General features: G+C 42.2%; 3 protein-coding genes across 13 annotated transcripts; 1 reads left to right on the top strand and 2 right to left on the bottom strand.

The window, feature by feature from the left end:
* Positions 1-23,467: 23,467 nt before the first annotated feature.
* LOC113021216 (RNA binding protein fox-1 homolog 2-like) lies at positions 23,468-75,182 on the top strand. 11 transcript variants are annotated; one of them, XM_026165728.1, is made up of 14 exons: positions 23,469-24,262; positions 24,365-24,575; positions 36,017-36,067; positions 49,449-49,652; positions 53,004-53,177; positions 53,572-53,625; positions 53,875-53,967; positions 64,171-64,258; positions 65,318-65,374; positions 65,690-65,837; positions 66,952-66,994; positions 71,005-71,108; positions 72,040-72,115; positions 74,166-75,182. In XM_026165728.1, the coding sequence occupies exons 2-14, from the start codon at positions 24,375-24,377 to the stop codon at positions 74,208-74,210; spliced, it is 1,338 nt and encodes a 445-aa protein (XP_026021513.1). In that variant the 5' UTR covers positions 23,469-24,262; positions 24,365-24,374; the 3' UTR covers positions 74,211-75,182. The 11 variants fall into 11 exon arrangements, with proteins under 11 accessions (XP_026021519.1, XP_026021517.1, XP_026021518.1 ...); XM_026165729.1 differs by having other exon boundaries at positions 23,736-23,744; XM_026165734.1 differs by lacking the exon at positions 66,952-66,994 and adding an exon at positions 67,430-67,472 and having other exon boundaries at positions 23,468-24,575; positions 65,321-65,374.
* Positions 75,183-81,476: 6,294 nt separating this feature from the next.
* Positions 81,477-84,938, bottom strand: LOC113021215 (retinoic acid-induced protein 3). Its single transcript, XM_026165723.1, has 4 exons — positions 84,377-84,938; positions 82,523-83,723; positions 81,739-81,794; positions 81,477-81,596 (listed from the first exon to the last, which is right to left on the bottom strand). The coding sequence occupies exons 2-4, from the start codon at positions 83,652-83,654 to the stop codon at positions 81,507-81,509; spliced, it is 1,278 nt and encodes a 425-aa protein (XP_026021508.1). The 5' UTR covers positions 83,655-83,723; positions 84,377-84,938; the 3' UTR covers positions 81,477-81,506.
* Positions 84,939-88,959: 4,021 nt separating this feature from the next.
* On the bottom strand, positions 88,960-91,153 carry pde6hb (phosphodiesterase 6H, cGMP-specific, cone, gamma, paralog b). The gene is made up of 3 exons (XM_026165721.1): positions 91,073-91,153; positions 89,967-90,124; positions 88,960-89,875 (listed from the first exon to the last, which is right to left on the bottom strand). Exons 2-3 carry the CDS (start codon positions 90,107-90,109, stop codon positions 89,758-89,760), a joined length of 261 nt encoding a protein of 86 aa, XP_026021506.1. The 5' UTR covers positions 90,110-90,124; positions 91,073-91,153; the 3' UTR covers positions 88,960-89,757.
* Between the last annotated feature and the right edge of the window lie 28,747 nt (positions 91,154-119,900).

Genomic DNA, 119,900 nt, shown 5'->3' with positions numbered 1-119,900 from the left:
AGTAGTGTGTGTGAGAGCGTTTCATTAGTGTGTGTGAGAGCGTTTCAGTAGCGTGTGTGAGAGCTAAAATTTCAGTAGGCGTGTGTGAGAGCGTTTCATTAGTGTGTGTGAGAGCGTTTCAGTAGTGTGTGTGAGAGCGTTTCATTAGTGTGTGTGAGAGCGTTTCAGTAGTGTGTGTGAGAGCTAAAATTTCAGTAGTGTGTGTGAGAGCTAAAATTTCAGTAGTGTGTGTGAGAGCGTTTCAGTAGTGTGTGTGAGAGCGTTTCAGTTGTGTGTGTGAGAGCGTTTCAGTAATAATGTCCCTTACGGCACCTCATACGATATGGCAGCCTCGCTTCTGTCAGTCTGCCCCAGGGCAGCTGTGGCTACAACTGTAGCTTGCCTCCACCAGTGAGTGAATGAATAGTGGAATTGTAAAGCGCTTTGAGGATCTCGAAAAGCGTTATATAAATGCAATCCATTATTATTATTATTATTATTACCTGCACTTCCGTTCTGGTGTTGTGGCAAAAACAAATGAAGAAACAAACATCAACAAAACACTGCTCCACTTTAACCTCTTACTTTGGCAGAAATCATCTCTCATTATCCTATAATATAGGCTGCTGCATAATAAACAAAGATTTTTGGAGGCTAATAGTAACGTGAAATAATAACTCCTCCGAAATGCATTAAAACAAAAGAGGCCTCTTTGAAAATGTAAGGAGCAGAAAGTACAAATATTTGTTTAAAAAGGTATGGAGTAAGAGTAAAAAGTAGTGAGAAAAAAACTACTCAAGTAAGATACAGATGTCTTTAAATTCTGCTAAGTGTGAAGAAATCGACCCAACACACACAATCTTTGCGTGCTCAGTGTGGCTTTTATTCAATACTCAGCAGCTGATACTGTTGTTTTCGGTACTCAGACGCAGGAAACAGGCACACCTTAGCTGCTGCAACCAATCCGCTCCTCCGGCTCCACCGTTACTAAATACACAGAAGGGGAAGAAAGATCACACACCCCGGCCACATTAAGTAAGTTACTTTAAGTAAGTACAGTAACAAAATATTTGCATTTCGTCACTTCCCACCTCTGCACTTAAGAGAATCAAGTACAGAGCAGGCTCTTCTGTGTTTTCATGGCAGCATGGAAAACACTTATACTTACTCCAAGCACTGCTGCGAGTTTGGCCGTCAGTGTCAGTTTTCGATTCACTGCTGAGCTGCTGGTGGACATCCACCCGGACCCAAGCCTGGCCCTCAACTTCAGCCAGAAGAGCCACTGGGACCTGGCCACGCAGACAGGTGTGGAGATGTCAGAGCACGAGGTGAGCCTCACTCCCAAGAGATCATGGGATAATTATCAACTAAATGATCAAAATCAAATAATAAAATAATTATTACAGAAAACGTTAAAAACAAAATTGTATGAATCTGAAGGGTTTGATGCATGCAGACTTATGTCAGTCTGAAATTACCTGCCACTTAAGTAACTTATTACTTAAACTTCATTCCAAAAAGTTTGAATAGAGATACAAGACTAGAATATGTGACCGTGATCTGCCAGAACTTCCCAGTCCCAGTTCTTATGTGGGCCCTTGGGAAAATTAATTGCCTGCCCATCATAGACTGTGAGCCTGAGGAGCCATGCTGATGGTTTTCTCTCATTTTTACTGCAGCGTTTCTTTGTAGTTTGTAGAGATGGAGATGTTTTATTTTTCTGAAGACATCTCAGGCTATTGATGAGTTTTAGAAATTATTTATGAGTCGTGGACACTGTCAGATCAGCCGCCTTTACACAGAGAAATGTGAATACTCTAGAGTTATGGGCAGGATAGCTCAGTAGGTACAGTGGTGGTCCTATGATTGGAAGGTTGGGGGTTCGAATCCACTGAACGGCTCCCCTGAGGTACCCCTGAGCAAGGTGCTGTCTCTACGCACTGCTCTTTGGGTGCCCAGTGGCTTCCCACTCCTTCTCTGAGTGAATGGGTTAAATGCAGAGAGGGATTTTCCCTCGGGGATCAATACAGTATTTATTATTATTATCTTATTAGTATTGGGCTAGGATAAATCAAGCTAGAAGCAGTCCATGAACTAAAATGAGTGTGACGCTCCTGCAGTAACTGATCACCTACACACAGCTTGAACTGGATTGCCAAAAGGGTTGAAATTACATACATAGTAAAGACACTGGTTCTTATATACAGAACATGCCTCATTCACCCATTCATAAAAGCAACTTTTCTGTGTTTTTTATCACACTCTGATGAATGCATCAGAAAGCAATTCAGGGTTCAGTATCTTGCCCAAGGGATGCAGCCAAGGACTGAACCACCAACCTTCTGATTAGTGACCTGCTCTACCTCCTGATTAACAGTGCACTGTGTGAATTGCCTGTCTGTGTGAATCTCAGGTGCTACTTGTTGTTTTCAGGTGAACACAAAACTTCATGAGACAAGAAGCTGTGGAGTAAACCAAGTGGAGGGGGGTGGCCCAAGGACATCGACCCTGCTGAGAAGAAACAAACAAGCCTTTTCAGGAATAAGGTGGAAAAGGACGAGAGCTATATCAACAGTGTTCTGCAGCTGTGCAGAGTAAGATCCAAATGAATCCACAGCAGTCCACCTAGTCTTACTATGATGCATGCTGTCTGGTTGGAGTTTTGGGTTGATGCATGTTGGCGGGATGGTTGCTGGCTTTATGGATGGTTGGGTTAATGCAGGTGTTGTTGGTTGGATTGATATTGAATGGATACATGTTGTTTATGGATGTTGTGTAGCCCAGGGTTACAAACAGATAAAAGTAGAAACCTTTTGTTAGAATTATTACACAAGTTGTTAATACATTTAAGTTAAAACATTCAAAGCTAAAAGAGCAACACTGGTTATGCTGGTGAGGCTGCTTGGCTCTACACTTGCTGTAGCTGTGCCTCTGATGTAAGAGGAACATTGTTGCTGTTGAAGCAGAGAAGCAGGTGAAAGCGTAACGTGTCTTTTGTTAGCTAGTAGATCTGGAGACCTGAAGCTCTTTCCTTATAAATACACAGTGTTTGCACTAACAGTTGCAGCTGCTTAAATGTTAAAGCTGTTCACTTGGTAAACAAATGTCAAAGATTACAGTTCTATGGGATTAGCTAACTGGTGCTGTCTAAACTCACACTCCTTTGTGTTGGTGTTTTGGTTTGGAAGTTGAGTTGTTGTTGTGAGTTGAAAGAAAATGAACATGCATGCCTATTTGCACTGAGTTGTTTTAAAGTAGTGTTTTTGTTTACCACTGGTGTTATTAATTGGTATAATGAATAGAATATAGCGAGTTTGCTGCCTTAAAGGAGCAGTATGGATTAGATTCTATGAAACTAATTAATTTAGTTTCACAATTGGGTAGGACCATATTACTATGTAACATAAAAAAATGAATTTGATAGTTGTACAACACATTACCGGTACGCCTAACTTTTTAAAGTTAGGCGTACCGGTACGCCCATGGCAAAGAGTTAGTCTAGAGCCCTGAGTAGTGGTATGATGATAGCAATAAATCAACAAAAGGATCAATGAGTGCATTTCTGGCTCTGGTCACACCCCTCATTCTATGATGTCATTCTAATGGTATCATGTTGTTCCAGGTCATGGAGGATGCCATCAGACTGAACAATGCTGTGGACATCCATCAGGAGTATTTCAAGGATGAGGAGGAAGTGAAGGAAATTCAGGAGTCACCATCAGAATATAGCGTCAGCCACCATCAATGTCTTCAGGTATGGCTGACATGAGGGGTGTTTAGCATCATAGTCATTAATGTAAAGCATTCTGTCCTCCTCGTTTATGACATGCGGATGATGGATAACCTGAAGCTTCTTGTTTTTTGCCCAGAAAATTATGTACATATTGAGTTAATAAGCATCACTGTACCATGTCAACCAATCAAACAATTATATGGAAACATGGCATTTGGTTGTTTAGGAAGAGGGGAAGTTTTAGGAGTGAGAGAGCGAGTAAGTGAAAGAAGGAGAGAGCAAGTTTTGAGATGTGAGAGGTGTGTGACGTTTAGCGTGTTTGGAGTCTATAGGTAGTTTGATGTCTTGTGTAGTTAGTGTGTAGTGTAGCTGTTGTTTTGTTTTGTGTGTCAGTTATACTAGTGAATGTCACAGTTGTCGCAAAAGAGCCACCAACGGAGGATTGCAGTGTAAACGCTGTCTCCAGGTGAAAAACAGGAGGAGTGATACACCTCCTGTTGTCAGGTGTGCAGTGTTTAGGCCTGTGGTGTTCTCCTCTGTCTTATAGTGGACAGAAACAGTTTTTTGGAGTGGCACAAATAATGTGTGTACCTTCTTATTTGATGCAGAAGACTGATTGTTCTGTAAATAGTTTTAAATGCTTATGTAAAAAGCCTTTGCTGCATTTTTAGGTAAAAGATTGCGTGTAACTTTGTTGTTTGAAAAACTTGTGGATACATTTTTAAATTAAAAATTTCTATTTGCATTTGAAGTTATGAAGATATTTTGTTAAAAATGTTTGTGGTGTTACAGTAAAAACGTAACTTTTTTCTACTGGTCTGACATTACCTCAAACTCTGACAGGCGATAACTTCCAGTTCAGGTTAGACCCAATCTCCCTGATTGGTCAAAGCAAGAGTCTGCCTATCTGAAATTGCTCTATTGATCACTGTTGTTTTTTTCAATGGTAAAGGGTAGGGCCACCTCTAGTTTAAATTGCTTTATCGCTGGAGGAGGAGCCACAGCTCAGGGTTTGCTTCGTGAGTCAACGAGATTGTCATTTTTACCTACACTGGCCGATGTGTGAAGACGCACCTGACTCTCTTGGGATTCTCGCTCCAATACAATCACCTCACAATGTGTTGGAGCATGTGTAGACTGACTAATTTAGATTTTGTCATGGTCCGGGTGAGTTCTGGATTTTTCCAGCGTGCCGGTGGTCTCAAACATTCTGTGCCAGGATGTCGATTAACCCTCGTTAGTGAAGGCTTCACAGTCGTAGAACCTCGTCATAGTTAAACTCTGTTTTAATTCTGTTTTTCCCTCTGCTCTCAGCAGCCCGCTGGATGCCAGCTCTTCACCTCCATATTCCTGACCTCAGTCCGACGCCGGTCTGCTCGCAGCTTCTTTGTTCCACGCGCCTGCCTCTCTGCCACAGATACAAACATCCATTCCCACCCTCATGCTCTCATATGCACTCACTCCACACTCAACCAACGTGGAGACAGACATAAAGAGACGTTGTACACACGATCACACTCCCCAAGCGTACTCTACAAACCGGGTCTAGGTGCCCCCGCCCCTGGAGGGGGGAACTGCACCCAGACCCAGGTGGTGTTTCCCTTTTCCCTGCGGTGGGGGGAGGCAGACCGCCCCGACTCCGCAGCAGCAGGAAGGCTCCACACTCCAGACCGCAGTCGGACGGCCAACTCCTCCTCCTAGTCCTAGCCCCCCTGCTCCAGCAGGTCGCAGAGAATGGGGGTGAGAGAAGACTCCAAACCTCCCTCCACCCGCTCATTGTAATGTTGATGCATGTGTGTTCTAAGGTGCATTTAAAACCCAGGAGGGCTTGGAGCTACCTGCCAGAGAGCAGCAGGTAAGCGCATGGTCCCTCCTGCTAGCCCTCAATGTCTACGTGTATTTAAAATTGAGAGGTGGGCAACGATGCCAGGGGTGGGGTGTACACCCTGATGGTACTTTGGACTCCGTGTATCGTGCCCACCCCCAAATCCTATATGTATGTGTAATGAGAGTGTGAGTAATGTGAATGTCTAAGTTGTGGGATAAAATTGAGGCAGAGGCAGCCAGAAGGGGACAGAGGGGGGGGGTAGCCTCCTCTGCACCCTGGTGACATACCCCTACTCCAAGGCCCTGCATGTGTGGGTGGTTGTGGTGGAGCGGGAAGAGGGAGGCAGCTGGAGATGGGGAGGGAAGGAAGGGAGGGGCAAGTGACCCCTCCCTGGGGCCAGCTCCCCCGCTGACCCCAGTAGGCACCCCCATACTCCGCGACCCGCCAGGGAAAGGGGGCCCAGGCCCATCCAGACCGGGCCCAGTGCAGCAGCGCCGCCCGGCCCCACAGAGCCCGGGACAGTCCACCCAACCCCACCACAGAGAAAACTGCACCCACCCCACCATCCACTCATCTTCCAGACTACATAAGACAATAAACACCCAGGCTGAGATCTTCCTCCACCTCTCCTGTATCTCCCCCTCCTGCAGAGGGAGCTCCTGAGGAGAGGAAAGCTCCTGCAAGATGTGACAATCTCCCCCACCAGTTGAAGAGCCCCCCAGGTGGCTCGACGCACCGGCGGCACCCTGCTCCAGGGCTGGGCCCCCATGCACCCACCCGCCCACAACCCCGGCAACACACCAACCAGGACCCAAGCCCCCGAGGCCCGGTCCGGGTCCCAGCCCAGAGACGGAGCGCCCCCAGAACCTCACGCCCATCCCGGACCCACCCAGGGGCAGCCAGGCTACCAGGTCAGTAACCCACGTCCGTCAGCACAGACCCTCCCCTAGCCCCGCTGCACGCAGCCGCGAGGAAACAGTCACCTGAGAGCCAACAGAGCCCCTAACCGGACATGACCGCTACCCCGGGTTGAGCCCCCCAAGGAAGATGCCTCCGGGGAACCCCCCGACGCCCTAAGCCTGTCCCTACCCCCACACCAATCACAACAGTGAAGGCGGGACCAAACTATGACCCCCCACCCCCACTAGGTGATGGAGCTGATCAAAGGAGCCCAGAGCAATTGATCTGATGTGGTGGCAGAGGCTGTATCAAGACTAATGTAATCTAATAGATAATTTCTATATTGGTTAGAATTAAGATTATTTTTATTTTTCCAGTTCATGAGGACTGTTTTCTTGGCTATGCATAGGGCAGTGAAAACCATATGGGCGATATTCTTTTCTGAAGTGACATTATCTAAGCTGCCCAACAAACACACTAAGGGGGAAGTTGGAATGTTACATTTCAGACACTTCGATAAGTCTTCACATATCTCGCGCCAAAACTTCTGAACTGGTGGACAGAACCAAAGAGCGTGGATATAATTGTCCGGTGAATTGGTTTGGCAGTGTGAGCAGTTGTTGGTAGACGTAAAGCCCATCTTGAACATCCGATGACCTGTATAGTGCACTCTATGTAATATTTTGTATTGAATTAATTGAAGACTGGGATTTCTAATTAGATGAAAGGTTTTTAAGCAAATCTGAGACCAGAAGTTTAGGTCTAAGTTAACTGATAAATCCGCTTCCCATTTTGCAATAGGAAGTGATATTGATTCATCTGTTTTAGAAAGCATTCTGTATATTTTGGATAGTAATTTGGGGGGTTTAAGAGTAAGAAATTGAACCACACTTGGTGGTGTTTGTAGTTCAACTTGACCCGGTTTAAATTTCTTTTTTACTATGGATTTAATTTGTTGATATTCTAAAAATCTTTTCTTGTTGATCCCATATTGTGTAACTAGTCCGTCAAATGAAATAAATTCTGTTCCTTCTAGTATATGTTCTAAATATTTGATTCCTTTACCACTCCAATCTGAAAAGTTTATCATATTATTGTTTTGTAATATGTCAGGGTTGTTCCAGATAGGTGTACGTTTGCATGGGATTAATGAAGACACCGTCAATTTTAGAAACTCCCACCATGCTGTCAGAGAAGAGCTGATGTTGATGCTTTTAAAGCATTCATGTCGTTGGATGTTTGAGCTGATAAATGGTAGGTCTGAGATCTCTAGATTATTGCAGAGTGCTTGTTCTACATCTAGCCAAGGTTCATCTAAGAGGGTGTGTTTTAGCCATCCTGAGATAAACTGAAGCCTGTTGGCTAAGAAGTAGTGCTGAAAGTTAGGCAGTTCTAGTCCTCCTTTATCCTTGGTCTTTTGTAGTGTTTTTAAGCTTATACGTGGGGGTTTATTTTTCCAAAGGAATTTGGACATACATGAATCTAGAGATCTGAACCAATCTTGTGGCGGTTTAGTTGGGATCATTGAGAATAAATAATTTATTTTTGGTAAGACCATCATTTTTATAGCGGCAACCCTTCCCATGAGTGATATGGGTAGACATTTCCATCTAGCCAGATCATCTTCTACCTTCTTTAAAAGTGGGATATGGTTTAATTTAGTTAGATCTGCAAGCTTGGGAGAAACATTAATACCTAAATATTTTATATTTCCCGATTGCAGTGGTGTAGAAGAGGAATTATGGAAGGAGCAATTAATCGGTAGGACTGTAGATTTTGACCAGTTAATTGAGTAATCTGATATTCTTGCAAAAGAGTTTATCAATTCAATCACCCCAGAGATATTGGTTTGTGAATTTTGGAGAAAGAGTAACACATCATCCGCATAAAGGCTGATTTTATGTTCCACGTTCTTGCATTTTATGCCCTTAATTACTGAATTCTGTCTAATTGCTGCTGCTAGTGGTTCAATAAAAAATGCAAATAGTGAAGGGGAGAGTGGGCATCCCTGCCTGGTGCCCCTCAAGAGACAGAAGCTGGAGGATGTCTGGTCATTTGTTCTAACACAAGCTGTTGGGGAATTATATAATATTTTTAACCAGTTTATGAAAGAGGATCCAAAACCAAATTTGTGTAAAGTTGCAAATAGAAATTTCCAGTTAACTCTGTCAAATGCTTTTTCTGCATCTAAAGAGAATATTGTAGTTTCTAGGTTTTTACTGTATGAGTAGTCTATCAAATTAAGTAATCTACGTGTATTTGTTGATGAGTGCCTACCTTTTATGAAACCAGTTTGGTCAGGATGAATTAAGAGGGGGGTTATTTTCTCCAGTCTCTTTGAGTGAGCAGTTCTTTCACCACCTTCATTGCTGTCAACAAAGACAACAGAGAGGCGATCCAAGGACCTCTGCACCGCAGATATATTCTACCACCCTGTGAGGTTTGTTTAAAGCAAACAAAGCAATACCATGAAACTGTTAACAGCAGGATGTCAGAGTCAATAGAGAGGACTCAAAAGAGCAACTTCAAATCAAACTATTTATGTAGTAGGTGTTTCTTTGCCAATGTCTTTCCCCTGCATTAGAAAGTAATAAGCCAGATGGAAGTACAACACACATCTATGCATTTCTATAAAAACTGACCTGCCCTGAACTTAAAATCTCTCTCTCTCTCTCTTTGTTTTTCCTTAAAGTGATGGCTGTCCATTCTTCCTGTAAAAGGTGTAAATATAAACCTGAATGAATGGGAGTAGAAACTGTGTGTGCGCATGAAGACATGCTTGTGTCGCTGAGATTTAACAGATTTATGTACGTTCACGTAGCCAAGTGATAATCATATATAATAATCACTGAATAGTAATAATGTTATTGAACAGGTTAAACATTTAGATATCACAAAAAGTTGCAAAAAAGCAATAAAAAAAAACAACACACAGCTGTGAAGTCAGCTGCACATGAATAACATTAGTACAATGACAACTTTAATCAGAGTGAGTTCAGAAGATCCAAAAGTGGGACACTAAAAACAAGCTAGTGAAAGCAAAAAGTGACTTTGAAAAATGTATTTCATAGAATTAAAGCACTGATAGGAAAAAAAACTAAACATGAGAAGAATGGCAATCCTGCAGCGACCAATCAAAGAAGACTGTAATGGCTGCATTGTAAAGAAGTGAGTGAAGAAAGCTGATTTTTTTTTTAGTTTTTCTGAGATATGCAGAGTTTTAACGAACAATTTGAACACTATTATTCATTTACATTATTTGTTCTCAACAGAGATGGGCAGTAATGCGTTACAAGTAACGTGTTACTGTAATCCGATTACAGGCACTTGCCCTGGTGGCCATTCTTTCAGTGGGCATTTCTCAACAACAACTACAAACACTAGTGAAGTGAATGGGCATTTAATTAAATAATGAAACATTTAATTCAATAATTAATGGCATATTTAATTCATTCATTTTGTCACTCCTGGCCCTCCACACCTCACTGCCATGATTGTTTGTGTAGTTATTGGATTCTAAAACTACTAGAATAGAATAGAAAACACATAAGATGCAGTCTCTGTTTTTTCTTCACCTTATTAATTTGAACTGAACTGAAATAAATCCGTTCTTTTCTGTATGGTAATGACTAGGACCTGTCCCAGCTGTCTCTGGTGGATTCAGTATTGTCTCCAATGTTTCTGATAACTTCCAGTTTGGGAAGTTTCCCATGCAGGTGAGGAATGCAGTGACTGACAGACTACCCCTCCTTCATTTAGGACCCATGCCAAACACTGAGTAAAGACTTCCTTGCATTAAACCTGCATAGCTGTTTTCACATTTATAACAAATCACCTAAGTGACCGGCAGTGATCGTATAGTGCTCTGAGTTGTTGCCTAAACAAGCCCTCTTCAAATCGGAGTTACAGCAGAGAGAATATGGCACTGAAGCAATGATGACAGCTTTAATAACCTATTTTATCTTCAATTATTCTTGTATGAAATTCTCTTAAAGTAGCAACTGAATTTCAACCAACTCAGCTAGCTCTGCATATTTTATTTCCTCTGTTAAAATAAAATGTGGCGGAGCCCAGCTGTAATTGTACCTTGCATTAATATGGTGTATTATTGATGGTGACACAGCACTGCTTAGCATGTCGTCCTGAATCTCAGGTGTGCCAATGACCTGTGCAGTATATGAGGCACTAAAATCCTGGTGGATTTCTGGGATACGAACAGGACGGAGTCATGTGAGCTCTATCAATATTGCACCACTTACGTCTCAGACCTGTATTTATGCACTGAAATCGCGCTGTAATATCCAGTTAACTGTTCACATTTGTACTCTGTTTTTCCATTTATTATATTTTTTTCATTAATTTGTCTGAAAAAAGATCCACGTAGTAACCAAAGAGAGCCTAAATCAATGGTCTCTAATAGCAGCCAAATTATAAGAGCTTTCATTAGTGATGGTGAGATGAAGCCTTGTGATGAACTGAAGCTTTCCATCCAACTGGTCGACTCATGGTTCGAAGCATTGTGACGATTCATTGGCTCTACTGCGCCATCAAGTGGACGATTAAAGTCAGATAGGCTCAATGATTATAATGATGTGATGTGTAAACCTCTAAACTTAATAAATAAATTGTTTTCATGGTTATTTATCCCGAATATTGTCTCAGTATGTCTGATACAAAAGAGAAAGTGGAAACTATCAGGACAGAGTTTGGTATGATTGTGTAACTGTGTAATCATGCTTATGTACATCTGGACAATGACACAAACTAGTGTGTGGTGCTTCACTTTTTAATAAACTAAAATCAGATTATAAGATCTGTGGTGTTGTTGATTTATATTATGGTACTTATCATTTGTGATATTTATTACTGTGTGCATACTTTATTAGGAGAGATGAGATTAAATGTTGTCAGACAAATATTCTCTTCCTTGCTGGTTCCATCGAAGGAGAAATGTTCAAGTAAGTATGTAACTGGGACGTAATCCAATTCCACAACACAATGTGACGGGGAATCAGCTGTGTTTTGCTGCCCAATTTATTTAGAATCTGGTGCAAACCGGCGAGCCAGTTCCTGAATCAGTCACGTGGTACGGACTGCCCGCGAGGCCTCGAACATCACTGCATACGTAATCAAAGCAAGCCTCGATACGCGCTTTACAAAACTACCACGAGATTACCCGACACACGCTTCAAAGCTTCGACACACAGGAGACATCACTACTGCACACAGCCTTCACACGACAACAGGTGCACCACACTGCTAAGTGTGTTTTGTGTTTAGAGTTTTGCTAAATGGGAGACTGAGCTTTGAATAGTGTTTAAGATTTTGGCAACAGTGGGACTGATTTGATGAAAGAGTTTTCATAGTTGACAGTTTAGTTTTTACAATGGGGTTTAGTGTTTTAGCAATTCAGAAAAACTGTAATACACCTGTGCTTTTCCCAGCAACTGAGGCTTTTACCCTGCACAGTTTAAGGTATGATAAAGCACTGACCTTATAAATGGCACAAAATACACATTTTAGCTGGGAGCTGGTCATTCACAGGGGAAAGGCTCCATTGTACAACAACAACAACAGTAGTAATAGTAATAATAAATTATTATTAGTCAGGCAAGTATAGCATATACCAAACATGCTTCCAAACTAATGACATTTTTTGCATTCTTCACATCAGGTCAAAATGTACTTTTTTTTAAAAAGTGACTGGCACTGCGGAAATGGATCTACAGCACCACTTAAGAAATTTTAAAGAACTTCTAACAACTTATTTACAGCTTGAAATACGTGTATGACATTTATTACACACAGATTCAGTGAACCCAATCCAAAGAGGAAGTCTGGAAGTCCGCCATTTTGAATGTAAAATGACATTTTGGCACAGTTTTAGTGTTTTCCAGGCATCGCTGGTTTACACATTCGCCTGCAAAGTGAGAGGTCACTGGTTAAATTCCATTTGGTTACTTCAGGAACTTTTTGGGGTTACTTCAGAAAGGGACATCTTCGTCAAAGCCATGTTTGTGGTGGAATTTTGATCATTTATCACTGGACATAAGATTTTCATCTCTAAAAATGTATTTTGTCCAGTCTGTCCCAAACTTCACACTTTTGATGACAGTCTGGCGACGACTACATGCCAATATCTGGTCACACATGGTGCCACAGTTCTCATATAACATTTTAATCAAGACTACCCCACTGTGATTGAAGTATTTCTTGCAAAACAATCATAACCAAACAAAACCTTTCCTGTTCTGTAAATGAACAGTAGGACACAATGATTACTAGTCATTGCGGAAAGCACAATTAATGTTTTTGTTTACATCGTTGGAACGAGGAAAAATTCCCCCACCACAAAAACAGAAATACTCATGAAAGCAACCTGTAGTGCAAACACGAGGGCTGAATTTATTACTTCCTGCACTAGAAACCTGCCGATGTTGCTGATATGGATAGATCACCAGTCTTCCTTGTCTTTATCTTATTATCTCCTGTTGAGATGTCGCAGCAGAAAATGCAGCCTGGCCTGTTGAAACATTGTTTTTTTTTAGTGTTTCAACTGAAAAAATAGAATGCCTTTGATCCAAATGGAATGCATCTTGTGAAAAAAGGTGACATCTTGTGACATCACAAGATGATGACATAGATCCTTTGTTATGTCATCATCTTGCTGAGAGAAAAAACCCTTAAATAGGAGCTTTGCTCTGTTAAACTTTAATGCTCAACGGACCTTGACCTGACAGCAAGCAAACCCTTTTTGGAGAGTTTTGAGAGAATTTTACTTAGCAATTCACCGACCAAGCCGACACATTTCACCATGTCAGCTCACCCATCCTTCAGCTCAAATGAGCTTGGATTAGTTAAAGGGAGCATTTTGGGAAAGCACTACAAGGTAGAGGCTTTCCTCGGAGAAGGGGGCTTTGGTATTGTAGCCAAATGTCGTGATACCATGACTAACCGAGCTGTGGCTATTAAAGTGAACAAGAGCCGCCCTGATATTCTGCAACAGGCGAAATTGGAAATTTTCATCCTGGAGCAGCTGCGAAGGTTGGATTCAGATGCCGCCAACATTGTTCAATGGAACGGCTTTTTTCACGACGGAGAGCGGGTTTGCCTGAAATTTGAACTCCTTGATCAATGCCTGAGGGACTACATATGGGACCGGAAAAACCACTGTCTCCCCATAAGCGAAGTCAGGCCAATTTTAGGTCAACTGACAAATGCTCTGTCCCACCTGGGTTCTGTGGGAATGGTGCACGCTGACCTCAAACCTGGAAACATCATGGTTGTAAACCGCCACGAGTCTCCCATCAAAGTCAAACTTATAGACTTTGGCCTCGCATGTCCTGCGTCTGCAGTGATGCCTGGTGACCGTGTGGGGACGGTTGGTTATTGTGCACCTGAGGTTATGCTTGGCCTTCCTTACAATGAAGCAATTGACATGTGGTCTCTGGGGCTGGTAGCTGTGGAGCTTGCTACAGGGCTGCCACTCTACCCTGGAAATGAAGACTATGATGTTTTGAAATTCATCATAGAGACTCAGGGTCAGCCACCAGATCATGTTCTAGACTCTGGCGTCTACACTGAAGACTATTTCATTGAAGACAAAGACAAGCAACAGCGCTGGACATTTAAGACTGACCAACAATTTCAGTATGAGACAGGATATGAGTCCCTGGAGACAAGATGCATAAAACTGACGCGTCTGGATGACCTTGAACAAATAATAATGTTTAGACGAGGACCAGAAGCTGGCCAACGCTTATTTGTCAGCTTAATTAAACAGATGTTGGCCTTGGATGCACACCAGCGGATAACACCCTCGGAGGTTCTCCGGCATCCCTTTTTCAGCCCTAAGAGTTCCCTGTGCATTGACATGAGTGCTGAAATATCACAAAACCCTGTGGTCTTTCAGCACCCTTCAAACTTGGAAAGCAAGAGATCACAGAAAATCAACTGCAGTTTTCAAAACTCGGTTGAATTTTCTCAGCAAGTATTCGTCCACACATCAGCCAGTCCATCATTCAGCTCAGATGAGCTTGAATTAGTTAAAGGGAGCATTTTGGGAAAGCACTACAAGGTAGAGGCTTTCCTCGGAGAAGGGGGCTTTGGTATTGTAGCCAAATGTCGCAACACAACAACCAACCAAGCTGTTGCCATTAAAGTCAACAAGAGCGACCCTGATATTCTGCAACAGGCACATGTGGAAATTTTCATCTTGGAGCAGCTGCGAAGGTTGGATCCAGATGCCGCCAACATTGTTCAATGGAACGGCTTTTTCCACGACGGACAGCGGGTTTGCCTGAAATTTGAACTCCTTGATCAATGCCTGTGGGACTACATAGGGGACCGGAATAAACAGGGTCTCCCCATAAGCGAAGTCAGGCCAATTTTAGGTCAAATCACAAATGCTCTGTCCCACCTGAGTTCTGTGGGAATAGTGCACGCTGACCTCAAACCTGGAAACATCATGGTTGTAAACCGCCATGAGTCTCCCATCAAAGTCAAACTTATAGACTTTGGCCTCGCATGTCCTGCGTCTGCAGTGATACCTGGTGACTTTGTGGGGACGGTTGGTTACTGTGCACCTGAGGTTATGCTTGGCCTTCCTTACAATGAAGCAAGTGACATGTGGTCTCTGGGGCTGGTGGCTGTGGAGCTTGCTACAGGGGTGCCACTCTACCCTTCGGAGAATGACTATGATTATCTGAAATTCATCATAGAGACTCAGGGTCAGCCACCAGATCATGTGCTAGACTCTGGCGTGTACACTGAAAACTATTTCATTGGAGACAAATACAAACAACAGCGCTGGACATTTAAGACGGAAGAACAATATAAAGACTCTGTTCCAGGGACAGGACATGAATCCCTGGAGACAAGATACATAATACTTACACGTCTGGATGACCTCGAACAGCTAATGATGTTTAGACGAGGACCAGAAGCTGGCCAACGCTTATTTGTCAGCCTAATTAAAGAGATGTTGGCCTTGGATGCACACCAGCGGATAACACCCTCTCAGGTTCTCCGGCATCCCTTTTTCAGCCCTGGCCTCTCTAACAGGTTCCCATGTATCAACATTGAAAGACCATACTGAATCAGTCTCCAGCATGGCATCTTCCACCCTGGACAAAAGTGATAAAAATACAAACTGGGGTTGGAAAATGACATTAACAGCAAATTACAATGCAAAAATTAATTAAGCTGCTCCAAAAATGATCACTTTGGCTTCTTTTTTTTAAATTTTCACTCCCCCCACCCCAACCAGTCGTGGCAGAGGGCTGTTCCTTCCTGAGCCTGGCTCTGTTGAAGGTTTCTTCCTTTTTAAAAGGGAGTTTTTCCTTCCCACTGTCGCTAAATGCTTGCTCATAGGGAAATCTTCTGATTGTTGGAGTGGCCAAAACTCTAGGGGAAGTAGCAATTCTTGTGAAAATTTAAAAAAAAAAGCCTACCAATCTTCAAAGCGCAGCAGCGGACACCTTACCATCACATCAGTCCTTCAATCAGACCTAAAACACCACCTTTACAGAAATAAATTCCATACAAATTGGAAATAAATTGTGTAATAATTGTTGTTTTTGATTGTTTATAAATATATAGTGCTTCCCTTCAGCCTCCTAGTAGACATACCTGTGTTATGAATGTGAAACTCCTCTGATTTTCAGAAAAGTTGACCTCTGACCTTGAAGTCAAGGTCATTGAGATTTAAGCTTCACAGAGATTTTCAGTAGATGCAACCATGGTATTGACTTGAAAATTCTACACTATCAAAGACTTAGGTGCCCACAGCACCTCGCCATATACAAAAGATTTTCTATTCATTTATGTATTATTAGTTTATTTATTTCTTCATCCCGCTCTCTCTCTTTTTTTTAATTCACCTTTCTGTTGCGATGCTCTGGACATTTCTAAACCCCACAAGTTCAGCCTCAATTTTCAACCCAATTTTCCTATACTTTCACTTGAACACGTCCAGCCTTCACCTCTCACCGGTCCTCGTCCCCTCTTCTCACAGCTTCCTGTGTGGCCTCCCAAATCAAACACAGGCCCAAATCAGCCGTTTCTTCTTCTCTGTTCATTCTCTCTTCATCTTTTCAGTCTTTTCTTGGCGGTTAACTCCCAGCATGGCAAATATGAACTCAGACAGTCCAATGCAGTGCTTTCACACAGTCATGTCACTGGTACACTTTCCAGCTTGTAATTCAGAGCACATGTTCCATTAACATACATGCTGCTGGACCCTTCAGTGTTTTAGGTCAGTTGTACTGTCTTCTGCCTGCTGTTAATTCTTCAAATCTACGGTGTTGTTCTGTCTGTCTTCTGTCTTCATCAGGAGATTGACTGTCCTTTAAGCTTCTTCTCAGGATAAGGGCAGGATGAGAGGTGAAGCTGTAAAATTTCAGCCAAAGCCTGGCCTGTTTGTTGTTCCAATTATGTTAATCTATCATTTTGCCGCTGTACTCATCTGAGGTTGAGCCAAGTCCATGGGCACCTGTATTAACACACTAAGACATTTATTTAATATCATTTTCATTACTATTTCTTAGCACTTTCACTCTCTAATTCCTCTGTTTTCCTTTTGAAACGTCTCTCACAAGCTCACAAGCTATATTCAGACTTCCTGCCAGACACACACACACACACACACACACACACACACACACACACACACACACACACACACACACACACACACACACACACACACACACACACACACACACACACACACACACACTCTTCACTTTACTGGATTTTCATCCGTTTCTACAGCCTAATCAAGCTCTTATTTTATGTTCACACTCTATATACCCTCTGTAACTCTACTAATTCTAATATAAAAAGAATGCACCCTCAGCACAGAAAAACAGAAAAGTCAGTGATGTACTAATGTAGCAAAAATAGGAAACATTAGAACTGTAAATGTTTTCTTCCTTGTCTGCAGATTAACAGTCCACAGGTTGGGTGCTCGCACTCTGATTCGTTCCCTGGAGATGAAGGAGAGAGAGCTCAGAGGACAGTAAGATGGAGGAGTGAAGGAGAAGGTGGTGCAGCTCAGTGTCCAATCAGGAGTGAGCAGTTCTTTTTTTTTTGTTTTTTTTTTTTGGCCTGTCCCGTTTGGCTCTTTTGCCATCAGAATTGTTGTCTAAAGGCAAAGAAAGATGCCCAACGGATTTACTTTACCAAACTGACCATCCCAGCCTTGCCGTAATGGTCCATTTGATTCACCTTTTATTGTTTATTTTATTTTCACTTACTGAATACGGGACAGACTTGACTGGGGGAAAGAAGGGGAGAAAGAAAGAGGGAAAGAGAAACAGCTGAGAAGAGGGACGGGGGAGAAGGGCAAAAGACAAAAACCAACCGAACGGGCAGAGAAAAAAAAAATGCATATATCGATCACCTGGATCACCTGCTGAGAAAGAAAAAAGAAAACAAGCAGAAGAGAACAAGAGTAATAGAATAAACAACATCACAATGATATATGGGAATATGACAGTAAATACTAAATATTAAACATTATTGTGCAGCACATAAGATCAACAGAACACAGTGTGCTTTGAGGTAGGAGCCAAAAAGGGTGTAGTTTGTGGGTGTGATCACCCGTGTGTACACCTGTGAGCATGGACGCGCTTGTTTTTTGTTTTTTTAAAGGTTCCTTCATGTAATAATCTGCTAGAGGGTGTGGGGGGGCCACAGCCCCATCCTCCAGGGCATGAAGCAGGTATGGAGGAGATCAAAACTCCAGACATCCAGAGGCCCCCAGAACACAAGAGACCAAGGAAGACCAACAGAGGGGCAGCCGCGCCACTGTCCCAGAAAGAGCTGAGGAGAGTCCCAGATGAGGGCTCACTCAGCAGCCGCGGAGCAGAAGCCAGGGGGAGTTGCAGTGACGCGCCCGTGAGCTCCGCCGGCAGCCAGCTGCGCCTGAGTGACCGAGCCCCAGGCCGAGAGGCCGGGGGCACCCCACCTCCGAAGTGGCCCGAGCGAGCCCCAGGCTCCAGGCCCCGATAAGCGGCCGCCAAGGAGTGAGCCGGTGTGTACCTGGACGCCCATCCCCGGACACAAAGAACCACCAACGCACCGATGTCTGAGGGGGTCCGCCACTGGCAGGGGAAGTGGTGGTAGGGGGAGATAGGCCTCCAAACCTTGGAGGGCCTGAGATGTCCCCAGAGAGGTGGCGCCTGACACCCAACCTGACATATAGACACAGACATACAGCCAGCTTGCAACAGTTTTTGTGTTTTTGGACTCCGTTCACGCCTCACCCGGACCCCTCTCCTTTCCCATCTACGTCTCGCCTCCGCCTGCACAACTAAGACTGTTACTAATCACTGCCCATCACATTTTAATACTTGACCCCACTTGCATTCCACTTGCATTCCTCCCTTCCCCTGCAGCATAGGGTTCACGCTCGGGATTTTACCCAGTGTCGGGTTCCTTAGCTGCTCCCCTTACAGCATGAGACTAATTCCCAGGACCTTTTTCACGGCACATAAAGCGTACGTCTAGTTCATGGTCATGTTTTTGTTGTGTGATTCTTTTAGTGATGTCTAGCTGTGCCATAGTGTGTATATAAGCTCATAACTTAACACAGAAACTTTAGCTTGTTTCATTGACCGAGTGTTTGATACTGTTCAAGAAGTTTTGTATGAATTAACTCATAGTGTACTTTCGTGGCCTGTGCCCACTAGTATTGCTTTAGTTAATAGTTCTTTCTTAGTGGTTGTTTCCCTTCCAGAGGATTTTTCTACTTCTCGCCCTTAGTTCATAGTTTTAGGTCATTTGCATTTTGTTGTTCACCCCACAGTTTGTGTCACTCTATTTGCAGTAATAAACAGTTGCGTAACATCCACACCTTGCAACTCTGAGTGTTGTCTGCACCTGAGTCCATTTACCTGTTTTTGGCCGCTCGGCAGTGACAGATTTTCCTTTTTTGAATCAAAAAAACACAAGTAAAATGAATTAAAGCCTTCCAATGCCAGTGCGGCATGCAGCCTCCAGCTCCCTCCGTCCTCACAGGCCTCTGTTGTTACAAAAGCACCGATTTAATTAAGAAAAACCTTTTTATTGTCGTTCAACACATTTTCACACATACACACAGCCCCCCAAAAGCAGTTGTCTTAATTTATTATTTTATTTATTATTTTTGGACATATGATTATTGATTAGTACCAAGTTCAGAAATATCATAATGTGATGATTTTCATAAAACGTTATAACTGTTATTAACTCTTACTACTTCCTTTATTATTTCCTCAGTTATAAACCAGGGTTATAAATCACTGGTTTGACATAAGGTACATAATATCTCTCCAGATGTGCTAACTCATGGTGTCCAAGGTTATCTGGGGAAGTAGCTGAAAACAAAGTGAATCTTAACTAAAAGAGACACACAAGCCCCTTTCATCATCAAGAGAAAAAGGCAAAACTTAGAAGCTAAACAAATGTCAAGAAGATTAGATGAAAGCAGATACACTCCTCTCCATGGAGCAGGAGTAAATCATCAAAACATATACAGCCACCACACAGCAAAGGCAGGCTAACACTGGAGTTCTGCTGTCTCTTCCTAACTGCATAGGACAAACAGCTGCACACAACAGCAGGAGAGGGAGCAAAAAAACTGGAGCAAAATCACAGTGTTTCATGCTAGGCCTGTACGCCACACACAAAATGACCAATGGGTCTAAAAACTACTGGTTATGGAATTGACCCGTCAGCGATGGTCAGTATACTCCTCTAATTCTCAACCCTGGTCCGATCTCTAGCTAATCAGCATCCTGACTGGTAATTGCTGTACTTCTTATGTCCTCAGAGATCCTAATGAGGTCACCAACCTGTCCACAGGCTGACTTAACACCACATCAGGGTCAGTATGTTCACTGCAGAATGTTTTGTGTTACAGGGAATCCGAACAGGAGTTGCCTGTCTGGAGTTTGAGTTTGAGGCCACCGTGGTGAGAGGTATTTCCGTTTTTAGGATTTAGAAAACAGTTCTCTGTTATGTGGCTTCAACTACATCATTATTACCGAACGTGTTTGATTCAGTTTGGTAAGCTCCAACAGTAGACTTATGAGTATCCCCACTGCTGCCTGCTGCCTTTCATTCTGGGAGTTTGGTTTTTGTGCTGGAGCTGTATGTAGGGTCATCCTGGGCACATCCAGTCTGGATCACTCCACTTCCTGCACCATGAAAACATTGAAAATGATGTGAGGAATCCTATTACTATTTAAACAAAGTAAAAGGTCTGATGACTGATTTTAGAAAATGTTTTGTATAGTTACTTTCACTTATTCTGGACAAAATCCCAGAGTATGGAAGAACAAGCATTAGAAACAGTTTGGGTTCAGCAGCATCATTCTGCTGGACAAACCACAGCTTTCGTATCCTACATGACGCTGTGTGGAGCTTTAATGTAGTGAAGCTCCACACAGGACAGGACTGCTCGCATTAGTCTGAGGACATCAAAGAGTCATCCATCATGTGGACCAAGTAGGAAGCAGTGATCGCAAATCTCTGATTAAAATTAAAAACATACTTCCCAAAAAGGGGATTTTGTTCATCTGGACATGGTGTTTTGAGTGGGAGAACTGTTTCATCACTCATCTAAGTGACTTTTTCAGTTACTTATTTTTTCAGAGGTTACTTGGATATCACAATGATGCCATAAAGTTTAACAAAATACTATACTGACTGAATAATTCTTAAAATCTTAGGTTTTTATTGCTTGCTCAAAATTCTGCTCCAGTCATATGTGTAAAGGTAATAAAGTACAGCTGCCATGGGTTAAAAAAAGGATGAGGTGTTCAGGAGGTGCTTGGAAATTTGAGCGTCAGTTTCAACAGCAAGCTATATAATGACAACGGTGGTGTCTGAGTGTGTCTGTGTCTGAGAGAGAGAGACAGAGAGAAAAATATACTAGACTCACGAGTGTAAAAATTGGCAGCTGAAATACTTGAAATTCTGGCGAGCACTCCCGGAAGTTTTGGACGCCGGGTGATCATTCGAGCTGGAAGTGTTCCCACGCTGGAGACAGCCTCAACTGCCGCTCATAAGCCGTCACCAGCTGCAGCTGATTGTTTATTAGAGACACAGATTAGAGCACAGATATGGAAACTGTTTATTCACTGTCACAAACACTCGCACTGTGTGGGGAGAATCGAGAAGATCACCTTGGAAAGCCACAATGCTGAAGATTTGGATATATTTGTTGTCATCACTGTTAATAAATTCACTGCTTTGTCTCGGAAGAGTCTTGCGTTGGGGTCTGCTTCCTGAACCCACACCCTGACAGCGATACATGTTAACAAAGAATATGCTTCGATTCCCTGTAGTGAACAACAGTTGTAACTCTAAATTTGCTTTAACAAGTAGGTCTTTCTATAAGGCTTAATTCTCCAAAGTGTGGATAAAAGAAAAAGTAGAAAAGATGAAAGTAATTCCTTGCTTGTATGTTTGCTTTTCAATCATGAACTGTGCTCCTTTCTGTGTGGTAGGAAATTTGTGACGGCAACTGGTCACGCTTCTCACACCTGACAAGCTTCCAGAAAGGTCAAAAGGTCAAAGGGAAAGTCCTGAGATCAAGGGTCACCATCAATCACACTCAGATTCTTGAGTGACATAATGTACCCACCTGTTTAAATGTTTAAATGCATTGAAATGCTGCCATGTGACTGGCTACGCAGGTACTCGTGTTAACAAAGAGTTGAACAGATGTACCCAATAAAGTGGCCAGTGAGTGTAGCTGGAGATCTGCAAATAAACTATGCCTACTACTACCCTCAGCAAGTGACATCAATATAGAATAAATAGCAGTAGGCAGGAATCAGACAAAGTCAAATAAAAAACTCTGTTAAATGAGTAACGAATCCTCCTCCTGAAATGCCCTGTGACCTCTTAAAGCTGGATTAAACACAGGTCAGAGGACATCAAAAGATCAAGAAGAATGATCTCAGTAAAGTGTCATTTCCCGTAACAGATATTTTGCTCTATTTTTCCACAACCCATGAAGTCCGTGTTGGTAGTAATAGCTGAGTAATGGCTCCCTCTGCCTCTGATAGGAAACAGGCAGACGGGAGGAGTGATGTGACCTCACTGCCGTCAATCACTGCAGGTTCAGTGGGTGGCAGGGAGACAGGTAGAGACAAGGGTGTCGTTAGAGTGAGTCACAGAGATGAAGGGAAACACACACACATAAACATACAATACCTCCATCATGACACACATTTAGACACAGACAGCTGAGCAGAAAGTGACTGCGATCATCTGTTTTAAGGCAGTCAGGTGAGGTGCAGGATTTACGGCTCAAGTATTTTTATTTATTTTTTCTGTTGGTTGGTCACTGTAAACATTTCCTCACATCAGCAACTGTATTTGATAAGTGTTACTTTTTGTATGAATTATATAACATCAAAGCCCGGTAGTCAGGATGAAAGCGGTTTCCTATCGGACGCTTTGTGACTGAAGACCCACAAGGGGGCGCAACAACATTAAGAAACACGACTGTGCTGTGAAGCGTTGCTTAAAAACCGAAAGTGGAAAGGCCGGTTTTGGGCTCCTTTGATTGATTGATTTGTTTAATCCCCCCCCCTCCCATTTTATTTAAGTACTTTAGGCCTTTGGCTATTAGCTGCGTGTTTTCATTTATGTGGTTATGTAGGTTTCCTTTTTGCAAATGTTGGAGGCGTATTTTGCTACAAAACTGTTACAATGGGAGTAGCTGACTCCCAATAAAAATAACGAACTAGATAAATAAATAAAAATAATAATAATCATATGTTGTTCAAAAGCAAAATGTGGCTTTTGTGTTTTTGAGATATTTCATTAATATTTATATATTTTACTATTATTCATTATTATTATTATTTATTTTCTGCTTAACATTTTAGGTAATTTTAGGCGCAAAAAATAATAATTTTTGGGCATCGTCACGACCTGCAAAATAGTGCAATTTTTATATTAACTGGGAAAAAAATAAATAAATAACTGAGGGTTGAGGAGGAGGGAGCTCTGAGGTGGTGGGATCAGGAGGGAAAAAAGGAGGAGAAGGAGACCGAGGAAAGGCAGACCTCAGACCAGCCCGCCTTACCTCACTCCCCCTGTCCGCGAGCCCGGTGTTCACGGGCAAATCTGACCGCAGATCAGCGCACTCGGGCTCCCTACACACTACGAGTTACACCAACTGGGACTGAGACCAGAGGAAATCGTGTTCGTCGGTAGCCAAGGTACGCACGCCAAGACTCATCCACAGCAGACCGAGGCGAGGGAACGGACAAGAAGGGAGAGAATTCAAGGGGAAAGCTGGTAGGAACCACAGAGGAGTTCACTGCAAAAGAAAAAATCCCCACGCGTTTAGGGGCGAGAGGAGAGGGTGACTGGCTGGCCCCGCAGAAGGAGTAGTATTACGCGAAGCTAATTTCCAACATTTTCTATTCTTGGCAGCGAGAGTGTGCTCTCCGAGCCACATTTATAAAGAGAGCTAGCGGAATGTAATGCTAGCAGGCTAGCCGATGTTAGCTAGCTAATTAGCTTGTCAGGCATCCGAGAGTCGGACGTGTGATCTTTATTAAAATAGGACACTGTCGTCGTTTTTCTTTTTTCAGGGGGAAAAAAGAAAGAGAGGGACAACTGTACTTAATGTGCTTTGTGTTGGATTCTGCCATGGTTTTAAAGGGGTGTCTCGCATAGCTAAGGCTAAGTTAGACAATAAACAGTGCAAGCTTGTGTATATTGATGAAAATCCGTTCAATATTATCTGTCTGGGAAAAGCCAAATCCATTGTGAATATCGAGCCGTGGACAAACCAAAAGGAGAAGGCAAAGGTAACAAAAGAAAAGAAAAAGCCAAAGAGACTTTTGACTGGTGACTGTCTCCCGTCCAATGTTAATGTCGACCGACGTTGCATCTATTATGCTACCCGTTAGTCGGGCAATAATGGACCGGGAAAGGGACATTGATACAGCAGCCGGACCCCATGCAAACGCGGCCGGGGGTCCAGCCGTGGTCCGAGGGATGAAGAGAGGAGATCCGGAGCCCGACGCTCAGACTGCCGCTGCCCTCACTGACTTGTCCGGGGCGGAGTGCAAAAGACCAAGGATAGACGGGACCGGGAGTGTTGTCGGTGACATTGGCCAGGTATGAATGCAGTGTAAACACAAAAGATATGTTTCTCACATCTGTGTCTTTTTTGTTTCCATCTGTTACAAATGCTGCTCACTGAACTCAGTATCATCCGCCCTCCTTTTCCTTCTTCGCTGTTTTTTCTGTTTGCTTCTAAGCATCAGCTAGGAAGGATGATGTTTTTGACAGCCCCCCCTCCACGCGCGCATTTTCCCCTCTTGATAATCATGCATCGTTGCAACAGCAAATCCTTTAATTATAACAAGCGAAACGCAGGAAAAGTGTCTCAGTAGTAAACGCGTTGCTTGCTGTGATTATCGAGGCTTGCTGTTTGTTCCTCTTGGTGCTGCTCTTACCAAACCAGACAAAGGTAATATGATCCAGGCTCCATTGCTATGACAGTCCCAGACACCACGGCAAAGATCAGAGCCATTCATCATGCCTGCCTCACAGAAGGTAAACCAGTGCTTTGTCACATGTTGCGAGGGATTTTGTATTTTTATACTTATGTGGATGAAATTACTTTGAACTGTGCGGATAATTTGTCAGTGAGTCTTCAGAAATCCTGACACACACATGCAGGGCATTTAATGGCTCCGTGCCCCCCCATGATTGTCGCTAGGTGTTAAAAGAGAGAGGCAGACAAGGATTGGGGGAGGGGTCACCACAGAGAAAGACAAAGAACAGAGCCTTTTTTTTTTTGAGCTTGAAGGAGCGAAGGGTCTCTGGGGGCCCCTCCTTAACACGGGTCTTCCCTTGCTTTTATGACTCGACTGCTGAGACAGCAAAGCATCAGCGTCCATTCCTGCCTCCCCGGACCAACCTGTGTACGTTACAGTAAACTAGAGAACTGCCGAGGCGCAGGGTGCACCTCTCACTTGTTCTGCCTGGATCTCTTGCTATTTATTTCTCTCTTGCAAACACACAGCACGCATCATTCCTACACCTACACACACATGCTTTGAAGTGCCCCTGTAATGCAATAGTACAAGAGAAAAATTTCAGCTGACGTCTGGTGGGTTTTGTTTTTTTTTTTTTTCTTTTTCAAAGACCAGGGAAACTGCTCTAACGGTAGTCGAAGGGCAGGCGGACACGACTTGAGGTCGTCTGCAGGTAATTGAATCCTGGGGAAACTGGTAAAATGCTTCAATGGGCTGTGCAGCTGACCCGCTGCAAAGACAGAAAGGTCCAAGTGTGATGCTGTGATGCTCAGTGAGCCTCACAGAGGATGGATGTTGATGATGGGAAAAGGTTATAGCCCGCTGGCAAAGATGATGTGACAATGAGCAGGGCGGCATGTGGTGGATTCTCGCTGCCCATCGGTTGTATTGATTGTTGGGGTCGGGGTGAGGTCGTGTAAATGAAATAAAAGGGAGGATGAGGCTACAGCAAGAGAAAGAGAGTGCGCCGAAGGTTGCACGTGGAGGATAAAGAGGGGAAAGCGAGGATCGTGGTTTAATTGGGCACAATGTGCGAGTGGATTAGAGGAGAGAGAGAGAGGTGTGACTGGGGACTGATAGATGGATAGATGTGGGGATTTTGGGGTGGGGGTGGGGAGGTGGGATAAAGGAGACTGATGGCAGAGTGAAAATCTGAGCGGTTAGTTTGCATCCATCAGGCGGCATGATAAAGTATGCGAGGGAAGTGATGGATGGCAGGCATGACACCATCAGTTGTGGGAGAGATAAGCATGAGGACAGGGCCTGAATGACGATAATCAGCTCAGTGACACTTTATACAAAGGATAAATAAATCGGAAAATGACATTGAGGGGATGTATCGAGTAGCTCTCGGGCGCTGCATGGCTGCTCGCGATGGAGATGATGACTCCAGTGGATGTTCCTTGAACTAAATGCACCCAGCAATTACTGTAGGGCTCCTGCAGTGAGCTCGAGCTGGTATACTTCTGACCTTCCAGGCTGACTGCAAATCAGGACTGTAATAATAAACGAGAGTGCAGCCTCCCCTCTTTTGTTGTTGCTGCTCTCCTCCCCCGCTCCACCTCATACAAACTGCACCCCTTCCCCCCCCCACCCTTATCTGTCCTCTGATTTGTCCCCCTCCTGCCTCCCCCCAGGCATATTTCCAGATTGCTAATTGACTCCTGGTTCACAGGCTTTCAGCGTGCCACTGAGGCAAGCCCCCCCCGGATTCACTCTTTCCTCTGTGCCGCCCCATCTATCTCCCCCACTGCCATCTTTGATAATGTCTTCATTTCTCAGCCCGTCTCCCATCACTCAAATCAGTGGAATATCCATTTCTTTTTCCCAGCTGTGTTGTCTTATTTTCCTCTCTCCTTTTCCCCCCTTTCCCCTCTGCTTCATCTCCCCCTATGCACTCTTTCTTTGTATGTTTGGTACGCTCTGTTGGTCTTATTGATGCTTCCCCTTGAGGCAGCACTGTTGTCTGCGCTGAGGTAGTGGGAGTACAGTATCCAACTCTCCCTCTTTCCGCGTTTCTCGGAGAGCCGATTTGTCCTATCGTTGGCAGTAAAGAGGCTTTGTGTCGCGCTAACGAGATCAAAGCTCATTTAGGAGAGGGCATTAACCAGAGCGATCGCTTTAATGGGGCCAGGGTGGAGTTGGGGTGGGGGGTGTGGGCGGTATGTATGAACAGATCACTGAAAAAGATTATCACCGATAGCGCACGTTTTTTTTTTTTTATTCATAGTGTTCACCACAAGCAGCATCCATAGCACTGAGAATCATTACTTCTCGTGGAACAAGTGAAGTTAAAGTTTAGTCTGCTGAGCAGCTTCAGAACTTATTGTGCTGCAAACATGAGAGCTGATGGTTGCCTGAGAAAAGAGACGTTAAAGAATACCCCCGCAGCCCAGGCAAGAAAGTAAATTGCAACAAGAACTTTAAAGTCTCATGAACCTTGGATATCACAACAATATTACATGTACCCACCGTAATTGCACCTCCTTTTTTTCCCCTTAGGCCCTCAAAGCCACATGACAAAAACAATAAAAATGCATAAATATTTTAAAAATATGTAAAACTGAACATTTAACAATTTGTTTAAATAGTTTATATGCCCTTGTTTCATTTTAGTGCAGTGTAAAATTTTACTGCGTCTGTTATTTCTGCCGGCGGTAGTTTCTGTGCTTCTCTCTGCATGTGTGAGGAGTTTTGATTGGAGCTTACTGTAAGACCTGCGTTAGACTGCTGCGGGGGGTCTTTGTCAAACCTACAACGTAAACCATGTAAGTGGCTAACGTTGTTGCTCGCATTTATGCTTGTGTTGGTTCATTATGTGTTTAAAGTGTGGTTGTGGACTTTATTCCCTCCAGAGTCCCCGTGCTTGTTGTTTTTCTTTTTCTTTTTTTGTGCATCATAGGCAAAAATATTGGTCTTTGTGTATTTCCCTCATGTCCATTCCAATAGTTTTGGTGATCTTCTTTCCTTTGCTGACATTTGTGAGTCCATATATTATGATGTGTTATGATTATTATTCCTTATAGTGAGAGGATGATTGTCATTTTCTCGCTGAAAAATTCATCAATTGCAGCAAAAGACGAGTCGAAAATGCACACGATGAATCAATTGTGCTGAACAGGCCAATCACAATAATGGGCCAATCCAACCTATAGTGACATTTCTGGGCAGGTACGCTTCAGATTATGCTGTAGGTTATGGAGGGGTTTGTGGTTGTTACGTAGCTACAGCAAAATTTTCCAGCTGAGGCATTCCCCAGTGAGATGTGTAAAAGCTGATCAACCCCAAATCCTTTAGCTATTAAAATCAATTATAAGTGTTGCCAAGTTACATGTGTGTTGCATGTATCCAAAGGTCTGCCTGGGTCCATGTGATTGCATTGTTGTCATAATGTGGTAAACACGAGGCTCCATGTGCACATCTGCATGCCCTCAATTTTGTTGCATACACTCTGCAGGCACTACTAAGACACCCTCTGTGCATGCATCCCCAAAGTGTGTAATAACTATTCATCCCTGCGTGTTTGCACGTGAGCGTAATCCCTGGATTTAACACTGACTTCGTTTGACTGGCACAGCTAGACTTATTAGTGGTTAGTAAAAGTGATGAAAAAAGAAATGCAAAGACAGGGAAAAGTGTCAGTGAGGTAACAGGAAACCCTGTATGGAAGAAACAAAATGATTTGTTGGCAAGTAATAAGTGAAGAGAAGATTAATCTGCATTTTTGTTTGATCATGATTTATCAGTAGTTTTTTCTTTTTTTCCATCCTCCCCAATTGGGTTGATTAACTGCCTTTCTCCTCCATACATTATTGTAAACTGAAAGGGACAGAGGGTTTTTGTTTAGCTGCGATGCACATTTTTCAATTTTAAGACTATTAAAGCCTTAAAAGATGACTTGAGATAACAGTAACACTCAGATTCACTGATAATGAAAAAAATCATTAGTCACAAGCAGCCAGAAGTCAGCAGCTGCCATTATGCTAAGAAGAAATATCCCCAGAAGTGGAAAGTGTTAGGAGGACGGGGAGGTGTGGGACCAGTTGTGTGTTCGGCATATACTAATGTGCTAACATGTGTTGCAGAGGGTCACACAGTCCCAACCTGGTCTCGCATTAGGTGCTGTGCAGCTGTTAATGATTGCTGTTAAACTTTGAGCCACAGCACAGTGGACTCACCCTTGACTTTTGAACCAGCAACGATAAGCTAAAATTCCCCATATGCAGTTGCTCAACTCCTCTTTTCTCCCTCCCTTCTTGTGTTCAGCTCAGCTCACTACGCAACAGCATTATTACCCAAGCATCGACAGCAGACAAAAGAAGGACGCCACCATTCATAAAGAGATCAGAATCCGGTTGTTCAGTCTGACGTCACTAGCCGTGTCTGGGTCTAAACTCCGCTGCAGGTCCATATATCAAACGATCACTATGGCATTATTAAGAGTTGAAAAACTGTCTAAAGTCTTTCATCTTTAATAAAATGATCAGTGTTCTGCTCTACCAGGTGTAACAATTGAGTTTAACATCCAGGCATCCATGAAAACGGAATTTATGACATTTAACGGAGTTAGAAGTTAGCAGGGAGTTAGCTCGCTAGCTTCTATCTAAATACAATATAGCATGTCCTGACTGTGGGGTTTTGGAAACAAATTAAAACGTACAGCTCTGTTATCACTTCCAGCATAAATGAAGACAGAAAACTAAACAGCAGTAACGTTTGTAGGGTTACTGAAGTTGGGCTAGCTGGTATATAATGATGTGCTGCGTGACCGCTAGCGACACAGCTACGTTAGCATAATATAAACAAGCTAACTTTTTTTTCCACTCGATAAAAGTTACCGTGAGTGTTCTCGGTGGTCAGAAACAAATGTAATCGCATGGCAGGATGCTGTAAAAGGACCAAACTTCAGCCAGGAGAACAACTGAGATAATCCATCCACAATACGAGGTTAGTCATTCATATACTGCTGCATGGGCTGGGCTGTAGTTACATCCTAAGGTTTTAAAAACTGAGCTTAAATAAATGATTAGCGGTAATAAAAGCCGAGGGAGGTCAACAGTGATCACTGACTGTTTTAGGAGCTTTTTGAGATCAAATAGAAGAAAATACATAGCATTAAACATGTTAACAACACAAAAGCCATATTAAACGCAGACTACTTTAGACCCGGAAGTAGGATTCGTCGCGTCATCACTGAACAACCGGATAGGTTTGAGATCCCTTTGTCTCTCACTTGATTTCCTGGTTTCAGCTCCTTCACATGGCACTTTCATGCTAGCACTCCCTTTATAGTCATCATGCCACTGCTCCCCCACCCAGCATAGCTCCTCCCCAAGGCTGCCCCCAAACTGTCACATGTGCTCCCATCTCCTCCCACACATACAGCCAAATGTCAATTCAGTGCTTCCCTTACATGGGGGTCATCTGCGATGTGCTGCCACAATACCCATCACAGCTGTCTATGAATGATACCCTGGTTTGCTATGTGAGTTTTCCCAACTTCAGCTGAATGCACTGCGATAGTTTTGTATTTCTTTGATTTTTATTTAGTTCTTTTAAAGCTTTTATTAATGAGGCCTTACAGCATAAAGCATGTCCACAGTGCACTAAGAGCTCTGCCTCGGCAGACTGAAACAATAATTAGATCTGACAGAGAAGAGTGAAGCAACCTGTGCAGGTTATTGGTGGAATTTATGAATTGCGTTTAACTTGGTGGCTTAGTCCAGTACTAGTTAATTTACAGTTTGACCTTTGAAGTTGTGCCACATTAACAGTTGGATCCTTTTGCTATTGTGTTGTGTTATTTACAACATTCATCAAATCTTTTTTAAATTCTCGGCTTTACTTTGTGATAAAGGCAACAAAGAGTTCACATCTGTTAAATCACTAACTGGACATTTGTCCAGTAAACACTTTTGGCACTTGCAATATTTAGATAGTTACACAACTGCCTTGTCTGTCCAAACTTGACACGTGACCTTTTCAAATAAATTGTAAATGCCTTTAGAAGGTTATTTTAAACACCACCATTTTGACCTAATAGATGTTTGATTGTAATCTCTACATTATTTGGAATGAATGGACAAACAGTTGTGAGATACAGGGGTGTAGGACCATTGAGCGGTAAAATTAAATCGCTTCATCCTTGAGTTCAAAGGTGACGCTTGTTCTAGATGTAGTGAAATTTCTTTCACGTTTTCTTGATACTGTGCAAAAGTCTTGGGCCATTTCTTTATATTTCACTTCCAAAGGGCCAGACTTTTTTGTAATTTAAAAAAAAAAAAAAAAAAAAAGGTAGTCTTGAGTAGTTAGCATGGGTCTATACACTTACATGAAAAGTCCTGAGCCCCCCCTACTTATGGATTCCAAATCCAAAAAAAGAAAAGTTGAAGAGGAAAATGGAGAATTTAACAGTATGTGCACAGATTTGTTTGTTTTCACCACCAACGCTGCTGGCTTAGAATAGAATAGCTTACCGGTATACTCAAACTGTGGCTGGTCTTTAGCCAAAATTAAACTGAAACTGGCCTCTCTCGCTTAACTTTTGCTATTCTTAAAACTTTGAGGCTCCTAAATGTTTTGTTTGTTATCAAGGTAGCCCACTTTTGTGATTCATTTGCATAAAAACAGGATAATGAATCATACGTTCTCAGTCTGGTTTTGAAAGCTGACTCAAAGCTGGCCTGCAGAGCTTTAGAGCTGCTCTGTTTCAAAGGAGGCTTAAACATGCTAATTGAATTTTTCTTCCTCCACTTTTTAGTAGTTGCATTTTATGTTTCTTATTTAGACAGTTTTATAATTGAAACAAGGACTGGAATTCTTTATAGTATTGTAATGAGTACCAAATAATGATAAGATTTTTCTTTGGTCAAAAATGTGGTGGTAAAGTTTGCAGATGCTTTCTTAAACTTTAACCACCCAAATCTGACTGGTTTCTCCTTGAGTTTAAGTGAGCAGGTGTGATCTCGTTTACAAGATTAGGACAGGTTTATCGACAGATGGGCAAACAGATAATATAACTCAGTGAAATAACAATGTGGTCCAGCTATAGATGAGTGCTTTCTTGTGCAGGAACCTTCATGCGGAGACGTACGGGGACCTGCATAATTCCCAATTCCTAGGTCATCTGTTTTTATTAGCAAATCCACACAGTCGGTACAGAGGAAACAGTCATCAATAAATCCACCCAGTGAAGTGCCCTCGAGCTTTATATTTTATTAAAGTCGGAACCACCACCATCACCAAAAAAAAAAAAAAAATGTGTCCAGTTCACATCAGAGGTGTTGAAGACTCCTACTCTTTTAGAAAATACATCGCTTAAAAGAGAGAAACTCGGGTAGTTGTAGCGGTGCCATTGTGTGGGCACAGTTTGGTCTGTAAAGTGAAAAAGATGCTGTTGTGATAAATGAGCCTTCAGTTCTCGGGAAAGCTTGTGTTTCATCTTGTCTTTCTGCGCTTCCTCTCGGTCTTTGTCCTTATGTCCTCACATATTGACTACCTCCAATGCATTTGTCATTCTGAGCGTCGTCTCTCGGCTTTAATACACCCGTCTCGAGTCCACCATATCCATCACTTTGTGGCTCTTCTGCACTTTTCTCCATAGCTATAATACGGTACGCTGGTGTCTACGTTTCCTCCTCCACGGTTGGGTTTTGTTGACTTGATAGAGCTGGTGGTGGAGTTGATCAGATGTTAGCATAGCTGTGATTTGACATTTGTCAAATCACCCCTCCTAGATTATTTTGCCACACCTCAGACATAGGCATGCAGCAGCAGATATATCAAAAAAGTCTTTTTCATGATGATTTGGAGGGAGCAGGTGTGTTTTTTATTTTCCCCCCCCTAACATTTGGTGATATGAGACCACAAAGCCACCTCCTCGGGCTGTTCTGTTTGGGACCGCTGGAAGCCTGCAGCGGCCTGCCTAATTACCGTCTCCCCTCCTCCCTTAGTCTCCCTCCCCTCTCACCATCTGTTGACCTCATGTCATTTTGTCTTCCTTCACCACTGCTGCTCCACTTTTTTCCCTTGCTTCTACCCATTTGCTCCAGCAACTTCCCAACTTCTTTCCTTCTCCTCTTAAAATAGCAAGACAGAGAGAGAGAGAAAATAAACAAGAGAGACGCCCTTTAGTTTTTACCCTCTGTCGAGTCAGTGTTTATGAGCGTGTGACTGGTTTTTCTGTGCTTTTGCTGATCCCTGCCAGCGCAGACTGAAGCCCTCCACAGTCAGCTGGCCGGCGCCTTCAAAGGCTCCTCCTCGCTCGCAAACTATATGGAATTAACTTAATGGAAAGTTACAGAAGTGAGGCATGAAAGCACAGCTCTGAACCTGCACGGGCTCAGACCGAGCGAAGCAGCACAGCTGCGTTCATTTGTATTTATTTAATAAAAAGCTGTCGGGAATAAACTTTTGTATACCTTTCAGCAGCCACGTGATGTAAAGCCATATGGCAAAGGCAGTGTGTGCTTGTGTGTGCCTGGGTTTGTGTGGGGGTAGGTAAACGAGTCTGTAAAAACTTGGTATCAAATTCAACCCCTCGAGCTCCTTCCCCCACCCTGCTTTAAGAAAATATAAATCACATGGCATTCTTCACTTATGACTCATTGTCTCCATTTTGCGAATACTTTACTGCTTTATTTCTCTCCCCTTTCTTGGCTTTGGCTCTCTTATTACCCACATTCCTCTTTCTCCTGTGTGTCTGTCCTTATTTTCATCTGGTTCTTTTCTTCTTCTTCTGCTTCTTTCTTTCCTCCCCATCCGTCTCTTCCAGTCCCTCCTCTCTTGCAGACAGATTGATTCCAGATGTTGCTAAACTTCCTCCCCCTCTTCTCCCCTCCTTCTGTTCTTCTTCTCCTCCTCTTTCTCTTTCTCTCTCGCTTTTTTTTTCTTCCCAAAGTAGAACCAGCAGCGACTCTGCAATTTGATGGTCACGGGTAATTTTGGTTTGGATTTCAGTGGCATTCCAGTTGTCCTCCTTGGTAGTGCAGTGCCTACACCCTTACTTTGACTGGGAGTGTGATGAGAATGCACATTTACGTCATTAATCACCAGTAGTTGGGTGTAATTTTCTTTTTCTCATATGGCTAAATTACCACCATTTAAAGAATAAATAAGTAGTGCAGCTCCAGTTTTAAACCGCATCGTCACTTCAGGCCTTTTTTGAAACACACTGCAGTGTGGTGGGTTGTTTTTTTCTTTTCTTTATTTAATTCAAAAAAGGAAAGAGTTTTGTCATTCCCACCGACATCGCCTGGGGCTTTGTGGACTTTAAATTCTGCTCTGAACGGGCCTCCTTTACTGCATTTCCATATGCGCTGCATCGAGCACCAGCAGCTCGCCACGCGGTCAGTATGTCGTTCGATGTAAGCCTGCCCATTCCCACTGTAAGCGCGGCGCACCAAGGAGAGTGATCCCCCTGGGGACAAGGCACGAGGGGGAAATTGGTTCCAGATGAAACAGGAAGTGGGGAGAGGAGACAAAGAAAGGGCTGTTTCAAGCAAGGGGGGGACGGGCCCCGAGTCTGGACAGACCCGCCCAGAGTTAAGAGTTTACAGCTCATGCATCAAAAGAAAAAAAGAAAAGGTTTCTTATTTCCATTCTTTACATCTGGTCCATATTTTTTATTTTTTTTTAAACCAAAACATCATACTCACTTTTCCCCATTTGGCTTCCCTCTATCCCCCTCTCTGTCTAGACACTACTTCTTTCCATTTCTTCATTCTCTCGTGTATCATCATCATCATCATCCCATCTGTGTTTTGGTCTTAGCCTTCATATCTCTAACCTCTTCAGATTAAAAGCTGTTTGTCTTTCTGTTGTCTTTCTGCTGCGGTCCTACCGGCCCCTTCTTCCTCACGCAGGCTTGCCCTCGATTGGCCGAATGAACGTTTGAAGCGATGGAGCGATTCCCGCGGCAGGCAGCATCGGGGTCAGGGCCGGGAGGTTAACTCTGTTGACACTCTTCAGAAGCCAAATCTGCCCCTTCTCATTGCTGCGGCATTACGGGGCCCACCCTCGAAGTGCTGGCCGAACTGAGGGGCGCGTTCATGCCAAAGTGTAGGGGGTTGATGACCAGCACATGGATTTGGAATAACATCAGCAGTTCTAAAAAAGATTTCAAACTCACCCCCACCCTCTAACATGTACACATACACATCTTTCTTTCTTTTCCCCCCTCGGAGGCCTTTCCCCTTATCCTCCTCCCTTCCCGCTTTCTCCCTCTAGTGAGACTCATGCCTCAGCTCCTTATCGAGAGCAGAGGCATGAGTCTCGCTAGGCGGTCATGTTTTCTCTTCGAGGCATGCCAGCAGGCTAGACCGTACCGGAGTGATCTCTCTCACTGCTGTCAAAATATCATCGTTTAGTTAACTTTCCCCATTGTTCCAGTCCTCCCCCATCTCCCGCCTCCTTTTTGTCTTTTCATTTTTGCCCCCTCCTCTTCACCGAGCTCTGTAGCAAACAATGGCTCTTCTTGCCGGGGCAAAATGACAAAGAGGGGGGAAAATAATAGTCACAGAGAAAATGGAGCGAAAGAGACAGAAATAATCTAATTAAAAGTAATTACAGAGCAATTAACCACAACACTGGTTTCTGAACAGGGGCGATGAGGGATGGGCTCGGTGGATTTTGATTGGTTGGTGGGACTGGATAGAAAAGTTTGCGAAGCTGCAGTGATGGTTCATCAGTCACGGCATCCACAAGACTGTTAACTTCATTCACTCATCAGTTGTTTTCCCACGCAAGAACGTCGTCTTTGCTCGTTTGAACTTTAGTCCCCTGCTAGTGTTTGGGTGTCATTTAAGGTCTCAAAATGCTTGAAGTACTTTGACTTGTGCTTTTAGATTACAGAAAAGGGTTGTGACAGTATAAATCCTCCTGCTTTCACAAGTTGGGTTGAGATTTTTTTGTCATCTAAAACGCACAAGTTTCTTTGGAGCGCCATTGCTGCATCCACTCACTTCTCAAAAGCACAGCCACTTACGCTGCTCTCATCCCTCCTGTTGTCTCTTGCAGAACAATGAGCCTTTAAATCCCGGTTTCCATGGATACCAACCTCACAGTCAGGTAAGAGACGAGTGACTGCTCGCAAATCTCTGTTACAATAAATTGCCAAAAATAAAAAATAAAAAAAATGAATGAAATACAAAACCTTGACTTACTCAACAGTACGCCTGCTTTCAGTCGTCTGATGGTAAAAAGCTGGAAGTGAGTTTGTCAAGTCCACTTGAATCAAACACTGTTTGTTCATGGGATAAAGAAAACATTTTGGTATTCTTCAAATGGGACCTGTTATGTTTATGTTGACCTCCATATTCTTGTTCACTGCTAAAATAGTTTTGTTTACAGTTTAATCCCTGATCGTCGGTGCAGCTCCTTTAAAACAAGCTGATCTCCATTTTAAACCAGCCTTATTCTGATTGGCTGCACCTCACAGGCACAAGGTTGGACACGACTGTGCGCCTTTGGTGTCCCTATGAGCGATAGCCGCTCTCACTGACGTCACACAGAGCAAGAGTTGAAAACACTGTCTGAGTAGGATGACGCCTGATCTTACTTTTAAACTTCTTTTATCAATTTATACTATACGTGGCATATGATAAGGATAGATGGACTGGCTCAGCCCCCTTTTAAATCGAAAGTTACACTTGTGATAGTCCACTTTCATGTCATTCTTCTTGCACAGTAAAAACTAGCAGTGTTGTCCTCACCATCCTCACATATGTAGCAGGATTCAGTCTGTTTTTACGACCACATTATTATGTAGACGGTAATGAAAGCCTTGCCTCACCTTTGGTAGCTCATCTCTCTTCGAGGAATCGATGGAAGAGAAACCAGTGATGACTGAGCTTCTCTTTCAAAGACTTGATTCTTAGAAAGTGGAGAGAAATTATGCTATCACCTTCTTCGCCTTGCACGCTCTGTATGCGGAGCTTTTCTCACAACGCCGTTCACATCCCCTTCGCACTTCTCTCTCTGTCTTTATGCCTCTCTCTCATATTCTCTGTTTCGTTCTCATTCTGAATGTCTCACCAGCATATTGTTCTCAGTAATTAGTGACTTATGTGTGCAGCGGCAGGGTTGCTGACTATTTTCTTATCTACCTCCAAGCAGCAGAGCGCATTGAGCAGCTCAAACCAGCTCAGTGTGTGTGTGTGTGTGTGTGTGTGTGTGTGTGCGCTTTTTGTCTTCGTGCAAGCGTTTGTGCATCTGAGGGCTGTGTTTTGGGACGTGCAGCTCTCTGGCAGTGCCACAGGAGGGAAGTGTTGGCCTGTGAGCTTTCTCGCCCCCCAGCCTCCCTCCTCGCATCACAATATGGAGATTCTCACAGACCTCATCCTCTCATTTAGTCTCCTCTCCCTCCTCTGCTCCCTGCACTCCACTCCTGCTCTACCCCTGGTAACATCTCTCGTGGGAGTGCAGCTCTCGGAGAACGCGAGGGGAGACACCAAAAGAATTTCAGGCTTTCGTGCTTCAAATCAAATTTATTACAATTTCTGGGTGGATGTCAACCTGACTATTAAAAACAAATGTTGTGCAAGAGATTAAAGGCGAGACAGGAAGACGAGAAATAAAGCAGGGAAGTGGCACAGAGCTAAAACTGAAATGGAAGCAAGTTATTTAAGATGGCTTGCCCGCAGGGGCACACAATCAGTTTCTTAGTTAGAGCAAGCTTGTATTCCAGTCTCGGCTCTCCTCTGCCCGAGTCCATCTGTTTGTAAGACAAACACCTGGGCAGAGAGATCACTTCTGATCTGCAGCGTGTGTGAACTCTCGCCCGGTGTTAAATTCAGAGCCACGGCATACCTCTGCATTTGTTTTATAAATGATTTAAAAAGTCGTCCCTGCTAATGTATTCTGCCCTTGAGCACACACATTAGGAGTCTCCAGCACACTGCTGGTTATCATGCAAATGGAGTTAGCCAAGCCTAGCTTTGCAAGATTGGCTTGTTCACCGCTGCAGTGCATTTGTCTCCGTAATGCGTCTGTCTTATGTTATTTATGCACATTTGAACTGCCCGCAGGTCTGCCCGCGTCAACACGAACGCGTTTAACTGGGGACGCCGCTGCCATACGTCTCCTGTTCTCTAAGGGGGGTCAGTCCTCTGGGGCCGCGGTTTCCTGATGTTTAGAGTTGATGATCAGAGTTAAAGACACACATACAAACAAGACAGAACCAGCACACCTAAGCGTTTCTTTGGCATTTAGCAGCAGATGTAATAACCTGCACACAGGAGGTGCAGTTGTTGTGAACATGTCCTGCAGAGTAGTTGAGCAGGGCTGCTGATCATCTGTAGATACCGTGTTTGGAGAACAGGCCTTTGTTTGGACGAGCTGGTGAGCGCTGGATGGATATAGCCCTTTGTTTGAATTCATGTGTGTCTGTTTTCCAGCCAAGGTGCAGCAGCATGGATATGATCAGAGCGCATCTGCGTGTGTACGTTCGGTGCATGTGTTTGTGTGTGACTGCATGTGTTTATCGCAGTGTTTCAGCCTGTGTACTTAATCCCAGGATCATCCCCTATTCATCCTCTCATCCTCCTCACTTACAGCCCTAATCCTGTCATCCCTCGCTCTTTTTTTCCCCCCCCCTCCACCCAACGTTTTTATCCATTTATCTCCCAATCCTGTTATCTCTCGCTCACATCCATTGCCCCCTTCAGTCCCTGTCCCCCTCTACTTCATCCCAGCTCCTTTTCCGTCTCACCCCCTCTCTCTGCCATCACCACCACCACCTCCGTCCATTCACTTTATCTTTCCTTCCCAACATCCCTCCATCCCTCTGGACCCAGTTCTAGCCAGACTCAGCAGATGTCTGAATGCTTGGCATCAGGGCTTTTTTTTTTTTTGCTTTTTTTTTCCCCCTGCAGAGTTCAGTCCCTCCCATATGAAAATGCAGCGCAAGGAACTGCACTCTCATGCCTGCAAATTAAACGCCTCCTAACAATACAGTGTTGGAAAGTGACGGAACTGAGCCAAGAAGAAAAAGGTGCAATGCAGCGTAATGTTCAGGTTGAGGTTTAGGTAGTGGAATCGGGGCTGGCGCTTGCTCAGTTTTGTGAGACTTCCATCTGTGTGAGGAAGACAGCTGCAGCAGAGAGATGGTGATCTAGGAGCCTACCCACGCAGCTAGCTACCTAGCTGTCTACCGGCTGGCCTACCTACCACTGCTTTTTTGGAGCTGACAGGCTGCCACGCAATAAATAAATCATCAAAAAAAAAGCTGCAATGCAGTGGGGGTCGCATTCGTGTTCTGTACTCTCAGGCAGCCAGTGCGTGGATAGAAGGCAGCATCTTCTTCCTTTCCCGTTTCTTGTCTCTCTCCGGGGGCTTTAGGAGACGGCAACAACATCAGCTTTCTGACTCCATCCAGACACAGGGTTAGATTGCTATATGGAAGGATGGATGCTTTGATGGATAGGAGGGATTGAGACTGAAAGGGAGGGAAAGTTTTAAAAAGAGGGGCGGGAACAAGAGGAAGCAAAGGGGGGGAGAAGAGCAGGAGGACGTGTAAGGCGAGTGTGTGAATGACAGACGCAGAGCAAAGAGAGAAGAAGGGAAGAGACTCGGGTTGGCAAGAGGAGAGAGACGGAAAGGCCCGAGGGGGATCAGAGCAGCAGGGCCGGAGAGACGAGCAAAAGCGAGGCAGAGAGTGACAGGCTGACGAGGCTCGCGTGCTGGAGAAGTAGAAGAAGCAACACCGGCAGGAGGAGGAAGAGGGAGTGAACGAGGGAGAATTTGAATGTGTGAGGCAGACGTGGACTGAAGCCATCGTCAGCTCATGGTCCTGGAGCACAGACACGGGAGAGGAGGAATAGGAGGAGAACGAGAGACACAGACGGAAAAGGAGAGAAGGAACGGGAAAGTGGAAAGCTGGTCAGCAGTTGTTCCTTTAGATCAGACAATGATGGGGCTGTACTACCAAGCTATGCTACCGGTGAGTTCGCATCTCAAGCAAGAGCTTCTTTCTCTCAAGTGGCTTTTTAGTATCGCGAGGGCCAAACTAGCAAAACAAGATACAATGTAAATGATTTTTGTTGTTGTTATTTATTTATTTTAATTTGGCGTGATGAAGCAGTAATTGCTTTGCTGTTCATGGTGTGGCCTGCTCTGGTTAGCTGTGTCTTGGCCCAGGTAAGGCCTTTTTCAGATAGTTGGCAGAGCATCAGGCCGACAGCAGGGCTTGTCCCTGCAGCTCTGCTCATTTCACTTTTTTTAACTCTTTGCACCCATCTGTGATTGTTTTGATAGAAACGAAATAATTTTTTTTTCTTTCTGTTAACCATACAGCATTTTGTCCTGGTGACACTGAAGTGCCGACGATACACAGGAGCAAAGCGTGTGCTTGCAGGGTATCAGCACACTTGCATTAATAGTTACTTAACACCACAGATTATAATGTTTATACAGTTGATGTGTTGTGCGCAAGGCTGCTCTTAACATATGGTGGGCGTGTCTGTGCTACTTTAGCTCAAAGACAGCCTCAGGATGAGAGCTGTTCTCTGGCTCTGTTCTAGCATGTCCTGCTCTCTGGTCTTGGGTTCCTTTGGGCCTCAAGGCGGGTGTCGGGAATTGGGGGAGATGTCTGTGAGGCACACGCGTGCAGACGCGAAGTAGCAACTGCTGCTTGGATTGCCTGTGCTGACATGTATGTACATTGGGCACTGCGAGCCTTCTCCATGCTGACTGCACACAGTGTCAGATTATATTCCATATGGATGTGTGTCTGTGTGTGCGTCGTGTCGTGTCATGTCACTTGCAGAGGGGTGGAGGCTGAGATTTTCTTCAAGCTGTCCATGCGGTTTAAACTTCATCTTTGGATTGAGGAAGACAGGTGCTGAAGCACAGTTGTTACTTTATACACACACACACACACACACACACACACACACACACACACACACACACACACACACACACACACTCTGCAGTTCCTGGAGTACTTTACTAGCACCCCCTCCTTTTCTAATGGCAAAACTCAACTCTATGCATTTTAACCCTTCATAGGTCCACAGCATAATCTGTGTATTCTTAATAGCTACAGTAACAGTAGCTACTACAGAGTTAATACTGTCAACTTCATAGAGTAGGACGACATTTGTAGTGTGGGAAAAAGCAGCATTTCTTTTGTTTTTAATCACAGAGGAAGTCGTTTTGCATTATGAGAATAACATGGAGATGTTAAGAATGAGGTCAACTTGTTTGAGGTGACTTTAGTTTGAAAATGTCAACTTTTTATTTTGACATTTCTTCTTTCTGTTGTTTCAAAATCATCATCATCATCAACTTTATCAACTAAAAATGAAAAAAAAAACTTTAATTTTTTTTCCAGTTCAACTTCAGTCTGCAAATGTCAAATTAAATTTTTGACATTTCTCAAAATTCAAAATAAAGATAAACTCCTTCCTAAACTTCCTTCCCTTGCTTTTCCCTGACCTTTTCTCAGTTAATATGTCATTTGTACTCGTGTAAAATTCAGTACTGACGTTGTAGTTTTTCCAAATTTATTCAGTGACTGCAAAGTTGTGCTAACCTATACATTTTTCTTTAAAAGCTCTTAAAAAAACCATTACAGTAAAGACGCTACTACTAACCCTGCTGCTGTTCACACCAAGGCAGTGCGAGAGCCAACCTTTTATGGTCATTGAGGCTGAATGTAAATACAGACCTCTGCTGTGTTACTGTGCACATATGATGACACAGTGACTGCATATAAGACTCCCAAAAACCAGTGAAGGTTCTTCTCCCTCCAGACCTCCAAAACGTCATGATCAACTCTCATTTTCCCACATGAGCCGTCTCTTTCTCCCCCCCGTGTTTCTGCTGTTTTTTTCTTTCCCCCCCTCCTCTGTTAATCTTTGCTTTGCAAGCTTGCGCAGCTGTGAGGCAAACACGTTATTCGTCTTTTAAAGAGAGTATTGCCAAATGGAGAATTGAGGTAATGACTTGAAGGGTGTGAGAGCAGGGGGGGCCGTGCCTTAGTCCCATGTGGGAATGCACTTTGAAGGTGACACATCACCAGTCACACCGGCTTCTGCAAAATTTATGGCAATGCTCTCTATTTTTGGTGACACGTCTCTATAGCATACTGTGGATAAACATCAGCTAGTGACCGCAGTGCAGTTGATGAAATACTAAAGGTTTGCCATAGCAAGACTTAGCTTCAGTTAGAATTTGTCACTGACTGGATCTGACTAGCTTGATGGTGCATTTGGTGGAAAATACGCTTCATTTCTCGGATTCTGTTTTGCCAGCGGGGCACCTTATCTGGTGATGGTGGTTCGAGCCACGAGAGTCAACTGATCAGCGTGTGGATTAGACTTTGTTCAGTCTGTTCGTTCCCTACACGCTGGGCAGCTAACGCGAGCTAGCCAGCAGGTATCTGCAGATATGAGGCTGATGTCAACAAACACAAACAGCAGGAGCAGATGAATTAGGCAGCAGACTTTGTTCTTACTGTGTCAAAACTAGACTGGTCTATAGTTGTTCGAGCCTGCATTTGAAAACTGTGCAAAATGATGAAAAGCTTCCAAGCTCTCCAGCTGTTTTGCTCATGTAGGCCCAAAAATATGTTTATGTCTTAGTTTATTGAGCATGCAGGGAAAAAGATCAAACTTGAATCAAAATTTAAATTTGGTGATGATTTGTTTGCAGCTGTATTGCCCGGCCGTGCGTCGTGTTAGTCGAGGCATTTAATTGGCAGCCCGTTTTTTGCATTGCACACTGGACACGATCATGTGACTGTGCAGGCTCTGTCACAGCAGCACATGGTCCCCCAACTTGGCTGCTTATGTGCCAGTCCTAAAACGTCTTCTGTTTGCAAGAGAGTACTCAGTTAGTGCCATGCAGCGACAGATCTTCAGGGAAATTGGAGGGGATTCACACCCAAGTCTTTAATCCTCTGGGTTCTGTGTGCATGTTTGTCTGTGGGAGACAGCTGCCTGTGTGTGTGCTGAGAGTATTACAGTACAACAGCAGACAGTTTATTCTAGGTAGCTGCATGCTTAGCTTTATTCATTATTGTTATCCTTTTTGATTATGGGTGTTTCTTTGTGCTTTGCAAGTCTCAAAATAGAAACTTCCAGAGAAAACTAATTTCCCAATTTTACAGAGGGACACACATCGTGCATGTTACCAAAATAAACACTGAGCCAGAGTCCTCCATATTGGTGGTCTAATGCACTGTGTGAAACTGCTCCACCTGAGGGTTAACTGTTCTCCCACCGCCTGTAAAAGCCACCGTGATGCTGTCCGACACTAATGTTGCTGCTCTAAATGCCATTGCCCGAGGCCTGTGCGATGCGGGTTGAGGTGTGAAAGCACTCCGCATGTTACCTCACAGCAAATACGTGCACACAGAACAAGAAGCCGAAATGTATGCGGTACTGTATCTCCTAGGTTACCTTCCCCTGCATGATAAACAGCAGTGTAACACTGGGTGTCTGCACACACACCATACCCTAGCTTACACTGCAGCAGGAAGTCAGTGCTGCTGGGCTTTTACATTTCATCATCTTCTGCAAAAGGTATGGCAGCAGGGAACGAATGGTCCATCTTGTAGCATTTTTCAGTGTTGGCAATCTAAGATTTATCCAAGAGTAGATTAAGATTTTCGATTTCTGAACTTATGTGATTTTTAGATTTTTATTGGTCCTTTTAATGTTTGCAAATTGTCAGTGATCGAGGTTTAACAGATGATTTTACTGCTGAATGCTCTGTAAATCGGTTGAAATGAACGAGTCGGGAGGCTTTAATTTTTTAAGTGTTAAGTGCAGCGATGAGCTGAGTGCCATAATGACATAAAAGTCAGCATACTTCTTAGAAATATTGTTATTATGATTTGGAAATTGGTGAAATGCATAATGCAGCAGATCACATGTCAGGCTGCAAATGGGCAGATTAAGTGTTTGGACTGAATTATCATGCAGTAGAAAGATTGCAGACAGTGTGCAGCGAATTTGGACACATTAACCTGAAATTGGCATCCAAGTTCCTCACTGAAATATATCAGTGTTGTTCTCCATTTTTGGCTTCTTTCTTAAGGGTCCACACAGTAAATCATCTGCTTTCATCTCATCCTGTTCTTCCATCCTTTGTCTTTTCCCAACAGTGGCATATTTTCCACTGACCTGCTGCTTCAACCGATTTGATACGGAAAGGTCATTCTTCACGATCCGCATTTTTGGTCTGGCACAGATTTTTAAGCTGGACGCCCGCCCTGATGCAACCCTCCCAATTTATCTGAGCTTGGGACCAACGCTGGCTCGAGGCCTCCATGGCTGGGTTTCACTGGAATATCTCAATGAGGGATTTAATGAAATTTTATGGTTTATATTTTAATTTAAACTGCTCTTGAAATTGCTCATAATATTAAATATTTTTGGAAAAATATTATTAAATCATTATAAAATCATATTATAGCCTCAGTCGCTGCTGTGGGACTTTAACATAGCTTTCATCATTAATTATTCTGCAGTTCTGTTGATGCTTTGTTAAAAAAAAAAAAATGAAATCCCTGTTATAATTTCATCCGAGCCAAAAGTTGCTTTGCAAATGTATTTTTTTCTGATCAATAGTTTAAACCCTTTAATATCAACTCACTGTCATTATTGACAATTAAAACATCAAATCCAGTCATCTAAATAAATGGAACCTAATAACCCGTTATTACTATTATTGAGGAGTAATTGATTGTCACGATAATTATTGTGATTCATTTTTCGACCTTCATATAATTGACCAAATACTCAGACGGTGATGGTTTTACTTCAGCACAGCGATGGTGCTCCAGCTGCTCTTTATCAACTGTCATAAAAACACTGACAGTCTTGCACGTGATGCATTATTGTATGCGCAGGCCAACTTACTGCACAACACACTGCCGATATTGACTGTTGCAGTTTTTCTAAAGGAAAACAATTTTGGTTGGTTATTTTTAGGACACATCGCCCAAAGTGAGTGCGAGTGTTTGAGAGAAGTCTGTGTGATTATGGTAATGATGGTGATGTTGATCAGAGCTGTCAAAAACCGACAGGCTGCATGTCACAGATCTCAGCGGAGCTGCGGAGCCGCTGACACTGACAGACAGCGTGGGGTTAGTCTGTAGTTCATACAGCGGGTTAGGTATTTGGTTTATGTTAATTTTTTATTTTAAACGAGTGGAAATCGACACCACCTCAGCTTGGATATCTCCCTGATCCCCAACCGTCATCGTTACTCAGTTAATTAGCTTAGTTTTTCCCAACTTGACAACTCTTTGGAGTTTGTTATTTTTTCCTCCTTAGCAACAACTAGCCATCGAGCATGGGGTCACTCTCTGCACCTCTCTGTTAGTCATCTCTGTGCAGTTTTTGGAAGAGAAAAGCAAAAAGGCACATGTGCAATGTTGTTCTAGTAGTTTGTTACCAAAATGGAGGCAGTGCAATTTGTGATATTAATAAAAAATAAAAGACTTTTTTTTTAGGCTGTGTCTAATTTTAAAACAGTTGTAAAAATAGCAAAGCTGCGTGTGGTCATTTTTGTCAGACGACGTTGTGGTTATAAAACCAGAGTCCTTAAGAGAAAATGCCTTTTAATTAAATATAAAGTTGTGTGTCCTGCTTTCATCGTCTTCAGCAGCACCCCACCCACTGCTCTCCCACTCAAGAGCTCCAACCAAAGCATTAAATATTCGCCGTTGATCACTCCGGAAGCTCCTGACAGCCTTAACAGGAGTCGGTGGTTAAGGCTAACCTACGAGCTGCTTCTGATTACAGTTATAGCTGCAGCATATGGAACGGGAGCTTCGACTTAAGGTTCTGTGTTGAGGCACTTTTGTTGCCAGATATCTATCTATGTGTCCTCTGGATGTGAGCCAGTGCACTATGGATGTACCTCTAAATGACAACTGGCGCACATTCAAGAGAGAGAGGCAGCGTCTGCATAGAGGCAGCTGTATAAGGAGATGGGGCTGTGGCCTGTTTGATGGACATATCAGTGCAGTTGGGGCTTTGAGTGACTGGAGAGGAGAGAGAGCCAGTGGGTTTGAAAGAAGGCGAAAAAATATGGCCCTCTTGCTTTCATCAAGCGTGGCAGGCAAGAATGAAGGGAGGGAAGAGAGGGAAGGGTGGGTGGACGGGGGAGATAAACACAGGCACACTGACTTCAGCTGAAGGGAAAGGAAAAATAGATGGACTGCAGTTGGAGAAGAATCTGTGAGTAGTATTTCTGACTCCAGCCAGACAACTTGGTAGATAGTTGCAATAGACAAATTGTCATGAATTTTTCAGCATCATCACAATTTGGGTGTTGACTCTGTGGCTGGTGTCAACACCTAAGGTGACCCCCCCCCCCCGCCAGAATCCTCTGTGTGTATGTAAAAACACAGTCTCAGGTCTCTCAAGTAAATCGCCCACTGTGTGTTTTGGGATGAATATGTCGTGGTTTCTTATTTGCGATATCAGGTTTTAATTTTGTGAGCTTTTCAGCTGATACTTGAAGCTACTCTGTTTTCACCTTTGCTCAGATTGCTTTTCATGACACTTTAATAAGAAGCATATCCTGTTTAATCTTATCTTACAGCGTCAAAATTCTTCCTTTGGAAAGTTTTTCTTGAAACCAGACGTAACTCTAATGCAGTGTCTCATTATTTCCTATAATTCCTCTCTCCCCGCTAAGTCCCCCTTTCATTTTTCCACGGTTTTCTTTTTCCTTTCCCCCCTCTCTCCTTTTTTCAGTATGTGACGCTGCCATGTAGGGCAGCACTGCTCCTTAGTCAGCGGGTCGGGAATGCCTGTGTCACCCTAACACTGTAGTCTTATCCAGTCTGATCTGGATCCAGTGACAGCTTTATTCCTTGTCCTGTTTATTAGTTCATTTATTTATCCAATAATTCATTTAAAAAAACTGTATCTTTCAATTTGGTATCTGAGTCCACAAACATGGTCATAAGCACTCTGTTTGTTTTGTTAAGCCTCAGCAGCAGGATGATGAATGGTACAATACTTCAAGATGCTTTTTTTCGTATAACTAATTATGCTACAAGCAGGCGGCGGCATTAGAAGAGGTCATCTGGTCCATTGTTTGGTTGATATGCTCTCATCAGACCAAATTAATATTGGTCTGCCATTACTGTGGATTTATGCTTCAGCCGGAAATCTACGCCGTAGCTACTGCTGGAAATAGTCAGTGTGGCTGTGTTTTGTGAGAACAGATGATCAAAAAGTCAAGTGTAAACTTTTGCACATCACAGCTCAGCAAACAACAAAACCTATCATGCAAAAGCACTCAGCTAACCTGTCAGTGTTGTTCTACCAATGTTTGTGTGAAAGGCTCAAGGCTTTCAGTGTAAACGCACCAGGATTGGTTTATTTGAAGGTTTGGACTCTCGCATGCAGCCACAGCTTCACCGAGCCCCGCTGTCTGTTAGTAGCAGCAGGTCCACAGCAGCCCAAACTGGATGTGAAGCTTGGTTTCTCAACAACATGGAAAAATAGTTAGGGATTCCCTTTAAAATAACAATAGCTTTTATGAGTATTTATAGTAATGTAGACTAAAAAGAATTACTCCCCCTCTCACAAAAGCAGTTCATTGGTTGCCGAGTAGGTGTGACTGTCTTTGGCTGACTACGGCAGCTTGAGTTGTTAGCATTGCATAAATGCACGTAGTCCAGTTTTTTCAGGCCCGATCTAATTCCCCTTTCCTCTTTGCTATGTTGTCACTCTTTCCTTTCTCCACTCAGTCTTCCTCCTTTCTGCACTATGAGTGTGTTTTTGTGACTCAGCCATGGGTCGGGATATGCCTGAAGAACACACCCTTTGGTGGCTTAACACAGGCTACTGCACGTTTATGAGCTCACATGCCCTAACAAGAACGCTTAAGCTTTGATTTAACATAGCCAGGCTAAGGCCCAGCTAATGAATTTTAATGGCGCGTTATCTCTTTTTGAACAGGTTTTTGATCACAAGGTGACAAAGACCGTAGTTGGATGCAAAACACACAGTTTTCTTTTTTCCTTTTCCCCTAACATGCATTTCCTGCAGTCAGAACAGTAGTGGACGAGTTCCCCAGATTTTTCCAGCCTGTTTGTGGATTACGCAGTCTCCTCTGATTCCTCCACTATCAGCTGGGCTCAGACTCCAGGAAGCTGCTTGTGTTGCAGATGGGCCTTTTAGCCTCGGTTGACTGTTTACAGCCACTGCGGCTGTGACTGCAGAAGAACAGTAAGCAGTCGGGCTATAGGATTAGAGAAAGGGAAAGAGCCCATTTGCTTTGCGGCATCTTAGTTACTCTGCCTAATTAAAAAGGCTGTCTGGAGACAGAGTGTCTCTAGGCGTCACCCAGCCCAGATACAGCCCATGGCAGAGACCAGACCAGTGGTTAATGGTGTTGGATGCGGTGTGTCATCCTGCCTAGCTTGGTAGAAAAAAAGCAGCCCTGACCCCAAACTTGATGGCCTTTTTTTTTTTTTTTTTTTTTAAAAATAAATCCATCTTTTCTTTCAGCCTACCTACTCATTCTGCTTCTCCCCGTCCATCCTCTACCTTTCTTTTACTCTGGCTTTGCTGTAAATGCCCTTGAGTGTGTGAAATGATTGAAGCAAGCAATAGTGCAGAGTCACCACACACCCAAACACACACAACATAAAGATATATATGTGTGTGTATTTGTGAGCGTGCTGGAGCAGCAGCAGCAGCAGCTTTAAAGAATCTGTAGGTGATCCTGCTGCTGATACAGAGCCATAGGCAGTGAAGCTCCCGCATCTAATCTGAAGTACAGCTTATCTTCCCAAGTAGTCACACAATGCAGCAGTGTATGTAAATATGTCACAGTTTACATGCCGCTGTTAGTATTTATCTACCGACTTGTCGATCCATCCTAGAAGCATCTTTGTATCTCAAACCTTGTATCAAATTTCGCAACTTAATAATAGATGATCCCCTCCTTATCGGGGTCGCTATTCCAGCTGGCACAGGGCGAGAGGCAGGTCACCAGTCTATTGGGGAGACAACCATTCGCACTCACATTCATACTTAGATTAATCTAACCCCAGTAATAATGACTTGGGATTGTGGAAGGAAGCAGGGCTACCCACAGTCCACATAGAAAGGCTGCAGCTAGATGTTGGGAGTCAAACACAGGACGTTGTTGCTGTGAGGCAGCAGTGCTAACCACTGCGACACCATACTGCCCTAATAATAGATCTGTTTGCTGTAAATATTTCATGGTCGGCTGACTGAAAACACATGCCTGTCAGAGATATGGAGGTAAAGCGAGGCAGGGAATGAAGCAGTGACTGCGTGGTAAAGGAGAGAGAGAGAGAGGAAGAGAGAGTGAAATTTGATAGGCAGGATTTTAACCCTCTCATTCTCTCTCCGTCAGGGAGCTGCAGTCGCTGTAAAAAGCTCACTGAGAATATATGTTAAGCTGTCTCTGTCTCCCCCTCCCCCTCCTTCCCCCGCTCCCGCAGGGCTCTCAGGATTCGACAGGAGGACAGGAGGGTTTGGTGGCCCCACCCTTTACAGCATTCCCACCTCCACCCCCTCCTCAAAACGGTCTACCGGGAACAGAGTTTGGCCCTGGGGCCATGTTTGGTGCTGGAGGCCAAGGTGCAGCAGAGGTAGGGGCTGGTGCAAATGGAGCCCCCACCTCCACCAACAACAACAGCAGCAATGTAAGCACCACGATTTCATTTCCCTTTTGTTTTTTTATTTATATATATATATATACTTGATACCTTGTAGAGGTGGGCGGACGGATTCAAATATGAATAGTTTGTATAGCAAAAACTGGTATTGGTATCAGATCGATTGATACTATCCTCTAAGTTCAGTGTGTAGTCCACTGAACTGTATTACAACATTTGTGGAAATGAAACCGTGTACCTTAAATATCCATGGAAAATGTCTGAACCTATTTTTTCTATGTTGTCTATTTTTTAATACCCTAAAGCACATTTAAACAACAGACGTTGACCCAGAGTGCTTTAGAGACGGGCACATTTATACTTCACGTCTCCAAAAAAAACCCAGTTTCAAAATACATGAATACATGAAAAGCTGAGAGGTGTGTTTTGTTGACTAATTATTATAGAAAATTAAAAACACAGTGATTTAGTGATCATTAAAATGTGTTCAGAATTTACAAGTTGATAATGATTCATCTCATAAACCACGACACGCTGTGCTGCCACAATAATATTAACTCTCTCAAATCTGAGGTAACAGTGGGTGCCTGCTCAGTTTTTGGCATTCCTCAGCAGACTTCATTACCGACACCTGACGGTTAGTTGACTTTCCTCTAACAGCAGTAAAATAATCGTCAGGTGATTTTAGTTTTAATAGCAAGGAGCTACAGATCTAAATTCCCATGTTGTGTTTATATTAGCTTAGCTTGAATGTCAACAGCCAAATCTAATAAAATAAAAACATCTCACTGCATTTGCTAAAAGTCAATATGATCACATTGCCTCCCTAAAGATACTGGCATGAAATGAGCATTCATCTCATCTTCATCTGATCAAACTGAGACATTTCTGTTTTAATCTTTTTCGCTTTATATTAGGGCTGCTCAATTAATCGAATTTTAATCACGATTACGATCTGGGCTTTCAACGATCATTAAAAATGACTGAGCCGATTATTAGCCCCTCCCTCATGCTTTACTCTCGCGCTGCTCCATGTGGCAAATCAAGCGCACTGCTCTGCATTTCGAACACGCGTCACAACAATTAAGAGGACCTGAGGGAAGCTCGGAAAGCTAAGCAGAAGTTATTTGGAGAGGAGTGGACTGCCGTTGGTTGAAAAGAGAGGTAAAAAAAAAAAACTTAAGTGGTGTGGAAACATTATGGCTTCGCGGAGTCAGACGTGGATCAAGTAGACACAGTGTGTAAACTTTGCTATGGTGTCCTAGCTGCACCACAGAGCAACACTGCAAAGTTCACATTTTTCATTTATTTCTTATATTGCAAACATTTGCACTGTTATCAGTATTTGCACACTATTTTATATTATTTTTTAAAGTCATTATTCAATACATTGTTATTGTTAAACCTTTAAAGCCGGTCAGAGCAGCATGCTCGTTTTGTGTAACTATTTTTAAATCCCTGTAGAACCTGAACGCTAAGCTAGCACAATAAATTTTTTTCCATATGAAACCAGAGGAGTTGTACTTACTTCTTATGCCATCAGCTTGTCCTCGGTCACGGTTTCCTTCCACATATAGCTTTGCAAAAATTGCATAAAAAGAGCTTGCAGGAACAAAAACATAATATTCCAGAAACACTTTGCCGATCCGATCAGCTGTTCTTAACACTTCCCACATTGAAAAAGACATCAACGTGAACTATCGCAAGTGAGGTCATTTTTGCGGAAAATTTAGTTTTTTACTTGTAGGCCTTAGAATTGCACTGCTGGAAATAGTTTATTTTGATGCACATGCACATTCTTTGCAAATTTGCATCATAGGATTGTTTTTTTGTTTTTCCTGCAGTATATAAAAATTGCTGTATCTCCAAAAATAAAACTATGAAGACACTCAAAATAAATTTCCTGTTGTTGTAAACTATTTTTTGCAACTTTTTTGTATTTAAAGTTTTGAGGGATAAACCTCTTAAATTTCTCCAAGTAGAAATATATGTAAAAAAAACAAAAACGATTTTCAATTTTTTTGTAGTTTATTGCACTTTTTTGCAATTAATGTAGTTACTATGGACTTAATGCATACACATTATTAAAATATGGGCTATAACAGTTGTATTGATGTATAGCAACTTGAAATGCTCCCACAAATGGCACTACAGCATGTAAAAAAATAATATAAGCTCTGGCGGACGAAATAAATATCGTCAAATAATCGTGATCTCAATTTCAGTGAAAATAATCGTGATTATCATTTTTGCCATAATCGAGCAGCCCTACTTTATATGCAGATGCAAAAAACTGTGCTTTTACTTGGAGTCTAAACTTTTAGACTGCAGGATATGTGAATTTGGGTGACTCCTTTCTACAAACTTTTAATTACGAACAAACCTGAACGCATCCTGTGTAGACAGGCATAAGAGCGAGGCTGCCGGCAAAACTGTGTGGACGCACCTCTTCTCATTTCTCAGCTTTTTCATTGTTGATTCCTAGTCCCTCCCATCTGGGTTACTAGCTGAGGCTAAAAAACCCCAAACGCTTGATCAAAACGAGAAACCGCCAGTCAAGTTGGACTCACGATCCCCACAGGCTTTTACTTTGAAGGATTTTGCGTGTATCTTATCAGAAAACAGGCATAAAATGCAACGGGCGCTCTTTATTTTCACTATAGTTGACTTGTCCATGTTATTTTAAGAAACTTTGATCAGTTATTTTGTTTCTTCTTCTTATTTTTTTTAGAAGTAGGAGGAGCTTTTCACACTGATCACATCAGTGCCTCTGAGCATAGCCGCTGCCTCTTTGAGGAACACGCTTTCTTATGATGATGTCTGGCATTTTGACCCCTCAGTTAAATTTAACTTTAAATACATAATGTTAAGTACACCTATTGATATGATGATCAAATAACAGCGGTCTAACATGTCGCTACTGAGCTAATGAGTAGATTTTAATCTAAATATAAGAATGTATTAAGACTCACATTGAATCTTTATTTCATTATTCAAATTCATGTCTTCTTTTTTGTTTACCAATGTGTTAAAAACATAAAAAATTGAGTATTATATAAATAAAAAAAGCTCAAGTCACCGTGCAGCTCACACCTGGATAGGAGGGCAGTATTTTCTGGTTACCACAGCTTGACCAGATACGTAGTGTCATATCTTTATTTTATTTTATTTTTGTAACTTTTGAGTTCTTTGACTTGCTGTACTGAAGAGGAAAGGAGAGAGGAGTTGAGGCAACAGGCATTTAAATAAAATAAAAATAAATTGCTTGTCTTTTTTTCCATTTCGGTTTATTCTCCATTGTTTCTTCTTCTCCTGCTATCTATACAGCGCTATAACTTGACTCCATCTGTCTCACTCTCCTCTTCTTCCCACAAACAGGTAAAGACAGAGGAGACGTCTCAGGGTGAGGCGGGTGTACAGTGCGGCGCAGGAGGCACAGGAGCGGGAGGCTCAGCAGGAGACTCGACAGAGGCCAAAGGGACCCCCAAACGCCTCCATGTTTCAAACATCCCCTTCCGCTTCCGGGACCCAGACCTCAGGCAGATGTTTGGGGTAAGAACTGTTGGAGCCTCATTTTTAAGGTGGGGATCAATAAATCAGTCTAGACACCCTGCGTCCTCCATATAAGGGGCTGCCTCAGAGCGAATGACAAAAGAGTGAAACGCTCATAAAGAAAGGAGACTGATGGGTGTTCTCTTATCTGTGTCATCATGTTTGTATGAGTGTCAAAGTAGGAGGAAAGAAATGGAGCAGAGTTCAACGCAAAGAAATGCACATTAAAATGCAAATGTTGTCTTTTGTGTAACAGTGACCCCTAGTGTAAAGTAGCTTTAATTCAAATAGCTTATGGCCCTTAATGACTTTTATTAATTAAGCACAGAATCGTGAGATCCCTTATTGATATAAGATTGTTGGCTAATATTTCTTTCCTCAAATTTCTTCGCAGCAATTTGGGAAGATCCTGGATGTTGAGATTATTTTCAATGAGAGGGGTTCAAAGGTAAGTGCGCATCAAGCATCTGATACTCAATGCTGTGACCGGCTTACTGCTGAAAGATTTCCTGTGTAACTGTGACTATTTGTCATGTGGTATTAGCAGTCCGCGTGAGAAATCGCTGTTCCAGAACTAAAGTCATCTGTTTAACAGTGTCAGAATGAGTCCCGCAGATTGTCCTCTACCGGTCGGCAATCCCTTCTGACATGCCCCTCACTCACCATCAACCTCTCTAACCTCTGCTGCGTACCACAGGGTTTTGGCTTTGTGACATTTGAGAACAGCGCAGACGCAGAGAAAGCCAGGGAAAAGCTCCACGGCACACTGGTGGAAGGTCGTAAGATTGAGGTAATTTTGCTCTCTCCCTTTCTCTTCCTTCTTTTCTTGTCTCCTCTCTCTACTCCCACCATAATTCTGCTTGATCACTGACGTGCTAGCTAGCTCCCATCCTCCCTTTAGTGATATGCTCTGATGCAGCCCAGTGGTATCCCACACCGGTCCTCTGCAATATGTTTCTTGTTTTTAAAACCCAAAAGACTTGATTTATTATTTTGATGTTTTGTTTTTGTGGTGGGAATGATTAGGGGTGCAAGAACACTACACTAAGGCATGCTGGGTACTTTTCCTCTGAAGTGTTTCCCCCCCTGCCCTCTGTATATTAACCTGTTGTCTTTTTACCTGCCCCCCTCAACCGATGCACAACTTGCAGCCACGCTAACGTTACAACTTCTCGTGCAACAATTGGAATGAGATTTGTGCATTTTGCACCGGAGGGCACAAGTGGAACGCAGTGAAAGGACGATGCATGGCAGATTGCTGTCAGATGCTCTTATTTTTCTCCCCCAGCATAGAGAAATCCTTCTGTATTCCCCTCTCCCGGTGCTGTAGCTAAGTGGTTGTGACAGCTTTTGGCTCCTGATGCAACAGCAGCATGCTGGGAATCACAGCAACACTGACGCATGCTCACTTTATGGAAGTCTGGGTTCTTTCTGATGAAATGTACACTTGATTTTATTTATTTTCTGGTTTTTGTGGTTTGAGGTTGTGTGTTTTTTGTGTGACATATTCTTTCCCATGTTTTACCTGAAGCATGTTTTTAGTTTTTGAATTGAGTTTTTCTTTTTTTTCCTTCCCTCTTTATTTTAATTGGGGTTTCAATCAGCCAGTTATCCATATTGGATCACTTGACTTGTGCCATCGTAAGCCAGGATTTGTGCATGGGCTTACTGTGGTGATTTCCTTGTGACGAGTATGTATGTGTGTGTCTGTCTGTGTGTGGGTGTGTGCAAGGCAGTTCCTGCATGATGGATGAGGCTGGAACCTTTTTAGTTATGTACTCTCAGTTCTGCTGCAGTGTGGTGGAGAATGAGAAACATCCACCTGCATCCACTGGTACAACATTATATTCCCCTCCGCCACCTCCACCTTCAGTCAGTCAGCAAGCTGAATGGATACTGATGGAGCCAGTTTACCATGCATCAGTTTTTCCTTTTGTATATCAACAACCTGTGCCATTCCTGGCATCGCTTTAACCTGATTCTGTGACTCTTCCCAGATTTTTGCATGATGTAAGTCACTTGTCAAACAGCAAGACATCTTTGTTTTCAGTCGTCACTCTGCATGTGTTTTGTTGAACTCCAGTAGCAGCGATGGCCTCGTAGTGAGTCACGTATCAGCCGCATGGTGGGTCAGCAGCAGGAGTCTGTAGAGCAGCCTCTCTCTTTCTGTCTGTTTATGGTGCATGGGCTTGAAGACAAAAGGCTGGCGCAGGACAAACAGTGGATTTGTGTTTATACATTCTTCCAGCCAAGGAAAAACGGCCGGACATTTCTATTTCAGGCAATGCTCTCTGGCAGTTCTCCTTTCTCGCAGATGTCGCTGCAGTAACTCACGCTTCAACCGGTCGTATGATTTCAGAGTTTGTTGAAGTTTGTTTTCAGAGACAAATATGGTAAAAGAGCAACAGTGAAATCTCACATTTCTTTTATAATTCAGAAACTCTGAAATATAGGCCTGTGCGACTGTTTAGACATAAATATTTCACCATTACGTGTGTGACTAGAGTTTACTGCTATCCAGTGGCCTGGGTTTAGCTGATGTAGATTTAGTTGTGCATGATTTATATTTTAATCTGGTAATTTGGAGCCTCGCTGAGGCAGTACTGCTGACAGCTGGATGTTTATTCTTGCATGTTTATTATGTATGGCTATTTTGTTGAATTAGTTGTGGTGACGGGCTGTTAATTTACTTGTTCGGTTGGCATGAACTGAGTTACACCTGAGTGCTTATAGCTTGTTTCACTTACTGGGGGAAAAAGGCTTGATAGCTGAACTCCTAGACTGATTTTGACTCAATGATTGATAAAGGAATGCTGTACTGTACTCGAGTGCTGGCTTGTTTTTATTCTTGGTGCATGCAAGTGGAATTGGGTAGTCTTATTTTATTTCCTTTTTGTTTTCCTACTAGCTCCCCATAGTGTGCATGTATGTGGATTAAATGAAAGAGAGTAGAAACAGAGTTGTTGTACTTAAAGTTACACTGTACTTCTCTTTGTCTGGAATAAAACTCTGCGCTTTGAAGAAGTCAGTTTCCTGTATGCTTCCAATGTATCCATGTAAGTGGCCCAACTACAGTTCTCTTTGTCTATACCTGCTTCTTCCCATCTCATCACCATTTACTCTATATATAGACCATTGAGTGCTATAGGCCTATATATAGTTGTGACAATGTGGATCTTGTACACACTTTCAAACATGCGCATCTTCATCTATCCATGGCTGTCTTTCTGATTGTGTGTATGCCCTGACATAAAGCAGCCCACACTCCAAGCATCTGTCTGACTGTACCATTTTGGCTGTCATTAACGTGTTGTTTTATCTACATTTTAGTCACATGTTGTACGTGCTATCACAGATTTATTCTACTTGTAGTTAGTGGCTGTAAGCGGAGTTGATTCGGGTCCAATCATAGTCTCAGTTCCAGTTACAGAAAAATTAAAGGGAGCCTTTTTCTTATTTTCTGTCTCTAAAGGTAGATGCTTATGTTAAACATAGCTAAAATTTCAGATAATAAGGTTTAGTGTCATCCCTGCGCATACAAGTCCTCTCAATGCTTACTGTTCAGATATTTGTTTGTTTTTTAATTGTCTTTGATCTGTATGTTGTCAGCCAGGAGCTTATATCCTTATATGGTCATCTCAAGCAGACCACTGCTGTTTGGGAGGGGCAGCCAATCAGATGAAAGTCAGCTTACAGGGATAGGATGAATAAAGATAGGGCTGGAATAAAATAAATATGGTAGAGCTTGGAATGAACATAATGGGTCCACTTTATTTTTAGGCTGGTGTACACATCTGGTGTGCGCCTCGCACATTTTGAAACAATGCAGCTGTCGTAACTGTGCTTCTGGCTGATGATTGGATTCTGCTCTGTGTGAACAACAGCTGCTGGTCACACAGAGCAATTTTCATTTGTTCAGGGAGCTAAGTTTTAATGTTTCCTTCTTTGTTTATTTATACGGGACCGTCTGAAGGTGAAGATGTATGATGCTAGGCTATTAACTTTTTGATTAATCCTAATAATCATGATCGAAGCACACTTTGATCGCACACTCAAAATTAAGTTGTTGCAAGTATCATATTTTACAGGTCTTCACACATCCATAGAAGAAATGGTATTGAGACAGAGACCATGTTGGACCCTGCAAACTCCCATTCACTAACCCTCGCTCTAGAATTGTGCGTTTGCGATCGATCTGTGTTGCTGGAGTGTTATGGGAAGTGAAGGCTCCTCCGCGGCGCAGAGTTTTAGTCAGATATAACACAAGAGCACAGAATGGCTGACACGTGTGTGTGTCTCTCTGTGCCACGAACGGTGCAGCTTTGCATGCAAAGTAGGGACTCGAGTCGGGGGTGCAAGCGAGCCCGAGGAGTGTCGTCATCGCTGCATGGATGTGTGCGGGTGAAAAGGGAGGAGAAGCAGTTGTGTCTGTTTCTGCATGCCTGACAACGCATATTCTCACCAAACGGTGCTGCTGCCACACGCTCCTCTAACAGACACAGTTGGGCCTTCAATCAGTTGTTTCCCCGTGAGAATTTCATTTGAATGAACTCGAATGCGAGTCACAGGATCAGCCACGGTCTGATTCGAAGGCTCACCTGTCATAGATGACCACGGCCCCCCACCCTGCACGTACGCGCACGCACGCACGCACGCACGCACGCACGCACACACACACGCGCACACACACACACGCACACACACACACACACACACAGTATTTGATCTGTTATTTGAGCTTTCTGTTACTGCATGAGTCACCGCGGCCAAGATTAATGAATGAAATGTGAGCGTGTCCGTGTGTGTTTACGAAGAAAGCGGTTGAAAGAAACGGGGAAAGAGAGTTTGCACTTTGCCCTTTTCAACCCTTGATCTGTCGCTGTGTGTCTGCTCTGTTCTTTCTCTTCAATATCCCTTCATTCTCTTTTCGCCAGTCACGTTTGTCTTTCTGTCATTTCGTATTGATTAGTTTGGAATAGACGAAAAGATGTTTGGTCGGTTTTCTTTGTTTTTTTTTTCCTTATTTTATTTTATTTTATTTTATCATCCATCTAGTTTTTCTTGTTTGACTGGCCTTCAGTGTGCTCTTTTGTGGTGACTGGATAAAAGTGGAAATTATAGTCACTCAGTGTCCAAACACACATTTCTTCCTTCTGTGGCGTAACTTTGCTACACAAGAATCAGTCCATTTCTATCCAAAAATGTCCCTGCTTGCCCTTTTGACTGGAAATAGACCCAGGCAGCAATAAACTGACTTTTGCTATTCTGCTCTAACGATGGAGGGTGGTGTTATTTGGTGTCTTCTTTTCTTTTCCTTGGAGGTGTTCCATTTGCTCCTTAGTTATTTTGTGGCTAAGGTCCCCCTCCCCAGTTACCTCCATTCTTCTGGACCATGTTCTCTAGAGCGCCGAACACCTTGCTGCCACGTGTTTGTTGTTACAATGGTGAGAGCATCGAGAGCTAGCATCCTCTCTCCTTTCCCTTCCTCTTTCTCTCGTACTCTGCTCTGAGCTCTAACTATGCTGCTATCAGGTTTGGGGCAAAAACAGGTGGTGGTTGGTGGGGAGGGCGGGGAGGGGCATTTAGGTTTCTTTTGTTCCTGGGATTATTTGTTCCTTTATTTATTATATTTTTTCTGTTTCCCTGACGACTTCTGTGTGTTGTTGTCAGTCTCCACGGTAACCACTCGCTGTTTCTACGGTAACGGTAAGTTGTGTACAAACATCTATCACTAAAATTGATCCCCTTTCCCACCCACCCTTCAAATGGGTATTTATCTATTGTTACATTAACACTATTAATCTTTACATTTCTCTATACCGATGCTTTTAATGCGATAGGCCCATGCAGTGTGAGGCCTTATTGGTATTGTGTCATTTTTCAGTGCACACTGCAATATCACACACACACTCACACAAACAGACTGACACAGTATCTTCCAACAGACCTGATCTTTTTTAGCAGTAATATTTCCTCCACATGGCCGCCCCCCACCCCCTCGCTCCCTCCTCCACCACGTCATTAACACCTCACTGGGAATGACCGAATGTAATCACCCTCCTCTTTTATTGCAATGACACGGCTATCTACAATCCCATCTTATTAATTCTCCATTGGACTCAATGCATATAGCATCCATTTCTTGATTAATAAAAAAGAAATCAGCAGAAATGAAACAAAGCTTTGCTCCCTGTGCTGCCTACGATCGCTTTGACTGAATGCAGAACTTGCAGGGCAATTTAAGGCTACCCTGGTTTTCAAGTTTTTGTTTCTTTTTCTTTAATTTCTTTTTTTAAATTTCACCGGTCTGTCTGCTTTTCGGGGAGAGCACATTTATCAGATATTTGCCAATTGGACGCGGTGTTTTGAAAAATTATTTGCCGCTCACACAGGCCGAGGCCTAATGCTGAACATGTGGCGAGGCAGGATCTTGGCATATCATACTGCAGACAGTCGCTATGCCAGGAGAGCCCTTTCTGTGTTTACTGCCAAGGCAAAGATTTCACAAATGTACATACCGAGGCTAGCACACTGGCTTTGCCTTGACGTTAAAAAAACAATTGGAACAATAAACATATATATATATTGGGATGTTTTCTTCAATTGATGTACAAGTAAAACCATTAGGAACCATCCAGACACAGTTGCACCAGTTTTTCATACAAGTTTGGCTGGAAAGTTTCTTATTTCCAGTCCAGCAGTTGAATAAAATGGGTTGCACCATTAAAACTTGTTACTATCCAATTAAGACCTGTTAGCCTTTTTCAACAGGAACTTCACAGATGTTTGTGATATACCTTTGAAAGTTTGCAGTATGTTGTTTTTCTTGTGAACACTTCACACACGAGGTAGCTGGAAGGGGTTTTTGCAGTTAAACTATATATCAGATGATGCCACAGCAGCAACTGGAACAGACTGAAAAACTGAGGACATTCCACACCATTCTGTATAAACCCTAGAGATGCTTGGGTTTTAAAATCCCAGTAGATCAGCAGTTTTTGTGAATTCCTCAGCCTGCCTGGCACTAACAAGCATGTCACATTTGAAGACACTTATATCACATTTCTACCTCATTGTGATGCTCAGTTTGAACCAGCAGGTAACCGTGACTATGCCTAAATACATTAAGTGCTGGTTAGATTTTCCATTAAGGCCAAATAGGGCCATAAGTGAATTATTTCTTAATAATTAAGTAAGCTTAATTTCCTCATATTAAATTCTGACTGGAGGCATCGCCCCCTGCTGGCCACTGGAAAGATGCACTTGGTTTCACTCTTTTGGTTGGTTCTGTTACTCAACAGCAATGCCTGGGAGTGTTTAGCTGTGAATGTAGTGTTTTATTCTATTTAGATTTTAAATGAAACCTAAATAAGAAGTAGTTTATTTGGTGCAACTCATTTTAAAGTGACTGCCTTCAATAAACTAACAACAACAAGTTTGAGTGAATGAAAAGCTGATGCAGCCCCCAGCTTGTTATCACTTACTGAATCAGCGAGTTTTGTGTAACCATATGCATCTCTAAACCGATATGGGGTTTACCTTGCTGTTTTTTGGGTCTCTATTATGCTGCCTTTTCTTTTACTTTTCTTTTTTGTTCCTTTGGTTTGGTTTTCTTGTAGTGGACTGTCTGTGTGTTAGTAGTTGTAGTAGTAGTCATAGTGTACTGGTCTTTCAGTTTGTGACACACAGTCTTAATGCCTGGCATAGTGTCTCGTGTTTATTTTATTTCTCTCCTTTTTTGGGAATGAGGATTGCTCTCTCTCTCTCTCTCTCTCTCTCTCTCTCTCTCTCTCTCTCTCTCTCTCTCTCTCTCTCTCTCTCTCTCTCTCTCTCTCTCTCTCTCTCTCTCTCTCTCTCTCTCTCTCTCTCTCTCTCTCTCTCTCTCTCTCTCTCTCTCTCTCTCTCTCTCCTCCCTCCATCCTTTGGTGCTCTGTTTCTCAACCCACCACATACAGTGAGATTTTTCAGGAGAATGGTCACCAAAACTGATTGCTTTTTTTGAATGATGCACCTTGGTATATATATATGTTTTATTTTAAAGAGTAATTGTTTTTAGTTTGTTTTTTTTCTGTGTGTGTGTTGCTCATGTAAAAATTTCTCCCTTGTTCTCGTTTTTCTTCACTCCATCTTTTCGTTCTCCTGTTTATTTCGTACATGGACTGGCTCTATCTCTTTACTCCTCACTTTTGCATCCCGTACTCTTAACCTCCATCCTTGTCTCGTACGTGTTTGGTGTGGGAGTGCTGCGATTGTTTTGATTGGTCTCTATGCTGCATCCGACGCTTGCTGATTGGCTGAAATTTTCCTTTTTTAAAATGTTTTTTTATTTTTTTTTTAAAATTTTGTTCATTCTTTTCTTTTTTTAGTTTGTTACTCACTCTTGGTCATGTGATGCGCCCGTATTTGGCTGCGTGTAATTTCTGTGTTATATGATTATTAATTTTGTCGAACAAATGTTTTTTACCCCACTCTTTCTCCCCCTCTCTTTTGAATTTTATTTTTAAAACAATTTTCTTTTTAGGTACGTAAACCCCACAAGTTTGGTTTCATATGGAAATGTGACTTTGTTTTTGTCTGGTTTTACTGTCCGGGTCCGACTGGGAGGGCAAAAGTGGGCTGAGAAAGGATGAATGTTTGATTAATCATTAACACTTAAGATTTGCCTTCCGTATTGGTCTCTGCTGATTTGCATGTGTTTCTGCCGATCGTTTACCCAGTTTCATTAATTGCGCATGACACAAACCACACAAACACACACACAAAATAGCTATATATTTAGATTTCTCATGCAATGTCATGCACATAATGGAAAAACGAAGATTTGTCTGCCCTATTGGATGTGATACAACCAGTATTTGTATTCCCCGACTGATTTGGCTGTGCTTCCTTTATGTTTCAGATGCAAACACCCTGTGATTGCTTTGGTTGCTAAGAGATTGATGCATTTCTCGGCGGGTTTTCATGGTTGTCTGCAAATGCTGGCTAACCACCAGCTACGTGGTAGTTAAACTTGAAAAAGTGCTAATCGGAAATGGCAAAGTTTTTGCCTTCATGCAGCAACAAACACGTTTCAAAAGGTGTTCAAAACTTTTTGAACTGGGAAATGCTCATTTGTCTCCTGTGAGTTTGGCTGTGAGACGGTTGTGGATCTAACTCTAGGCCTTATTGGCCTGATCCTACACTGCCAACGTGATTGTCACATGTCCAAAATGGCAGACAAGTTAACGTCACATGGTTAGAGGTCACATTTCTTGCAAAACCTCAGTAAACAAATAGATTATTAGAGTAGCTTAAATGTTCCGTTGCTACAGGGTAAAGGCCTTTGCACACAGCATATCCATCCAAATATATTGTGCTAGATATCTTTTAGACTCGTCTATTCATAATTGAAACGTTCACACCGACCGCGTGATTTCACTGGATGAATTTGAAGCATTTTTCTAACAGTGACAAATCAGATCACTGTATTTGGCAAAAAGTGCACTGTAGGTCAAAAAGCACACTGATACTGAATATACATATAGTAAAAAGTTTTGTGTCGCTTTTTTTTGCAGTGCGCTCGCTATATAATGGCCTTAAGTGTAGTGTTACCTTCAGGCTTAAAGCCTCTGGGAAATTTTCCCTCTTGTAACACAAACGTTTGCATAAATTTGATTCATTGACTAAACTGAGATTTCAGAATGTTTCCACTCAGACACCAGCACACAGTTGTGTGAGAGAGGTAGCCGGGCCTGGCTAATTGAATCATTTGCCACTGACCTTGTCATTTGCAATGAGGGAAAAATGAGGTAAACCTCATTTCCATTTGAATGAAGCTCTGCAGATAAAGAACATGACTCACCGAGAGGGGCGATGCGAAAGGCAGCCTTAATGGTCTTATAAATTGGAGTGAAGCGTGCATGCGCACACAAGCACTCTCATTCCTCAAGCTCTCTCGCTCTCTCTCTTTCTCACACACACAAGCAGAGGCTCTTCGCTGGGCAAAAGGTCATTAATCTTTAGCTTGCCACACAGTCAAATGTGCAACTTCAACAGCACACTTGGACAGTATGGGTTATTACAGGGAGCTACAATCTCCCTCTCTTAAAGCCCATCAAAGGAAGATGAGGATAGATCAAGGGACCGGAGTAGAAGCCTTTGAAGCTCAGAGAGGAGATTATCAGCCGTCTTGGATTGAAAGGCCGGAGCATTAGTCTGAAATGTCAGCGAGCATGCACAGAACACGCACGCCCCTTTAAAAAAAAAAGAAGAAGAAGAAAAAGCCACAGTACTTGCCAAAAAATAAGTACAGCTCAGTTTCCTTTGCTGTATCCCCACCCCTGTTTATGCGCACATCAACAATACAACCAGTGTCACCAGTGGCACTCCTTGTATCTGTTCATAGCGAATCACTAAATCTCTACTGGGCAACCTGCTTTTTATTGCATGATGACTAAAAAGTCCCCTAACAATCTCCATCCAGTTATACACACAGACATACACGTGCTACATAAACAAGAGTCAGCAGCCTCGTCGCTGATGAAATGCAGCAGCACTCACTTTTATTTTCCAGCCTGTGATGTTGTGTTTCATTATTCTGCAGAGGCAGATTTCTCTATAATGTGCACAATATTTAACATGTGGTGCCAGCAGAAGAAAATATTGTTTGACCTTCAAGGGTGCATTTTGATGATAATTATTATAATAAAGAAATGTGGCAGACTAGGAAAGGCTGATTGGGGGAAGAAGATAAGCTACAATGTTGGCACAACTAAATTGCTTAACCATAATCCCAAATGACACCGCTATTTCCTTTTTAATAACAAAGTCAGCCACACGATGAGCAGAGACTATTATAATAACTCAACACAGCAGCAGGCTTTTTCAATCTACTGTACAAAACACCACGCATATCAGCCCTGGCCTTGAGATTTACATTTCAGACTATGTGCTACTTTTCCTCTGCTGAGCTGTTGTGTCTGTGCCTCTGACTGTTGGCTCCTCCATCCCCCAGGTGAATAACGCCACCGCCAGAGTGATGACTAACAAGAAGATGGTCAGCCCTTATCCTAATGGAGAAGCTCTCAGCACACTACCCTATGGTAACACACACTGTGATGTGCACAAACAATGAACCCAAGCCTGTCTAAAAATACAAACATCATAGGTACATGCGGAGAATAGTTTATAGCTTCGCAGTCCATTAAGTTCATTTCCAGCTCTGCGTTCTTATTCTTCTTATTCTTATTCTGGTTTTTAGTCCATTTGAATCGGACTCTGGCACAGTTTTCTTACTTGTTGCGGGGTCGTTTGAGCAGATGCGAACAAATTGGCACTCGGGTATAGACCAAAACAACTGCACCGAGACGCATCAGAGGTGGTGGTCTGTATGGTTTGTTTACAGTGTGAAAGCGAGCTGAACCAGCAACCTGCAAGTTTGAGTGATAGCGAGGTATGCTTTGCATTCTGGGATGCAGCAGCTACCATCAATGCACAGAGTGTACAAACGGTCATTGCGAGCTAGCAACAAGCTGTAAAATGAATCCATATTCCCCACGTTTACTTTTGTTTCTCCTGCCTCAGACACACCTGATAATCTGACTGAACGTGGTTTGTAGTGATGCATTTTTTTGTAAAAGAAACCAAACTAAAGGGAAAAGCTACAAACTCATTAACTGATTCAGATCAAACTAAACAAACTGCAGGTGTGAAAACACTCGGAGCTCTGCGTCATTCACAGTTCACAAAAGAAACTTTAATAATCAAAATGTATTTTATAATCGGTCCTGGTGCAGTCGGTCAGTTCATCCAAAAAAAAACGAATAACACAAGAATTGTATTCTTTATGTTTTGATTGGTTGTCGTTGCAAACAGGAGGTTTGAATAGCAGCTTCTTCTCGTAGATTTACCAGCAACTGATCTTTATAGCAAGCAACTGATGACAGCAGTAAAAGGGAATATCAGAACATATCCACAGTACACCATATGTAATATACTGGATAAACCATTTTTGCTGTAAAAACAGATGGGGTACTGTTATCATACCGTAAGTGCTTCTACAAGGTCGCTGAGGGGTAGCACTATGCATGCGACAGGCATTAACACTTTAAAGACAGCTCCTGTTTATCATTTGCTCTTTCCCTTCTCTGTGTGACTATTAGCAGGGTGGAAGTTGAGTCCTGTGGTGGGAGCTATGTATGGACCAGAGATCTACGCAGGTAAGGCCCATCTCTGTCTCTTCAAGCCACACTAAAAATGGTCTGTCTGGCTGTAGAGTGACAGCCCCACTTTACATTTTAGTCACACTGTGATTGTTAATCTGTATTAATGCACTGCTCACCCAGCATTCTTCCTCACTGACAGTTTTATTGATACAGTCCTCTGTGTTATAGTTGGAATGTTCCTCTGCCTTTCTTTCAATTTATTCCGAGTGTCACTTTGTTTTATATACTGTCATCCCATTTCCTACCTGGGTTGTCATCTTTCCTCCTTTAATCCTCTCCTGTCCTCTTTATCTGCTTCCTCGCCTACAGTTCCAGGGTTTCCCTACCCTACAGCAGCAGCAGCAGCCACAACAGCGGCAGCGGCATTTCGCGGTGCCCACCTCCGGGGCCGAGGCCGGCCCGTCTACAGTGCTGTGCGGGCCGCTGTGCCGCAGCCTGCCATCCCTGCCTATCCTGGGTGAGGATAACCTGCCTCTTTATAAACAAGAGCTGTTGCTGTTGAAGCTCATTCTGGATATAGAAAAAAAAATCAGGATCTGTTTTGTTTAGTGCTTCGGTAAATCCGCCGAGCATCACCTCATGAGTCATTTTCCAAATTCTGTTTGACCAGGTCTCTGCTTAACACAGCTGTGCTCATTCACTCCTCATGCTCAAACATTATTCACACTTCACTCTCTTCAGCAGTCCAACTGGCACATTGTCAGTCCGTTTACAAGCTATTCAGTGGAGTGTGACACACTGATGGGATTGCACCATTGAAGCCTCATTTGAATAAACACATAGATCCTACCGTCAGCAGATTTGCATAAACACACACGGACCACATGCAGACATTATACAGCAGCAGTCACCTTGCGCACAGATTTGCTTTAGATTATTCACGTTTACCATGATTTGTTTTTGCGTTTTTTGTTCCCTCGGTGTGTGTGCACTGTGCATGTTGTTGCTGTGCTGCGATGATTGGCTAATGGGGGTTGCGACTGCGATCGTATTCAGTTCAAAGCCAAATTGACCGGTGGCTTGTCTGTACATGACATTTAAATAAAGCGAAACGAGATGAAATTGTGCGTGGGGTGGGTGAGGGATGCAGGAAATACCTTCTCCATACGTGCTCCACTGAAAACTACACCTCCCAGACATCGTTCCTCATAAAACGATCTATTCAAAATGGCCTTTATTGGCCAGATTTTCTACTCGCTGGGGAGCAATAGCCGTTTATGGTCTCATTTCAGTTCAATAACCTTTATGTATTAGCCCCACGAGTGTATTGTTTAATGTTTTTGAGATGCAGTTGTGGAGCTTAAATGGAACTTGTATTTCCTCTGCATGCTGCATGGGTGTGAAATAACTACTTTTCTCTCTCTCTCTCTCTCCCTCTTTCTTCCCTTTTCTCCCTCTCTCTACCTGATCCCTCTTTTTCTCTATTTTGCTGTGTTGTGACCTCCATCCACCCTGGGTTTCTGGGACCGTGCACCACTCTGTTCGCACTGCACCCTCCACTTCCTGCTCTTCTTCCGCTCTGTCCCCCCCTCTCTCTCTCTCCCCCTCCCATGTTCTCCTCCTCCTCTCAGCGTGGTGTATCAGGATGGGTTTTACGGAGCCGCAGACTTATATGTAAGTAAATTCACCTCCAACCGACACACCATCTCTGTCCCTCCCCTCACGGCTTTCTCCTGCTCTTTTTTTTTTCTTCTTGGGGTGATTCTGCATGTGTGTCCGGTCATGCGCTGCACAGAGCTGCCTCCATAATGGTGAATGGTGAGAACTCTTTAGAAGCACGACATGCCACATACCTGCACAAGGTCCTTTGTCTTTTGTGCATGAGCGTTGTTTTTCGTCGACAAACGTGCTGGTTATCACACAACTGAGCACCAGCTGTGTTCATTTAAAAATGAAATAAAACTGAATAAATGACATCGTGTGATGGGATCCACAACACCACTACAAAGGCTGCTCTGTAGGCGGATGCGGCAGCGTGCGTCAGTGAATGAGTGTGTGCGTGCGTGTGTGCATCCAGGTTGACAACGGTTGTTTCTGTTCTCTCTATAGACTAGTGTTTCAGGACTCAGTCCTTAGTCCCAGATTGCCTCAGGTAGGGTCAACTCAACACCAAACCCTGAGTGTGCATTGTTTTACTGTACTACCTCCTCTGATCTTATGAATCATCTTCTGATCTGATCTGGAACATGTTGTCTTTTAGTTGTTTTAAAAATTACCGCTGCTTTGAATTTTGCTTTATTCTTTTACTAACTCACTGATTTTTCTTTTTTGTTCTTGCTTTTCCAGTTGTGGGAAAGAGCTTTGTTTTTGTTTTGTTTTTTAACTAAAAGTACTAAATTGTATGGAGTGCTTTTCTTCCTGCTCAAAAGAGAACCTGGTCTCTTTTGTCTGGTTGGCTAGTTTTGGTGGAAAATGACACCTGCTCTTATTTTGTTCTCGTGTTGGAAAAGATGGCAGTATGCATACAGTTGTAAAAGTTCTGGTCAAATGTTTGCATTCACTTGTCAGACACACTTATATCACTGCAGTTTGGGCTCCTTAATTATTTCTACAGCTGCTCTTTATTTGAGACGGCAGGAAATCGACTTTTTATGTCACTTGAAAAACAAGTGAGGGTTTTTTTTAATGTTCTTTTTTAGATCCCTCAGTAGATACAAGGACAACTCAGACTGGTCAAAAATAAGCTACAAAAGCTGACTGTATTTTTAGTAAGTATCAGTGGCCTACAGTCATGTAGAAAAGAGAAGTTTTCACTCGGTGCAGTCCTGTGAAGAAAACCGCCAACTTTAGCAATAACTGGATCATTTTCTGTTTGCCCTTAGCTGTTTACTGAGATCAGGCTCTCACATCGTCGTGGAGGAATTTTGGCCTGTTTTTCTTCACAACGTTGCTTTTATTCGTCTAGATTTGCAGGCGTTTTGCTCATACTTCTTTTTTTCAGCCATTCTGCTGATTTGCTCCTTTTCCTGTGATGAGTGACTCTGTGACTCCACGGTGCAAAGAAACCCAATTCACAAAACGTGGTGCTGTGGATTATGGCCAAAAATCTATATGGAGACAAAGTTGCCTCAAAAGGTTTACAAACGTGCACAAATGAGTGATTTGTGTTTAACTGTTGAGGACTCACAAGCACGTTTCAATCCACACACAAATACAAAGCAATCTAACTGGGATGTAACACTATTTCACAAATGCATAGACCCAAACTTTGAATATCATCACATGATTGGCATGAGGGCCTGTGCAGACTCATCCATGGATAATTTACATCGCAACACACCAACTACACGTGCGCCCAGAAGCATAACAGGTATAACTTCTCGGCCAGCGGCTTATAATCCAGGCTTTAATGGAAGCATAACACTGAACATTTCACAGCACTGCATAGAGTCCAGTAAACAACGCTGCTTTTCACATGACTGTACAGTACAGGTTAACCTCATGAGACTGACTCGTGCTATTTTGAAACCAGAGGCAAGGGCTGAGGCGTGCACTGAGCATGCTCATATGGTAGCAATGTCCCTTTTTATTTATTGTTTATTTTAATCTACTGAGGCCTCTAATTTACTCAGTGAAAATCATGCTGAATCTAGTGATTCAGATCATAACTCAGCAGGAAGTGGTTTGCTGAGATTTCCCCCTCCACATCACCACCAAGCAGACATCTGGTTGTCCTGTGCTTCTGTTTTTTGACCTGGCATCACTCGTTTTTTTAAGAAAGTTTGACCTAAAATGCAAATAAAAGAGTGCAATGATTTGTAAATGATTTAAAAGGAAACCGAGAGATGTAGTTTGAAAAGTTTGTAGTTTTGAATTTTAGGCAAGAAACTTTTCTGTTTTGTTTTGGAGCAGGTACAACAAGTGATTGGAAAAATTGTGTAACGCTAGAAAACCAACTAAAGGAATATCTCACAGCTAACGAGGTAGATTAGTGGCTTAGTAAGTACAGCATCTGTCGAGTAATTACTCAGTATATGGTGCAAAATGTAGTTTAAAGCATACTCGGAGCTCGACGTGGCCCACTAAGCCACTAATTATGGTTCATAGTACATCCCTCTGGTGCTAAACTGACCTCCCTGCAGTCCAGACACAAAACATTTTTTTTTTTTACAGGACAAGGTGATGCAGCATGGTGCAACATTCCCCAGTTTCAGTATTTCATGTTTTGTATCGAAAATAAGCCGTAAATGATTTACAAATCATTGTATTTTGCACCTTTTCCATAAGGCGGTGAATGCAGATACTCTAGTGCTACTTTGTTTCAGAAATGTTGTTTTAATATATGCTTTCACATAATCAGGTTTATTTAAACTTGGCTGCAGAAATAATTGCCCCAGTACTGCTTTAATATACCATAGATGTCTTTTGCAAGTATATCTAAACCTTTGACTGTACTGCGTTTTCCAAAAACTAAAACACAAACTATATTTCCAATTGGATGCTACCATATTATTATTATTATTATCAGATTATCATAAACTCGAAGTTCCTTGTGTTGTAATCTTTTTGTTTCTAAATCTGAGGCTGTGATTTTACAGCAGTGTCCCGTGAACGTTAGTCAGTGCCCTGAAAGCCTTCTGCCCAGAGGGGGCTCAAGCTGAAATGGAGAACATGGTCTCTTCCTGAATTAACTGCACACCCCCAGGATGATTATTGAAGCATGTGCTGATCAGCTGCTGCATGCCGGCGTGCTGTTTTACTGCTCCTTCTTTCCCTCCACTTACCCAGAAAGCCTTGCTCTCTCCCACTAATAAACATTTTGTACCCCACCTGCCTCCCTCTGGTCCGTGTCTCGTAGCCATCGCTGAGAATGCTGGGATGTTTCTGTTGTGATTGGATATTCTCCATTCTGATCAGGTCCAAATGCAGTGGGATTGTTTTGTTTCTTTTTATTTGTTTTTCTTTTTTTAAGGAGGTCTGGATTGTAATTTTGGGTCATGCATGCAGTCTCAGTGCAAGGAGATGATTTTAGTGTCAGTCTAGGCTTGTGTGGGTGTGTCAGTGTGTGTGACCTTTTTGTTTCCTTCTTTTTTCAGTCTTTCTCTCTGTTGTCTTTGTTCTAAATCCATGCAAAAGAAACACTTCTAATAACAAATATTGTTTTTGTCATAAGCAAATACTCTCCATCACCACTGGAAATGCAACACTAGCATCCGTTAGTGTCCTTAGAGCTGTAGGAGTCCTCTTGATGTATCTGTTCATTACTTTAATCTTCCCAAGACACTGAGGTTTCTATACGGCCTCAGATGTGTGCGCATTTTATCTTCCACTACTTGTTTTTTTTACCTCCCCCTCTCCCGTAGCGGTAATAATACAATCTAACTCGACTTCGACAGTCCAATTTCCTCTCCCTGTCTCACTGATAAAACATTTCCTCCATCACGCCCCACCACCTCCTCCTTTTCCCCCTATGCATATGCAATATACTGACACAAACTGAATGTTTATCGTAGACGATAAGAAAGTAATTGTGCTCTGAATACACAGAAGAAAGTATTCGTAACTTCTGCACCAAATGTCAGTTTGTTGCATCTCTCCCGCCCCTCCTCCGTGACACACCGTAGCTCAGGTATCTTCCTCCTCAGAGGCGTGCGAGTTAGCTCTGCTGTATGTGTCTCTCTCAGGGAGGCTACCCGGCTGCTGCTGCAGCCGCCGCCGCCGCTTATCGCTACGCCCAGCCTGCGGCTGTAACCGGGGCAACCGCTGCAGCTGCTGCCTACAGTGACAGGTGAGGTCAAGGCAGGACACAAATATACACGTAGACACGCTAAACTGTACGGCAGAGCTCCCGAGGTGAAGCGTTAATATTCTGAAAGGCTCTGATCCTTCATTGTGTTTTAGGGGCTTTTTTATTTATTTTTTATTTTTTGAGTAAGAGAGAAAACTTTTAATCGAGTTTGGGGATTTAAGGTTCACTTATGTTGGATAACAGTTTGATAAGATAACAGTAAGAGTTGTATGTAATCTTGTATCTGAGGGTTTTTGTCATTGGGACGCAGTGGGGGGAGCATTTGCACTTTCAAGCCAATGTTTGCACAATGTGTGGCTCCTTATGTGCGCAGGAGAGCCAGAAAAGATGAAAGAGGGGAAAGAATAAAATGTTGACATGAAGAATTATCATTTGACTGTACCAGGACTTTCCCCTCATCCGCTTTTCATTCATTTAATTTTATTAGAGTTAATCGAATTCTGCAGGCTGGTTAATGTCAGGCAGCGCACAGGTATTGCATGGCAGGACGCTGATTTGCATTAGCTGACGTGCTGTTGGCCTATGCGAAGCTTTTAACTGGATAGAAATAAAATATATTTTAAAGTGTGTGATGGATTAATGCTGCTGTTGCCTGGGTTGTAGCACAATGAGGAAATAACTTCGATATATGACTGAAAATGGGCTCTTCTACAGATGCTCATCAACCAGTTTTATTTTTGTGCGTAAAAAACGTAATCGTCCACTTCTGTTTGTGCTGAAGCAACTGCAAAAGATGCATTTATTCTTTCTGTGGATTTTAAACCTGCGTTTAAGTTTCAAAATTAGGCCGCCTGCTAGGGTTCAAAGGGAGATTAGAAAGGAAGCTCTCCAAAACAGGACAACAGCAAAGTTCATAGTTGCCAGACTTATTTTGACCTTGTTAAGTAATCTCTTGTGTTTTTGTTCCCAGTTATGGCCGGGTGTACACTACAGACCCATACCACGCTTTAGCTCCGGCGGCTGCTGCTTACGGCGTGGGAGCCATGGTGAGTAAACGGACACAAGCTCTACAACATAAGTAGAACAGTAGGGAGGGAATAATGGAATAACTGGGTGTGCGACACATTATGTTCAGTTTAGTTCAGTTTTGTTTATGTAGCACCAGCTCATAACAATCTATTGATGAGGCGACTGTTGGAACAAAGAACTCCCTGTTTAAAGGAAGTGGGGGGAGTGTGAAGTCAGTCAGCCAGCAGTCTGAGCCTATAGCAGTATGACCCTGATGGTTCAGGGTCACCTGATCCACCATGGCTGAAAGTTTGAAGACTAATCTTAACAAGAGTCTACCAACTCCAAAATAGGAGCTGGTTCAGCAGCAGAAGGGCCTGAAAGCTGAAGCTTTGCCTCAAATTCTACTTTTAGAAACTCTAGAAACACCAAGTTAGCCTGCAGCATGAAGGTCATGTGGTGTACTGGGAAAATGTGATAGTATATGGCGTTATTTTCGTGCCACTATTCTGAGCGCACGTAAAAAAAAGTTTGCAGGTGCAAGTGTTGCATTTTGAGGAGAAATTTATTTTGAGCGAAGAAAAGCTGAATTTGAGTGAACAAAATTCATTGCTGCGTGCAAAAAATGTATTTCAGTGTTTGCTATTATCCACACACACACACACACACACACACACACACACACACACACACACACACACACACACACACACAATAGCAGCTCCTCTCGCTCAGTTTTTGTATTTGCGCTTGCTCGCAATGTGTTGCTCACGCTCTCAACATTTCTGCCTGTGCGCGTTCAACTCTTTCTGAACACTGTTATATTTGTGCCACAAAAACCAGCCAATCACAGACTTGGATGCAAAAATATCTGATTGGCTGTTCTGGTCTCCAATCAGCTCGGAATGACGAAATGCAATATCCCAGAATGCATTTCATCCAAAGCTCAAACGAGGCAGTGGCAGAGGAACACAAAGTGGCGGAGTTTGAAATATTACTCTTTCTGGGTCACAAAATAAACTTTAAAGATATTTTCATGTGAGAATGTTGCTGTGTAAACTTCTAATATCTGCTCGATTTATCAAGACATCACATATTTGCAAAAGTGCTCTAAACGTTTTCAGAGATGCCTGAGTTCTGGACGAAATACAATAAATTTCTCCTCAAAATGCAACACTTGCACCTGTAAACTTTTTTTTACGTGCGCTCAGAATAGTGGCACAAAAATAACGCCATAATAGTATGTCTTTAAAATAAGATGGGTCCTGACTGTTAAAGACTTTGTGTGTCAGGAGAAGGACAAATATTATGTGCCTTTTCTTGTCACTGCAGTGTTTTGGATCAACTGAAGGGTTTTGGATAAGATAACGAAGTTATCACGATGCAGTGATTCTGAGATATTTGACAAACATCTGTGTAAGTGAACAAGAAAAACTCTTGGGGAAAAAAATGAGGAGTTAGATATTTAATCTGTACGTTGTGGCGTCAATGTGGACTCTTTTTTTTTTTTTTTTTTTTAATAAAAATTTTGCAATTCAATTTATTAGCTATTTCACTTTGTGAGTTTGATAAAAGCCTCCATGAGGAAGCTAGAATCAGGGACTCTGAGGTGTGATTGGTTGGGAGAATCATCAGCTGTATTTTTTAAATAAAATATTTTGATATTTGAAACCAGCTATAAAATGTGTTGCCCCCCCATCAAGACCATAAATGGGTTTTATTTTTAAAGAGAGCATCAAAATGTGTAAGTGTTGACAGTGAAATATTGTAGTTTTGATGATAGCATTGTGTGGGTTTTTTTGACCGTGGTAATCATGAATTGAAAATCCTACGTCGTGACCTCACTCGACTTTTTTCTCGTCCATCTTTTTGCAAGATGTCGCGCCGCATTTATGTCACTGAATTTTTCTGAAGAACAAATAAATGGAGGCGTTTGCGCTCTTGGGTGAATTCTAGTCCAGTCAGTACGTTTCTTGTAAGCGGTGTAATAGCAGCTTTTTATAGATGCATTCAGCACTTTTTTCTTCTTCTTAAATTATGTGTATATGTCTACTTTCATGACTCTGTTGTCCCTTCTGTGTCTTTCAGGCCAGTTTATACCGGGCTGGATACAGTAGGTTTGCTCCTTACTAAAACCACAAATCACATCCAAGGAATTTCACTTTGGTCCAAAACCCTTTTTCAGGCTCTTTGCTTGGCAGGAGCTCCCCTACATTTTTTTCTGCAGGCAGATTATAGCAACAACCCCTTTTATTATTTTCTTTTCCCTTTTTTTTGTCTTGTGGCGAGAGAAGTCATTGCCACATCATCAACTGAAACTCAGTTCCTGTACTTTTGTGTCCGTCACTGACATGGAAACGATGACAAAAACCCCCAAAACAAAAAAACTGCCAGGAGTGTATCCCTTGTATAAAGAGCTGGAGCAACAGGACACAGTTTGGGATGCTTTTTTGTTAGATTTGTTTTTGTTTTTTTAAGAAAAAACACTACAGGACCTGGAAGGAGACAGACTGCTGTTGTTCCTATGACATCCTGCACACTACAAAATCTTTTTTTTTTTTTTAATTTTTTTTGTCCCTAAAAATATCCAGACTTCCAGTTTATCCACTGTCCTGTCAGACCTAACCACACACACACTCTTACATTAAACACCAAGTATAGATTCCTCTACACTTTCCTTTAGTGTCAGACTTCACTAAATGATACTAGAAAAAGGTACTTCTGTTTTTAAACACTACGTTGACATAGAGCTGCTCCCCCCTACATCCCTCTGATGTTAGTATCATGTAATACTGAAAAAAAAAGAAAAGAATCAAATTCAGAGGATGTAGGAGCTATTCTTGTTTTTGCCACGCTGGAACATCCAACTTTCAGCTGGAGGAAACTTCTGACAGAAACCACTTTTTTTGTTCTCTTAATAACTTCGAACTTATATGGCATGTCTTTGGGGGGGGGGGGGGGGCATTTTTCTAACGTTTAAAACGTCCTGGCCAAATGTAAAAGGAAACACAAAGAGACTGTTTAAAAAAGACAAGGAAAAAAAGGTCTTTTTTTTTCTGCAGTACCTCGTTTGTTTTGCCTGCCGCAGACGTGTCATCATGTCGGGAAAAAACAAACAAAAAACACCACGTGGCTCAGTGATTTTGAGTTTTTGTCCTTAATGCTCGCCTGCACATACTCCAGTCATTACTGCAAGTGCAACTCCAACATGGAGACATCACGACCGTCTTTTTAAAGGCCTCGTCCTCAAGTCTGCTTCTTCCAAAAGGAGAAATAAAGGACTCGTTTCTATCTCCTAAACCGTCAGACGTTCCTGCCGATCACATCAAAAAGATCCACAGGACACGAGTGGAACTAGCTTCAGCACCCGCACCACCCGCGTTGGGAAACAAATAACCTGTCAGTCGAACGGACGCCGATCCCTCCTGGCCGTCGTTCGGGAAATGGTGTGTGATCTCGACTCGGCAGAGCAGAGAGTGCAGGGAAGCACAGAGACGGGATTCATTATCGGTTTTGTTTCTATTTATATGCAGTGTTTTCACTAGGTTTTCACATCATTATGTAACTCTTAGGCCCCTCATCATGCTCTCTGGGATGGTTCACTCTGAATACTTTCAAAGCTTTCCTGGTGCACCTGAAGGCACAGCAGGACCTGTATGTGTTGCATCTGCATTTACTCTCACGTGGTTGTTGTCGTTATTGCTATTATTTGCCTTTTTTTCAGTTCCAAAGATTTTCAGAGGAAAGCACATTTCTTTTTTTTGTGTGTCCTTGTGTATTTTGTTTTTATTTTTGTGTTTTTCTGCCTTTACTTTATTCTTTAGCTGTAATTTTTATTTTTTTTAATGTGTGGGTTGAAGCTGTACAGCGTCGTAGCAGCACCCCTGGGAAATGTCATAAAAGCAATGTCTGCAAGACAGGGAATACACCTTTAATCCAGCCTGCAGAATATAATGACACTGCTGGGTTTAATTTGGTCTTAAGTGTCATTTATTAGCTTTTCTTTTTTTTTCTTTTTTTCTTTTTTTGCACTAACACATGAGCACACAGTGCAGATGCAGAGGTGTTTGCTGCAGACAAGGGAAATCAGAGCAGATGGAGTCATGAGGGATGCACGGAGAGGCAGGTAGACCGAGAGGATATTTCAAAGTGCATTTTCCTGAAGGGCCAAATTAAAAAGTAAATTAGGAGGGGAGGGTGGGGGGCGGCACGATGTCAAAAGGGGTCCAGAGGCCCAGCAGTGTTCACCTTTTTTTTTTTGAACAATGAAACAATGTGTGGGCGGTCAGTGAAGGGACTTTGTGGCAGTGTTGGTGAAGGTGAGAAGCTGAGCCATTAATCATCAGCTGACAGAATCACAGCGTCCCCCACTGTCTCTCCCTCTCACTCTGCTCCTTTCTTTGGGGGGAAGGCGGGGTAGTACAGTGCAAGGACAGGGTGGGTGGGGGGGTATTTTGTTTTTGTATGATTGTGAAACTGTGTGCAGTGGGTCCAATGAGTATTTTTGATGAGCATTACCTCCTTGTTTTTTTTGTTTTTCTTACAAGTATTACCACAAGTGTTGCTATGCATGCATGCTTTTTGCGAGAGAGGAAGGGTGTCGAGTCTTTCTTTTCTTTTTTGTGCATGAACTCAAATCGCAGTGCTGGAGGAGGAAGACGAGGTGGAGCGTGGCGTGTTTACACAGCGGGGGGAGTAAGAAAGAGAGAGAACCTGGGATGATGTGTGATGCGGGGTGACAGCAGTGACTGCTGCTCTCGGTTCAGGCCCTGCACAGTGTCTGGATTGTGGGGGAGGGTTGGGGGGGGGCAGTCCAGTCCACTTCAGTCCACCTGGGTTATCTATGCTCTCTGCTGTGTGGTCCTCATGGTAATCACCTGTCTGTCCCCCCTGTGGTTTTTTTTTTTTTTTTTTTTAGATTAAAACCCTTAAAATGTTAAGAGTAACAGCATTAGTCCACCCCGGTGAAAAGCTTCTGCGCAGAGCCGTGTTAGTGTTGTTATTATTATGAACCTGCCCACAGAGATGCTCATTTAGAAAGCTCTCCGCCTCGCTCATCCAGCTGGCAACAAGCTGCAGTCACGGCGCCGTTGTTGAGCAGCGACCGCGGCGCAGCTGCTTTCACTCGCTTTTTTTGGTTTGTTTGTTTGTTTGTTGTTGTTGTTTTGGTTTTTTGCCTCCTCTAATTGGGAGTTAATCCTATTTTGAAAAGCTGCGAAGTAACCGCACAGGTGCGCTCGAGGAACACGGACTGAAAACAAAAGTCATCCTCAGCTGCTGGCTGCCGATGCCCCCCACCCCACACCCCGACTCCCTGCACTGCACTCAAGAAGTCAGCCCAGTGGGAGTTTTTGTACAGCAGTTTAATAAATGGGTTTAAATTGCATGTGAAGTTTTTTTCCCTTTCCTCCTCCCTGTCACATGCTCTCAAAGGCTCATTTATCCAAGTGATTTTTTTTTAAAAAATTAAGTAAGTGACTTGTATTTTCTCACAATGTTTTATTTTGCCATTCTTGTGTCTGCCTTCTGTTTATTCTCTTCATTATTATTGAATGTATATAATAATAAACTGTTTGGTTTTTATACCCGTCTTTGATTTGTTATTAGCTTTTCTGGCCTTTAGTGTCGCAGGCCCTCGCACTCATACCTGCCTCTCGCTCCGTAAACGATCACCCAGTTCTGCTCCCACATGACCTCCAGTAAATTTAGTGTATTTATTGAAACTAAGCAAATCCTGAGTAATTTCCGAGCTGCAGTTTCTTAAAGTGCACAGAGGTGGGTTGGAAACTGGAGATGCTTGCTGTGCATTATTTCTGAAGTGCAGGAGAGAGCTGCGTGAAGCTGAGGGTTGAAAAACACATTTAAGCTCTGTTTAAAAACTGCAACTGAATCAACTTTACATCCACTCTGCATCACAATCTGAAGCCAGGAACTTTTTCTTCCCCAAACATCCAAATTTGAGAATTGCATATAGTACTATGCAAAAGTTTTGAGCTGTCCTTCATTCCTGTTTTTAAATATTTTGCTAGGAAATTCAAAATAGGTGCAGTGACTTGTGAAAACATACATGTAACTACAGTCTATAAGGCAAAAACAGAGTTTGTACGATTCTAACAAGCTTGAAAGTCGATATTTGGTGTGACCACCTTTATTCAACACTTTCTTGTCATTTCTTTAAGTAGTCTTCAGGAATAGTTCTCCAGGCTTATGGAAGGATATTCAAAGGTCGTCTTGGGATGTTGGCTTTGTTCTGTTCTCTGTCAACATGAGCCCACACTGCTTCAGTAATGTTGAGGTCCGGGCTCTGGGGGAGGCCAATCCATGACTGACGGTGCTCCACTGTGTTTTTCTCTATTCAGGTCTGCTTTTACTGCATTGGCAGTCTGTTTGGGATCATTGTCGTGCTTTAAAATGAAGCTGTTGCCAATCAGACATTTTGATCTAAATCTCGTGGCACTTTTCTGCATCCACAGTTTCCTTCAGCTTTGATAAGCTCCAACACCACTGGCTGAAATGCAACCCAACCATGTCAGAGCCACGGCCAGCTGTAGACACTCTCTGTTATACATTTGTCCTGATGACCTCTCTGCATATTAACAATTTGGACCAATAATGTCAAATTTGGATCCATCACTCCATCAGACCAGTTGCCACTGATTTCCAGTCAGGTTCTTGTGTATTTTGGCGACCTCAGCTTTTTCTCCCTCGTTTCACAAACAGCAAACTGATCAACTGAAGGGCTAGATGCATCTCTCAGGTCCTGCATCATGTCTGGATCTTTTTTCATATGTCTCAAGGACCTGACTTTCACATACTGCTCATCTGGCGTATATATTTTTACAAGCCTTGCCACTTCTTTGGTCCTCCACTTGTCCATTTTTAAGGACACTGTTATCTATGTTATCTATTTTTCATAGATTCAACTAAACAAATTCTGTTTTTTAAAAGGACTGAGCTGAGAATGAGTGAAGAAGGCAGGCATTGTCTAAAGAAACACTTTGAAGGATCCTCAGAAATTGAAGGCACTCACTGACTCCCATTTCTTCTTGATGCAGTGACCCTCTTACCTGACAGTTATCAGGAGGTGATAGAGCACATTCTCAGATAGGGTTCTGGATTTGTTGAGCTGGCAGCCATTATGTTATTTCCTTCCCATGATTGTGTCAGTCTTATCATTTTCTTTGCAGTGTTTGTCTAAAGTGAAGTTATCCAATCAGGAGCGGGCTTGCTTTAAATAGAACAAAACCCTATACCAAGCAGAGATAAGGGAGTTTCTCATTAGACATGAGAAGTCGGGGAGTCAACTGAATGCTGCAATATTTAGATAACAAGCTTCCAAAGAATCCCTGCTCAGACAGTCCAGAAACGTGGCCTCCTCTGTGGGGCGCGAGCCGGGTGATTGATGGAGGCGCCACATGCCCACCGTTTAACGCAGCTCAGCGGTGCTACGTTGCAGTTAACTCTTGACTTTTCTTTTCTTTTTGTTTTTACTCCTCCAGACCAAATTTACTGTATGATAAGCTCTTCCACCACCTCCAAACTTGCTCATCACTGCCAAGGGGGAAACAAACTGGAACAATCTTTAATTGCATCTAGAGTTAATGGCCGTAAATGGGTTGGATGTGGCAGGAAACCTCATATCCCTGCTAATTGCACTAATGCACAAGAGGCCAATTGCCAATTTGATGGCATGCTCTCGCTGAGTAATTGAAGTTGGGCTAATTGGAAGAATAGGCAGAGGCCTGACAGAGGAGGAGGTGTGTGAGAGATTGCATCTTTTGAAGTGGGGAACTGACCTTTTGTGGATGGCAAATCACTACAGGCCATCGGAGGGAGGAAGGGAGGGGGCAAGAAAATAAATGGCACACTGAATCATCTTCTCTCCCGTGTATTACAGAGGGACGAATTTCTTATTGCACATTCTGCCTCTTGTAAATGAAACCGTGACTATGATAGTTGCTACTAAAAAGGTTTTACATCTACCTAGTCATCTACTATGACTTGTTACGACGTTGCCCCCTGGTGGCTGCTCCCTGTACACAAGTGTTTGTTTACTGCAAGGAGGCATTCAAATTATTAAGTGGACATTAAAAAAGACTGAGCTCCGACAGAACGAAATCCTTTATGTAGAAGTCTTTTTTTATTGAGCACATTATGCAAGCATTTGTAAAATAAAGGTTACACTTTATAATAAGTGACTAAGAGCGTAATTCTCCTGTAATTGAATGGACTTTTAGTGCATTTTTTTTAAAGTTACAGTGTAATTACATTTAGTTACAAATACTTAGAGGTAGGCACACTAGAATAAGGTGAGAACAAGTTGGGTTTTTACAGAAAAAAAACAAAAATCACATGTCATAAACACACTGTAGTTTTCAGCACAGGCTGCATTATGGAGTGGATTAATCTTGCTTTTCTTGCCTGTTTATTTAATATTCATTATGTTGATTTGCAGGATGGATGTTCTGTTATTCAACTGTGCTTTTCTTTTACTAATATAAATGTGTTGAGGACTTTTCTGCCTTACAAGAAAAAACAAATACCATCAAATTTGCAGAATCTGTGCACTACTCATAATGCCTTATGCACTGCTTAAATTTACTAAAATTACTTACACACTAATTAGCTTTACTTGCAGTATAAGTTTTTCTTTGTTTTCTGCAAAACCCTGATTTGTTATCCCCTTATTCCTTTGTGCCTACCTTTAAGTATTTGTAGGTAAATATAATTACGTTATAATAAAGTATTGACATTCCGTTTAATCACAGAGGAATTACGCACTTGGCCTCAGGCCGTATTTTTAAAGTGTTACGGGGTAAAAAAGATGCCTATGTTGTATCTTTCTACATCACTCCAGTTGTTTTGCAGAAACGTGTAACTGTGACGTAACTTTGAATATGAAGATGCTGATCAGTGATGGCACGAGCCCTCCCACAGCGCTGACGGATATCCTGTCCTATCTCCTCCTGTCTTGTCTCATTTCGTCTGATCCCGCCTTCCTTTCCTTTCTCACCTCGTTCTCTCTTCTCGTTCCTCTCAGTTGTCCTCTCGCTCCTTCGTGGATGTCTCTGCTCAGCAGTTTGGCACCTTCAAAGCGACACTTTCACGCCTCCTGTCACCTCAGGGCTATTATCTGCCATCTCCGAGTAGCAACACACACACCGTGACTGAGACGCCCCACTGTTGAGAATTCGCCCCGTGGATTTGCCAGAACAAAGCTGGACTATCTGAACCCGTCCAGCCTCGATGATGAAACTCAAGCAGATGAGTCATGCTGCTGAGCCTACTCTCTTTGGGGGCGACATATGATTTTAAATCCTACTAACACACTTAAAACACCATTTCTTATAATACTAAAAATATTTACATTTTGCACATTAAAGTACAAATTAGGCCATGAGGTGTGTAAGGCCTTATTCAGATAAGGTTTTATTCATGTCCATAATATTCATCATAGGGTTCATTGTAGTTGGTAGTCTGAGGGCGAGGAATGGTGTAATCTTTGTCGGTGTCGATTTCCTGAAACACAAAACATCGCTGCAATTAATACCCTCGATAAAGTCCAATTAATCCTACAATATAGCTCAGTCACGTAGTTAAAAGGTCACACTGTTGAATGTTGGACCAGCAGGAGTCGGATGGTTTATCCTTCAGTACTCACCGTCATGGAGAATCCCGACTCGTAGGGCGATCGCAGTGATTGCTCAGCTCTCCGGCCTGAAGGGAGACGCGTTACACAGTCAGCTAATTATATACATTATATGCGTTCATCGTAAAGGCGCACAGTGAGAGCTGAGCTGACAGATATCAGGAGTCATTTTCTAAGGTTGGGTTCATTTTTACCTCATGTTTGAGGAAAGCCATTTGGCTAATGTGTCCTTATTGATCATAGTTAGTCTATTCTGTTTTTTTCCTGCTTTTGCGCCTTTAAAATGAGAATGAAACAACATCCTTTATGGATCTGTGGTGCACGCAAACTTTATTAGATGATGTAGATTTGAGGAGTGCAAAAAAGTGGGGCATTAAATTGATTAAAAAGAAATAATCATTGCCGATTAGAGTGGATCCCAGGTGGTCTTTTATTAAATAATCATCATATCCTATAAAGTCATGAGAGTAATAGGCTTGTACTGATGAACATCTTTTAAACTGTCAGGTCGATCCTGAATTCTTCCGTACACGTGACTTAGTATAAATCCTTAAATGCGAAAATTCTAGTTTACCAGCTCTATTGTACATATGTGAATATTTACTGGTATTTTTAGGTCTTTGTCAAAGAAAATGAGATATCTCTTGGATTGCTAGTCAACCAGGTGTGGTTAGGAATGCGGTGAGGATTTAAATAGTCAATTTCAAAAGATAATTTCAATAATCATATTACCTTTATGTCCCAAATCATCTAACTGTAAGTCACACTTTTTTTAATCAACACAACAGCATCTCACCTCTCTTGTTCTCCAAGTCATTCTCAAAACTTCCATTGTCTCTCCCCTCCTTCTGGCTTCCTAGTCCTGGCATATCAGCATTGGGGCTGGTCCATCCTGCAAAGCTCAAAGGGAGATCCTTGGACTTCACTTCCCCATTGCAGAAGAAGGCGACCTGGGACAACCCATGCCCAATCAGTAACACCCAGCCATTTGCTACCAAGGCAATGCTAATTACTGGGTCATCCCAATTTGGCCGACGGCCCAGCTCGGGGTTCCCCTTGGTGAACATAGTGATCCACACCACCCAGATGCAGGCAGAGAGAAGCAGTGTGACGAAGACCAGCCCACTGTGCAGCTTCCCTTGCTGGTTGATGGGTCCTGTGTAGCTGTAGCTGTAAGTGCAATAATTGCGGCACAGGAGGTGCAGGGAAAGAATCAAGCTGATAGCCAGTAAGCACAGGACGTAGATCAGTAGCATGACGAATTCCCCCTGGCTGTACTCGCAGCGCTTGTTATCCCGGACCAACACGATGATCAGCCACTCTGTGGCAATGATAACTTGCACAGTGAAGAGCCCCAGAGCCACAGCAGGCTCTCCCCAGCCTCGAGCTGCTGCAAAGCCCAACAGAGCAAGGCAGCGAGCCAGCAGGCAGGAGAAGGCCAGCGAGAAGAGCACGCCAAAGAGGAACAGCCTAGTGGGGCACGTCTGCGGGGTGAGACTGATGATGAAAGAGAAGGTGATGCCAAAGATCCCCGCTATGGCCAACAGGAACAGGGACATGGAGGCCACCATGCCTCCGATGTTGCTTTTTCGATAATGGCGGGATGAGATGCAGACACACAGGGACCAGATCAGCAGGGTTAAGAGGAGCCCTATACTTAGCAGGAAGCCCGCAGTGGCCAGGGTCTCCAGCACAATCCCCCATGCTGCCCGGCGGTCACACAGATACCTGTACATGGGATGCAGCCCGTTGCCGCAGCCTCGGACTCCGATCAGGGATGTAACATTTGAGGAAACGGTTGTGGTGGTGGTTGTGGTACTGGTTGAGGTGCTGTTGGCTGACTGGCACAGACAGGTGAGAGGGGCATAAAAGAGGAACAGGAGGGGAGAAAGGGATTTCAGGTTCTTGGATGAAAGGGCCATATTCATTATAGTAATCCACACGAGGATTCGGTCCTCCTTTGTTTAACCGTCCTTTGATGTGGCAGGTCTTTAATCCTGAAACAAAAAAGAGTAAAATACATTTCACGCATGTTTGACTGCAAAACTGTCAGTCGGGAGGAGAAGTTTGTCCGAAACGCATTAAAAGTCTGCAAATCAAGCATGGTGAAATGGAAGCTAACATGACAGAGGTCACAGCATGGAAGAGACAAAAGGAAGAAGAGGTTTGACAGTAGCTCGTGTGAAGAGCACAGGAGGAGAAGGGAGTGTATAAACATGCCAGAACAAAGCAGGGAAATGAATGAGCCGTTGCAAAGCTTGGAGGAAAAACTAGCTGCAACATGGAGGCGAGGCCGGGACAGAAAAGGAGACGTAGCGAGCGCCGTCACACAACACGATTGCCGGTTATAACCAGTTAAGATTAGAGGTGAGAGACAGTCAGATAGTCACTTGTGATAGCTGAGGAGCACTTCCCGCATTACACAGTGGAGTCTTTGTTCCAGCACCAGAGATTTAAATATGACCTTTTTGGCAGTTTTAGCACAGGATAAAAAGGCCTCGTGTCCTCAACTTTGCCCCATCACTTGCTCACAGGGGGTTACAGAGGTTTTTACCAATTCCAAACATTATTTTGATGTCTATTATTAGACATCAAATCAAAATATAAATAGATTCACAAGCCTGACCCAACCTTTATCGAATACACTTACCTTTTATCCTCTGGGATGCAAGTATAAGCAGATCCACCTCCTCCGAATTACACTCAACTAGTCTCAGTCTGACGTTCAAGCTGCGGTAAACTCTTGTTGATGTTCTGCACCTCTTATCTTGATGATGTGCTCATTTCTCTGCCAGCAAGAGAAATGAGCACAAGGGAGAAGAGGGGGAAAAAAAGGACGAGGTCCAAAAGCACCACCGGAGAGGATTGTTTTCAACTTGCTTAGAAGGTTGGAAACCTGTACCTCCACAAATTCTTGGCTTTTAGATCCCTCCCGTCTGCTGTGCTTCGCTGCGTCCCTCCCTGTGATTAAGGTGGGGCTCCCGCACACCTGGAAGCGATGAGAAGTCACACCTCCCAGATTTATGAATCTCATTTCCCATAAGAATTTGCATCCCGTCTTTTGATAATGTGGTCATGTGTTTCACCTGAGGTGCAGGGTCACAGCTCAGCAGAAGTAAGAATCAAGGGCGTTAGGGCGAGCCCGCCTGACTCATCCCACCATCACCTGGATACAGAACAGGAGCAGCAGTCTCCTTGGTTACTAGTAAATCACAGCCATAACACTTGAAATTGGCGAGTTCGCCACAAGTAGGGTTGCATCAGGAACAGAGAACGCTTTTCACCGTTGCAAGCCCATACGTAACACCTCCGCTCATGCCTGCACACGCACATTGTTTAAGGGTGTGTTCAGCTGAAGCTTAAGTCACTCTTCAACTAAAGTTTGCTCTAAAGCCCAGAGGGACTTTTTCCATTTGTAAGCTGGTTTGTTGCAGGAGCAGGGTGTGTGCACACGGATGTTGGCCAATGTAAACATCTCCTTCGAATAAATGTTTCAAAGGCACCAATATGTTGTACATGGAGTGTCTGTGTGCATATTAGACACTCGGCAACCCCGCTGTCTGGGAAGCGCGACAGTGTTGAAGGATGCTGACAGAAAGTGTGTCTTTAAGACTTTTTGGGGCCTTTCTTGCTGCATTGAGAAGGTAAACTTGTATTTTAGGTGCTCCACCAACTTGGATCTGATTAAACTCTCTCGCACTGGATGGAGAGCAATGACTGAGCATATTCCCAGTTTTATTAGTCCAAGGAATCCGAATCGATGTTTAGCGACCCGATGGTTTCCTTGTACTGAGACCTTGTCGAGGTTTACATTGAGACTCTACACAACATCCTCAACAGTGTTTGTTTTGAGCACAGTTGTGTTTCGGTTGTTTTTCTCTCTCTCGGGTTTGCGAGTTTCACTTTAGAGTCTGTTGGGTGTAGCATTTTGATTTCTAATGTTTGCCAGGAGCAAGTTTGAAGATGTTTGGAGTACAACACAAACACAGTCAGAGCTGACTCACTGTCATGTGGTCATACCAGTCTCAATAAACATATTCACCAAAGCCTAAAACTAAAGTCTTTTAGTGTAGATAATTTTAATTTATTTTGATTAGTTTCTCTTTTTTTTAATGTTTCATTTAGTTTTTAAAAAAAAAATCTAAATACAGTGAAATTTTGTGATGGCTGGTGGATTCGTGCCCCAGTTTTTTGTAATCTGCAGACTTTGATACGTATGGAAGCCCGTTTCCGCCACAAAAAAAAAAAAAGGATCCATAACTCAAAATTTCGAGTTATTATCTCGAAATTTCGTCATATTAACTCAAAATTTTGAGAAAAGCAACTCGAAATTTCGAGTTAGCGCTGCCAATCAGTAATCTACGTGAATGACGTCATTTCCATGTTACCCGGAAGCTGAAGCCCTCAGCTACAAATGCTACAGCTAAGCTACCGGTATTACATCCAGTCGTGAATGCACAGATTGCTGAGTGTTTTCAGCCTGGCTTCACAAATGATGAAATCCCTGTGTTATTAGCTGAATCACATGGCGTTACTATCAGCAAACATACTTTAATTTGTTGGGATCCGTTTTTGAGTGCGCGGTCCTGCGCCATATGCTTCCGGGTAACAAGAAAGCGACCTCATTCACGTATATTTTTGATTGGCAGAGCTAACTCGAAATTTTGAGAAAAGTAACTCGAAATTTCGAGTTATATTTCTCGAAACTTCGAGAAAATAACTCGAAATTTCGAGAAAATAACTCGAAATTTCGAGTTATGGATACTAGCTTTTTTTTTTTTTTTAGTGGCGGAAACGGGCTTCCATAGATACGACTGTAACACCAGATTCAAAAATCTTCCTAGCTGTGCTAATGAGCACATAAAAACCTCAACACAAATAAAATAACCATTTTTCATGTGAGAGCACAAATATTTGCATTTAAATTGGGACTTGCTGTCTGTAAGCAAAATGTCATGAAGTCTTTTAATAGCCTGCAAAGAAGTTTCATTAGTTATACAGTGTGTTTTGTATACTGTATAATGTTTAGCATATCAGTTGCTCTATGGGACATGAAGTGTTTAAGGGGGACACTAAAATAGTCTAATGAGTATTGTGATCATCTTCTCTGGCAAGGAGAGCAAATGAAGCGAGACGAAGGTTTTAGATTAATTTATCTTTCATCAATACATTTTTCTTTAACTTATATTAATTATTTATATAGCACCAACTCAAAGCAACAGTTGCATCAGGGTGCTTTACGTTGTAAGGTTAAGATCCTACAGAAGATCCCTATGGGCAAGCACTTGGAGACAGCGAGAAGGAAAAACTCAATTTGAACAGGAAAAAAACCTCCGGTAGAACCAGGCTCAGGGAGGGGGAGGGGCAGCCATCTGCTCCAACCAGTTACATTGGAGAAAAGGGATGAAAAAGGAGAGCATAGAGAGGCAAGAACAAACACAAACGAATGCATCAGTACTTCAATATTCTGGATCAACTAGAATCTTTTCAGCGAGCTTTTAGAACAGCCTGAAAATAAGGAAACAAAAAGTCCAGCCTAGAAGAAATGGGTGGACTAGCTTTTCAGCATCACTCTGAGACAAGATGTTTCTAATCTTAGAGATACTGCACAGATAAAAGAACACAGTCCTACATACCTGTTTATATGCACATTGTTGGGCATATCCTGATTAAAAATGACTCACAGCATTACTGGAGGCTGAGGTAGTGCCATCCAGAGTAAGTATCTGCTTAGACATCATTAAATTTTTAGGGCAGAGTAGAATAACCTCAGTTTTGTCAGAATTTAGAAACAGGGATTTCGAGGTAATCCAGACCTTTGTATCTTTAAGACATTCCTGTAGTTTGACTAATTAATTTGTGTCATCTGGATAGCAATAAAAATGTAAGCAACATTTCCTAATGATATTGTCTAAACAAAGCATGTATAATGTTAAAAAAAGAGCTGCCAGCACAGAACCCTGACTCCCTGTTTACATGAAAAAACTGGAGTCTGTCAGATAGGTCTGATTCAAACCGTATACCAGCAGCGTACTCTAGTTACTGTTGTAAAATGATGTGATCGACAGTGTTTGATATCTATACGTAACAAAATTTAAGTACTACAGTGGTCCCTCGTTTATCGCGGGAGTTACGTTCTAAAAATAACCCGTGATAGGTGAAATCCATTAAGTAGCCAGCTTTATTTTTTATAACTACTATTATTATTATTGTTATACACTACACACTTTATACACTTTTCTCAGACAGGCATCAACATTTTCACATTTTCTCTCTTGTTTAAACTCTCAAAGTTCAAACCTTGGTAGAAAAATAAGTCCAGCATTATACAATGAAACCAAAGCCCCCACGGTTGCCTTTGATGGTGCAAAATGTTTAATCGACATTGTTGTGTTTGTTGGGGAGAAAACTTACAAACATACAGTGCAGCACTTCAGAGTCACACTGCTAGCGGTCGAAGATTTATGTAAATTTGACAAGCTGAACTCATTCTGTACTGTACTGGAGACACGAGGAGATTGATTGACAGTGGTCTACAGCCAATCACGACGCAGAACACAATGCACTTCCCAAAAAAAACCAACAAAAAAAACAAACATGCAAAGTTGCACAAATAAAATCTGTGAAACAGGAAGGCTGCGAACGGTGAACCGCGTTATAGCGAGGGACCACCGTAACCGTTTTACACCGTTTAGCAGGAAGACATATCATTGACCTGTCAATCAGAAATCATCAGCCAATGGGTGCATGGTGTTTATAGTCAGATCCACCTTTCCTGTTTACCACCGTGTTTTTGTAACCAACATGGTGATAAAGAAATGTTCATCTCGAGGCTTCAAAGCAGGATGTCTCATTTTTTACGTCCTTCTTTTGTAGTGTTTTAAATTGATGTAGCATTCTTTCCTATCGGCTGATAAAAAGAAGCCTGATTATCAAGTATAAAAGAGAAAAAAATCCCACTCCTCAATTGATCTCTTCAATGAATGCTTGTTTAAACCTTGTTTTATACAACATGTCATTCATTTTATAAATTGTTGCTCCCATTTAGCAGGAAATGGGTGATAAAGCAAGATACACTCAAAACAGTGGGTGATGTCATGCTGCCAGGTCCATCATTTATGTACAGTCTATGATTTAATAGTGATTTGATATTATTTTTCTTTTACTGATTTAAAAAAAATGCCATGTTACTCTGTTTATGTCTTTCAGAAAAAAAGATGAGGGTAGTAAAAGTAGTGAAAATAAACTGATTTTTATTTCAGCTATTTGGACATGCCAGTTCACAACACATCTTCCATAATATAGTGTTTGCAAACACAAAACTTATTTGCCTTTAACTTCTCTAAGGAGGGAAGTGCAGGTAGCAGCAAGGACAGAAAGAGATGGAAAGCAGGACAAAAAGGAATTCCTCCTCAATGATCGCGTGAAAGAGCATTGTAGTTTTTCACCATTACAGCATGTTGCACACCCACACTGCATCCCTTGGTGTTTACAACAACCTTGTGCACAAGGAGTAGAAAATACAATGCAAAACAAAAGAGGGAGGAAGTACAAAAGGAAGATAAGGTAAAAAGGTTTAACGCTTAGAACAAATTATTTACATTTGTAATTACAGCTAGAAGCAAATACAAGCTAGTGTTGACAAGTGTTTTGCTTGCATCCATTGCCGTGGGTCGGGAGTGGCACAGGGAGGCAGGGAAGTCCACATGAGGAGGGGGGAGGAGTCGGGAGGAGACTATGCTAGGTGGATGAAGGGGAAAGGAAAAAGGTAGGTGGAGATGGTTTTCTCGTCTTTTCATTTCAAGTATATATACTGTAAACAGTATCATATTATAATATAAAAACAACAACATCATTATGCTTTCCGTCCACTTAGTGGCGCAAAGCAAGAGGTAGATAGACGAGAGGGCATTAGGGGGTTTGCTGGCAGCCTTATCACGACGTGCCAAGCTGAGGTGGAGAGAAGGCCAGGTGGAAAGGATTAGACAGAGGAAGGGTGCAGGCAGGCGAGGAAGGCTGGAGGCAGTGGGTTTAAATGATTCCGTATTTGGCCAAGTCGCTGAGCTCCATGTCGCCGAAGGCTTCCCATGGGCACACCACTGAGAAGTCTGTGCCAAGACCATCCATGCCAGGGATATCATCACCAAAGCTGGAGAAAGAGGAAACAAAGAGGTGAGCGTCCAAAGTCCTGATCTGTTCCCTAATCTATACATTTAAATATCACAAAAACTGTGTTTTACCCCTTCTGGCCTGGCTTGGGGGCCTTGCTCTTGAATGTGCGGGTCTGCCTCTGCTTGAACTTGGGTGGCCCCTTCTTGGGTGTAGTGGGGCCTGTGGTTCCACCGGGGGCCAGGGCGCTTCCTGCTGGGGGGCTGGCGTTCATTTCTACTGCGGATCTCTGAAGGCAGAAAGACATTGATAAAGCCTCGCATTGCCTCCTGCTGCCCTCGTGCTAATCCTGTTTGCTTCCAGCGCTCGGTGCCAATCCATGGAGATTACACAGATTAGCTTTACAGACAGATTAGCTCTAATCCCACTGTAATCCACAGTGGACTAATTGCCCTTCTTGGACAGCAAGAATGACATGTGCAATAAGGGGAAGACCTTCATTCTTGACCTCCAACTTTTCCATTTGCTCTTTCATCCACCTGACAGTTTGGAAACCAGACTCGAAAACAAGTTTGTCTTAACTTTGATAATCTTGATATAAGTTTTTTTTTCTTGTTGTTGTTTTGGCTGAATAAGTGAGGCTGTTATTGTCAAATCACATCACGGCGTTCTCTTCACTGTATTGAAAACGCCTTGACCAAAACATCCCTGCCTGTTCCCTTTGCTCTCGTCTTAAGCCGTGTCCTTTCTGAGCCCCCCTTTCCTCTGACTGCTAACACTGTTAAGGCATTCTGACAGAGGTGGAAGAACACCCTGGCTTGTGATGTTATGCACCACCTGCAGATACAGACAGCCTGCGGATGCAGAGGCTCTCCTGATCTTTCAGCTGAACGGTGATGCAGAGACGCTGCCCGGCAGGCTCACGACCATCTGTTTGCTTTGATTGAACGTTTTGCAAATCCAGTGCATCTTTGTTAGCCCAAAATAGATGTAGATTTTATTTTTTTTATTGCCTTGTTGTCTTTCTTCCTGCTTTCCTTGTATTCGTTTACAATTTTAGCAGATACATTATCATCACACTAAATTATCATTGTTATCTTTCCACCTGTCAGTTATCCACGTACCTACGTATCTACTGCTACTTTTATCCTTATTATATGTTACATTGTAGCGCCACCCGGGTAGTTTCATCACTAAACAAAGTCAATAAAGTTGCAGCTGCAGAGTTTGCACTTACTTGCAGTCACAGATTTCCCAGTTGCTGCTCAGAGCTGCTTCTCTCTGCTCCTTGAGTAAGTGAAGTGTGTTGTCTGTGTTGCACTTTTATACTATTAATTCTAATCCCCACATCAGCCTTTTTCCAGTCACATGGTCACCAGAGAAGGTCAGCCAAACTTCTCCACCCATCCAGGATCTTCTGCTCCCCGCCCTCCCCACCTCTCAGCTCCCTTGTTCCCATTGGCCCCGCCCCACTGCTGTCCTACCTGCCATGGGATGGAGGTGGTGCAGCCTGCTGGAACAGATCATTCAAAGATCAATCTGGAAGGACTTTTATCTCACTTATCCCTCTAAACCCCCAGCACGCCTGCATTTAGCTTTGTCGTGAGAAGACAGCCGGTCGCGTTTCAGGCCCATGTGAGACGTTGTTTTCACATGTGGGTCTGTGCAGCTACACCAGTAAACAAAGAGCAACCCGACCTTGAGGAAATTTAACCATACCAACAGCTCAAATACAATTAAAAGCAACTTTAATGTGAGAGGTATGAAATTTGAAAAAACAAACAACAACAACACTCATTGACTCAGGTTCAGGCCCAAAGTCAAAGATCCAGCCTTTCTAGACTCTCCAATAATGCTTCTATGATACCAAGAAGTATCATAGTAAACTCGGCTATTTACCTTTAATTACACATGATATATGCATGAAGATTTAAGCAAAAAAAAAAAGTGCATTTCAGTTTTATTGTGGGAATTTGATAATGTCACATTTGCAGCCTGGAAAATGACAACATGACAACATGTTTACACATTAAGTTTCTGTAGCCATGTTTGGTTTAACAGGTATTCCTGGAATCAGCGTTAACTACGCAACCGTTTCGGTCCGAACCTTCACAGCGTGAGTTTGGCAGCTTCACTCTCAGAGACCTGCAGCAGTGTGGGAGGTCCACTTGAACAGTAAATGAACTCATTAACACCAATAAAAAACAAAAGACCTCCCTCCTGCCAGTTCCGTTCTTTTTAATGAACATAAAAAAAATCTAGAACTCGATGAAGAGCAAGATGAGCAACCTTCGACTTCATGCTTCTGAATATTTTTTCTACAGAGTGGAGATGAAATAAGAGGAAATGTTAAACTGAGCCTCGCTGGGTGGCTACCTGATATCTTTTTTTAAAATTCCAATATCCCAAGGGAGGAAAATGACAGGAAAAACTGCAATTCTTAATCGACACTTCTCTAAGCCATTAATATTTAAATGCTTTATTAATTCAGCCTCACTCATCTGGAAAAGAACGTCCACAGTTGATTTAATACTTTAGATTTGCTCATGAAAACTTTCACATGAGAAACAACTTGCATGAATAAATCATAACACAAGATGTGTAAGTCTTGAGAGACTTATATATATATATAACATATAAATATTTACTGTTTGAGGGAGAGCGAAACTTTCTCGTCTTTTCCATACGGGCTGTGTGTGGAAAGTGTTGATCTAAAGGTCGGATCCCAGATTAGACTGCTTGGAAGCAGGATAAAATAAGAGAAAGACACAACACAACCACATAACGCTGACTCAAAACATAGGAAGACATCGTCTAATTTCTGCTAATTTAACATAAAGTCAAGAGGCGTTTAATGCAAATTTAACCACACAGACATACACTCCTATATTTATCCAAAAACAAGTAAAAGTCTGATTTAATTGAAAATCTTTTCATTTAAAAAAGGAATAAAGAGAGAGACCTGGAAAAGAGGGCAGTAGAAATTGTAACAAAGATACAACTATACACAATACAAGACAGTGAACACAACATCCAGATCATAAGCAGTTTATTACAGAAATATTTCAAAGATGTTTTTAGGATTCTGTTAATCACAGCAAACATGACATGGGAAAAATGTGCACGCTTCACACAACCGAGCCAAAATGGCACCATTTAAGCTACACAAATACACATAAAGCTGAACGTTTATAAGATAAATAACAAGGATGCAGTTCTGAGGTGGTCGGGTTGTGAAGGAGGTATGTTTACTAGTTTAACCTATCGGTGGAGTAACATCAGCCTAAACATGAAATGAAGGTGCGGTTGTTACCAGTTTTTGACTGAGCTCAGAAGATCAGGGTGTCGTCTCAGTCATCATAACAAGTCACAAATATGAACCTCACAGGGTTGATGGCAGCGGGAAAAAGTACATTTTAACATGTAAACTGAGTCGGCTCAGCAGACCAGCCTTTCATCCTGTGCACTTACAGAGGAACCAGAGGAGCTCTCAATAAGAAATGAGAACATGATTTATGAAGTCTTGAGGCATGCTAAAATATTGACAATATGTTCTTTTGTATGGATGACCTCAAATCAACAATTAATGTAATTTTATGCGAACAGTGGCGTTGTATGCCTGTTATTAATAACACTAGTCATTTGATGCTAATGCTACAGTATTCTTTGGCCTGTTGAATGTTATTAGCAAACTGTTATACTTACTCACCCTGAGAAACATAGGTTTACCTGAACATATTAATAACATGCACCTCACAAAAATGCTGGAAAAAAGCAGATTTTTGTGGTCTGGACTGTTTCACATGGTTTGAAATCGAAATACTTTTGCACATATACAGTTATACAGTTTCTTTTTATCTCACAAATGTGTCAAATGATGTAATTTAATATGGATACTATAAACCTGGTGTGTATATTTGTAGATTAAAAATAAGTATGTCCAATACTTTCTAAACCAGATGTTATTGTGGTGAAATTAAACTGATATGAGGCTTTTATAAACTTTTACAGTCGCAAAAACTACAAATGGGTCATTTTAGTCTCTAGTAGGTGGTTGCTCTGCAACACTATGACATTATATCTAGATAAGAACCAGTGGGGTGAGGTGTATTGGTGTGCCAGGTTTGATTGCTCAACTACTGATGAGGTAACTCACAGACAGACAGAGATTTCATGTATTAAAAGATTATAGATTACACTGTCCTTCATTTGTAAATAAAGAGCTCAGACACATTCATAGTTACTCTTAGTTATTAAATTAGATTTAGTAACCAATGTAAAGGGCACTCTCAGATTTTTTTTTAAATAGTCTGAATATGGGGGTGATCACATCCTGTGCAATGATCAGTTGCACCAATGCATGCACCTGCTCCTAAAAGAGGACACGATAATGGCTAAGCCTCTTTAAATGTATGTAGGGTGAAGAAGGGAAGGAGGACAGACCTGTCCTCTTTACCACAGACTGCACGTCTGTGCTGTGTAATGTAAGTGTGGATCTTACTCTACAGGTGGGGAAACACGGGTTTGTTTCATTTAGGACATTAAAGATTGATTTTAGGGTCTTTTCATTTGTCTATGAAGCCATGCATTTCACACCTCTATTGCTCCACCTTAGCTCTTTTAGATCCTCTGAAGGACTGATCAAAGACTCTGTAATATTCTAATATTCTTTAAAATCTTCCCCCTTTTGAGACACTTTTTACACATACATTCAGAGCATGTATTGGATGTTTCTTTTCAGTGCCCTTCGGTTATTCTTAGTGATAGTTTGGTAGTTATTTTATTTTACCAGTGACTTGATTTGCTTGGATTACACATCTGTTTCTGTGGTGTTGATTCATTTTTGTTTTTTATTTTTATTGCTTTTCAAACCTTATTTATTTTATTTTGATTTTTTTGTTGTTGATTTCCTTATTCCATTCCACCTTTTAAATTGTCTTCTACTTTTTATATTTGTATTTATAAATGATGATTTTTTTTCACTTTTTTCTTTTTAATTTTTCACAGTTTTTCATTCCACATTTTGATTTGATTTGTTTATTCTGTTTTATTTTTAAATAACCTAATTTACTAAAAAAAAAAAATAGGTTAAAATATGAGAAATAATACTTATTTATTTATCATAAAAGTTTTTGTTTTTTTCTCTTTTTTCATGCTCTGGTATTTCGTTGCACTTGTGATGTTTATCTTGAAAGGTCCTATAGAAATAAAGTTTTAATTTACCTACTGTTGGCTGCTGTATCATTTTAACTTTTAGGATAAATAATGACTTGACACTGTGTTGAGCGATCAGGTTTGTTTCTTAATTTAAAGACTTTTTATTTAAATTCTTCGGAAATTTAACATGCAAAGCTTCAAAATATGAAACCGTATCATCTGCATACAGAAGCCCAAAGAGTCTTAGATAGACCTCCACACCACCATCACTCGTGTCCACAGCAATGACAGCCCCTTATGATGTCCACTTATTGTATATTTAAAATAATTCCAGAAAGCAAAGGTGATAAAATCATCACCTTATTGAAACCCATTATTGTGATTCGGACAATCGCGTATTTTGTTATTTATAAATTATACTCAACCTATTAATAAACCTATTTCCACTCAATTAAAAGCTCTTTTTGTAATAAATAAAAGCACAGTACAGTCATTCTTACAGTGCACATACAAACCAGTTACATTATGTAAAACAAAGATTGTTGAGTAACCAGCCTGCTCTCCCAGAAAACCCACTGTGGTTAAAGTAGAAGTCAGACACTGATTATTTACATAAATAAACAAAAGACATAAGGAGTGCAATTCCTCTGTAATTTGCTATACAAGTTTAATTATTCCTAATGTCCATTTTGTTGGTGTGATCCCTGTTCTCCACACAAAGTTAAATAATTTGGTAACCAGCTCTTCAAGACTTGCCTTGCTGTGAGTACAGCTAATTCATCTAAGCTTGTTTACCTGTGGCCTTGTTATATTAGCAGGGCAGGTATTAACAAGCCACTCCTCAGTTAAAGGCAATAACAGTGGCCCAGACTGAACCGCAGAGCAGCTACACGCAGTTTTGATTTCTTTTACAGGTCAGTGTGTCAAGTGTCCACACTTTTCTTGTCTGTATGCTAATACTCACTGCTAACATTTAATACCGAGACTACTAATTAAATTAGCATACAGGCTTGAAACTGAAAAGTAGCTCTGGGGCAGCATTATGACTCAATACTTCAGCGTGTGTGTGTGTGTGTGTGTGTGTGTGTGTGTGTGTGTGTGTGTGTGTGTGTGTGTGTGTGTGTGTGTGTGTGTGTGTGTGTGTGTCTTTGCAGTGCGTTAAACTTTACAGGCAGCGTTGTAAAGGTTGTCAAATTTATGGCTTCAGCAGACAGGTCAGCTCTTTCATGATCCGTCTGAATTCCCGTGTGTGTTCGGCTGCCTTGAGTTTGGATGTACACAGCGCAGATGTACAGTACATGCGATCTTTGGGATCTATGGAGGTTTGGTTCCCACCACACAGAAAGCTCCGAGACCATCAGTAACTATTCCAGGCGTGCATTTTTGTAATCAAAAATGTCTAGACGGAATAAACCACAGTCTGAAATGCCACTGAAATGCTGAACTTACACTTTGTGTCCGGGACACATTTCTATGTTTAAATTCCAGACAAAAAAAAACAGTTTGAACCACCTCTGCACTAAAAAAACCCAAAATATTATTTTTAATATGAGTTATTTTAAAAGACAGAATTAAAGAAATAGGGAAGAGACTCTATATTAACATTCATTTGGCTTCCAGTCAACTCTCTCTGTCTGCTAGTGGCTGAAATATACCCGGCCTTGGTTGGCAGCTATGGTTTAGTTTTGTGGTTACAGATAGATGGAGAAAGTTAAATCTGCAGAATTTTATGTGGAGATGTTCCAAGAACCCACTCAGCAACGCAGCTAATGACAGACCCAACTGTAAGATTTAAGAAGCAGCGACCTTTAAGTGCAAAAGCTTCAGTTCATTGACTGGCAACAAGAGGCCGGCTCCAAACGCGAGTCAGTCGCTGGAAGTAAAAATGCCTAAAAATGCCTAACTTTATAGATACAAAAATTTCCTTCATAACAATTATTATACAGTGTTTTTTAAATATGTTTTTATTTGGAGGTTTTTTGGGTTTTTTTACCCATCCATACGGTGGCCTTGAAAGGTCAAACACGCTGCAAATTAAGAAAATACCAGCAAATACAAAAATTCTGAAAAAAACACACAAAACACAATAGAATTTAAATAAAACACAATAGATGACAAAAACAAATCTCACTATATATTTTGATGTCTTTTTGATTACACAATACGTGACGGAACAGCTGTGAAAGATCACACTGAGACGCACTAAAAAGAAAACGAGTGTATTGTAAGGAAGAAAAAAATCCAATTTTCTTTATAAAGCACTTTAAAATACCCAGAACAGGACCAAAGTGCTGTACAGAAAATAAGTTAAAAACAATAGAATAAAGGAAAACAACAAAAATAAATAAATAAAACACATAATACATAAAAAAATAAAACAGCCTTATATTAAAAAAACAAGATAAAACAGCATAGAATCTACTTAAAACAACAAAACTAACACCAACATCTCACACGGTGTCAAAGGCCAGGGTAAAGAGGTGGATTCAGGAGTGATTTAAAAACAGGTAGGGAAGAAGCCCGTCTAATCTCTGAAGAGATCGTTCCACAGCTTTGGAGCTGCAGCAGCAAAAGCTCGATCTCCTCTAAGTTTACGCTCAGTCCTGGGTACATTCAGCAGCTGATCAGCTGACTTGAGAGAGCGGGTGGGAGTATAACGCTGTCGCAGCTCAGAGGGATAAGATGGGGCTAGGCCCTGGGGGGCTTTAAAAGCAAATAAAATAATTTTTAAATGAATCCTAAAAGGAATAGACAGCCAGTGAAGTGAAGCTAAAATAGGAGAAATCTACTCAACCTTTCGAGTGCCAGTTTAAAGATGAGCTGCAGCATTTTGCACGCTCTGTAAAGGAGTAATGTATGAAGCACTGACCCCTATATGAAGTGCATTACAATAATCCAGCCGAGTGCTAGCAAAGACGTGGATCACTGTCTCAAAGTGCTGCAGTGAAAGAATTGGCTTTATTTTAGCAGCTGCCTGAGCTGAAAGAAGCTAGATTTTACAACTGCCTTAATCTGACTGTCAAGCTTCAGATCACAGTCCACTTTGACTCCTACGTTTTTGACAGTTGGCTTAACATACTGGGCCAAGGAATCTAAATACACATTGGGGGTCTCAGTGGGGCTACTAAAAACCATCACCTCTGTCTTTTTGTCATTGAATTTTAAAAGATTAAGAGACATCCAACCCTAATGTCATCAAGACACTGAAGTAAAGGCTGTGTGGAATATGTGCCTTTAAAAAATAGCTGGGCTGTCACATTATTGTCTCCCCAAATCACACTTCCTTTAGGTTGTGTGTGCTTTTGCAGCATTTTTCTATGGTGCAGTGCATTTGACCTTTCAGGGCCACCGTACGTCCATTTAGATTTTTTTAAGCCTTAAAGGTAGAGCAATCTAAGACTCATCTGCACTAATTAGAGCAAGTAAACTGAGCTTGTATCATCGCAGGCATAAGGAGTGACAGAGCACAGGAGCAGCTCATTCAAAAAGTTTTTTCTTTTATTATAAAAACATGTCCTCACTGGCCTCGAAAACAGAAAGTGTAAAGAGCAGCCGTTGAAGCCCTGAAGGGGAGAGATATAAAAATAGGTTTAAACTTGTGTGTAATAGTTCTCCATGATAAATAACAGACTTGTGCGTGAACCGCATCATAACAAGCATGAGCTCATGTGAAAAAGGGCAAAGAGCTGAGGCCGTGGTCTACTGGTGAATATGAGGTCACAGGATTGGTGTTGACACTTGTAGAGCAAGCCAAGGCGGCGATGCACAACCGATTCAGTATAACCTACTTGACACATGCACCACTTTTTAATCCCATCTCAGCACTCGCTCACGCTGATTATTGACAGCAGCAGCGCCCTCTGACCTCAATACTGCTGCACAGTGTTCACACATTCTGACTGGATCACTTGTATCTGGCGGGTGGGCAATCCTGACTATTTTTGGGGGGGTTTTGTACGGGTGGCTGAGCCATTACTTATTTTATGGGATCTTACAACCTTCCTGCATGTAACTATCAGTTGATATAGGTTGCTAAAGTTCATTTCTTTTGCAGAAATGGTTGCGCAAAACACTGTTAAACACCAGTCCTATGAGAGCATGCATACAATCCTGGACTTTAACTTTATTATCTCTGTATTATATCTTTGCAAAACCTCGATGTTGGTACTTACATGTGCAGTATGTTTGATTTCAGTTTTTAATCTGATTGATTCCAACTGTTAATCAATTATTCAATTATCAACCTGAAACCAGCGGTGCTTATCACTGTTTTCTCTTTTGAAATTACTTTCTCTGTTTTTTTTCCTTATTGTGTTCCCGTTTGATTTTATTCATGTTATTCAGTTTTATTTGTCACACCTTTGATATTTTCCATACACTGAAATCTATTCCCTCTGTTCTCTTGTTTTCATTTATTCTCATCAACCTTTGTGTTTTCTTTACCTATCGCCACATTTATCATTTCTGATTAAAGGCTGCTTTCACATGTGCCATTGGTTGGATTATTCATGAAAAAGGTCACTTTGTTTTATTATTACTTATTAAAATGTTTCCAAATGTGCTTGCTCCTGTGTTTTTTGCATAATTCATTTAATTCCAGTTCAGTCTCCAGCTCTTTATAGATTAAAATTCCACGGCTTGGCTTACAGTAATTCATTTAAAACACAACCAAGGACTTTTCTTTTATGCAAACACATCATGCATTTCAATTTTCTATCTGCTATGCTCCTATAAGCTTTGAAGCAGAATCCCTCCAGTTTTAGCTAGTTTTTTTTTTTAAAACGTTCATTGCAAAAAAGAAATTTCTTTAGTACAAAGAATTGCCTATAGTGAATAAATGAATTCCTTTCTGCATAATTATTAGTTTCTTTTCACATTTCCATTTAAATGACTCCAACTGCTGAGTATCTCCTCCCAGATAAATGTTCAAAGAATATTTCAGTGTCCTTTGCAAGTCAAAGTGTTTTAATGTCAACTTGTCTGTACTTATGTTTCGGTCTGCATGCTCTCTCCCTGTATTTTGATCACTTAGGGCCATTTTGAGAGCTTCGTTTCTGCTTTTTCAGTGAACATTCACGGGTTTTATTTCACTACTGAGCACAGAGTTCGACCTGTTGATTGTTAGAGTCTATTCCAAGGATACGGAGAAGTTTCCATTGTGTGTCACTCTTATGTAACGCTTTAAGAAGCCACTGTACTGAACTAATTGGACACTGTGAAGAAATCTCTGATGGGCAGATTGACCCAAATCTCATTACTCGGGCTTACGTCGGTTTGTCGTCATGAGAGCTTTCTGAAAACATTTTCCAGAGCTATTCCTGAAGTTTTCCGTTTCTCCCTTGTACGAATGAAGTACGAAACTCTTTAGTAACCCCTCATCTATTTATATTCTGCTAAAAACAAAAGGGAGTTGGGTGCAAACACACATGGTTTGTACAGTTTGTACAATTCTGACTAGCTTGAAAGTCAATATTTGGTAGGACCACCTTTAATCTTCAGCACAGCCTGAACTCTTAGGCAGTTTTCTTGTCATGTAGTCTTTCTTCTCTCCTTGCCTTCCATTCAGATCATTTCTGATGAGACTTCAGTGAACAGTAGATGGACCAACTGAAGGGCCATTATTGGGCCTTTGGAACATGAATTTCAAATACTGCTGCTCTTGGTAGTTTTTTAGGCCTGACACTTCTTCTTTTGTCTTCCTGATGTCCATTGCACGCCATTCAGAGATTCGTCTCATAGCTTTTTGCACCTTGTTGGCACAAAAATGTTATTTTACGCCTGTCACACTGCAGTATCTTTGGCCTTTTTCATAGACTCAATTAAATGAGACAGGCTGCTGGTAACAGAATGACTTCTATTTGTGTGAAGAAAAAAGGCCTTACTCCATGAAGCAGTTTTATGATTTTATGACATCAACATACTGAAACTTGTTGTTTATAAATTGGTGCATGGTGTTACCGGCTTATGGGGAAAATCAGTGTTTCCTTTGACTCTCTGGTGCCCATGCATCGTACACACAATGAGAGAAGTCTCCTTGTTTTCCTCCTTCAGTGAGTCTTAAAATTGGAATGACGGTGCATAAATGCAGAACAGTTCACAGCTGAGTCAAGGTCCTTCCTGCCATAAACTCCTGTTATTTCTGTCTGCCAGGCTTAGCAGCTCTGACACGTGCAGGAGCAAGTATGTGGAGCTGCAATTATTAATGTGCCATATTTCATCTGAGGCAGTAATGAAAACATTTAAGGAAGAAAGAGGGCAGAGGACTTGGCTATCCTGCAGCCATTAGGGAAAAAGCAGAATGTAAAACAGATGAATAAACATTAAGATTCATGTTGCACTAAAATGTGCTGATTCCTGCTTTCTGAAACAGGACCTCCAGTTTGTTACTTACAATAGAGTGCAAGAAAAAAAGGATGAATAGTTGATTTCATGTGTTTATGGTTATTTTCCCCTGCATTACTGTTGCTTCAAAAGCCATTCACATGTTAATGGTTAATATTTTTTCTCCGTGTGCAGGCCCTCACTGTGAGATCTGACACTGAGGATGATTGGATTCAATCTTGGTGAAGGAAAAGCAAATTACTGGCAGAAACTGAACACAGAGTATCACATACTCTACGAGCAGAGTAGAGGAGACGAGTGCAGACAGGACCCCGGCTTTGATGTCAGATGAATTGGAAATAATTGACAGAAAAGAGAAAATACTGCAGTGGTGCTGTAAAAAGATGACGTTTTGCTTTGTTCACTTCTCTTAAATGTTACAACATCTTTATGAGAAAGGAATTCACAGATACATGTGCATGCTGTACAGTTTTATTTTATCTGATAAAGGTACAACAAGTATCTGTAAAATCCTTCAGGTACCTTCAGGTGAGTTACAGCAAATATCAATGGCATAAAAAGCCGTAGCCATGTGATGGCACCTGTTGTGAAAGAAACAGTCATTAAGAGGAAGAAAAACACCCAAGGTCCAGCCTTACTGCTTCCACAGGAGTTAAAAGGGTTGCCAGCCAACTGATGCTAAAGGTTAGAAAATGATTGATTGCTTTGAAGAGTTGCCGGGAGAAAGCCTCTTCTCCAGAAAACACGTTTGTCAAAAAACATCTTGAGACTTTTTAGGAAAATATCCTGTGGACTAGCGAGACAAAAGTTGAACCTCTTTGAAGGTTTGAGTCCCGTTACATCTGGCCTAAAACTAAGATGGCATGTCACCAAAAGATCATCATACCGACAGTGAAACGTGGTGGTGGTGGTGGTAGTGCAATGGACTGAGGATGCTTTGCTTCTTCAGGACGACTTCCTGTAATTGATGGAGCCATGAATTCTGCTCTCTACCAGAAAATGCTGAAGGAGGATGTCTGACAATTAGTTTGTGTACTGCTCAAGTGTATTTGGGTTATGCAGCAGGACTTTGTTCTGAAACAAAACAGCAAGTCCACCACTAAATTGCTTTTTAAAAAAAAAGTGTTTTGATGAGTGGTCCAGTCAATGTCTGGACTCAATAGTATTGAGGTGCTTTGGCATGACCTTAACAGGACGTTCATGCTAGAAAACCTTCCAAATGTGAATTAAATAAAACAATTCTGCAAAGAAGACTGAGCCAAAATTCCTTCACGTTGATGGGAAACATGCTCGCCTCAATAACAACTAGTTATTAGGTTTAGAAAGCAGAGCCAGGCAGGACTGAATTCATTTTCCCCTTAAATAATGAGCTCATCGTGTAAAAACTGCATTTTATATTTTCTTGTGTTATTTTTGCCTAATGTTAGAATTTGTTTGATGACCTGAAACATTTAACTACGACAAACATACAAATAAAACGAAGAAATATTGAGGGAGCCAAATACATTTTCACTGAACTGTATATACAACCTGCAAAACAACATGACACTGCAGAAAGCTGCAGTTTCACTCAGGAGGAAACAGAGTGGGAGAACGGGGCGAGCATGCAAAATTGAAGAAATGTTGAGTTTTACACTGACCTCTTCTTTATTTAAAGATAAATCTGAAATCATTATTACAGCAGAAGAAACGGGAATTAAAGAAATGCTTCGGTTACTGATGGACGGGCCTTAATTTGTGAGCACATACCAACGTCCTGTTTCATTTGTCTTCTTCAAAAGCTTTTCAGCCTCCTGTGCCATTTTCATCACTCTAAATCCATGTTGAATACCTAATATTTCATCTTATTTCCTCATTACTTACATTTTAATTGATTACTCGCTCTGGGCACAGCAGAGTAACTCAGCTGTAGTGAGAAGCATATAAACCCATTTATATGTTATGCTTCACATCTGCACTGTGCACATGAGTCCTAAGAACAAAATTTGATGTGAATCCTGCAAAAGACAGATAACCACATGAGCTAAGAAGACACCCAACCTGATTTGGGAAACATTTGCTTTTTTCATCCTTCTGAAAAGCAAAAGGAAAAAAACAAATCTTCCTTCACGCGTTAGAATGCCCACGTACGTGATATTAATTGAGCCAAAATTAGCATAGAGAAACAAGCGAGAGGTCCAGATAGAGAGACAAAAACGGTGACAGTGAGGCGCAGTAGGTTTGAAAGGGGAGGGCCTAACAGAGGGAGCTGGGGCTGTAATCTGGGCTTTAAGGCTTCCACTGGTATTAAGAAAGGACGCTTATTAGATTGGAGCATTTTCTCCTCAGAGGGAGAGACTAATTGGATATCACCAAATGGGAGAGCATGACGTTGTCATGACAGAGGACAGGACAGTGTAGGTGGATGACGCCTCTATTGGCTCAGAAGCAATGGAAATTAGCATTAGTGGTAATTAACAGAGGCTACTGATGCTAAAGCAACCCAGCAACAGGAACACACACACACTGACACACACCTATACACGGTTAAATTACAGGAAAATGCTGGCACTCAGATTTACCAGCATGAAACTGTTACTTACAATGCCTAGTGTGATGTGTTCAATTCAGGTTCAGGTAGTGCCAACTCACACCAACAGTTGCCTCAAGGAACTGTATCGTGTAAGATAAAGATGCCACTGCTTACTGGAGAAAACTGCAACAATCTAACAAAAAGAAAAGAGAAAGCGAGCACAGGGAAATAGGAGAAAACACAAGGAGTGAAGACAATAGGAGTGAGAAGACAAAAAAATTTAAATTGCATGCATGCAGCAGTGGTATATAAACCCATTTTGACCCGAGTCTTAAAAGTAGAGTGGGTGTCTGCCGCCTGAATCCAAACTGGGAAGGATAACTGAAAACTCCTCCCATTCTTCTTTTAGAAACTCTGTTTCTAAAGCAACTGTGTCCATAAAGTCAGCACCAAACGTTAAGGGTCAAGTCAGAGAGCTGTTATCCCGTAAACTTCTATGAGGACTTCTTGATGCATTATCAATCATCCGGGAAAGTAAATCCTCAGGGAGGAACGCTGGTTTGAGCGCGGAGTCAAGGAGGCCATTTACGTGAAAAGAGAAAGACCATCTCTGAATCGAGGAGGGGGCCTAAGGGTACATCTTTCGCCATCTTACAATGCTGTGATTGCAGCCATCCCCCAACTCTCTGTGAATGGTACTCATGGCCATTGATCAGTGGGTTTTGGTCAGTAGTTGTTGATCAATGGTCATGAGAATTTGCATAATTCAGATTAAGGAACTGACCTCCCATTGATCCTTCAGTGGGCTGGTTTCAGTCATTATGCAAATGTGCTGTTTATAAGATTGGGGAAGCCTGCAGTCAGCTTTCGTCAAACGTTTCGTCACTTGGATGAGTGACGAAACGTTTCTCCCACAAAACGCTACGTCCAGATGAACAGAACCAACTTTTGGAGATTCTATGGGGACTGTGAGTGTGTTTGCACACCCTGGTGGCCATTAAAAAAGAATGGAGGTTTAACATTCTACTGTGTAAAATCTCACTACTAGATGTCAGTATTTTGTTGACTGCAGCAAACTGAGTTCTGTTTTTTTTTCCTCTCCCAATTCAAATGCATAATCTTACCTATGGTGTCCGCTGTGGGACAAAGGACTGTGGTCAGCATTCATCTGTAGTGAGTGTGGGCTGTTTACCTCAGATGTTAATATAGCCTCTTTTCCATTAGTACCTACTCGGCTCAACTTGACTTTATTCAACTACAAAACAACAATAGATGATGTTGAGGCAATTACAGACCGAATAACAGGCAATAACAGTTTTTGCCAAACTGGAGTCGCTCTCATGATTCATTGAGTGACGACACTGACTGGGCAATCCGTGGCATGCACTCTGCTGACGTCACATTTTTGGATTGACTCAGACGGGCTAAGTAGGTACTAAAAAGGGCCTGGTACCAGGTACTACCACCCTAAAAACTGAGTCGAGGTAATTAGGTAAATTTTTTTTACTCTGGAAGAGGCTAAAAAACATTGTAAAAGGAGTCTGATATGAGTCGATGAATCAGTGAAGCTCACTTTTCATCCACAACAGCAATACTAAGGTGAGATGTTGACGAAATCACGAATGTAATCAAACTGTTCATCGGTTTTAGGACTATTAGGACACTTGAGCCTAATGCGTGGTAGCTTATAACCAGCTGTTGTTGCTTAGCTGACTCCCAGGAGAAAGGAGGGTTGGATGTCTAATCTGCTGAAAATAAGTAATTGTGACAATATCAGGAATAAATGCAAGTTTATTAACATCTTAATGTGACTTCAATTCAGGAGATGGAGTTTCTTTGGTGAAGGCGACCAATTCTCAGACCATAAAACAAAGGTATGAACCTTGATATTTTGAGTCTGAAAGTACAATTACAAATGAATGTGTGCCTCCATGGCTTTTGAGTTCTCTCCTCCTCCACCTTTGTACTTCATATGTGGCTGATCTCTACCCTGATTATAAAATAAGATTAGGTGGAACAGCGATGTCCATTTTGGCCATTACCTTAATTTTTCAGCCCCCGCGGCTGTCCCTTGGTTAGATTCAGCGTCAGAACATCACCAAGAACAGTTTCTGCATTTTTTACAGCAGTCTGTTACAGTGAGTATGTAAGCTACCATACCTCAGCACAAACACATGATTTTTTTTAAGGAAATGCAGACACCATGTGAGTCAATTTCAGTGTGCACACATTGCACCCAGCAGAAATATAAGGGTTGCATTCAAGGAAACCGTGTGTCTCTCTGTGTTAGGAGGCCCAGCACATCAGGAGAACGAATGCCTTTGCTGTAATTGGATTCCTCACTGCCTGCATATCACACACATCTCAAACCGAAGATCAACACTGCCTGGAAAATCAATTCACGCGCTACAGAAAGCAACCGAGAGAAGGGGGGCAAGGTGGGAGCAAAAGGGCAGAACAGACAGAAAATGGATTGTGTGTGTTTGAATGTAGAATAAGAGATGAAAGTAGGAGAGGCGAGTTGAACAGGGGTCACTCAGTGTAGCAAGTGTTCAGAGGCTTCACACTACTATGGCAGTCCAACAGAGGGGAAATTAGCCCTCTGAGCTGACGTGATTTTACATTCTGCAGCGTCACGTGGTCGAGTTTATCACACACAATGTGAAGAGCTGTTTTCCTGCGGCTTCGTTTTACATCACATGCTTCCTGTGTTTCCTCTTTGCCTGCAGCCCTGATGAATGCGGCACTCATTTCTGGGTTGGAGTGAAAAGGAATTTATTTATTGAATAGAAAAAAAATATGGAGTTTTTTGTTTCGAGGGGGGTTCGTGAGTAAGCAGATGTCTGATTCATTAATAATCATTTCCACACACGTTTGCATGCATGAGCTTGCATCTGCCTTCTTACTCTCAGTCACACATGAATGCTCAACAACCGTGCATGTTTGGATGGCTTACAGTGCTGCTTTCTGCCACATAGCTTGATGCACTGCTAATGAACCAGATTGAAGAGTATTTATATGTTTATGTCTTCAGTTGTATCCCATAAATTCACAATCTGTTCACTTTCATTATTCAGGCCCATGTGTGCGCAAGGCCGTATTCACCCCCCGGCTAGCTAAACATCCCATTTCCAACCCACAGTGTGGTAATGTACTCATTAATACTTAACCGAATTTGCAACAATGTGATCGCCGTGATGGTTGCTTTTAGGCGGTAATTAAAACCCAGGAGGCTGAGGTATTATAGAGTCTATATGTTGTGAACCGCTGCAAGATTATAAAATCAACTCCATGCTGTGGCTCTAAAACAGAGCTGCAGGAAAATAAACCCAGTGACCCTGAAAAGCACATTTGGTATGGTCCTTCTCCAACTCAGCAGCTAAGATCTCTTGTTGTCAAGTCATAAAGCTGTTTAAAGTGGGGATCCTATCTGAAAACCAAATCCAGTCCAGTATTTTCTATCAATTACCCTTCTTATTACAGCTGAGGATACCTTAACGCTTCATTTACATACAGTATGGCTAATAAAACGTTTAACTAGAAACGCTCTGAAGGATTTCTTTGTGATATTTATTATAGCTGGCGTGTCACAGTACTACATTATCATGGCATGATTAATGTGACTGAAGGAAATCACAAAAACAATATTAGCACTATATACTAAAAAAAACCCTAAAGGTGGTTAAAAGATTTGCCTTACATGTGAAAAATCGCCGGTTCAATATGGGGTAGGAATACAAAGAGCCTCAGGGGGTCCCAACCAATAGAAATAGGAGGGTTGCATCAGGAAGGGCATGTGGTATAAAGTCTGAGCCGAATCTAATATGTGGCTCCATCTGCTGTGGTGACCCCTTGGGAAATAATGGAGCAGCCAAAACTACCCTTATATTTAAAATAATAATACTACTACTACTCGTCATCACCCAGAAACTAAAACTAGAACACCGTCATACAAAAATAACAAAATTATATCATTTTATTTGGCTGGTGTAGAAAACACAAAATATTGAGACACTCCAACATAAAACAGTTTGTTCATCATTAAAGTTTGGTCCCAGTTTATGGCAGTGGTTCCCAAACTTTTTTCGCTGGGCCCACCTTTGTTTTACAGAAAAATGTTCGCGCCCCCCCCGCGCGCACGCGCACACACGCGCGCACACACGCACGCACGAACACATCCTCCAACCACACACACCCATATTTTGCTCAATTGCGGTTTATTTCGCACCTCAAACATTTAGTAAACAATTAAGCAAATACAAGTAATCTACAGGTAGTAATAAAATAAACTACTAACTCTTTTACGCTATACGTCCGCACCTACACGGGTATTTTTGAAAACGCAGCTGTTTCGTCCACACGTAAACGGCGTTTCGAATCACCGAAAACGGAGATTTTTTAAAACTAATTTTTTGCGTTTACACGTGGACGAGGAATACAGAGTTCGTCATGCAATGTTAAAGCTATGTGCCTTATTTCAGGTCAGCTGTGCACCAAGTTATTATTTACATGAGAGGAATTGCAGAATGGCAGATAGTCAGATTAACAGTATTTTGTCTCTATCTTCAGGTTTTACACGCTTACATATAAACATGCAGTTACTGTCCCTCTATTTAGAAAGGCAGAGGCATCACGGTGTAATTATTTTACATGTAGTTGTTTTTTTCCTGTGTAATAATATTCAACATTGCTATCAATACATTTGTCAAAAAAAAAATGCCTCTCTGTGCAAAATGGGTTTAAAAACATAAACAACTGTGGGATACTGTTTGTCCGTGATTTAGACAGGGGGAACAAACCGTGGCAGGATATTATTTGTATCCCGCTGTAACTTTACTGTATAAAGAGCTAACATCTCCAAAATGTCAGGAGTAGTTAGTCATTACAACAACTGTTTGTGAACTAAAAATCAAGAATGTGGGATACGGTACTGTTTGTCCGTGATTTAAACAGCTCAGCGCGTGCTCCCCATGAAGGGAAAACCAATTCTGCAGGGGAGACCTACCTTTGCACTTGTGCAGGTGAAGCCAAAGGGCAGATATGCTTCGCCATATTTTCTAGTCTTTGGCTTAGAATGAAGTTGGTTTGGAAACATATTCAGCGATGCTTCATCTCCTGCTTTGCGTTTGTGTAGACGCCCCGTGCTAGCAGTGTCCAAGCATTGTTTGTTTGTTTTTTTCCCTTTTCATGCTGCGCCCCCCCTGCAATGGCTCTGCCCCACACTTTGGGAAGGTCTGGCTTAGCATTTTGAGCCTTCTTGTTATATAACATCAGTTTGTTTTTATGGAGTTTGTCCATCTACTTAGAGTTTAACTTCGTCCCCTTTTGCCTTGTCCTGATTGCCTTGATTACACCAGTGTCTCATTTCCACAGCTCTTTCCACTCCCCTGATTACCCCAAAGATTATATATAATTCTGCCTAACAGTCAGTGAATTCACTAATGCAATGAGGTTGTATTTCTGGGGTTCGCCGAGGAACCTTACCTTCAGTGAAAATAAATCTTAATGCTGCCTCTTAACCAAAGAGATTTTGGACTATTCTTTACTCCCAACTTAGAAGTAAGGGAGATAGTTTAGGGAAGTCAGTTTTCCGTTCTAACATCCTTGTGCCCCACTGCACGAAACAAGGTCCATAAAGGCAAGATTGGATGAGGCTGATGGAAGAACTTGACACAGTCTTGACCTCAGCTCCATCAAAGATCTTTGTGAGGAAATAGAACTGAGATTGGATGAATGGGGGGGGGAGCCTCCCTCGGAAATCTAGTAAGACTTCTGAGAGGAGTAGAAGCTTTTATAGCTGCAACAGGAAGGGAGACCATATCTATATTAATACCAGTGGAGTGAGGATGTCATAAAAGCTGCTGCAGGTGTAATGTGTATATGTCCGAATACTTGTGCCCATATGGTGTTTGTTACCTGAATTTAACTCTGTCATGCATGAATTATGACAACCTCAATCAGGACTTTTTTCTTAAGTATTTTTATTCAGCTTTTCATGCCTAAAGATGAATAAAAATACTTAAAAAAATCCTTATTGAGGTTGTCATAATTCATGCATGACAGGGTTAAATAACAATAATTACAATGAAACACATCATACATCTACAGTAACATTAAACGACCAGTGGGTGGCAGGGTATGGAGTGACACATCAGAGTCCAATGTAGTGGTTTATGTGCAAGTACACTATCAACATTGACACAAATACAAGAAGACAGCATTTAAATAGCTGTCCACTGTAGTGACCACTATGCATAAAAGGGTTAATTTTCCATTTATTGATAGTGGGGATGTGTTACTCTATGTTGGAGTGTCAACCAAAAATTTACTGACACTTGATTACCAGAGAATATTAACATGACACCAGATTTTTGAATCTCAGAGAAGGCAGGAAGACATCTGAGGCAGCTCTGCAGCCTGTTTTCTGCTATATATACTGACATTCAACAGCTGAGATTACTGTTGCACCTACAGAATGGCACTGAAAAGGTGGCTCCAAGCAGCCCTGTGTTTCCTTCAGTGTGGGCGTTTTGCTTATGGCTCTATCAAATCTGTTACTGCCAACTCCCCACAGAGTACTTTTGGTCGTCTAAAGTGAAAAATGCAACTCCTGGAATCTAATATTAAATTATTTTTAAAATGCCGGGACCTTTTACATCAGGCCATCCATCCTGTGTTACTCTATTCCACAAATGTGTCCACTGGGGACATTTATTTGCATATTTACACCACACATCAAAGAGCCAGACACATTTTTGCTCCAGTATTTATGGTTACATATAGATTGGAACCTCTTCTTCACTCAAATTGCGGCAATACGCAGAAGGATGAGGGAAAAAAAGAATATATTGTGAGAAGCAAAGGAAAGACTGAACAAAGAAAAGAGGTGGAAAGAAAAAGATGAGAAAGAGATGCTGCGATTCCTTTTGAGAGGGAGAGGTAAAAAACTTTTGCAATGGTGCTCCAGGAGAAGAGAAAAGAGAAGAGGGAATAGCACTTTCCACCCCACCCCAGATACCGCTGTCAGTGCTAATATCTCATTACTAGCAGGCAGCTCTCAGGCAGTCAGGCGGAGGTCAGGAAAGCTCCGGAGAGACAGACTAACAGCGAGGCACTCATTGAGTCTAATAGCATAAAAGTCTAGAGACATGCAAAGACTCTGAGGAATAGTCTCAGAAGACAATTCAGAAGGAGAAACGTCCATATTGGCACTGTGTGGGAACTGGGTTTTTGCAGCACTCACACAAATCAGTCTAAAATAAAGGTTCTCGTGGTGATCACTTGGTGGCTTTCTTATTTTAAAAGAAATACTGGAGAGAGGACACAATAAGTAAATAAAGGTTTAACTGAGGATTTGCAGAACCAGCAGGTGAGAATGAAGAAAGTCTCTGAGCTCACTCACTCAGCTGCAGTTCAATCAACTAGCTCTCTGTATTACATCTGTTTTATTTATGTGCTCTGAAAATAAACAGGAAGATAAGAGTCACATTCGTGTACCGGTAATTACTCTCTTCCACCAGTAGGGGGCACAGTATGGACACACTCAGAGAGTCCCTCCGTTCAGCACAGCAGGCAGGTGAAAACCACTTCTAGTTTCAGGGGAGGTTAAAGAGGACAGATTACTAAAGTTTCTCACTGCTGCATTTTTGGTCAAAGCTCAGCATTATACATTTTTCATGCATACCACAGTCAGCTATGAATAAATAAAGTGGTTTCGTGGACAAGCTGAACTTGCACTCTTCTGCACAATAATATCTACACTTTGTAAACAGTGCACAGGGGATCTTCTGCTAAAACCTGATGTATGCTTACTTTACTTATAAATACATGCATAGATAAAACTGTGCATTGATCTGGATTATAATATGTACTGTAAATGGTAAATGGACTGGTACTTATAAAAGTGTATTCTCTTCTTAAGGCTACAAGACCCCAAGTACTTTTTTTTTACTATCACCCACACGCTGATGCATCAGTGGTGATTATTTCATTATCAGTTATAGCACTTTATCATTTTATGTGTAACATTTCAGCTCCGTGTTAAAGCTTCTTGCAAAAGTTTGGTTTCTACGTGCTGCTGTTTATGGTTTGGCTGAGTACTGAACACTGCATGTGCCTTGGACAGAATAAATAAAGTGAAGGCCTCAAGTGGCTGCAGGAGGAGCTGCATTTTTTCCTGCAACTTCTGCAGTACAAAGCAAGTGTTACACACTCAGTGTTCGGACTACGATCCCAGTTTTCAAAAATGAATGTTTTCCATTCATTTTCTCTTTACATCAGAAAAGCTCAGACACATGTGTCACATAACTTTATTGCAGATTGATTCACATTAAAAAGTTCCACTTCTGTGCTTTAAATCATATTTTAATAATCTATAATGTTCGTCAAGTCTGTGGGGACTGAGCTCACTTTTGGATACGGCCTCAAGTGGCTGCAGGAGGAGCTGCATTTTTTCCTGCAACTTCTGCAGTACAAAGCAAGTGTTACACACTCAGTGTGTATCGTCCTTTCCTGACTTTACCTTAATATCAGTAATCTGGCTCAGCAGTCACACGAAGGTTGTTCTCAAGTCAATAATTCAACCCAGAGTTTCCTGATCTATGAAGCTGCGACTGCATTCGTGTGAAAAAGGAGGCGTTGACAGCATGTGACCAATCACAGACACGGATAAATCTAAAGGCAGCACAGTGGCACTTTTTTACAAAGAAATTCAAACCATAATAAAAAATAATATAAAAAATTTGAAAAATGAGCAGGTCAAATTAAACCAAGCACTACTACTACCAGTGCTGTGACTGTGTTAACAGACTTGTCAGTTGCAGCTCTTTTGTTAGGACATGAAGTCAATGGATCTGCTATGATCTGCATGTTAAATGAACAAGTTATGTTGTTTGATGTGAATAACATCACTTTCATCTTGTTCTTTCAGCTGCAGCCTCTTACATGGTGAGAAAGGAAGGAGAAAGATTTGCTGTTTTAACTTAATGTCTCTATTAAAGATTTTTTTAAAATTAAAACTTGCTTGCACCAAAAGCTCCTCCTACAAATCTCTATTATGGTCCCTCAGTCTTGGATTCAGAGATTTGAGAGTTTATTATACCTTTTGGGGTTTTGGGAAGTAGTTTATGTTCATGGTTTTCCCTTAATGTTGTTTGGATTTCCTTGTGCTCACGATTGGTTGTCTTTCTCTCTTTCCATGTTAAATTTGTCTGTTAAGTCTTTGTTTTGGTGCAGTTGATTAGTAGTTTTATTTTGGCGGTCTCTTGTGGTTTGCATTTTATTTAACTTCCCCTTGTTTTGTTATCCCTGATTTGTTCCTGCTGTGTCTCCCACCTGTTTTCCCCATAGCCTCATTATCTTGTGGTGGTGGTCAGAGGGCCCGGTGGCGCCAGTGTCCGGCAGCCTCGCCTCTGTCAGTGCGCCCCAGGGTGGCTGTGGCTACAATGTAGCTTGCCATCACCAGTGTGTGAATGTGTGTGTGAATGGGTGGATGACAGGTTGTGTAAAGCGCTTTGGGGTCCTTAGGGACTAGAAAAGCGCTATACAAATACAGGCCATTTACCATTTACCATATAAACTGTCTCTGTGTCGTGTTGTCCCTCAGTGCTGTGTGCTCACCTTCTCCAGATTCCCTGGTTTTTGTTTTCAGGTTGTGTTTTGGACTTTGTTTATTTTCTCATCTGACAGCTATAAAGTTGCATTTTGAGTTTATGCTGTGACCCCCCCACAGCCCTACTTCTACTAACTCAGGGGTGGGCAACTCCAGGCCTCGAGGGCCGGTGTCCTGCAGGTTTTCGATGTGTCCTTGATCCAACACAGCTGATTTAAGACATGTTGAGGAGGTAATTTAGCCATTTAAAGTTCTCCAGAGGCTTTCACTACTTTCATAATGTTGAAAGTTCAGGGTCATACCTGAAGTTACCTTGCCAAGCCCCTATTCTTGCTTCATATTTCAGACCTCTAACCCTGCTTGAAGGTAATTTTCTAATGCTAGACATCCTGACTCCTGACACAACCAAGGCTCTTCCATGGTGAATATTTGTACGTTAAGCTTTGATGGTGGAAGTAAAGCTTTTAGAGGCTTTTTTGTTAACAGTTTATTAGAACAAATTACTTTCCCCCCTTATCCTATCCCAGACAGAAAAATGACGAGCTTGTGGGTTTGGCACTGCTTGCTAGAACAATCTCTCTCTGGATTACTTTAGATTACTAGCTCATGTTTACCAGATTAGTTCACTGTGATTGTGAGCACACTAACCTTTGCCAGATGGCACCAAACTCAGACATCTGTGGCTCATTGTGATGTCATGATTTTTGAATTTATTTCAATTAAAAATACTAATAATTAAAAAAAAATCCCAAGGCTTTATTTAAGTGCTTCACAGGAAGCTGCCCTCTAACAATGTAAAAGTCCAAAGTACACACTCTGCAATTTGCTTACTTTGGTGAATGAGAACATTTTGAAGCGCAGCAAGTTAAATCGGCAGACGTTTGAAGCTGTACACGTTTCCTCACTGAGCGTGTCCATGTAAAATAAGACAACAGCTAGAGGAATGTACATCTGAAAGAGCTCACAGAGGTTGTTAGGTCCAGCTATGGGTCCTCGACCCTTTGTGCCAGTAGCTGCATGCGTGTCACAAGTCCTTTGCAGACGAAGTACCGGTTTACTGCTTGGCCTGTTGTGTTAGTGGCTGCATGCATGTGATTACAGTAACCGAGCCTTGCTGCCACGAAGGGAAAGAGAAAAGATAGAAAGCTGGGGTGAAAAGGACAGATAAAGAGAGCAGACACAAAGTTACTGGCGAGGAGAATGAGAGAGCATGCCTAACAAAATCAGGCGATTAAATGAAGCTGAAATATCAGAGGGTGAATAAAAGAAAAAGTACAGCAACAGAAGGAAGCAAGATAACAAATTGCTATGGTAGTATGGTGCCGTCACATGAACACGGGCAACAGCAATTAATTATAGAGATTAGACCTGCGATCACCTAAAAAGCATGTTAGTCCCAGTAACGCAGGTCTAGAGACCAGTCTGTAACCATTACCTTGGCAAGTGGTTATGGGATGTTGCTTGCCAATTCTATGCAAATTGGTTGCATACATCGTGCTGTACCAAAAACCTAATTGCAACATGTCTGCAAACACGCAGCAAAAATTCACTTAGCTGTTGTAAAACTGTGAAGAGCGTGATGTAAACCAGAACCCGAGACGTTTACTTTCAGAGTAAAAGTTGTATGTTTTGAAACAAATTGGTTTCAAGACAAAGAGGATGTAAAAGATGGCTGCAACTACTTTGAAACCATCCACTGGTTTCTGAAGCTCTGTTTGAGCGTTTCTGCAATAGACAACTTAGTTCAAAAAATACAATAAATAGTCTAGTTCTATGTGGTGCATTAAAATGAATAAATATCTGCAGCGACAAAAGCAACTGCACCTTTTTGTGACTGTTTTCACCCTGAGACAGCGAGCAATCACTCACCAACCAAGTCAGGAATCCCATTTTTCCCTAACAATGGGAGGTTGTCCAGGGATCACCAACAGGTCTCTAGGCCAACAAACATTCCCAAACATTTCATATGAATGTTTCTGCATAGTTATATACTTTGATTGATGGGGGACAGCTTGAAGGTCATGTGTAAAGTTCTATTTCAGAACCCCCATGTACCAATGTACAGTCCAAGAATTCAGCTTTGGATAATTAGCAGGAACACAGAGCCAAGAGGGGAGGATGCAAGGCAACAGTGGCAACTGGGACCATTTGACATTTTTCTAAAAAAAAATGGCAGACAACCTGATAAGAAAAGTGTGTAAGAGAAGTGGAATGTGTGGCCGCAAGAAAGGCAGGTAGAAGCAGGAGGAAAGAGGCAGAAAGATGAGACAAGAGAAGTTGCTTGTTACTTAAGAGACGCCGAGCAGATTGTTGCATTTAGGGCGTTCGTGGTCATGCATAACAATCACTGTCTCATCTTGGTTGAGAAAATTCCTCCGTGGGCTTAGGGCAAAATGCTCATGGCATTCTCTCACATTGCTTACAGAGCCACAGTCTGCGATCGCTTTGTGGTGTCTGTCGTTCGGTGGATTTACGTGTGAACTTCTTTGCAGGCTGGGTGGATGCTGGTCACAAACCCCGCAGGTCTGTTTGTTGGACTTGGCTCCACGGCAGAGTGTGTGTCTCTGGTGGAGTGGGATACTAAAGTAAACAGCACATAAAAGGGAAAAAGCTGGATGATGCTCTTATGAGAACTAGACCCAGACGATGCACAGCTATGCAGAAACAGAAACATGCGCTCCCACACAGTTAGATGCACACAAGCATGCAGCAAAGGTTCCTTATTTGACCCCCTTTATTAACAAGACATATTTCAACAATTTAGCCTGTGTGCAATAAATGTAACACCAAAGCTAACATATAGCCTTTTTTCCCAAGTGTTTTTTTTTCCAAGGTACACAAATAAAAACCTGTTATGCAACTATCTGTGAAACCGACCCCTCACCAGAGATTAAAGCCCAAATTATGCAGGACTCAACCTGATGCTATGCTCTGGTATCAAGGTAAACTATTTCCTAATTGGAGTTGTGTGTACTTATGTGATCTCCCTGCAATAAGAGAGATTACAGGAGATGAAGAGCAAGAGCTAAGACACCAGGATTCCCCATGCTGTCTCTCATTTCTCCACCTTTTAGCTTGAAGCAGGAAACATGATTTTTGTTTTGGAGTTCAACTGTGATTCCAGTGTTTGAGAGAAGGACATCCTGATTATGAGAGCATAAATATAATGCCTCATTTGCAGTTTGCAACCCTGAAGCCCACCTTAAATACTGATTTAGACAGAGAAATGCATCATACATCTTCGATTACACTGTCTTCATCATTAGCACTGGTTGGCATCATAGATATAGTCAGGTGCAGGAAAGGAAAGTCAGATGATTAGCTTTTTAGTTGATGTGTAATTTTTAGAGATGCAAAGGTGAAATTCAAAGACATTTAGGGGGAATATGCTCATTTGGTTCTTTGTTAAGCATTAATATGAGAAAAACAGCAGTCTACTGTAAATATCCCATGAAGCACACTGACAGAGGTTCAAGAAAGCAGCCTGTGTATATAGTTTTTCTACTTCAGGTTTCAGGAGCGGAGCAGGGCTGTTGCATGGAGGGTAAGGGCTAATCAGCCAGTCACATGGCAACAACTCAGGGCAGATGAGCTACAGCAGCAGAAGACCACACTGGGTGATGCTCCTGCCAGCAGATTGTAACCTGCCTGGTATGATGAACTTTCGGGTGGAGTCATTTTGCACAAACGACATGAAAGCATGGATCCAGCCTGCCTTGTGGTTCAGCCTGGTGACATAATGATGAGGAGAATGTTTACTTGTCACACTTTGAACCCCATAGTGCCATCACCACAGCTCCCCTCAGGTTTGTTATGTCCATCCCTTTATATTCATAGCTGTCTGATTGAAGCCAAAGTGGGTCCAAACTCTACCTGCAAAGTGTACCTAATGAAGGGCCCACTGAATATATAGTAATGGAAAGGCAGGAGTAAGTCCTTTAAAACAAACACTTCACCCCCCCCCCCCCAAACCCCCCCCCCCCCCCCCCCCCCTCCATAACCTGCTACTTTCTCCTGCTTCAGATCCATACAGACATTCAGATGCACCAAAACCAGCCAGCACTATGCAGTCCTATGACTTTAAGAAGTCAGCTTTCTCCACCAGTGCCTTATTTTTCAGTATTTTTTATTGCCTTGGGATTCCCTTATTTTTTTATGACAGCAATGTACTAAACCTAAATTCAAGTCAGTGCTGCAAGGAAAATATTATATTAATGACTTCTTTTTCTTCTTCTTTTTTTGCTGCATATAGAGGCAGGGCATGCTGGTGGATCAAGATCTCTGAGGCTGGGTCAGGATCCTGAACTGTATATGTGCACTGTATTTTGTAAATATGTTGTGATTCTGATATATATATATATATATATATATATTCTGAGGAGTCAGCTGAATGGTAAGAACAAGATCCGGGCCATCAACACAGGCCCCCCTGCCCGTGATCAGGTACCCTGCTGGGGTAATAAGCTGGCCAAAGGAGGAGATAGAAGCCACTGACATAAAGACAAGAAAGCTCCTTACCATGCATGGAGGGTTTCACCCCAAGTCCAGCACCCTGAGGCTGTACGCTAAGCGGAAGGAAGGGGGCCGGGGACTGGTGAGTGTCAGCACCACAGTCCAGGATGAGACAACGAACATCCAAGAATACATTGGGAAGATGGCCCCAACTGACCGAGTGCTCAGTGAATACCTCAGGCAGCAGAAACCCAAGAAAGAGGAGGGAGACGAGGAACCATCATGGAAGGACAGGCCCCTGCACGGTATGTACCACCGGCAGATAGAGGAGGTGGCTGATATCCAGAAATCCTACCAGTGGCTGGACAAAGCTGGACTGAAAGACAGCACAGAGGCACTAATCATGGCAGCACAAGAACAAGCTCTGAGTACAAGATCCATAGAGGCTGGGGTCTATCACACCAGGCAAGACCCCAGGTGCAGGCTGTGTAAAGATGCCCCAGAGACAATCCAGCACATAACAGCAGGGTGCAAGATGCTAGCAGGCAAGGCATACATGGAACGCCATAACCAAGTGGCCGGCATAGTGTACAGGAACATCTGTGCCGAGTATAACCTGGAAGTCCCGAGGTCAAAATGGGAGATGCCCCCAAGGGTGGTGGAGAATGACCGAGCTAAGATCCTGTGGGACTTCCAGATACAGACGGACAAAATGGTGGTGGCTAACCAACCGGACATAGTGGTGGTAGACAAACAGAAGAAGACGGCCGTAGTGATCGATGTAGCGGTTCCGAATGACAGCAATATCAGGAAGAAGGAACACGAGAAGCTGGAGAAATACCAAGGGCTCAGAGAAGAGCTCGAGAGGATGTGGAGGGTGAAGGTAACGGTGGTCCCCGTGGTAATCGGAGCACTAGCAGATCATATATATATATATATATATATATATATATATATATATATATATATATATATATATAAAACACCCAGCACGCCCCTGCGGGCGGTTTATCCTTCAAGCTCGGGTCCTCTACCAGAGGCCTGGGAGCTTGAGGGTCCTGCGCAGTATCTTAGCTGTTCCCAGGACTGCGCTCTTCTGGACAGAGATCTCCGATGTTGTTCCTGGGATCTGCTGGAGCCACTCGCCTAGCTTGGGAGTCACCGCACCTAGTGCTCCAATTACCACGGGGACCACCGTTACCTTCACCCTCCACATCCTCTCGAGCTCTTCTCTGAGCCCTTGGTATTTCTCCAGCTTCTCGTGTTCCTTCTTCCTGATATTGCTGTCATTCGGAACCGCTACATCGATCACTACGGCCGTCTTCTTCTGTTTGTCTACCACCACTATGTCCGGTTGGTTAGCCACCACCATTTTGTCCGTCTGTATCTGGAAGTCCCACAGGATCTTAGCTCGGTCATTCTCCACCACCCTTGGGGGCATCTCCCATTTTGACCTCGGGACTTCCAGGTTATACTCGGCACAGATGGATAATAAGTGTCATTAGGTGTAAATATATATAGATTGTGGATTTATGTAGTTGTTCTGTGTTTGATGTTGAAAATCAATCATATGTTCATAATTAAATAACGTTAACTATGGATTCTTCGATACCCAACATCCACAATGACGGCGAAACAACTAGTAGCTCAGTGTTCCAACATTCGAAAGCAGGGCGTTGTTGGAATGCTACTATGCAAGTAACCCCGGCGGAAGGGGCTACATGAATAGGATGAGGGATATATATATATATATATATATATATATATATATATACAGTGGGGCAAAAAAGTATTTAGTCAGCCACCGATTGTGCAAGTTCCACCACTTAAAATGATGACAGAGGTCAGTAATCTGCACCAGAGGTGCACTTCAACTGTGAGAGACAGAATGTGAAAAAAAAATCCATGAATCCACATGGTAGGATTTGTAAAGAATTTATTCGTAAATAAGGGTGGAAAATAAGTATTTGGTCACCTCAAACAAGGAAAATC

The sequence above is a fragment of the Astatotilapia calliptera genome, chromosome 4 (assembly GCF_900246225.1).
Source record: "Astatotilapia calliptera chromosome 4, fAstCal1.2, whole genome shotgun sequence".
NCBI lineage: Eukaryota > Metazoa > Chordata > Actinopteri > Cichliformes > Cichlidae > Astatotilapia > Astatotilapia calliptera.
This window is presented reverse-complemented; position numbering and strand designations above follow the sequence as displayed.

Coding starts and splice junctions, on each gene's coding strand:
- LOC113021216 (XM_026165725.1), top strand. CDS start 24,321: ATGTTAATGTCGACCGACGTTGCATCTATTATGCTACCCGTTAGTCGG. Junction 53,626..53,874: donor TCAATGAGAGGGGTTCAAAG/GTAAGTGCGCAT, acceptor TGCGTACCACAG/GGTTTTGGCTTTGTGACATT. Junction 53,968..64,170: donor TGGAAGGTCGTAAGATTGAG/GTAATTTTGCTC, acceptor TCCATCCCCCAG/GTGAATAACGCCACCGCCAG.
- pde6hb (XM_026165721.1), bottom strand. CDS start 90,109: ATGAACGCCAGCCCCCCAGCAGGAAGCGCCCTGGCCCCCGGTGGAACC. Junction 89,876..89,966: donor CCCAAGCCAGGCCAGAAGGG/GTAAAACACAGT, acceptor CTCTTTCTCCAG/CTTTGGTGATGATATCCCTG.
- LOC113021215 (XM_026165723.1), bottom strand. CDS start 83,654: ATGAATATGGCCCTTTCATCCAAGAACCTGAAATCCCTTTCTCCCCTC. Junction 81,795..82,522: donor TGACTTGGAGAACAAGAGAG/GTGAGATGCTGT, acceptor GTCTCCCTTCAG/GCCGGAGAGCTGAGCAATCA. Junction 81,597..81,738: donor AGTCGGGATTCTCCATGACG/GTGAGTACTGAA, acceptor TTTGTGTTTCAG/GAAATCGACACCGACAAAGA.